The following is a 144,179-nucleotide window of genomic DNA, read 5'->3' on the forward strand; positions in this document are numbered from 1 at the left end:
TTTTATCTTCCCTGTTATCTCTCTCATTCTGTCACCATCTTCCCTGTGTTTTATCTTCCCTGTTATCTCTCTCATTCTGTCACCATCTCCCTGTGTTTGATTTTCCCTGTGTTTGATTTTCCCTGTGTTTGATTTTCCCTGTGTTTGACCTTCCCTGTGTTTGACCTTCCCTGTGTTTGACCTTCCCTGTGTTTGACCTTACCTGTGTTTGACCTTCCCTGTGTTTGACCTTCCCTGTGTTTGACCTTCCCTGTGTTTGACCTTCCCTGTGTTTGACCTTCCCTGTGTTTGACCTTCCCTGTTAGCTCTTTCATCATATCAATCTGTGTGTGTTTGTTTTACTGTCCTTGTTGGTACCAGTAGTCCTCACAAGTATAGTAAAACTATAACATTCGGACATGACTATTTTAGGCTTGGGGGTTAGAGTTAGTTAGGTTTAGGTATAGTTATAGGGTTAGAGTTAGAATTAAGGTTGGGGTTAGGCTTAGGGTTAGATTTAGAATTAAGGTTGGGGTTAGGCTTAGGGTTAGATTTAGAATTAAGGTTGGGGTTAGGCTTAGAGTTAGATTTAGAATTAAGGTTGGGGTTAGGCTTAGGGTTAGATTTAGGGGTTAAGGAAAATAGAGTTTTGGATGGGAATCAATTATTTGGTCCCCACAAGAATAGCAATACAAAACTGTGTGTGTGTGGACCATGTCCTCCCAATATCCACTTCCTGTTTGTCTGTTCTCCAGGAGCATGAGTCTGAGGGGGGGAGGACACCCCTGATGAAGGCAGCCAGAGCAGGACACCTCTGCACCGTGCAGTTCCTCATCAGCAAGGGTGGGTTAGGTTAGACTGCATCTTTTTTTTTAAACCCTCTACAATGCCCTCGTTAAAACGATGTCCTACTATGGCAGCCACTGGAAGGAGTAGGTGATGTCAGAGTGACTGCTTTGCATAGCTGCTTTGGTGGTGTTTTCTGTGGGACTGAAAAAAACCAAGCTTGGGAACGTAAAATGTGTTTTACCAGGCCCCATGCTTTCAAAATAATGGTTTTGTTCCAGAATCTCCTTCGTTCCTCAATGTTGTTTTCTCGTTTTCGGTTCTGTTTCCTGAACTGGTTCCAACCCCTGGTTCTAATAGTCTTTGGCTTAGATTGCATTAAAAAACAAGTACAAGTCCCTCATATAGGATCTACATTCATTTTGAACTATTGTTGTTTTGAAACTATTGATTCGTAGAAGTGAATTTAAAGTGAAAGTTTCTTTCTTGTGTTTTGTGTCCAGGTGCTAATGTGAACAGAGCGACGGCTAACAAGGACCACACGGTGGTGTCTCTAGCCTGCGCTGGAGGACACCTGGCTGTGGTAGAGCTGCTGCTGACGCACGGAGCTGACCCCACACACAGACTGAAGGTAGAACAAACACACACACACACACACACCTGACCCCACACACAGACTGAAGGTAGAAAACACACACACACACCTGACGCCACACACAGACTGAAGGTAGAAAACACACACACACACACACACACACACACCTGACCCCACACACAGACTGAAGGTAGAACACACACACACACACCTGACCCCACACACAGACTGAAGGTAGAAAACACACACACACACCTGACCCCACACACAGACTGAAGATAGAAAACACACACACACACCTGACCCCACACACAGACTGAAGATAGAAAACACACACACACCATCAAACTCATAAGGATGCTGTTCATCTCAGCCATAGTAACAACAGTATCAGAATAGAAAAAGTTAACTTTGAAGTCTCATGTAGACTTACACTCACTTCCTGTTTCTCCTCCAATAGGACGGCTCGACAATGCTGATTGAAGCTGCTAAGGGCGGCCACACCAACGTGGTGTCCTACCTGCTAGACTTCCCTAACAACATCCTGTCTGTCCCCGCGCCCGACCTCTGCCAACTCACACCCCCCTCACAAGACCCCTCTCAGGTTAAATGTTTTTCATGAAATAGTTTTATGCTATTGAAACAGGAAATGGTCAGCATGGAAATTGTGTTTAACTAGTTGTCAAAGTGGTTGATGTTTTACGACCACTCATCTATCCCCAGGTTCCTCGTGTCCCATTCCAGGCCCTGGCCATGGTGGTGCCCCCCCAGGAGCCAGACAGAGCCCCTTCCAACATCACCACACCCCCGCCACCTGTCACCAGCAAAGGTAAAACGGGGAGCCCTGGCCAGTTATGAAAGGGGAGCCCTGGCCAGTTATGAACGGGGAGCCCTGGCCAGTTATGAACGGGGAGCCCTGGCCAGTTATGAACGGGGAGCCCTGGCCAGTTATGAACGGGGAGCCCTGGCCAGTTATGAACGGGGAGCCCTGGCCAGTTATGAACGGGGAGCCCTGGCCAGTTATGAACGGGGAGCCCTGGCCAGTTATGAACGGGGAGCCCTGGCCAGTTATGAACGGGGAGCCCTGGCCAGTTATGAACGGGGAGCCCTGGCCAGTTATGAACGGGGAGCCCTGGCCAGCTATGAACGGGGAGCCCTGGCCAGCTATGAACGGGGAGCCCTGGCCAGCTATGAACGGGGAGCCCTGGCCAGCTATGAACGGGGAGCCCTGGCCAGCTATGAACGGGGAGCCCTGGCCAGCTATGAACGGGGAGCCCTGGCCGGGCCAGCTATGAACGGGGAGCCCTGGCCGGGCCAGTTATGAACGGGGAGCCCTGGCCGGGCCAGTTATGAACGGGGAGCCCTGGCCGGGCCAGTTATGAACGGGGAGCCCTGGCCGGGCCAGTTATGAACGGGGAGCCCTGGCCGGGCCAGTTATGAACGGGGAGCAAACGTATGAGCAAAAATATAAAAGCATGGTCAGAACCAGCGTGGTCAGAACCAGTCAGTATCTGGCGCGACACATTTCCTTCACATAGAGTTGATCAGGCTGTTGATTGTGACCTGTTGAATGTTGTCCCGCTCCTCTTCAATCGTGCAAAGTTGCTGGATATTGGCGGGAACTGGAACATACTGTCGTACACGTCGATCCATAGCATCCCAAACATGCTTAATGGGAGACATGTCTGGTGAATATGCAGGGCATGGAAGAACTGGGACATTTTCAGCTTCCTGGAATTGTGTACATATCCTTGCGACATGGGGCTGTACATTATCATGCTGAAACATTAGGTGATGGAGGCAGATGAATGACACAACAATGGGCCTCCGGATCTCATCACGGTGTCTCTGTGCATTCAAATTGCCATACACGTGGTCTGCGGTTGTGAGGTCGGTTGGACGTAGTTCCAAATTCTCTAAAACGACGCTGGAGGCGGCTTATGGTAGAGAAATGTACATTCAGTTCTCTGGCAACAGCTATGGTGGACATTCCTGCAGTCAGCATGCCAATTGCACGCTCCATCAAAACCTGAGACATCTGTGGCATTGTGTTGTGACAAAACTGCACATTTGTGGCCTTTTATTGTCCCCAGCACAAGGAGCACCTGTGTAATGATCATGCTGTTTCTTGATATGCCACACCTGTCAGGTGGATGGATTATCTTGGCAAAGGAGAAGTGCACATTAACAGGGATGTAAACAAATTTGTGCACAATATTTGAGAGAAATGAGCTTTTTACGCGTATGGAACATTTCTGGGATAATTTATTTCAGCTCATGAAACATGTTGCGTTTATATTTTGCTTCAGTATACATATCGAAAGTGTCTAACGATGACGTGACTTCAACTGATGAGGAATTGACTTTATTGTAGTGTGACCTAATCTTCCTCTCATCCCTTTCTCCCTCAATCCTTCTCATCCCTCTTCCTCCATCCCTCTGCAGGTTCGTCCAAGCAGAGACACGCTGCCACCCCTTCCAGCCCCTCCAGTCCAGGGGGGGTACGTCCCGGCCCGGGTCCCGGGGATGCAGAGGCCTTGCCCCCCTTCCACCTGTGCCAGCCCCTGGAGTGTATTGTGGAGGAGACCGAGGGGAAGCTTAATGAGCTGGGCCAGAGGATCTCAGCCATAGAGAAGGCCCAGCTGCAGTCTCTGGAACTCATCCAAGGAGAGCCGCTCACCAAAGACAAGATCGAAGAGCTGAAGAAAAGCCGGGAGGAGCAGGTGAGAGCAGACGGATGATCATTCGTAGGTATAGGAACACAGAGAGATCCTATTGAATTATTGATGAGGTCATAGACCAGCGTTTCCCAAACTTGGTCCTGGGGACCCCTAGGGGTGCACCTTTTGGTTTTTGCCTGAGCAAAATGATTCAAATAATACATCTTTTTTTGAATCAGCTGTGTGGTGCTCGGGCAAAACCCAAAATGTGGACACTTTGGGGTCCCGAGGACCAAGTTTGGGAAACACTGTCATAGACCCTCAATACAGGTAGGTATGGAAAGTCTTGTCAAAAAAAAATGTACAACCCAAAGCGAAAATTTGCATTTCTTATTCCAAGTAGTTTTGTCTCCGTTTTTTATTGATTTTATTTAGTTTTGTGCCTAATGAACACCACCTAGGTCTGATAGGATCTGATGGGTCGATGAAATCTCTCAACCAATGGATGAGCAAGACCTGAACATAGAACTATGGGTCTGATCCCCCCATGGCTTGTGTCCTCTAGGTCCAGAAGAAGAAGAAGATCCTGAAGGAGCTGCAGAAGGTGGAGCGCCAGCTGCAGTTGAAGACCCAGCAGCAGTTCACCAAAGAGTACATGGAGGCCAAGGGCCTGAAGGAAGAGCAGGAGGCAGGCCAGGGCCCGGGACCAGGGCCGGGGGAAGGGGCCAACACTACCATGCCTGGGGTCCTCACAGCAACACCAGGGATTAACACGCGCACACAGCCCGGGTCGGACACAGGGTCTGACGAGGAGAACAGAGAGGAGGAGGAGGAAGAAGAAGAGGATGATGAGGAGGTTAGGAGTTGTTGGCGGTGGTCTGTTATTTCTGACTAGTTAAGAGTTTCTGCTTTTCCGCCATTTTCCCCCTGGTGTCTAATAATATCACCCCCCGGTGTCTAATAATATCACCCCCCGGTGTCTAATAATATCACCCCCCGGTGTCTAACAGAGACGCGACTGTCGCCCCCCTGATAGTGTCTAACGGAGATGCGACTGTCGTCCCCCTGATAGTGTCTTATAGAGACGCGACTGTCGCCTGATAGTGTCTAACGGCGACGCGACTGTCGTCCCCCTGATAGTGTCTTATAGAGACTTGACTGTCGTCCCCCTGATAGTGTCTTATAGAGACGCGACTGTCGTCCCCCTGATAGTGTCTAACGGAGACGCGACTGTCGTCCCCCTGATAGTGTCTAACGGAGACGCGACTGTCGTCCCCCTGATAGTGTCTAACGGAGACGCGACTGTCGTCCCCCTGATAGTGTCTAACGGAGACGCGACTGTCGTCCCCCTGATAGTGTCTAACGGAGACGCGACTGTCGTCCCCCTGATAGTGTCTTATAGAGACTCGACTGTCGCCCCCCTGATAGTGTCTAACGGAGACGCGACTGTCGTCCCCTGATAGTGTCTAACGGAGACGCGACTGTCGTCCCCCTGATAGTGTCTAATGGAGACGCGACTGTCGTCCCCTGATAGTGTCTAACGGAGACGCGACTGTCGTCCCCCTGATAGTGTCTAATGGAGACGCGACTGTCGTCCCCTGATAGTGTCTTATAGAGACTTGACTGTCGTCCCCCTGATAGTGTCTTATAGAGACTCGACTGTCGTCCCCTGATAGTGTCTTATAGAGACGCGACTGTCGTCTCCCTGATAGTGTCTAACGGAGACGCGACTGTCGTCCCCCTGATAGTGTCTAATTGAGACGCGACTGTCGTCCCCCTGATAGTGTCTTATAGAGACTCGACTGTCGTCCCCCTGATAGTGTCTTATAGAGACTCGACTGTCGTCCCCCTGATAGTGTCTAATGGAGACGCGACTGTCGTCCCCAGGGAGTCTAATCATTATTTATCCTGACTGAAGTTGTCCTGGTCACATTCCTCCTGGGTTTTGAGATCTGTTTCTTTTAGATGCTTAATTTGTAGAAGTTTGCCTCATTCTTATTCCAGGATGACGAAGATGAGGAGGATGATGATGATGATGACGACGACGACGACGAGGTGGAAGATTACGCTAAACTACCCCAGGTGGACACCATCCTCTACAGGGATGGACAGCAGCCCCCCCTGCCCCCCTCGCCCTCACCCCATCCCCTATGCTCCCCCCACTCCCATCTCCACCCCCTTCCTCCCCCCCTCCTGACTGCCTTCGTACCCATCCAGCCCCTACCTGAGTACAGCCCGTGCCCAGCTGACTACCCCTGCCCTGGCAGTACCAGCCCTGAGCTGCAGAGGGTACTGGTGGGCCACCAGATGCTGGGTCAGGGTCAAGGTCAGGGGTTAGGACCAGGGATGGTAGGGCAGCAGGCCCCAGACGGACTCATGGTGGCTTCGCCCGCTCAGACGCTTACAGACACGCTGGATGACATCATGGCAGGTGAGTGGGTGCAGCATAGCGTGGTCGTACAGCTGTTCTACCTGCTGTGGGTGGGTGCAGCGTAGCGTGGTTTTACAGCTGTTCTACCTGCTGTGGGTGGGTGCAGCGTAGCGTGGTTTTACAGCTGTTCTACCTGCTGTGGGTGGGTGCAGCGTAGCGTGGTTTTACAGCTGTTCTAGCTGCTGTGGGTGGGTGCAGCGTAGCGTGGTTTTACAGCTGTTCTAGCTGCTGTGGGTGGGTGCAGCGTAGCGTGGTTTTACAGCTGTTCTAGCTGCTGTGGGTGGGTGCAGCGTAGCATGGTTTTACAGCTGTGGGTGGGTGCAGCGTAGCGTGGTTTTACAGCTGTTCTAGCTGCTGTGGGTGGGTGCAGCGTAGTGTGGTTTTACAGCTGTTCTAGCTGCTGTGGGTGGGTGCAGCGTAGCATGGTTTTACAGCTGTGGGTGGGTGCAGCGTAGCGTGGTTTTACAGCTGTTCTACCTGCTGTGGGTAGGTGCAGCGTAGTGTGGTCGTACAGCTGTTCTACCTGCTGTGGGTGTGTGCAGCGTAGCGTGGTTTTACAGCTGTTCTACCTGCTGTGGGTGGGTGCAGCGTAGCGTGGTCGTACAGCTGTTCTACCTGCTGTGGGTGGGTGCAGCGTAGCGTGGTCGTACAGCTGTTCTAGCTGCTGTGGGTGGGTGCAGCGTAGCGTGGTCGTACAGCTGTTCTAGCTGCTGTGGGTGGGTGCAGCGTAGCGTGGTTTTACAGCTGTTCTACCTGCTGTGGGTGGGTGCAGCGTAGCGTGGTTTTACAGCTGTTCTACCTGCTGTGGGTGGGTGCAGCGTAGCGTGGTTTTACAGCTGTTCTACCTGCTGTGGGTAGGTGCAGCGTAGCGTGGTTTTACAGCTGTTCTACCTGCTGTGGGTGGGTGCAGCGTAGCGTGGTTTTACAGCTGTTCTACCTGCTGTGGGTGGGTGCAGCGTAGCGTGGTTTTACAGCTGTTCTACCTGCTGTGGGTGGGTGCAGCGTAGCGTGGTTTTACAGCTATTCTACCTGCTGTGGGTGGGTGCAGCGTAGCGTGGTTTTACAGCTGTTCTACCTGCTGTGGGTGGGTGCAGCGTAGCGTGGTTTTACAGCTGTTCTACCTGCTGTGGGTGGGTGCAGCGTAGCGTGGTTTTACAGCTGTTCTACCTGCTGTGGGTGGGTGCAGCGTAGCGTGGTTTTACAGCTGTTCTACCTGCTGTGGGTGGGTGCAGCGTAGCGTGGTTTTACAGCTGTTCTACCTGCTGTGGGTGGGTGGGTGCAGCGTAGCGTGGTTTTACAGCTGTTCTACCTGCTGTGGGTGGGTGCAGCGTAGCGTGGTTTTACAGCTGTTCTACCTGCTGTGGGTGGGTGCAGCGTAGCGTGGTTTTACAGCTGTTCTACCTGCTGTGGGTGGGTGCAGCGTAGCGTGGTTTTACAGCTGTTCTACCTGCTGTGGGTGGGTGCAGCGTAGCGGGGTCGTACAGCTGTTCTAGCTGCTGTGGGTGGGTGCAGCGTAGCGTGGTTTTACAGCTGTTCTACCTGCTGTGGGTGGGTGCAGCGTAGCGTGGTCGTACAGCTGTTCTAGCTGCTGTGGGTGGGTGCAGCGTAGCGTGGTTTTACAGCTGTTCTACCTGCTGTGGGTAGGTGCAGCGTAGCGTGGTTTTACAGCTGTGGGTGGTGCATCTCAAGTCTTAACTTATTTCCTCCTTAGAATACTCCTTGTCTCCTTTTCTTCAACTGCACTGATTTGAAAGAACAATACTGATGAACAAATTATACTTTTCCCTTTCTCTCCTTTTGTTTCTCTGTTCCAGCAGCGGTGGGCAGCAGAGTACCCATGTTGAACACTACAACGTCTCCAACCCCCCTGTCTGACCCCCTGTCACAGACCCCCTCCAGTATGGGTTCACCCCCCTCCCCACTGCCCCTCTACCCCTCTGTGGACATCGACGCACACGTAAGCCACTGTTCACACACACACACGCGCTGTGGATATCGATGCTCATGTACTGTAAAGCCAATGGTCACACACACACACACACACACACACACACACACACACACACACACACATTCAAGACTGAGAGACACACCTACACACAGCGTTGTTGTAAATGTGTGTGTGTCCCTCTCCTTTCAGACGGAGAGTAACCATGACACAGCGCTGACGCTGGCATGTGCCGGAGGACACGAGGAGCTGGTGTCTGTTCTCATCGCGCGAGGAGCCAACATCGAGCATCGCGACAAGAAGGGTAACACACACAAAGTTACTGTTCATTCTAAATGTTAGTTGGTCCTGTATATCCGTCAGACATCTTTTATTTTCTGATTAATCAGGAATATTTTTTTCATACATCCAAGACAGGATTTATACAGTGTTCAAAGTGCTTCACATTGTATTGGGTGAATCTGTATATCTGGTTGTGACCCCCCCTCTCCTTGTCCTCTGCCCAGGCTTCACCCCTCTGATCCTGGCTGCGACAGCGGGCCATGTAGGGGTGGTGGAGCTCCTTCTGGATAAAGGGGGTGACATAGAGGCCCAGTCGGAGAGAACCAAAGACACGCCCCTCTCCCTGGCCTGCTCAGGGGGACGACAAGAGGTACAGCAGAGCTCTGATTTAAATGTGTTGATAGTGTGTAATTCTATGGTACTTCCTTTCTATGAATCACCACATTGAATCTAAATCAACTCCCCTTTCACAGAAATAGCATATTGAGAAAACAATAGACTTACATTTCCTTGTCTCCTCTCCTAGGTGGTGGAGTTGTTGCTGTTGCGAGGAGCTAATAAAGAACATCGTAACGTGTCAGACTACACCCCTTTGAGCCTGGCGGCGTCCGGAGGCTACGTCAACATCATCAAGATCCTCCTCAACGCCGGCTCAGAGATCAACTCCAGGTACGGGACGGGGCCATCGTCTTCTCTTTTTACTGATACCACTACTTTCCCAGGTCTTCAACAAATACATGTATTTATGAAATAGCATTTCTTACATCAGAAATGTGCACTGGGTTGTTTAAATGAAGGATGACTGCATGTTTGGTAGTGAAAGTCCCTCACGTCTCTCACTAATTGATAAAATCCTCCCTCTATCTTCCTGTCTCCAGGACGGGCAGTAAGCTGGGTATCTCTCCCCTGATGCTGGCAGCGATGAACGGTCACGTCCCTGCGGTCAAGCTGCTGCTGGACATGGGCTCAGACATCAACGCTCAGATCGAGACTAACAGGAACACGGCTCTGACTCTGGCCTGCTTCCAGGGCCGGGCTGAGGTGGTCAGTCTGCTGCTGGACCGCAAGGCCAACGTAGAGCACAGAGCCAAGGTGAGGAGACAGAACCGGTCGCGGTCCATATTATAGCAGTATATCAAGTCCAGAGCCAAGTTACATATAGGCTCTGGTGAATCTTAACTAGAGAATTGTCACTCCAACTCCCAGTGCCTGACTAAGTGTTTGAGGGATTGACCCCATATTGTAAATGTGATGTTGACCTCCCCCTCCCCTGGTAGACTGGTCTGACCCCTCTAATGGAGGCAGCGTCAGGGGGCTATGCTGAGGTGGGCCGGGTGCTGCTGGATAAAGGGGCTGACGTCAACGCCCCTCCTGTCCCCTCGTCCCGAGACACAGCCCTCACCATCGCTGCAGACAAGGGCCACTACAAGTTCTGTGAGCTGCTCATCAACAGGTGGGCATTAAACCAACTTATCAATCATTCTGAATGAATCAAGGTCATTGTCTGAGTGTTCATTTTGAAGCCAGGAATTTCCCTAAAAGGTAATGTTTTGATTCTCTCGTTCATCTTTTTATCCTGTGTTTATCTCTTGTCCCCGTTTTCCTCCGTTCTCCAGGGGGGCTCACATTGATGTTCGCAACAAGAAAGGGAACACGCCTCTGTGGCTGGCGGCCAACGGCGGCCATTTTGACGTGGTTCAGCTGCTGGTGCAGGCTGGGGCCGACGTAGACGCTGCAGACAACCGCAAGATCACACCGCTCATGGCTGCCTTCCGTAAGGTAGGTCGTGTCGCAGGATGACCCTTCCCCTCTGCAACACCTGGCCCTCTCACAACCTAGTTCCAGTACCAGGTCCTACAGTCTTCCCCATACCTTTACTGCTCCCAGCCTGAAACAATATTGGCCTATTTTACAGGTGTCTTTAATTTTCTCTCTCCCCTTGTCTGTGTTTCTCAGGGTCATGTAAAGGTGGTTCAGTACCTGGTAAAGGAGGTCAACCAGTTCCCCTCAGACATTGAGTGTATGAGATACATCGCCACCATCGCTGACAAGGTAACACCACCACCGGTTTGGAATGGTCTCTCTTTGAGCAAGTATGGCAGTGGGTTAGAAAGAGTTGTCCACTAACTCCATGAACTCTCTCCATCCCTCCCCCTCCATCCCTCCCTCTCTCTCCATCCCTCCCTCTCTCTCCATCCCTCCCCCTCCATCCCTCCCTCTCTCTCCATCCCTCCCTCTCTCTCCATCCCTCCCTCTCTCTCCATCCCTCCCTCTCTCTCATCCCTCCCTCTCTCTCCATCCCTCCCTCCCTCTCTCTCCATCCCTCCCTCTCTCTCCACCCCTCCCTCTCTCTCCATCCCTCCCTCTCTCTCATCCCTCCCTCTCTCTCCATCCCTCCCTCTCTCTCCATCCCTCCCTCTCTCAGGAGTTGTTGAAGAAGTGCCATCAGTGCATGGAGACCATCGTCAAAGCCAAAGACCAGCAGGCTGCTGAAGCCAACAAGAACGCCAGCATTCTCCTCAAGGAGCTCGACCTGGAGAAGTCCAGAGAGGAGAGCAAGAAGCAGGCCCTGGCCGCCAAGAGAGAGAAACGCAAGGAGAAACGCAAGAAGAAGAAGGAGGAGCAGAAGAAAAAGCAGGAGGAGGAGGAGGAGGAGGAGGAGCAGGAGCAGAAGACAAACAAGGAGGAGGGGGAGGAGGACTATGAGATGCAGAAGCAGGATGACTCCGCTGAGGGTAAATTATATCTTGATTTCAATATCTATCCTTTGTTCCCAAAATACTGATTATTAACATTTGTTTGCTGTGGCTAGTTTAACAAAAGCTAAGTGTAGATTGCAGTCAATCCTTTTCCGTAGACTGTTTTCAAAGTAAGGAAACACATGTCTATGTAATATTGTGGAACTGTCTCTTCAACTCTACATTCATCCCTCCTGCTCTTCAGAAGTGGACCCCCCCATCGACCCCCCCAGTGCGACCACTACCACCACAATCGGTATTCCCGCCACCTCGCCCTCCTTCAGCTCTGTGTTCGGCAAGAGGGCCAGTGTTGCCACGACGACCAGCACCAACCGCAAGAGCAAGAAGAACAAGACCAAGGACTGCTCCCCCAGCGAGCCAATCATACGGCAGGACCCACAGGTAACTAACCAATCATACGACAGGACCCACAGGTAACTAACCAATCATATGTCAGGACCCACAGGTAACTAACTAACCAATCATACTGCAGGACCCACAGGCGGTTGGTTGGTGTATTTAAAGTATAGATTCACGTTTAGATTTTACACACACACACACACACACACACACACACACACACACCGTACCAGTCAAAAGTTTGGACACTTGCTCATTCAAGGGTTTTGCTTTATTATTACTATTTTCTACATCAAAACTATGAAATGACACATGGAATCATGTAGTAACCAAGTGTTAACACCTCAAAATATGTTTGAGATTTTTCAAAGTAACCACCCTTTGCCTTGATGACAGCTTTGCACACTCTTGGCATTCTCTCAACCAGCTTCATGAGGTAGTCACCTGGAATGCATTTCAATTAACAGGTGTGCCTTGTTAAAAGTTAATTTGTGGAATTCTTAATGCGTTTGAGCCAATCAGTTGTGTTGTGACAAGGTAGGGGGGTATACAGAAGATAGCCCTATTTGGTAAAAGACCAAGTCCATATTATGGCAAGAACAGCTCAAATAAGCAAAGAGGAACGAAAGTCCATTACTTTAAGACATGAAGGTCAGTCAATCTGGAAAATGTCAAATGTAAAAGTTGCTTCAAGTGCAGTCGCAAAAAACATCAAGCACTATGATGAAACTGGCTCTCATTGGTAACGCCACAGGAAAGGAAGACCCAGAGTTACCTCTGCTGCAGAGGATAAGTTCATTAGAGTTACCAGCCTCAGAAATTGCAGCCCAAATAAATGCTTCACAGAGTTCAAGTAACAGACACATCTCAACATCAACTGTTCAGAGGAGACTGCGTGAATCAGGCCTTCATCATCGAATTGCTGCAAAGAAACCACTACTTAAGGACACCAATAAGAAGAAGAGACTTGTTTGGGCCCAGAAGCACGAGCAATGGACATTAGACCGGTGGAAATCTGTGCTTTGGTCTGATGAGTCCAAATTTGAGATATTTGGTTTAAACCGCCCTGTCTTTGTGAGACTGCGGTGTGAGTGAAAGGATGATATTTGCATGTGTGGTTCCCACCGTGAAGCATGGAGGAGGAGGTGTTATGGTGTGGGAGTGCTTTGCTGGTGACACTGTCTGTGATTTATTTAAAATTCAAGGCACACTTAACCAGCATGGCTACCACAGCATTCTGCAGCGATTCACCATTCCATCTGGTTTTCGCTTAGTGGGACTATCATTTATTTTTCAACAAGACAATGACCCAACACCTCCAGGCTGTGTAAGGGCTATTTGACCAAGAAGGAGAGTGATGGAGTGCTGCATCAGATGACCTGGCCTCCACAATCACCCGACCTCAACCCAATTGAGATGGTTCGGGTTGAGTTGGACCGCAGAATGAAGGAAAAGCAGCCAAGTGCTCAGCATATGTGGAACCTCCTTCAAGACTGTTAGAAAAGCATTCCAGATGAAGCTGGTTGAGAGAATGCCAAGTGTGCAAAGCTGTCATCAAGGCAAAGGGTGGCAACTTTGAAGAATTTCAAATATAAAATATATTTTTGATTCGTTTAACACTTTTTTTGGTTTCATAGTTTTGATGTTGTCACTATTATTCTACAATGTAAAAATTAAGAAAAACCCTTGAATGAGTAGATGTGTCCAAACTTGTGTGTGTGTGTGGACACCCCTTTCAAATTAGTGGATTTGTCTATTTCAGCCACGCACATTGCTGACAGGTGTATAAAATCGAGCACACAGCAATGCAATCTCCATAGACAAACATTGGCAGTAGAAAGTCCTTACTGAAGAGCTCTGACTTTCAACGTGACCCCGTCATAGGATGCCAACTTCCCAGTAGGTCAGTTCAACAAATTTCTGCCCTGCTAGAGTTGCCCTGGTCAACTTGAAGTGCTGTTATTGTGAAGTGGAAACGTCTAGGAGAAACAATGGCTCAGCGGCAAAGTGGTAGGTCACACAAGCTCACAGAACGGAATCGCTGAAGCGCATAGAAAGTTTGTCCTCGGTTTCAACACTCACTACCGAGTTCCAAACTGTCTCTGGAAGCAACTTCAGCACAAGAACTGTTTTGTCTGGGGCTTTATGAAATGGGTTTTCATGGCCGAGCAGCCACACATCAGGCAGTCCGACAGACAAATCTGGGTTTGGCGGATGCCAGGAGAACACTACCTGCCCCAATGCATAGTGCCAACTGTAAAGTTTGGTGGAGGAAGAATAATGGTCTGGGGCTGTTTTTCATGTTTCAGGCTAGGCGACTTGTTCCAGTGAATGGAAATCACTACAGCATACAATGACATTCTAGATAATTTTGTGCTTCCAACTTTGTGGCAACAGTTTGGGGAATGCCCTTTCCTGTTTAAGCATGACAATGCCCCTGTGCATGAAGCGAGGTCCATGCAGAAAGGGTTTGTTGAGATCGATATAGACGAATTTGACTGGCCTGCACAGAGCCCTGACCTCAACACCATCTAACACCCTTGGGATGAATTGGAATGCCGACTGAGCCCGGACTAAAAGCCCAACATCAGTACCCGACTTCACTAATGCTTTTGCGGCTGAATGGAAGCAAGTCCCCTCAGCAATGTTCCAACATCTAGTGGAAAACCAGACGAGTGGAGGTTGTTATAGCAGCAAAGGGGGACCAACTCCATATTAATCCCCGTGATTTTGGAATGAGCTGTTAGACGAGCAGGTGTCCACATACTGCTGGTCATGACTGTAAAATATAATGTAGATAAATTCAAGGATGAGTGAAGCCAGTGTTTTTAAAAAAACAATTCTGGGAGGCTGTAAATACACATTTCCTTTCACAATTCTACTGTCAAACAGTCAAAGCAAGTCAATCAAGGTGTCTAATCAGTGAAAATTCCATCTCTGTCCAGCAGGTGGTGCTGGCACAACACAAGGCAAACAAGATCCATGGTGACCCACGGAGCGGGGGTGCAGGGGGCACCAGCGACTCAGACCCCCTGGACAGCACCGACTGTGCCAGTGAGAGTAGCAGCAGTGGGGGCAAGAGCCAGGAGCTCAACTTCCTCCCTGACCTCTCCTCTTCTTCCTCTTCCTCTTCATCCTCTTCGTCCTCGGGCCCCTCTCACAGCCTGCAGCCAGGCCCAGAGAAGAGACACTGTCATCAGCTACACCCAGTCACCGTCTCCATCTCCAAACCTACACAGAAGTGAGTGACCTGCAGTACCTTTGGTTTGAGTTAGAACTGTAGTTCTCCTAAAGGAGCTGGTCAAGCACCACCAATCACACAGAACTGTAGTTTCCCTAAAGGAGCTGGTCAAGCACCACCAGTCACACAGAACTGTAGTTTTCCTAAAGGAGCTGGTCAAGCACCACCAGTCACACAAAACTGTAGTTTTCCTAAAGGAGCTGGTCAAGCACCACCAATCACACAGAACTGTAGTTTTCCTAAAGGAGCTGGACAAGCACCACCAGTCACACAGAACTGTAGTTTTCCTAAAGGAGCTGGTCAAGCACCACCAGTCACACAGAACTGTAGTTCTCCTAAAGGAGCTGGTCAAGCACCACCAATCACACAGAACTGTAGTTTTCCTAAAGGAGCTGGTCAAGCACCACCAGTCACACAGAACTGTAGTTTTCCTAAAGGAGCTGGTCAAGCACCACCAGTCACACAGAACTGTAGTTTTCCTAAAGGAGCTGGTCAAGCACCACCAGTCACACAGAACTGTAGTTCTCCTAAAGGAGCTGGTCAAGCACCACCAGTCACACAGAACTGTAGTTTTCCTAAAGGAGCTGGTCAAGCACCACCAATCACACAGAACAGTACATTTCTAATACAAGTACGTAGTTAAAAACTGCAACCGTATTAATTGTGAATCTGACCTTTAACCCCTTTCTCTCTCCCTCTGTCCCTCTCAGAGCTCCAGACATGAGTGAGTTGACCCCCAGCAGCTCTGTACCGTCTCAGTTTAAGACCATGTCGCTACCCGTCACATCCTCCAACAGCAAGAGCCTCACCAGCCCCAAGAGGGGACAGAAGAGAGAGGAGGGTTGGAAGGAGGTGGTGAGACGGTGGGTAGACACACATTCCATCCATAAAATCCATCTGGAAATGCTTCAAGTTAATCTATAGGTAATTTTAGGCCAGTGGTTTCCAACCGTCTTCGGTTACTGTAGCACCAGCTGAATTTTGCTCTGCCTGGAGTACCCCTGAAGTACCCCCTTGTGTATTTTATCAGTAGGCCTTTGGTCTCATGAGTCTTCTCTAGTCCCCACTGTGGATAGGCCAAGTACCCCTGGTTGGGAACCACTATTTTAGACAATGAGGAAGTTGTCAGGCCTGTAAGTTGTCAGGCCTGTGGCTCCGCATAGATTTTGTGCTTTGGCCCGGTTCTAAACCCCATATGAATCTCTCTCTCTCTCTCTGGGCTGCAGGTCCAAGAAGCTGTCGGTCCCGGCCTCGGTGGTGTCGAGGATCATGGGTAGAGGAGGCTGCAACATCACAGCTATACAGGACGTGACGGGAGCGCACATCGATGTGGACAAACAGAAAGACAAGAACGGAGAGAGAATGATCACCATCAGGTAGGGACAGGGAGGGGACGGCAGCACACTATTACACCAGTCAGCAGAGTAGAGAACTGAACAGGAGGAAAGCAGAGAAAAGGGTAATAGCTATGTGTTGATTTATCCCAGTCAGGTTTTTCCCAAACTACCAGGGGTATGCGCAAGGCCGCTGGGGGTACCCCGAATAAAAATGGGATTCACAGTATGTTTATATTTTCCAACGGGGTTATACATTTACCATACTATTGTGGGGGACTGGCTAAGACAGGCAAGCCCCATACTATTGTGGGGGACTGGCTAAGACAGGCAAGCCCCATACTATTGTGGGGGACTGGCTAAGACAGGCAAGCCCCATACTATTGTGGAGGACTTCATTCTTCCTGCTGCCGTGGATATGGCTGGGACAATGCTGGGGGAAAAGGACAAAAAAACGATACAGACAATGCCTTCATCAAACAACACTATTTCACAACGTATCAGTGACATGGCAGGAGATGTTTTGAAACAAGTGCTGATTCGCATACAAGCCAGTGAATGATATGCGTTACAGCTGGATGAGTCAACAGAAGTGGCGGGCCTGGCACAGCTCCTGGTATATGTCCATTATGTTTATGAGGGGTCAATTAAGGAAGACATCCTCTTCTGCAAACCACTGGAAACCAGGACAGCATGACAGGATATTTTTAAAGTACTGGACAGCTTTGTGACATCAAATGGACTTTGGTGGTCAAGATGTGTTGGTATCTGTACTGATGGTGCAAAAGTCATGACATGGAGACATAGAGGAGTGGTAACGCGTGTGCAAGCAGTTGCTCCCGACACCACTTGGGTTCACTGCAGCATCCACCGAGAGGCTCTTGCTGCCAAAGGACTGCCTGACAGCTTGGACACTACAGTGAAAATGGTTTACTTTGTTAAATCAAGACCCCTGAACTCTCGTGTATTTTCTGCACTATGCAATGATATGGGCAGCGACCATGTAACGCTTTTACAACATACAGAAGTGCGATGGTTATCAAGGGGCAAAGTATTGACACACTTTTTTTTTAAATTGAGAGACGAGCTTAAAGTTTTCTTTATTGACCATTTTCACTTGTCTGACCACTTGCATGATGACGAGTTTCTCACACGACTGACCTGTCTGGGGGATGTTTTTTCTCACCTGAATGATCTGAATTTAGGATTACAGGGACTCTCAACTATATTCAATGTGCGGGACAAAATTGAGGCTATGATTAAGAAGTTGGAGATCTTCTCTGTCTGTATTAACAAGGACAACACACAGGTCTTTCCATCGTTGTATGATTTGTTTGTGTGCAAATTAACTCAAGCTTACGGACAATGTCAAATGTGATATAGCGAAGCACCTGAGAGAGTTGGGTGCACAATTACACAGGTAGTTTCCCAAAACATGACACAAACAACTGGATTCATTATCCCTTTCATGCCCTGCCTCCAGTCCACTTACCGATATCTGAACAAGAGAGCCTCATCGAAATTGCAACAAGCGGTTCTGTGAAAATTTTATTTAATCAGAAGCCACTGCCAGATTTCTGGATTTGGCTGCACTCAGAGTATCCTGCCTTGGCAAATCACATTAAGACACTGATGGCCTTTGCAACCACGTACCTATGTGAGAATGGATTCTCGGCCCTCACTAGCATGAAAACTAAACACAGGCACAGACGGTATGGAAAATGATTTAAGACTGAGACTCTCTCCAATACAACCCAACAGTGCAGAGTTATGTGCATCCTTTCAAGCACACATCATTAACCTGTGGTGAGTTATTCACACTTTTTAATGAACAAATAAGGTTTTATATGTAAGATGGTTAAATAAAGAGCAAAATGATTGATTATTATTATTTGTGCCCTGGTCCTAAAGAGCTCTTTGTCACTTCCCACGAGCTGGGTTATGATGACAACTTACATTTATTAAACATAACAATGAGTGTATTGTCGTGTGTGTGTGTGACAGGCTTACAATGATGGCACAAAACAACATTTGAGAGTGCTCTGGCCCTGGTGCCAGAGGGGGTACAGCTGACCCTGGTGCCAGAGGGGGTACAGCTGACCCTGGTGCCAGAGGGGGTACAGCTGACCCTGGTGCCAGAGGGGGTACAGCTGACCCTGGTGCCAGAGGGGGTACAGCTGACCCTGGTACAGCTGACCCTGGTGCCAGAGGGGGTACAGCTGACCCTGGTGCCAGAGGGGGTACAGCTGACCCTGGTGCCAGAGGGGGTACTCAGCTGGAGGTTGAATGTTTGAAGGGGTACAGGTCAATAACAAGTTTGGGAACCACTGATCTGAGTGATTCTACATATTTAAAAGGTTAATAGCTGTGTGTTGATTTATGAGTGATTCTACATATTTAAAAGGAATGAAGTGGAGTGTCTAATCCTCCTGCCGTATCTCCAGGAGATCAGTGAAGAGTTGAGATACTGTGATTGGTTGGAACCATGTCCATGGAATGTTTTCATTGTTGTGTGGCCCCTGACCCCTGTGTTGTGATGGTTCATTCCAGAGGTGGCACAGAGTCAACACGCCACGCAGTCCAGCTGATCAACTCTCTGATCCAGGACCCAGCCAAGGAACTAGAGGACCTGATCCCCAGGAACCACATCAGGGCCCCGGGCTCCAAGACCACCTCAGCCCCATTCCCCACCCCCACTGGAGCTAACCTTAACCTCACCATCGGTGCCAAGGCCCTGGGCTCCCTGGTCACGTCCTCTGGGGTCTCTTTCCAGTCTTCATCCTCTCAGACAGGGGGTAAGATGGGTAAGGGTCTGTCTGGGGTGAGGCAGCCCTTCCCTGTGTCTCTCCCCCTGGCCTATGCCCATCCCCAGCTGGCCCTCCTGGCAGCCCAGACCATGCATCAGATCAGGCTCCCCAGGCTGCCCATGGCCCAGTTTGGTGGGACCTTCTCCCCTGCCGCCAGCACCTGGGGCCCGTTCCCGGTGCGGCCGCTGAGTCCCGGTAGCGCCAACAGCTCCCCCAAACACAACGGTGGTAGCAGTGGTAACAACCAGACCAGATCCAACTTGTCTAGTCATAATGATCACAATAACACATCATCCACGGGCTCCTCTGTCTCCAGTCCTAGTGCCTCTAACAGTCAGACAGCTACGACTACAGGGTCACCCCACACCCCTAACCACCCTCATGGGGCCCAGGCCCAACCCAGTGTCCCCACCCCTTCCTCAGTCAGGAAACAGCTGTTCACCTCTGACCCCAAGCACACAGGGATCAACTCTGTCTCCATGGTTACTGCCACCACTGTCAGTAGTAGTCACTCAGTGAGAGGTACAGTGTCTCCCGCCCACCAACACACGGGCTTAATGGCTACGTACGCCCCTAACACTCCTCATCCCCAGGTCGCACCCATCTCTCAGCCCCCCAAGTCACCTCCCAGCGCCCCCACTGCTCCCCCAGGCAAGGAGAAGCTGACCCCCTCCCTCTCTCAGGAGGGCCAGCACGTCTCCGTCAACAATGTGGTTAGTTCAGGTGGTTTCACTGCCCCTGCCATGGCTGCCCCCTCCAAACCTGAGCCCCGCCAGCAGCAGCACCAACCCCCTCCTCCCCTAACCTCCACCAGCTCATCAGACCCCCCTCCACCTCTCCAGTCCAGCTCCCACCTCCCCCCATCCTCCTCCGCCCCCTCACACAAACACCCCAACAGCACCGTACCCCACTTCTCGGCTCCCGCTCCCCGCATCTCACACCGCATGCAGCCCCCGACAGGGCCCTACTACCAACACCCCAACCAGCAGCAGCAACAACAACAACCGTTCCTACCCCACAACACACAGCAACAACATGAGCACCCCAAACAGAAGCTGCCCCAGCCCCCCTCCATGCTCCCTCAGCCCCAGTCCTCCATGGGTCTGATGAACGGCTCTCCGATGCAGCAGCAGCAGGTCCATGGTGGGGCCAAGCCCCAGCAGATGCCCCCTAACTTCGGCCCTGCAGCCCTCTTCAACCATTTCAGCAGCATGTTCGACAACAACAACCAGGTGGGTGCCACTATTTTTATTATCCACAGAAAAACATTTTATTACAATAGAGCAGGACTCTCCCACCCTGTTCCTGGAGAGATACCATCCAGTAGGTTTTAACTCCAACCCCGTTCCTGGAGAGATACCATCCAGTAGGTTTTAACTCCAACCCTGTTCCTGGAGAGATACCATCCAGTAGGTTTTAACTCCAACCCCGTTCCTGGAGAGATACCATCCAGTAGGTTTTAACTCCAACCCCGTTCCTGGAGAGATACCATCCAGTAGGTTTTAACTCCAACCCTGTTCCTGGAGAGATACCATCCAGTAGGTTTTCAGAGTTAGGAGTTGAAACCTACAGAAGGGTATCTCTCCAGGAACAGGGTTGGAGTTGAAACCTACAGAAGGGTATCTCTCCAGGAACAGGGTTGGAGTTGAAACCTACAGAAGGGTATCTCTCCAGGAACAGGGTTGGAGTTGAAACCTACAGAAGGGTATCTCTCCAGGAACAGGGTTGGAGTTGAAACCTACAGAAGGGTATCTCTCCAGGAACAGGGTTGGAGTTGAAACCTACAGAAGGGTATCTCTCCAGGAAAAGGGTTGGAGTTGAAACCTACAGAATGGTATCTCTCCAGGAACAGGGTTGGAGTTGAAACCTACAGAAGGGTATCTCTCCAGGAACAGGGTTGGAGTTGAAACCTACAGAAGGGTATCTCTCCAGGAACAGGGTTGGAGTTGAAACCTACAGAAGGGTATCTCTCCAGGAACAGGGTTGGAGTTGAAACCTACAGAAGGGTATCTCTCCAGGAACAGGGTTGGAGTTGAAACCTACAGAAGGGTATCTCTCCAGGAACAGGGTTGGAGAGCCCTGCCATAGAGTAACAACATGTTTAAAGGTTGTGACCTAAACATCAGTGCCTGTGCCCCAGTTTGCTCATTAACCACTTCTCTCTATTAGGTGGGTAACAACCAGGTGTGGGGTGCGTGCCACCTCCCTGCCCGCTCCCCTCCTGAGCAGCAGTATTCTGCCCCTCCCGCCTACATGGGCCAGATGGATGGCATGATGGCCCCTCCTCCAGACAGCTCCAAGGCCCCTGGGTACCGCTCTGCCTCACAGAGGATGGTCAACAGTCCTATTGGTAAAAGAAAGGGCCATTTTAGATGTATTTATTTTACTGTGTTTGACCTTTTTATTGTTTTATTTAACCAGGTAAAACCCATTGAGGTTAAAAACCTATTTTGCGAGGGCGACCTGGCAAGAAGGCAAAACAGGGAAATAGTAGCGTGTCCATAAAACATTACAAAAAAATACAGAATACACACAGAAGACAGTGTCACAAGTTACAGACACAATTGAATATTAGAAACAACTGCAGTTGTCACAAAGTGTTGTCGATCAGAGTCTTAAAACAGACAAGGACACTAACTCCCCAATCTTCTGAAGCATGTTCCGGGATGGAAGGGCATTATGGGAAAAATATTGTTTCCCCATCTCGGTTCTAGCCTAAGGAACAGACAAGGACAGCAGCGACTGTGAACGAAGACTATATTGAGTGACTGATCTGGTCAGTAAGGAACAGAGATGAAAAGGGAGTTGACCATCAATGCTTTGCACATACAAGTGTATCTGTGCTTTAGCCTCCTGGTGGAGAGAGCGGTCCATTGCACCATAGCATACAGATCACAGTGATGGGTCAGTAATCTAGCATTAGTAATAGATCTTAAAGCACCGTGATACACTGTCCAGAGTTTAAGGTCCTTGCTGAGGCCTGCATATAGACAATATCACCATAATCCAGCACTGATTTAAAATAAATAAAAAATGTTAAGTGCTTTGAACAACATCCTTTCAGACTAACATTGAAAAGCAAGATTTTGTTCCTGAAATAGAAACTCAATTTCAACTTCAGTTTCTTGGTCAACCTTACGCCCCAAACTCTCTCCCTGTCTTACAGCTCTAAGTCTGACCAGCTATGCTACCAGTACAGTTGAAGTCAGAGTTTACATACACTTTAGTCACATACATTTAAACTCTGTTCTTCACAATTCCTGACATTTAATCCCAGTAAAAACTCCATGTCTTAGGTCAGTTAGGATCACCACTTTATTTTAGAATGTGAAATGTCAGAATAATAGTAGAGAGAATGATTTAGTTCAGCTTTAATGTCTTTCATCACATTCCCAGTGGGTCAGAAGTTTACAGACACTCAATTAGTCTTTGGTAGCAATGCCTTTAAATTGTTTAACTTGGGTCAAAAGTTTTGGGTACCCTTCCACAAGCTTCGCACAATAAGTTGGGTGAATGTTGGCCCATTCCTCCTGACAGAGCTGGTGTAACTGAGTCAGGTTTGTAAGGCCTCCTTGCTCGCACATGCTTTTTCAGTTCTGCCCACACATTTTCTATAGTATTGAGGTCAGGGCTTTGTGATGGCCACTCCAATACCTTGACTTTGTTGTCCTTAAGCCATTTTGCCACAACTTTAGAAGTATGCTCGGGGTCATTGTCCATTTGGAAGACCCATTTGCAACCAAGCTTTAACTTCCTGACTGATGTCTTGAGATGTTTCTTCAATATATCCACATAATTTTCCTACCTCATGATGCCATCTATTGTGTGAGGTGCAACAGTCCCTCCTGCAGCAAAGCACCCCCACAACATGATGCTGCCACCCCCTGTGCTTCATGGTTGGGATGGTGTTCTTCAACTTGCAGGACTCCCCATTTTTCCTCCTAACATAATGATGGTCATTATGGTCAAACAGTTCTATTTCTGTTTCATCAGACCAGAGGACATTTCTCCAAATAATGTGATCTTTGTCCCCATGTGCAGTTGCAAACCGTAGTCTGGCTTCTTTATGAATGTTTTGGAGCCGTGGCTTCTTCCTTGCTGAGCGGCCTTTCAGGTTATGTCGATATAGGACTCGTTTTACTTTGGAAAGAGATACTTTTGTACCGGTTTCCTCCAGCATCTTCACAGGGTCCTTTGCTGTTGTTCTGGGATTGATTTGCACTTTTCGCAAAAGTAAATTCATCTCTAGGAGACAGGAACGAGTCTCCTTCCTGAGCGGTATGACGGCTGCGTGGTCCCATGGTGTTTATACTTGCGTACTATTGTTTGTACAGATGAACGTAGTACCTTCAGGCATTTGGAAATTGCTCCCAAGGATGAATCAGACCTGTGGAGGTATACATTTTTTTTCTGAGGTCTTGGCTGATTTCTTTTGATTTTCCCATGATGTCAAGCAAAGAGGCACTGAGTTTGAAGGTAGGCCTTGAAATACATCCACAGGTACAACTCCAATTGACTCAAATTATGTCAATTAGCTTATCAGAAGCTTCTAAAGCCATGACTTCCTATTCTGGAATTTTCCAAAGCTGTTTAAAGGCACATTCAACTTAGTGTATGTAAACTTCTGACCCACTGAATTATAAGTAAAATAATCTGTCTAAACAATTGTTGGAAAAATTACTTGTCATGCACAAAGTAGATGTCTTAACCGACTTGCCAAAACTATAGTTTGTTCACAAGAAATTTGTGGAGTGGTTGAACAACGAGTTTTATTGACTCCAACCTAAGTGTATGTAAACCTCCGATTTCAATTGTATGTCTTATAGTCCAGTCTACCTGCAGTCTATAGGCCTCTAACTCTCTCTCCTTTCTCCGTATGTAGCTTTGACCAGCTATGCTACCAGTATGTCTGGTAGTCCAGTCTACCTGCAGTCTATAGGCCTCTAACTCTCTCTCCTTTCTCCGTATGTAGCTTTGACCAGCTATGCTACCAGTATGTCTGGTAGTCCAGTCTATCTACATGGGCCAGCAGCTGTGGGCACCCCCTCCTTCAGCAGACAGCACTTCTCCCCTCACCCCTGGAGCGCTGCCACATCAGGTACTGACACAGATGTGTGAAAATGAATCTAAAATGGCCATGAAGCTTATTTTCCAGGAATTCAACACACAGAACATAAATTATTTAGCTAACACAATTTAAGAGATTTTTGCTTAACTGTGTTTTAGACTCAAAACCACTAACCTTGAACCTCTCATCTTCCCAGGCGAGTCCCAGGCAGGGCCCCCTCCCTCCACGGTGTCATCATCTGGCCCCGTGGCCCCCCCTCCCCACCAGGCCAAGCAGGGCAGCAGCCAGCAGGACAGGAAGGTGCCTCCTCCCATTGGGACAGAGAGGCTGGCGAGGATCAGACAGACCACCGTCAACCCTCCTCTCCTCCAGACCTCCTACACCGCTCCTGTAGGACAGGGAGGCATATGGTCCTTCGGAGTCGGCAGCGCCTCGGGTGAATAGTCACACACATACCAGACACACACACACAACCTCTAACCCACGCTGGTCTCTCCATCCCCAATGTCTTACTGCCCTGATATACAGCTGATGGCTATACACACCCCTTCGAGCACACCCCCCATTTCTGTCTCTTACCTCCCGTCTCCCTCACCTCTAGAAGCCATGTCAGGTTGGTCTCAGCCCCTGATGGGCAGTCACGTGATTCACCCTGGGCTGCAGGCGGACCACACCTTCTCCCAGTACCAGCCCATGGAGCAGGACGACTCCGGCATCTCTAACCCCGCTAACTACCACCAGCAACACATCAACCACCCTAACAACTACATGGACTTCCCCAAGGTAACACACACATGAAAGTATCATATCATCACAAATGGCCATTCCTCTTTTTGTCTGTGTCTCCAGGGTAGGACCATGTTAATATACTGTAGTTAGTGGACCATGTTAATATACTGTAGTTAGTGGACCTGGTTGTCTCCAGGGTAGGACCATGTTAATATACTGTAGTTAGTGGACTGGTTGTCTCCAGGGTAGGACCATGTTAATATACTGTAGTTAGTGGACCATGTTAATATACTGTAGTTAGTGGACCGTGTTAATATACTGTAGTTAGTGGACCTGGTTGTCTCCAGGGTAGGACCATGTTAATATACTGTAGTTAGTGGACCATGTTAATATACTGTAGTTAGTGGACCATGTTAATATACTGTAGTTAGTGGACCGTGTTAATATACTGTAGTTAGTGGACCTGGTTGTCTCCAGGGTAGGACCATGTTAATATACTGTAGTTAGTGGACCATGTTAATATACTGTAGTTAGTGGACCTGGTTGTCTCCAGGGTAGGACCATGTTAAAATACTGTAGTTAGTGGACCTGGTTGTCTCCAGGATAGGGCAATGTTAATATACTGTAGTTAGTGGACTGGTTGTCACCAGGGTAGGACCATGTTAATATACTGTAGTTAGTGGACCTGGTTGTCTCCAGGGTAGGACCATGTTAATATACTGTAGTTAGTGGACCTGGTTGTCTCCAGGGTAGGACCATGTTAATATACTGTAGTTAGTGGACCATGTTAATATACTATAGTTAGTGGACCATGTTAATATACTGTAGTTAGTGGACCATGTTAATATACTGTAGTTAGTGGACTGGTTGTCTCCAGGGTAGGACCATGTTAATATACTGTAGTTAGTGGACCTGGTTGTCTCCAGGGTAGGACCATGTTAATATACTGTAGTTAGTGGACCTGGTTGTCTCCAGGGTAGGACCATGTTAATATACTGTAGTTAGTGGACCTGGTTGTCTCCAGGGTAGGACCATGTTAATATACTGTAGTTAGTGGACCATGTTAATATACTGTAGTTAGTGGACCATGTTAATATACTGTAGTTAGTGGACCATGTTAATATACTGTAGTTAGTGGACTGGTTGTCTCCAGTGTAGGACCATGTTAATATACTGTAGTTGGTGGACCGTGTTAATATACTGTAGTTAGTGGACTGGTTGTCTCCAGGGTAGGACCATGTTAATATACTGTAGTTAGTGGACTGGTTGTCACCAGGGTAGGACCATGTTAATATACTGTAGTTAGTGGACCATGTTAATATACTGTAGTTAGTGGACCATGTTAATATACTGTAGTTAGTGGACCATGTTAATATACTGTAGTTAGTGGACTGGTTGTCTCCAGTGTAGGACCATGTTAATATACTGTAGTTGGTGGACCGTGTTAATATACTGTAGTTAGTGGACTGGTTGTCTCCAGGGTAGGACCATGTTAATATACTGTAGTTAGTGGACTGGTTGTCTCCAGGGTAGGACCATGTTAATATACTGTAGTTAGTGGACCTGGTTGTCTCCAGGGTAGGACCATGTTAATATACTGTAGTTAGTGGACTGGTTGTCTCCAGTGTAGGACCATGTTAATATACTGTAGTTAGTTGACCGTGTTAATATACTGTAGTTAGTGGACTGGTTGTCTCCAGGGTAGGACTGTGTTAATATACTGTAGTTAGTGGACTGGTTGTCTCCAGTGTAGGACCATGTTAATATACTGTAGTTAGTGGACTGGTTGTCTCCAGGGTAGGACCATGTTAATATACTGTAGTTAGTGGACCATGTTAAAATACTGTAGTTAGTGGACCATGTTAAAATACTGTAGTTAGTGGACCATGTTAATATACTGTAGTTAGTGGACTGGTTGTCTCCAGTGTAGGACCATGTTAAAATACTGTAGTTAGTGGACCGTGTTAATATACTGTAGTTAGTGGACTGGTTGTCTCCAGGGTAGGACTGTGTTAATATACTGTAGTTAGTGGACCTGGTTGTCTCCAGTGTAGGACCATGTTAATATACTGTAGTTAGTGGACCGTGTTAAAATACTGTAGTTAGTGGACCGTGTTAAAATACTGTAGTTAGTGGACCATGTTAATATACTGTAGTTAGTGGACCGTGTTAAAATACTGTAGTTAGTGGACCATGTTAATATACTGTAGTTAGTGGACTGGTTGTCTCCAGGGTAGGACCATGTTAATATACTGTAGTTAGTGGACTGGTTGTCTCCATGTTAATATACTGTAGTAGGACCATGTTAATATACTGTAGTTAGTGGACCATGTTAATATACTGTAGTTAGTGGACCATGTGTAGGACCATGTTAATATACTGTAGTTAGTGGACCATGTTAAATACTGTAGTTAGTGTTAAAATACTGTAGTTATTGGACCGTGTTAAAATACTGTAGTTAGTGGACCATGTTAATATACTGTAGTTAGTGGACCGTGTTAAAATACTGTAGTTAGTGGACCATGTTAATATACTGTAGTTAGTGGACTGGTTGTCTCCAGGGTAGGACCATGTTAATATACTGTAGTTAGTGGACTGGTTGTCTCCAGTGTAGGACCATGTTAATATACTGTAGTTAGTGGACCATGTTAAATACTGTAGTTAGTGGACCATGTTAAAATACTGTAGTTAGTGGACCATGTTAATATACTGTAGTTAGTGGACTGGTTGTCTCCAGGGTAGGACCATGTTAATATACTGTAGTTAGTGGACTGGTTGTCTCCAGTGTAGGACCATGTTAATATACTGTAGTTAGTGGACCATGTTAAAATACTGTAGTTAGTGGACCATGTTAATATACTGTAGTTAGTGGACTGGTTGTCTCCTGTAGTTGGTGGAGTTAATATACTGGTAGGACTGTGTTAATATACTGTAGTTAGTGGACTGGTTGTCTCCAGGGTAGGACTGTGTTAATATACTGTAGTTAGTGGACCTGGTTGTTTCCAGGGTAGGACCGACCATGTTAATATACTGTAGTTAGTGGACTGGTTGTCTCCATGTTAATATACTGTGTAGGACCATGTTAAAATACTGTAGTTAGTGGACCATGTTGATATACTGTAGTTAGTGGACTGGTTGTCTCCAGGGTAGGACCATGTTAATATACTGTAGTTAGTGGACCGTGTTAATATACTGTAGTTAGTGGACCTGGTTGTCTCCAGGGTAGGACAATGTTAAAATACTGTAGTTAGTGGACCATGTTAATATACTGTAGTTAGTGGACTGGTTGTCTCCAGGGTAGGACCATGTTAATATACTGTAGTTAGTCCTACCCTGGAGACAACCAGGTCCACTAACTACAGTATTTTAACATAGTCCTACCCTGGAGACAACCAGTCCACTAACTACAGTATATTAACATGGTCCACTAACTACAGTATTTTAACATAGTCCTACCCTGGAGACAACAAGGTCCACTATGTTAAAATACTGTAGTTAGTGGACCATGTTAATATACTGTAGTTAGTTGACTGGTTGTCTCCAGGGTAGGACCATGTTAAAATACTGTAGTTAGTGGACAATGTTAATATACTGTAGTTAGTGGACTGGTTGTCTCCAGTGTAGGACCATGTTAAAATACTGTAGTTAGTGGACCATGTTAATATACTGTAGTTAGTGGACCATGTTAATATACTGTAGTTAGTGGACCTGGTTGTCTCCAGGGTAGGACAATGTTAATATACTGTAGTTAGTGGACCTGGTTGTCTCCAGGGTAGGACTGTGTTAATATACTGTAGTTAGTGGACCATGTTAATATACTGTAGTTAGTGGACCTGGTTGTCTCCAGGGTAGGACTGTGTTAATATACTGTAGTTAGTGGACCTGGTTGTCTCCAGGGTAGGACTGTGTTAATATACTGTAGTTAGTGGACCTGGTTGTCTCCAGGGTAGGACTGTGTTAATATACTGTAGTTAGTGGACTGGTTGTCTCCAGGGTAGGACCATGTTAATATACTGTAGTTAGTGGACCTGGTTGTCTCCAGGGTAGGACTGTGTTAATATACTGTAGTTAGTGGACTGGTTGTCCCCAGGGTAGGACTGTGTTAATATACTGTAGTTAGTGGACTGGTTGTCTCCAGGGTAGGACCGTGTTAATATACTGTAGTTAGTGGACCATGTTAATATACTGTAGTTAGTGGACCTGGTTGTCTCCAGGGTAGGACTGTGTTAATATACTGTAGTTAGTGGACCTGGTTGTCTCCAGGGTAGGACTGTGTTAATATACTGTAGTTAGTGGACCTGGTTGTCTCCAGGGTAGGACTGTGTTAATATACTGTAGTTAGTGGACTGGTTTGTCTCCAGGGTAGGACTGTGTTAATATACTGTAGTTAGTGGACTGGTTGTCTCCAGGGTAGGACTGTGTTAATATACTGTGTTAATATACTGTAGTTAGTGGACCTGGTTGTCTCCAGGGTAGGACTGTGTTAATATACTGTAGTTAGTGGACCTGGTTGTCTCCAGGGTAGGACTGTGTTAATATACTGTAGTTAGTGGACTGGTTGTCTCCAGGGTAGGACTGTGTTAATATACTGTAGTTAGTGGACCTGGTTGTCTCCAGGGTAGGACTGTGTTAATATACTGTAGTTAGTGGACTGGTTGTCTCCCAGGTAGGACTGTGTTAATATACTGTAGTTAGTGGACTGGTTGTCTCCAGTGTAGGACCATGTTAATATACTGTAGTTAGTGGACCGTGTTAATATACTGTAGTTAGTGGATTGATTGTCTCCAGGGTAGGACTGTGTTAATATACTGTAGTTAGTGGACTGGTTGTCTCCAGTGTAGGACCATGTTAATATACTGTAGTTAGTGGACTGGTTGTCTCCAGGGTAGGACCATGTTAATATACTGTAGTTAGTGGACCATGTTAAAATACTGTAGTTAGTGGACCATGTTAATATACTGTAGTTAGTGGACTGGTTGTCTCCAGTGTAGGACCATGTTAATATACTGTAGTTAGTGGACCGTGTTAAAATACTGTAGTTAGTGGACCGTGTTAAAATACTGTAGTTAGTGGACCGTGTTAAAATACTGTAGTTAGTGGACCATGTTAATATACTGTAGTTAGTGGACCGTGTTAAAATACTGTAGTTAGTGGACCATGTTAATATACTGTAGTTAGTGGACTGGTTGTCTCCAGGGTAGGACCATGTTAATATACTGTAGTTAGTGGACTGGTTGTCTCCAGTGTAGGACCATGTTAATATACTGTAGTTAGTGGACCATGTTAAATACTGTAGTTAGTGGACCATGTTAAAATACTGTAGTTAGTGGACCATGTTAATATACTGTAGTTAGTGGACTGGTTGTCTCCAGGGTAGGACCATGTTAATATACTGTAGTTAGTGGACTGGTTGTCGCCAGTGTAGGACCATGTTAATATACTGTAGTTAGTGGACCATGTTAAAATACTGTAGTTAGTGGACCATGTTAATATACTGTAGTTAGTGGACTGGTTGTCTCCAGGGTAGGACCATGTTAATATACTGTAGTTAGTGGACTGGTTGTCTCCAGTGTAGGACCATGTTAAAATACTGTAGTTAGTGGACCATGTTAATATACTGTAGTTAGTGGACTGGTTGTCTCCAGGGTAGGACTGTGTTAATATACTGTAGTTAGTGGACTGGTTGTCTCCAGGGTAGGACTGTGTTAATATACTGTAGTTAGTGGACCTGGTTGTCTCCAGGGTAGGACCGTGTTAATATACTGTAGTTAGTGGACTGGTTGTCTCCAGTGTAGGACCATGTTAAAATACTGTAGTTAGTGGACCATGTTGATATACTGTAGTTAGTGGACTGGTTGTCTCCAGGGTAGGACAATGTTAAAATACTGTAGTTAGTGGACCATGTTAATATACTGTAGTTAGTGGACTGGTTGTCTCCAGGGTAGGACCATGTTAATATACTGTAGTTAGTCCTACCCTGGAGACAACCAGGTCCACTAACTACAGTATATTAACATGGTCCAACCCTGGAGACAACCAGTCCACTATCTACAGTATATTAACATGGTCCTACCCTGGAGACAACCAGTCCACTAACTACAGTATATTAACATGGTCCACTAACTACAGTATTTTAACATAGTCCTACCCTGGAGACAACAAGGTCCACTATGTTAAAATACTGTAGTTAGTGGACCATGTTAATATACTGTAGTTAGTGGACTGGTTGTCTCCAGGGTAGGACCATGTTAAAATACTGTAGTTAGTGGACAATGTTAATATACTGTAGTTAGTGGACTGGTTGTCTCCAGTGTAGGACCATGTTAAAATACTGTAGTTAGTGGAACATGTTAATATACTGTAGTTAGTGGACCATGTTAATATACTGTAGTTAGTGGACCTGGTTGTCTCCAGGGTAGGACAATGTTAATATACTGTAGTTAGTGGACCTGGTTGTCTCCAGGGTAGGACTGTGTTAATATACTGTAGTTAGTGGACCATGTTAATATACTGTAGTTAGTGGACCTGGTTGTCTCCAGGGTAGGACTGTGTTAATATACTGTAGTTAGTGGACCTGGTTGTCTCCAGGGTAGGACTGTGTTAATATACTGTAGTTATTGGACTGGTTGTCTCCAGGGTAGGACCATGTTAATATACTGTAGTTAGTGGACCTGGTTGTCTCCAGGGTAGGACTGTGTTAATATACTGTAGTTAGTGGACTGGTTGTCTCCAGGGTAGGACTGTGTTAATATACTGTAGTTAGTGGACTGGTTGTCTCCAGGGTAGGACCATGTTAATATACTGTAGTTAGTGGACCGTGTTAATATACTGTAGTTAGTGGACTGGTTGTCTCCAGGGTAGGACTGTGTTAATATACTGTAGTTAGTGGACCATGTTAATATACTGTAGTTAGTGGACCTGGTTGTCTCCAGGGTGGGACTGTGTTAATATACTGTAGTTAGTGGACCTGGTTGTCTCCAGGGTAGGACTGTGTTAATATACTGTAGTTAGTGGACCTGGTTGTCTCCAGGGTAGGACTGTGTTAATATACTGTAGTTAGTGGACTGGTTGTCTCCAGGGTAGGACCATGTTAATATACTGTAGTTAGTGGACCTGGTTGTCTCCAGGGTAGGACTGTGTTAATATACTGTAGTTAGTGGACTGGTTGTCTCCAGGGTAGGACTGTGTTAATATACTGTAGTTAGTGGACCGTGTTAATATACTGTAGTTAGTGGACTGGTTGTCTCCAGGGTAGGGCTGTGTTAATATACTGTAGTTAGTGGACTGGTTGTCTCCAGGGTAGGACCATGTTAATATACTGTAGTTATTGGACCGTGTTAATATACTGTAGTTAGTGGACTGGTTGTCTCCAGGGTAGGACTGTGTTAATATACTGTAGTTAGTGGACCTGGTTGTCTCCAGGGTAGGACTGTGTTAATATACTGTAGTTAGTGGACTGGTTGTCTCCAGGGTAGGACTGTGTTAATATACTGTAGTTAGTGGACTGGTTGTCTCCAGGGTAGGACCATGTTAATATACTGTAGTTCGTAAACCTGGTTGTGATGTGTATTAATAACCTTGTTGTCATCAAACACCAGGGTATGGCCATGTCGATTTATGGAGGGACCATGTTGCCCCCCAACCCCCCTATGGGAGAGGGTCCGGGGGGGGCCATGTTCAACGGGCTGCACGCTGCCGACCCTGCATGGAGCCCCATCATCAAGGTGGTCCCCAACAACGCAGACAACACCGACCCACAGCAGGTGAGACTTTATCCACACACACACACACACACACACACACACACACACACAGTTCTTTGCTAATGAAATGTCCTCTTCCTCTTCTCGTTCAGGTGTGGCCTGGGACCTGGCCTCCTCATGTGCACCTGAACCACGTCAACTAGCCGGCCGGCATTGACAGCAATCAAACACACATCCACATCACACACCACAAACATGAATTTAATTTCCAACTGACAACAAAACCCTGATGAGACAACAAAAACGAACAGACTTGTATAACATGTTAACTTTAGTAGAGAACGGAGAGAAAGCAGAGTTTGAAGAATTGGAGAGAAATTATCTTGACACCGTTCTTTAATGTGCCTAACTCAAAATAAGAAATATACTACAATTTGAGCGAGGGCTGTTATGGTAGTGGGGTCGGGAGGGAAAATTCTGGGCCCTAATTCAAGTACTGTTGATGTCTGATGAACAACCAAATTGATGGTGACAGCCTGTCCAACAGGCTCCATGCTCTGTGTAGCATAGATGTAGGACTTTGACCCACGTGCAGAGTTGTCGCTCTCCTCAGGGGGAGACCTGATGAAGGTGATGACGACGGAGCTAATGATACTCAACCAACAACTAGAGGATGATGATTACCTAAAGAGAGGCAGAGAGAGGGAAAGAAATCAGAATACCTTTTAGTGGTAAATACATGTATAATTGTTTACATACTAAAAAGGGTTAAATTGAGAGTACATTTCACGTCGTATAGTGGCTCTACTTTACGTAGCCTGTATTAATGTGAAATATTTACCTTAATATTCAATAAACATATTGATATGTACTTGTGGCGGTGTACCTTTTTGTTTGTGTAGGTAGGGCTTTGTTTTCATTTCACCAAAATTAATAGCATGTTTGACAAGTGACAACAATGTATTTATATATTGTCATCTTAGAGAATAACATCTGCACACAACTCATGGCTCCGATGCGATACATTTAATAAATATTAACATTGACAGCTAATCAAGTTCGTAATCAAGTGGGAAGGTGGTATTTACCACATACAGTGGGTCAAAAAAGTATTTAGTCAGCCACCAATTGTGCAAGTTCTCCCACTTAAAAATATGAGAGAGGCCTGTAATTTTCATCATAGGTACACTTCAACTATGAGAAAAAAACAATCCAGAAAATCACATTGTAGGATTTTTAATTTATTTGCAAATTATGGTGGAAAATAAGTATTTGGTCACCTACAAACAAGCAAGATTTCTGGCTCTCACAGACCTGTAACTTCTTCTTTAAGAGGCTCCTCTGTCCTCCACTCGTTACCTGTATTAATGGTACCTGTTTGAACTTGTTATCAGTATAAAAGACATCTGTCCACAACCTCAAACAGTCACACTCCAAACTACACTATGGCCAAGACCAAAGAGCTGTCAAAGGACACCAGAAACAAAATTGTAGACCTGCACCAAGCTGGGAAGACTGAATCTGCAATAGGTAAGCAGCTTGGTTTGAAGAAATCAACTGTGGGAGCAATTATTAGGAAATGGAAGACATACAAGACCACTGATAATCTCCCTCGATCTGGGGCTCCACGCAAGATCTCACCCCTTGGGGTCAAAATGATCACAAGAACGGTGAGCAAAAATCCCAGAACCACACGGGGGGACCTAGTGAATGACCTACAGAGAGCTGGGACCAAAGTAACAAAGCCTACCATCAGTAGCACACTATGCCGCCAGGGACTCAAATCCTGCAGTGCCAGACGTGTCCCCCTGCTTAAGCCAGTACATGTCCAGGCCCGTCTGAAGTTTGCTAGAGAGCATTTGGATGATCCAGAAGAAGATTGGGAGAATGTCATATGGTCAGATGAAACCAAAATATAACTTTTTGGTAAAAACTCAACTCGTCGTGTTTGGAGGACAAAGAATGCTGAGTTGCATCCAAAGAACACCATACCTACTGTGAAGCATGGGGGTGGAAACATCATGCTTTGGGGCTGTTTTTCTGCAAAGGGACCAGGACGACTGATCCGTGTAAAGGAAAGAATGAATGGGGCCATGTATCGTGAGATTGAGTGAAAACCTCCTTCCATCAGCAAGGGCATTGAAGATGAAACGTGGTTGGGTCTTTCAGCATGACTGATCCCAAACACACCGCCCGGGCAACAAAGGAGTGGCTTCGTAAGAAGCATTTCAAGGTCCTGGAGTGGCCTAGCCAGTCTCCAGATCTCAACCCCATAGAAAATCTTTGGAGGGAGTTGAAAGTCCGTGTTGCCCAGCAACACCCCCAAAACATCACTGCTCTAGAGGAGATCTGCATGGAGGAATGGGCCAAAATACCAGCAACAGTGTGTGTGTGAACCTTGTGTAGACTTACAGAAAACGTTTGATCTCTGTTATATAACCTTTTTTTGGCAATGACAAAGTATTGAAATAGACTTTTGTTATTGACCAAATACTTATTTTCCACCATAATTCGAAAATAAAATCATTAAAAATCCTACAATGTGATTTTCTGGATTTTTTTTCTAATTTTGTCTGTCATAGTTGAAGTGTACCTATGATAAGTTACAGGCCTCATCTTTTTAAGTGGGAGAACTTGCACGCACTACTGGATGATTTAATGTACATATGATGTGTGTGTGTGCAAGGTATGGAGGTTTATTTCCACAAAAAGACTTCCAAGTTGTCACATGCACAAGTACAGGGACATTCCTTTCCCAACAATGCAGTAGTCAATATCAGTAGTACTATAAATATAAATATATATAAAGTTGAACAAAAACACCTAAGAACACGAGAAAGTAATTAAGCTATATACAGGTCATTGGTCAGTGCCAATACCATATTTACAATGTGCAGGGATACTGGAGTGGTATGGGTAGACATGTAAAGTGACTAGGCATCAGGATAACTGATAAAGAGCATAGTAGCAGTGTGTGAAGTGCAAAATCGAAGGGTCAATGCAGGTTTTAATAAACAATGGCAACACTGCCATGTTGATCTGAGCCACATGCTGGCCACTCTTGTGTTAAAAAATATTTGCACGTTATTCAATAATTTTATACAAACTGCTCGCCCACGTCAAGGAGCTTCTGCGTAGCCTGGCGCTAAAATAGAACTTGGTTAAATTTTTATTTTACACATGATGCGCTGCAAGTCCCGCCTCCCATCTCCTCATTGGTTTTTAGGAGCATATACCCAGGTGGGTGATTGAAAGATGAACTGAGGTCCACACTCCAGTCAAGTTAGTGGTGGTAATGCACCTTAAAGTTGGTTGCAAACTGCAATATAGTCCGAAGAAGACCGAATGGGAGAGATGACTAGAAACTGACTCGGTTTACCCTTTTGTGGATTAATTGTCAAATTAGAGGATTTTGCATTTCGGGTCAAATAACAAACCAATGTTTATATCATTGGGCAAATTAGCTAGCAACAGCAAGCAAGCTAGCTAAATAGACATGAATGTGTCATGGTTTTCGACCTGTCCCAAATTAATATAGGCGGTTCCTTGTTTTGATATTTCAACCTCCGCATCTGGTGTGGATGAACGAAATCAACAGGCATAATGGCGTGCCCGGTCTAGGCAGCATGTTAGTGTCCGATTTTAGGCTGTCGCAGATGCACCTCCCCCGAATTCACTCCTCGACTTTCGTCTACAGTCGGTTGCTTCCGCCGTACAGTATGTATCAATTGAAGACCATGTCTGCATTTCAAACACCTAAAATACACACACTATCCCCTCAGTCCTCAAATTAAGTGGACCCTTCTGATGACGTTTCATGACGTGTCATGAGTTTACACTTGCAGGGTGAGGGAGGAAGGAATGATTTTTAAATGGCCACCCTTGCCTGGAAATGTGTCACTCGTTCAATCCGCGATGATTTGTGTTTTCGGCCACCGGTAGCTTGTGGGTGCTTTATGCGCTACAGTCAACTATGATTGCATGTCTACTTTTATTAACTATATCATTAATATACGCCTACTGTATGATAGCTAGCAAATTAATTATCTAACTAACGTTAGCCTGCCTAGCGGGAACTTCTGGGGAAGGAAAAATATATATATTTTTACAATTTCCTAAATCTAACCAAACAAAAACATGACTTTTTTTAAGTGTTTGGAATGCAGCCATTGACTCGTTATAGCTTCCAACCCTTACTGGATTGGCTGTTGATGCCTTGCATGCTTGCGAAGCGGAATACAAGTGCTAGTTAATGTCGCGTTCTCGTACTGGTCGGAAGAAGGAAACTGACATTTTCCCGACTTGCTTAATGGTAAGACGTGTATTATACGTTTTTAAAACTAAGATAGACCACAGCCTGTGGCAAAACAGACAAGAGCTAGCGAGATCCTATTGGCGCGTTCTCGCTACATTTGCATATTTCCGTTACAGAAGTCCTTCTAAACAACTGAAATTAAAACTTTGGCGAAGGGTAAAATCTACAAAACGTTGTCCACTCTGTTTAGCACAGATTGTAATGTTTCATTGATGAGAAAATGTGCAGAATGCCAACATCCATCTCGTTTCATCTTCTCCCCCTGCCGGACAATGGGCTTCCTCTCACCAGTGAGTGGAAACCGCAGGCAGATGCTTCACATTTATACAGCCAGTGAAATATGTCATTACAACCAGTTAGCAAGTCAAACATTTTCGAGTTTCCTAGTTGCGACTAGCATGTGAACGCGGCATTGGACACGGCGGGTTCCACAGCTACGTTATCGACTGACAAATTGCTGTAACATATATGGCTAGCTGATACTTAAAATACCTATTCGGGCAATGTAAACTGTCAGTAAGATCAGAGCATAGGAACGCTTCCAATCTGTCACCAACAGTTTTTTTTTTTTTTAAACCTTTATTTAACAAGGCAAGTCAGTTAAGAACAAATTCTTATTATCTATGACGGCCTAGGAACAGTGCCATATGCGTCCACATATCAATACATTTGTAATAACCTAAACATTACGAAACATCAGCAAATTAGCATCTAATTAAAAAAATTGTTGACCAAATCCGATACGCATTGACCGCCATACAAAAAGTCAGTTTTTATCGCTGTAATCTCGCGTGGACATATTGACGAATGGAGCCTCACGTTTTACTATTATTATTTTTTAATTATTATTCATAATACAAAAATCAGTTTACAGCTACATCAAACATGTCTAACAAAACACAGGTATTAACAAGAAAATACTCAAACATACAAAAAAATCAATAAAATAATACAAAAAATAAACAATTTTAGTGCAATTGTATTCACCCTGAAAAAAATCTTATTATAATGATTCAGGAACCACACGCGTTGCCTCTTCCTCTCTGGCATCCAGTGATGCCAATTTAGCTGCTAAATTTAGCAACCTTTCAGACTACTCTGGCAACTTTTTTTTTCAAACAAATGTAGCTACTTTTAAAATTGTATTTGGAACTTTTGGCAACTTTTGAAAAGTGACTCAAATGCTAAAATGCACGCATTTCCCACACTCAGTCCCAACACACGTGCCTGGCTGCAAAAGTGCATTGTGAGTGACGCCAGCAGCAAATTTCAGCAAATTGCAAATCATTGTTGGCTGACTGCTGCAGCAGAGGTACGGGTTCAACGAGCCAAACCCAATGAATATAGTTGGTCACGAATGTTTGATATTGAACAGAACTTACAACATCAATCAACATGTCTCAATCAAAATTGTACAGTCAGAAGTACAGAAAGGAGTGGGAGTCTGTACCTGAACAAATGTCAAATCATATTTTTTGTCGAGATGGCCAGTCGATATGAGTAACGTTATTGTGTATTCTACATAATGACGCAGTTTTACGTTATCACGCAATGACATCACAACGTAATTTAGCAACTTTTAGCAACAAATCAACCTGCCTCTGGCTATTTACCCTGAAAATTAGACGTTGATCACGTCCCACTAGATAAACTAGCTACTCACGTCTGGAGAAACGAACTACCTGGGATTTCCTTCTCCGTGATAAACAGATGATCTAATGCTGTGGGAGCCTGACAGCTGGGGGCTTGGAGACAGATTGATGTATGCCTGAGGCAACAAGGAAGATGTGAGGCATGCGAGGTCGTGTGTGTTAGTTCACCGTTTCGGGAACCGTGTGCACATTAGTTAACAGTTTGGGGTGAAACTGAGTTATGATGACCCAATGAACAGAACGTTCAATGGGTCAGAAGACCTCTGTCAAACAGTAGCACATTTCCTGTTCCCATGACATGTATTGTAAAACAATCATTACTGTATACCAATTAAATATATTTTATCTCACTGGGGTGAGAAGTTTATTGTGCAGGCATGAATGTACAATATACCCAGCCTGTGTACATATTGTTAATCAGATCACATGTACACATGGGAATGTTGTTCAGAGTGGAATCAATGCACAGACGGATCCATTTAGTGATGTCATAACTTCAATGGCTGGGCTCAGTCATATTCTGGTAGGTACATTATCAGAATGTGGTGAGTTGATGTGGATCAGTTCATTCTTGGTGTTGTTTCTGCTGAATCATGTATTTGCTTTTGCCATTGTTGTCAAGTAAAACAAGTTGGGACTTGTTTACACCATCGCTTCAGATTAGATCCACTGGATTATTTATGCATCAAAAGGATCACATCACTCCGGTTTGACAGCCATACACTATGATCCACCCTTCACAGGCGGAACTAGTATATGATTGAGGAGCCAGACGCCCTTCGTCGTGGAGATCATGTTCTTGCAATCACAACACGTCACATGACCAGAGTCACCCTGGTAGTTATTAAATGCAGGCGAACACGTTCAACATCCCCCAGTTCGTCTCTCTAGCTGGATGACCTGACAGCGATACTTATCTGGCAACAAAACTGTTCGGCCTGAACTGCAGTCGATTCCGTCTGTTTTATTTTGTTAGCACATTTTAGCTAAGTTTGAATTGTTGTGGATCTTGTTAGCAAATTACTTGGGAAATTTTCTTTTTTGGTAAACAATTGAATTTGTAAGATCAGCCGATCTTCACACGAAGCATCTTTCTGCGGTTGATCAGAAGAACGCAAACAAACTCAGGATGACAACCAACTCTCAGCAGGCGAAGAGTTGCCCAATCCCTACCCGGGTTCTCACCCTGAAAGACTGGTCTCAGCTCCCAGACTGCTACAGTCAGACTCCCGGGGGTACTCTCTTCTCCACAACGCCCGGGGGTAAGAGCACGGAGCCGGATGTTTTGCTTGTTTATGATCAACCACGTACAACACGTTTTGTACCAGAGATAATTTAGCTAACTTTAGCCAGCAAAAACAAATTACAGCTAGAAAACCAACGTTATGTTGTGGGAAAAGGGGAACTAAACTAGCTAACTTGTCTAAGGTTATGCAAGGAAATAACATGTTCACGTTATGTATAGCTGTTTTGAAAAGTACATTTACTTACCCAAATCTTGTAACCACTCATCAACGTTACTCAACCCTTAGTCTCGCGACTTTATTTTGGTCGTGCATAATACATGCGCACCACGCGCTTAGCTGGCTAAAACTAGTCTAGCTATCTGTCTGTTTGACTTGTAGCGTACTGTACTCCGTCTGTCTGTTTGACTTGTAGCGTACTGTGCTCCGTCTCTGTTTGACTTGTAGCGTACTGTAGCTGTTTACTGTGTACTGTGCTCCGTCTGTCTGTTTGACTTGTAGCGTACTGTGCTCTGTCTGTCTGTTTGACTTGTAGCGTACTGTGCTCCGTCTGTCTGTTTGACTTGTAGCGTACTGTGCTCCGTCTGTCTGTTTGACTTGTAGCGTACTGTGCTCCGTCTGTCTGTTTGACTTGTAGCGTACTGTGCTCCGTCTGTCTGTTTGACTTGTAGCGTACTGTGCTCCGTCTCTGTTTGACTTGTAGCGTACTGTGCTCCGTCTGTCTGTTTGACTTGCAGCGTACTGTATGTACTGTGTTTGTTGGAAATTGTGTATGCTTGCTATGTGATGTTTTAAATGCAACTTCATTCATATTATTGCCTCCAGTCTTTTTAATACAGCGGTCACTCTTCCTTTACTGGAAAAGCTTTTCTTATTGACAGATGAAAATAAAAGATGCATTTTTCAGTGATGTGTGGAAAAAACTAGGTTTACTTGTTCACGCTCATTGGTTCAACCTCATGGCTACTTACATGCAGTCTGGTGGTCGGATTCGGTACTGTCTGTTTACTACACACAGCTCAGACCTGCGCAAACTCGCTTACCAGAGAGCTGGCTGCTGCAATTCCCATTCACAACAACACTCATGTAAGGTGCTATGTTGGGAACTAATTCCTAATTAAGTTTGACTGGGCCAAATGTAGTTTTAGCTTAGAGACAGATGTTTTGTTCTTTGGGATCTGCAACATATCAGAAAACCATGGCACATTATGTAAGCGAAGTAGCCATAGTGATGGGAGTTATGGTTGTCAAATTTGGCCTGTGCAACGTTCTGAAGCGGAAAAATACTGGAGCACAACAAGCTCCTCTTAAACTATGACCTACGGGGGGGCGGGGCCAGATTCATGGGTGGGCAGGGCCAGATTCAGGGCTGATTGGGAAGGAGAGGAGACATCCCCTCTGTGTGACCCGCAGCTGCCCTGGTGCATTTCAGGAATACTGTAGGGAACATTGTGTTCCAGCCAAGTAGAGAGAGAGAGTGAGAGAGGTAGACTTGGAGCAAGGGAGAAAAAGGGGGAGGGATTGGGAAGCATAAATGGTGTGCAAATAGGCCTTTCTAAGAATGGTTGAAGTTAGGACATGTGGGAGGAAACCTGGAGGGAGTGGTGCAATGTGTGATTTAGCTGAGGAGAGCAGAAAGCAGTGTAGTTTCAGGCCCTCTATGGATCCTTCACGACTCTTATGTGTTGTGGAAGGCATGGCCAGACCAGAACAACTTAGTTATGCACTTTAAGGAGTAGTTATAACATGGCTATAACAGCTGTTACTGTCATTACACTGCTTATTGGGGATTCTTCATTGATGCCTTACAACAGATGGTCTAGAACAGTTTGACATTCTGTCTCTAAAACCAGAAGTACATTTTATGCGACTAACTGCTGATGTGAGCACAACAAGAATGCACATGATATGGAGAGACTCTTCCGGTCCCTCGGGCCAATCATGTACCAACTCCACTCCCTGTTGTAATGTAATGAGGGATGGTGTTGTCCCATTGCCACAAAACAGAATGAGGCGCATTACATGGGATATGGTACGTTTCCTGTGGACAAAGAGATTGGCCACAGAGCTGGGCCTCTTCTGCATAACTCATGGCCAGGGCACTATAGTTTAGTTGCTGGCTGGCCTGCTCTCTCTGTATAATTCTCCCTGATTTCCTGCCCCAATGTACCCTCGCACACACATACACACACACACACACACTCCTTCCCCTCCCCTTTTGTTCAGGATAGGGTGCTCAACTGGCAGAGGTTTCTATAGTGTGTGTGGAAATAGAACTGCTAAAGTGCAAAACAGTTTTAACTCCAGCATGCTGTACTAATTCTAAATACTGCACTGCACCTCTGTTTTAACCCTGTCCAGGGCAGACTTCACTAGTAGACACCAAAACATTGGATGATTCTCATCGAACGGTTGTTTTTCAAATGCTCTGTCAGTCTGCTAACGAGTTAATCTAGAACACAGTGGTTCAGGTCACACTTCAGTTCATCAGCATGATATTCAGTATGATATATCTAGCAGCTGTTTATCAATATTCCATTGCAGTTAAAGGATGACATCAGTCTGTCAGCAACCTGTCAGATCCCAGTTGTTTACCAACCAGTCTCTACTGTAGACATCCCAACACATTATGGAGTAGCAAGTAAAATGTTCCTTTACGTATGCCTAATAGTCTAGGGGAGGAGAAGATGATATTTGGTTCCAGAACAACCAAGGTGTTTGCCTCAACACCTCAGGAATGGGGTATCACCACAAGATGCCTCGTCAGCCCCCCTAAGCAAACAGAATGTAGAGGAAACTCTGCTGGTGACCACAGCACACATCTGAATTGTACTACACGGTGCAGGCTACAGAGTTATGTGTGTTTGGTTCTAGTCTGCCTTCTGTCACCACTTTCTGGTTCTAGGATAACATGTTGCTGTGTTACACTACTGCCAACCCACCGACCACCCCTCCGTATCCTCCCTCTTGTTGGGCTGAGAACAGGGTGTGTGTGTTTTGGAATGCATCCAACAGCCTTGACCCTGAGGCCAGGGAGGGGTGGACTCTCAGTTCCTTCCAGATACATCTCTCCCTCTGCCCTGTCAGGGACTTATTACTCTCTTGTATTTGTTGTTTTGACATCAGACATTTCATGGCCAGTTTTCAAGGACCAGATTAGATAAATCAGGAACTAAAGCCTCCATTTTGTAGACCACTAGTCTCTAACAGATTTATGGTACATGAGTCCATTTACACGTGTTTTACCGCAATGCTTTGGTCAACATGATGCAGCTCCCTTCACTGGCAAGTCAACTGACCCCCCCCCCCCCTACCTCTGACAGGAACACGCATAATCTATGACAGGAAGTTCCTCCTGGACTGTCGGAACTCTCCCATCGCCCGTACCCCCCCCTGCTGCCTGCCGCAGATCCCTGGGGTGACGGTGCCCGCTCTGCACCCTCTGGGCAAACTACAGGAACTAAAAGAGGAGCTGGAGGAGGAGAAGGACCTGGCAGGTAGGAGTATGCACACACTAGACATGCATACCTTTTAATTTAACTAGGCAAGTCAGTTAAGAACAAATTCTTATTTTCAATGAAGGCCTAGGAACAGTGGGTTAACTGCCTTGTCCAGGGGCTGAACGACATATTTGTACCTTGTCACCTCAGGGATTCGATCTTGCAACCTTTCAGTTACTAGTCCAACACTCTAACCACTAGGCTACCTGCCGCCACCACTTGACATGCATATGGTATGTAAACGCGCGAGACGATGCGTACGGTATGTAAACACGCGAGACGATGCGTACGGTATGTAAACACGCGAGACGATGCGTACGGTATGTAAACACGCGAGACGATGTGTACGGTATGTAAACACGCGAGACGATGCGTACGGTATGTAAACACGCGAGACGATGCGTACGGTATGTAAACACGCGAGACGATGCGTACGGTATGTAAACACGCGAGACGATGCGAACGGTATGTAAACACGCGAGACGATGCGAACGGTATGTAAACACGCGAGACGATGCGAACGGTATGTAAACACGCGAGACGATGCGAACGGTATGTAAACACGCGAGACGATGCGAACGGTATGTAAACACGCGAGACGATGCGAACGGTATGTAAACACGCGAGACGATGCGAACGGTATGTAAACACGCGAGACGATGCGTACGGTATGTAAGCACGCGAGACGATGCGTACGGTATGTAAGCACGCGAGACGATGCGTACGGTATGTAAACACGCGAGACGATGCGTACGGTATGTAAACACGCGAGACGATGCGTACGGTATGTAAACACGCGAGACGATGCGTACGGTATGTAAACACGCGAGACGATGCGTACGGTATGTAAACACGCGAGACGATGCGTACGGTATGTAAACACGCGAGACGATGCGAACGGTATGTAAACACGCGAGACGATGCGAACGGTATGTAAACACGCGAGACGATGCGAACGGTATGTAAACACGCGAGACGATGCGAACGGTATGTAAACACGCGAGACGATGCGAACGGTATGTAAACACGCGAGACGATGCGAACGGTATGTAAACACGCGAGACGATGCGAACGGTATGTAAACACGCGAGACGATGCGAACGGTATGTAAACACGCGAGACGATGCGAACGGTATGTAAACACGCGAGACGATGCGTACGGTATGTAAGCACGCGAGACGATGCGTACGGTATGTAAACACGCGAGACGATGCGTACGGTATGTAAACACGCGAGACGATGCGAACGGTATGTAAACACGCGAGACGATGCGTACGGTATGTAAACACGCGAGACGATGAGTACGGTATGTAAACACACACACATTCTGTACAGACGTGCACACTGACAAACGTGCATATGAACACGCGTACACACACACGGAGCTCAAAGAGGACGTGGTACGTAAAAACTGGTGTAACCTGCTGCTAGCTCTACCCTACTTTTTATTTCCATTAAACCACCTACATGATAATGTTGACATGTACGTGGCTTTGTTCTTTGTCGTTATGGAACCTAGTGTTGTCTGCTATCCATGCACATTGTTGCCAATTTATTCCCATCTTTCTGAATCGTAGGCTAACTTTTTGAGTGTACAGTGTAACCTTGTTAAATATTCTTAACAGACGCGTGTGTGTGTGTGTACGCAGTATCAACATCTGTGTTATTGTGCAAAACCCTTGATACCATGTCAGGCATTGTCGCCTGCTGCTGTTCCTGTCAGGCATTGTCGCCTGCTGCTGTTCCTGTCAGGCATTGTCGCCTGCTGCTGTTCCTGTCAGGCATTGTCACCTGCTGCTGTTCCTGTCAGGCTTTTGTCACCTGCTGCTGTTCCTGTCAGGCATTGTCGCCTGCTGCTGTTCCTGTCAGACATTGTCGCCTGCTGCTGTTCCTGTCAGGCATTGTCGCCTGCTGCTGTTCTTGTCAGACATTGTCGCCTGCTGCTGTTCCTGTCAGACATTGTCGCCTGCTGCTGTTCCTGTCAGGCATTGTCGCCTGCTGCTGTTCCTGTCAGACATTGTCGCCTGCTGCTGTTCCTGTCAGACATTGTCGCCTGCTGCTGTTCCTGTCAGGCATTGTCGCCTGCTGCTGTTCCTGTCAGACATTGTCGCCTGCTGCTGTTCCTGTCAGACATTGTCGCCTGCTGCTGTTCCTGTCAGGCATTGTCGCCTGCTGCTGTTCCTGTCAGGCATTGTCACCTGCTGCTGTTCCTGCCAGACATTGTCACCTGCTGCTGTTCCTGTCTGTGTTGTGTTTGTGGAGCGTTACTAGGCCTATGACAGTACTGTGAAACTTGGCCACTGCAGCCTTGGACCTAAAGTTATGTAAAAGGCCTACCTAATACAAGTCAGTCACCTAGCTTTCCAAGTCCTGGGCCCTGTTCATTTACTATAGAACAATGGTTTCTTCCTAGATGTAGCCTAAAGGGACCAATGAGCACCAACATGAAGTTTATAGGAGCATGTCAAATGATAGTGGAGGCAAATATATGCTTTTCAAAAAAATGTCCATCTTTAAAATTAGGAATAAGACAAGGCTTTGATTTGAGATGGAAAAGGCATTTAGACAATATCTACCATTTTTAAGTCTTAAGGTATTACAAATGCCTCAGAACACAATACTGTTGAAGTAAATACCCCTGCCAACGAAAATCAACACTTTTATTTACTTTTGGATATTTTTTAATGCCTGCAGTAAGTTTGAGACATTGCCTTGTGCCTTGATATCCTGTTATCAAAAATCCAGATCGTCAAGATATTTTATAATTTCCCTCATGAGGGAGGATAATGAAAATAAAGGTAGACCTATCAATTAATTGTTTTAATTGTTTTTACTAATATCAAGTTTGTTTATGAATTATTAAGTGATTAAAACTTAATTCTGTTACCAATTTCTCAAATTCTGTTACCGATTTGGTAACTGAATTTCTGCAACAGATTTGGTTATAATGGATAATATAGTAGTCACAAAGAACTGTTGGGTTCACAAATTTGGACTGTACAGCAGTGTGGTGGAATGATTGTAATCAAAAGGAGAGACTTTTAGATTTCTTCAAATCAATCAAACTGTATTATTTAATTAGTGCAGTAATGGAGCTGGTCGGTAATCACCCCTGGAGGTGGTCACTGAGAACTCAATGAGCTGGTTTGAGACACAGCATTTTATATCACCCCTGGAGGGGATCGCTGAGAACTCAACCAGCTGGTTTACTTCAGATAATGGAGCTGGTCGGTAATCACCCCTGGAGGTGATCACTGAGAACTCAATGAGCTGGTTTGAGACTCAGCATTTTATAGCCAAGTCCATCCTCCTTCAGTCTACAAGACCGAACAACAGATGTATGGAATGGGTCACAAGGTTAACATTTGTATGAAAGATACTTATAATTCACAGCAGACAATATCTGCTGTAAGAACTGTCGTCATTGTGTAGAGACCAGGGTCTGGCCCCCCAACTCCATACTGGCGCCATCTTCCCCTGGCACCCCAGTACAGAAACATTAACTCATGCTCTGGAATGCGGTATCACACAAAGACATCATACATCAATTCAAATGTATTTATATATCCTTTACATCAGCTGATATCTCAAAGTGATGTACAGAAACCCAGCCTAAAACCCCAAACAGCAAGCAATGCAGGTGTAGAAGCACGGTGGCTAGGAAAAACTCCCTAGAAAGGCCAGGACCTAGGAAGAAACCTAGAGAGAAACCAGGCTCTGAGGGATGGCCAGTCCTCTTCTGGCTGTGCCAGGTGGAGATTATAACAGAACATGGCCAAGATGTTCAAATGTTCATAAATGTCCAGCATGGTCAAATAATAATAATCACAGTAGTTGTCGAGGGTGCAGCAAGTCAGCACCTCAGGAGTAAATGTCAGTTGGCTTTTCATAGACAATTATTGAGAGTATCTCTACCGCTCCTGCTGTCTCTAGAGACTTTAAAACAGCAGGTCTGGGACAGGTACCACGTCCGGTGAACAGGTCAGCGTTCCATAGGCAGAACAGTTGAAACTGGAGCAGCTGCACGGCCAGGTGGACTGGGGACAGCAAGTAGTCATCATGCCATGTAGTCCCGAGGCATGGTCCTATGGCTCAGGTCCTCAAAGAGAGAGAATACTTAAATGCAGCATAAATACTGGAGGCTGAGACAGGAGGGGTCAGGAGACACTGTGGCCCCATCCGATGATACCCCCGGACAGGGCCAAACAGGCAGGATATAACCCCACCCACTTTGCCAAAGCACAGCCCCACACCACTAGAGGGATATCTTCAACCACCAACTTACCATCCTGAGACAAGGCCGAGTATAGTCCACAAAGATCTCCGCCACGGCACAACCCAAGGGGGGGTGCCAACCCAGACAGGAAGACCACGCCAGCGACTCAACCCACTCAAGTGACGCACCCCTCCTAGGGACGGCATGGAAGAGCACCAGTAAGCCAGTGACTCAGCCCCTGTAATAGGGTTAGAGGCAGAGAATCCCAGTGGAAAGAGGGGAACCGGCCAGGCAGAGACAGCAAGGGCGGTTCGTTGCTCCATAGCCTTTCCTTTCACCTTCACACTCCTAGTCCAGACTACACTCAATCATATGACCCACTGAAGAGATGAGTCTTCAGTAAAGACTTAAAGGTTGAGACCGAGTCTGCGTCTCTCACATGGGTAGGCAGACCATTCCATAAAAATGGAGCTCAATAGGAGGAAGCCCTGCCTCCAGCTGTTTGAATAGAAATTCTTGGGAAAATTAGGAGGCCTGCGTCTTGTGACCGTAGCGTACGTGTAGGTATGTACGGCAGGATGGGTAGGAGCAAGCCTTTGTAGGTTAGCAGTAAAACCTTAATCAGCCCTTGCCTTAACAGGAAGCCAGTGTAGAGAGGCTAGCACTGGAGTAATATGATCAAATTTCTTGGTTCTAGTCAGGATTCTAGCAGCCGTATTTAGCACTAACTGAAGTTTATTTAGTACTTTATCCAGGTAGCCGGAGAGTAGAGCATTGCAGTAGTCTAACCTAGAAGTGACAAAAGCATGGATACATTTTTCTGCATCATTTTTGGACACAAAGTTTCTGATTTTTGCAATGTTACGTAGATGGAAAAAAGCTCTCCTTGAAACAGTCTTGATATGTTCGTCAAAAGAGAGATCAGGGTCCAGAGTAACGCCGAGGTCCTTCACAGTTATATTTGAGATGACTGTACAACCATTAGGATTAATTGTCAGATTCAACAGAAGATCTCTTTGTTTCTTGGGACCTAGAACAAGCATCTCTGTTTTGTCCGAGTTTAAAATGAGAAAGTTTGCAGCCATCCACTTCCTTATGTCTGAAACAGACTTCTAGCGAGGGCAATTTTGGGGCTTCACCATGTACATCTCCTGTCAGTGTTAAACCCCCCTGAGGCCCACTTTCAGTTCACACAGACACAATGGAGTTATAAGAACCCTCTATTCTGTTGCATAAAACAACCATTTGATGCAATTACAGCATTATAACATAATTCTGCTCTCACAGCAGAGTACAGTAAAGCAGTGCATAGTTCTGTAGAGTACAGTAAAGCAGTGCATAGTTCTGTAGAGTTCAGTAAAGCAGTGCATAGTTCTGTAGAGTTCAGTAAAGCAGTGCATAGTTCTGTAGAGTTCAGTAAAGCAGTGCATAGTTCTGTAGAGTTCAGTAAAGCAGTGCATATAGTTAAAGCAGTGCATAGAGTTCAGTAAAGCAGTGCATAGTTCTGTCGAGTTCAGTAAAGCAGTGCATAGTTCTGTCGAGTTCAGTAAAGCAGTGCATAGTTCTGTAGAGTTCAGTAAAGCAGTGCATAGTTCTGTAGAGTTCAGTAAAGCAGTGCATAGTTCTGTCGAGTTCAGTAAAGCAGTGTAGTTCAGTACAGATTTGGTCTTGTTAAGGGGCAGAGCTCATGTAAAATAATAGTTAGTGTGTAGAGTAATACCCAAATATGCAAAAGAGGATATTGCATATTCCTACCTTTTTTGTGTACCAATTTAGGATGCATCACCATGAAGAAAATGACCTTCATTTACATAATTAGGCATTTCTGTGTAGTACAGAGATGTGTAGTACAGGGACCCATGATGTGATTTTGGCACCGCAATTACGTTACCGGGTGTAAATCCACTTCACTTACCCAAATATATATATATATATATATATATATATATATATGTGTCATAGCTGACACCCCATTCTTTCTGCAGACTTCGTTGAATCGTTGAGTTTTTGGAAAATGTGGACACAAACTGAGGGAGATTTTACTGTAATTCTGTTACCAAACTTTGCATCTGCACAGTTCTTCCAGTAAATGTGTTTTTGGAAAATGTTCTGTTTAAATTGTTAAAAGTATCATAAAGTCGTATGGTTTGTTAAACTTGAAATCAATGGATTTTGGTTGGCATACATTTTAAGTCTTGGTGCAATTCCGTTATCGTGGAATTTCCCATAGAACATTGTATAATGTTCTCCTATCCAAAACTGCAACTATCTCTGTGTATCTTATGTTACTTGGCTGAAGATGTCTCTACTATCAGCTGGCTATCGTTGTCATAGGGTACGGTTTTGTTTTGGGGGTTGAAAACACACACTGTACTATGATGGTGACCTGTAGGCTAGTTAAGTAGAGAGAGAGAGGGACAGAGAGAAGGGAGAAGGAGAAAGCAGAGAGGGGAGAGCGCTAGAGATGGGCAGAAAGAGGAGGGTCAGAGAGAAAGCAAGCAATTGAGGATGGTGTGCCTTCTCCACCAGTCATCTCGTAACCAATAGCAGATGCAGTCAAACCTCTGACCACACCAGGCCACACCCTCTCTGCTGTTGAAACAACAAGCTCTATTTAACTGGTTATCTAGTGTCCTTGTGCTGGCCTGACCTCAACTAACTCAGCACAGATAACCAACCTGATACTTAGTGACACTGTCTGCAACTAGTGCCTCCCAGACAGACAGAGGGGTTAAGAGGAGGGGAGGGGGAGGTGGGTGGATTGGGTTAGGGGATTGTGTCTGCTCTGGGAGATTTGTCTCTCCTGTCTGGAGTTGACAAAAACACGAAGTTGATAAGAAACATGAACACAACACTGCCCCCCCCCCCCCCCCCAGTCAATCCGTTATTATGGGTGTGGTTAGGACTTAGTGTACAGATGCAAGTAACGACAGTTTTGTTAATGTCTCTCTTTTCTCCTCTCTCTCCCTCTAGATGACAGCCAGTTTGAGATGGACATCTGAGCAGTAGCTCGTGGCCTCCTGTGGAGAGAGCTGTTGTATCTTCTGTTCAGTTCTGACGTCTGATTGGTCCTTTACGACCAGCATGCGTCACATTCACCTTCTTCAACATCCTTTTTTTTAAACTTTTTTTTTTTAGGAAACTCCCCAAAAGAGAAAGGAGACGTGTTGATCCCTGAGTTAGAAAGACATGAAGCCGTGTATTACACATAATACTTCAATGGCTTGGAAGAAGCAATAAGTTTGTAACTTTGTTGGACAGTTTTTGATTTGTACATAAGTCAACGGTACTTGTAATTTTTTTTAAAGGAGGGAAATGTTCAAGATTTTACATGAAACATACAGGGACGGCGGGATTGGTTGTGACAGCAGAGTTGCTGCGTTGTTTTTTTAAAACAATAACTCTATTTTGGAGGGGCTGCTAGGCCTATGAGGGGTCCCCCCTGTCTGAGCCTGGTCAAAGGTTCGGGGTGACTGTTGGACAGGCTCCTACATGCGTCTGTCTGTGGAGGAGGAACTGACATTTGATCAAAGTTCAAAATAAATAAACAAAAAGGACAAAACCTCAACTTGAGTTCTGTCATGTTATTGTTGTTGCCTCGTGGTTCCTATTTTCAAACTATGCCAGAAAGCCGTGCGCACACACATAGGATTTATTGCTACTGCTGATTGGCTTTCATTTTCAGATGTAAATAGACGCCCACGACTGTGCTTCTAGTATGTAACGAATGCATGTTCTAATTACTAGTCTGTTGCCCCAGCATATTCTGACCCAGTTAATGTATGTAGCCTACAGACATGTTTGTCTCTCCCCTATAGCGCCATCCCTCCAACATTAGCCTAATCTAATCAGAAACTGCATAACCAACTATAACTATGTTTCCATCCAAAGTTTTTATGCGAGTAACGTCGGATAAAAAATGGCGTGATGGAACCAGCAAATTTGTCAGTACAATTTCCAATTGCAGACAAAATACGCTAGACAATGCAGAATCTTTTTGTGTCGATAAAATTAATTATGCAAGAATCTTATGCGCAAATATTGATTATAATAACATATTGGAGTCACGTGATTATATTGTGTGGTCCTCCCACTATGACTCGGAGAAGCATGCAGTTTACAGGCTACAGATGAAATAAGTAATGAACTTCACAGGGTGGTGAAAGAGCACAGTGGTGATCTTGATTTTTTAAAAACATTTTTGTATTTATTTCACCTTTATTTAACCAGGTAGGCTAGTTGAGAACATAACCAGGTAGGCTAGTTGAGAACACCTTTATTTAACCAGGTAGGCTTTGAGAACACCACCTTTGAGAACACCTTTAACCAGGTAGGCTAGTTGAGAACACCTTTATTTAACCAGGTAGGCTAGTTGAGAACACCTTTATTTAACCAGGTAGGCTAGTTGAGAACACCTTTATTTAACCAGGTAGGCTAGTTGAGAACACCTTTATTTAACCAGGTAGGCTAGTTGAGAACACCTTTATTTAACCAGGTAGGCTAGTTGAGAACACCTTTATTTAACCAGGTAGGCTAGTTGAGAACACCTTTATTTAACCAGGTAGGTAGGCTAGTTGAACACCTTTATTTAACCAGGTAGGCTAGTTGAGAACACCTTTATTTAACCAGGTAGGCTAGTTGAGAACACTGAGAACACCTTTATTTTATTTAACCAGGTAGCTAGTTGAGTAACCAGTAGGCTAGTTGAGAACACCTTTATTTAACCAGGTAGGCTGAGAACACCTTTATTTAACCAGGTAGGCTAGTTGAGAACACCTTTATTTAACCAGGTAGGCTAGTTGAGAACACCTTTATTTAACCAGGTAGGCTAGTTGAACACCTTTATTTAACCAGGTAGGCTAGTTGAGAACACCTTTATTTAACCAGGTACTCTAGTTGAGAACACCTTTATTTAACCAGGTAGGCTAGTTGAGAACACCTTTATTTAACCAGGTAGGCTAGTTGAGAACACCTTTATTTAACCAGGTAGGCTAGTTGAGAACACCTTTATTTAACCAGGTAGGCTAGTTGAGAACACCTTTATTTAACCAGGTAGGCTAGTTGAGAACACCTTTATTTAACCAGGTAGGCTAGTTGAGAACACCTTTATTTAACCAGGTAGGCTAGTTGAGAACACCTTTATTTAACCAGGTAGGCTAGTTGAGAACACCTTTATTTAACCAGGTAGGCTAGTTGAGAACACCTTTATTTAACCAGGTAGGCTAGTTGAGAACACCTTTATTTAACCAGGTAGGCTAGTTGAGAACACCTTTATTTAACCAGGTAGGCTAGTTAAGAACACCTTTATTTAACCAGGTAGGCTAGTTGAGAACACCTTTATTTAACCAGGTAGGCTAGTTGAGAACACCTTTATTTAACCAGGTAGGCTAGTTGAGAACACCTTTATTTAACCAGGTAGGCTAGTTGAGAACACCTTTATTTAACCAGGTAGGCTAGTTGAGAACACCTTTATTTAACCAGGTAGGCTAGTAACCAGGTGAGAACACCTTTATTTAACCAGGTAGGTAGAGAACACCTAGTTAGAACACCTTTATTTAACCAGGTAGGCTAGTTGAGAACACCTTTATTTAACCAGGTAGGCTAGTTGAGAACACCTTTATTTAACCAGGTAGGCTAGTTGAGAACACCTTTATTTAACCAGGTAGGCTAGTTGAGAACACCTTTATTTAACCAGGTAGGCTAGTTAGTTAAGAACACCTTTATTTAACCAGGTAGGCTAGTTGGAACACCTTTATTTAACCAGGTACTCTAGTTGAGAACACCTTTATTTAACCAGGTAGGCTAGTTGAGAACACCTTTATTTAACCAGGTAGGCTAGTTGAGAACACCTTTATTTAACCAGGTAGGCTAGTTGAGAACACCTTTATTTAACCAGGTAGGCTAGTTGAGAACACCTTTATTTAACCAGGTAGGCTAGTTGAGAACACCTTTATTTAACCAGGTAGGCTAGTTGAGAACACCTTTATTTAACCAGGTAGGCTAGTTGAGAACACCTTTATTTAACCAGGTAGGCTAGTTGAGAACACCTTTATTTAACCAGGTAGGCTAGTTGAGAACACCTTTATTTAACCAGGTAGGCTAGTTGAGAACACCTTTATTTAACCAGGTAGGCTAGTTGAGAACACCTTTATTTAACCAGGTAGGCTAGTTGAGAACACCTTTATTTAACCAGGTAGGCTAGTTGAGAACACCTTTATTTAACCAGGTAGGCTAGTTGAGAACACCTTTATTTAACCAGGTAGGCTAGTTGAGAACACCTTTATTTAACCAGGTAGGCTAGTTGAGAACACCTTTATTTAACCAGGTAGGCTAGTTGAGAACACCTTTATTTAACCAGGTAGGCTAGTTGAGAACACCTTTATTTAACCAGGTAGGCTAGTTGAGAACAAGTTCTCATTTGCAACTGCGACCTGGCCAAGATAAAGCATAGCAGTGTGAACAGACAACACAGAGTTACACATGGAGTAAACAATTAACAAGTCAATAATACAGTAGAAAAAAGGAGAGTCTATATACATTGTGTGCAAAAGACATAAGGAGGTAGGTGAATAATTAAAATTTTGCAGATTAACACTGGAGTGATAAATGATCAGATGGTCATGTACAGATATATTGGTGTGCAAAAGAGCAGAAAAGAAAATAAATAAAAACAGTATGGGGATGAGGTAGGTAAAAATGGGTGGGCTATTTACTGATAGACTATGTACAGCTGCAGCGATCGGTTAGCTTCTCAGATAGCAGATGTTTGAAGTTGGTGAGGGAGATAAGTCTCCAACTTCAGCGATTTCTGCAATTCGTTCCAGTCACAGGCAGCAGAGAACTGGAACGAAAGGCGGCCAAATGAGGTGTTGGCTTTAGGGATGATCAGTGAGATACACCTGCTGGAGCGCGTGTTACCGGTGGGTGTTGCCATCGTGACCAGTGAACTGAGATAAGGCGGAGCTTTACCTAGCATGGACTTGTAGATGACCTGGAGCCAGTGGGTCTGGCGACGAATATGTAGCGAGGGCCAGCCGACTAGAGCATACAGGTCGCAGTGGTGGGTGGTATAAGGTGCTTTAGTGACAAAACGGATGGCACTGTGATAAACTGCATCCAGTTTGCTGAGTAGAGTGTTGGAAGCAATTTTGTAGATGACATCGCCGAAGTCGAGGATCGGTAGGATAGTCAGTTTTACTAGGGTAAGTTTGGCGGCGTGAGTGAAGGAGGCTTTGTTGCGGAATAGAAAGCCGACTCTAGATTTGATTTTCGATTGGAGATGTTTGATATGAGTCTGGAAGGAGAGTTTACAGTCTAGCCAGACACCTAGGTACTTATAGATGTCCACATATTCAAGGTCGGAACCATCCAGGGTGGTGATGCTAGTCAGGCGTGCGGGTGCAGGCAGCGAACGGTTGAAAAGCATGCATTTGGTTTTACTAGCACCCCCATAGAGACTGCCAGAGGACCGGACAGCATGCCCTCCGATTTGACACACTGAAGTCTGTCGGCAAAGTAGTTGGTGAACCAGGCAAGGCAGTCATCAGAAAAATTGAGGCTACTGAGTCTGCCGATAAGAATATGGTGATTGACAGAGTCGAAAGCCTTGGCAAGGTCGAGGAAGACGGCTGCACAGTACTGTCTTTTATCGATGGCGGTTATGATATCGTTTAGCTCCTCTCCAATAAATATCATGGGTCTTATTCTGATGACATGATAATCGATGCTTGGCAGCCATTTGACAAATAAAAATAATATTGCGCTGTATCTGCGAGTGCACGCTTTAGGCTAGATCGCCTGTGCCACGACCAGGGTGGACAAATTCCATACTCTCTGACGCAACATTTTGTTGTGACAAAATCATCAGTAGAGTTAAAAAACTTTGTATTTGTTTTATTCGGTACAAGGGAATTTAACAGCAAAGGTATTTTTATGTGCAGTATGTCACCAGGCACAGCTTTTTACCGGCAACAATTAGTTTTGATAGAAACACATCTCTGATTTTAGAATATTCACATGAAAATATGTCGCCAATTGGATGTAAACCTAGCTATTGAGAAAAGTCAAACCTAGTTTGAATGGAAACCTAGCTATTGAGAAAAATCAAACCTAGTTTGGATGGAAACCTAGCTATTGAGAAAAATCAAACCTAGTTTGGATGGAAACCTAGCTATTGAGAAAAGTCAAACCTAGTTTGGATGGAAACCTAGCTATTGAGAAAAGTCAAACCTAGTTTGGATGGAAACCTAGCTATTGAGAAAAGTCAAACCTAGTTTGGATGGAAACCTAGCCAATACACCCTAAACAAGTCCCAGCAGTAAAGCGCGTGTTGACGCGTGTGCAGCTGTGGGGCAAAGCAGATGAGGTTGGCTTTTAGATTGATGTAAGCTATATTTCATCTCCGGTGTTTATTTAAAACATAAATCAGCTAAACTGTCTGAACTAGGGTATAACATAATTCTATTAAGTTGTTTTTATTTGAAGTCCTGGCTGTAGGAAATGAAAGCAGGAAACGACATGGATTTCATACATGCTGTCTGGGTCTTTCTGTTGGTTCAATTTGTTGCCACCCCTCTCTCACACACACCGGTCCACGCCTCCCCTCTATTGTAGCTTCCTCAGAACAGAAGTTAACACGTGAGCATGGTGTCCTCTAGCTGCAGCTTACTGTAGAGTTATGGACTAACATTTAGGATGCATTGCCCGACATATGGCTCCCATTAGTAGGTGAACAATGCTTTTTTTTTTTTTCCTAAAAAGGAAATTGCTCTCATTCTTTCCAAATGAAATTAAGTCAACACTGATGATAGATCAGTTTTGGGTCTTAGTTAAATAGATGTATGATAAGGATATTTGGTAGCTAATGCTTTGTTTGAGCTGTATGTTATAACAGCATCATATTTTCATATACAGTTAAGTCAGCATTCATTCAGTACCATCAGTATTCATGTGCCCCATGCAGAATGTGATCCCACCTTGCAGCATCATGCTTCAATCTATACTGAACAAAAAAAATATAAACGCAACATGTAAAGTGTTGGTCCCATTGTTTCATGAGCTGAAATAAAAGATCCCAGAAATGTTCCATATGCACAGAAAGCTTATTTCTCTCAAATGTTGTGCACAAATTGGTTTACAATTTGTTAGTGAGCATTTCTCCTTTGCCAAGATAATCCATCCACCTGGCAGGTGTAACATATCAAGAAGCTGATTAAACAGCATGATCATTACACAGGTGCAGCTTGTACTGGGGCTAATAAAATGACACTCTAAAGTCTGCAGTTTTGTCACACAACACAATGCTACAGGTGTGTCAAGTTTTGAAGGAGTGTGCATTTGGCATGCTGAGTGCAGGAATGTCCACCAGAGCTCTTTCCAGAGAATTGAACATTCATTTCTCTACTATAAACTGCTTCCAACGTCGTTTTAGAGAATTTATCAGTACGTCCAACCGGCCTCACAACCGCAGACCACGTGTAACCAGCCCAGCCCATGACCTCCACATCCGGCTTCACTACCACAGACCACGTGTAACCACGCCAGCCCAGGACCTCCACATCCGGCTTCACTACCACAGACCACGTGTAACCACGCCAGCCCAGGACCTCCACATCCGGCTTCACTACCACAGACCTCGTGTAACCAGCCCAGCCCAGGACCTCCACATCCGGCTTCACTACCACAGACCACGTGTAACCACGCCAGCCATGACCTCCGAATCCGGCTCCTGCGGAATCGTCTGAGACCAGCCACCCGGACAGCTGATGAAATGGAGAAGTATTTCTGTCTCTAATAAATCGCTTTCGTGGGGAAAAACTCAGATTGGCCCACCCATGGCTGAGCCACAGCCGGCCATGTGAAATCCTTAGATTAGGGCCTAATTGACTGATTTCCTTATATGAAGTGTAACTAAATGGAATTGTTGGATGTTGAGTTTATTTTGTTGTTCAGTATAGAATAGCTCTAAAGAGGTCCAGGTGGACTGGAAGCCCAGTAGAACGTGTCCTGTACTGGAAGCACAGCCCAGTAGAACGTGTCCAGTACTGGAAGCACAGCCCAGTAGAACGTGTCCTGTACTGGAAGCACAGCCCAGTAGAACGTGTCCTGTACTGGAAGCACAGCCCAGTAGAACGTGTCCTGTACTGGAAGCACAGCCCAGTAGAACGTGTCCTGTACTGGAAGCACAGCCCAGTAGAACGTGTCCTGTACTGGAAGCACAGCCCAGTAGAACGTGTCCTGTACTGGAAGCACAGCCCAGTAGAACATGTCCTGTACTGGAAGCACAGCCCAGTAGAACGTGTCCTGTACTGGAAGCACAGCCCAGTAGAACGTGTCGAGTACTGGAAACACAGCCCAGTAGAACGTGTCCTGGGTCTGGATCAAGGTTACAGGGGAAACAGATTATCTGGAGGTGATAGACATGAGAACAGCCAGACTCAACTAGCCTCCAGACTGATAAAAATAAAATATACATAATAACACAAAAACAGAAATATACAGACAAAAGTACACAAACTTAACGATCTTAAACAAATTAAAGAGCCCTTTGTTCTGAACCAACTTCATTTTATGAATAAAGAATCTTCCAAGAAAAATAAGCAAATTAAAAATGAAAATTAAATCAAGGGCATATGAGTTGGGTCAAAATAAAACATCATTTCAGTCTTCCAAATTAACATTAAAAGTGGTTTCCCATAAAGTATTCTAAATCAATCTAAAATCTTCTGACATGAGAAGCTAAGAGTTTCTGGGTCACAACCAAAACCCACATTTGTCATCAATATCAATTTTAAATGTGTACCGTAAAGGTCTCTTTACTGGGTACACTCTGTGAATGACTTCATATGATACTTCTTTCACCTTATTAGATGTATAATATTTGCTAGAAAGCAACAAAACTTTGTTCCAGTTCACTTGTCCTAGGGCTGCATTCCAGTATATTCTAGCAGAAGGAATAGTAACATGTCAGAGTTTTCTTAGATAATTGTTATTACATTTAGATTTTAAAACATTTAAATTCCTTCAAGCAGAATTGAGGCTAGAAATGACTCAACGGTTGCACTTGGAGAACCACTATACTGCATTCTCCTAGAAGAGCACAGTACCAACCATTATTTGAAACTCCTCAGGACTGATTGGAATGTTGTGTGTTCTCATAAAGTCTGGATAATGATATAGTCACTCAATAATTGTTGATAATGCTGTTGTCAAACCAGTTCTGGAAAATGAATTGTTTGTTATTCAGAAAGTATTCAGAAAGTATTCAGAAAGTATTCAGAAAGTATTCAGAAAGTATTCACACCCCTTGAATTTAAGAATAGAATTTGGAATATTATTCAAAAGGTTGGTGGAATTGAATTTCTCATAAAATGTAACTTTGAACTAAATAAAATGTATCTTAAATTAGCCAATATCCATAAGCAAGCGTTACTATCCTGGTAAATTGTATACTGTATAAACATACTTTCTCCCCTCATAGGTGTTTGATTTGGAATGACAAAGACATAAAATATAAGAATACATCTTTATTTTTCCAAAGATGGTTTTTAGAACGTTATTTGTTAATGACACAATTATTTCATGAAAATGGACAACTGTATAATTATGTTTTTGAATAAATATGGAATTTCAGTTACAGTGAACACCTACAGGTCTTATCAAGTCCTGCAAAAGTATACTGGAATTCTACATTTAATAACATTCATTGGAGAGCGGTATGGTTTTTAAATAGAAAGTGGTGTCTTTTAAAATGATTAACTTAATTTATCCAGGTAATCAGGTACTGTCAAGATTTAAAACGTACATTGATGAAAGTGTGTTTTTTTGAATGATTTGTACTAAGATTTTTGGGACAGATCTTGCACATTTATTTTTTGTTGATGAACTAGGTCTAGGGTACAGCTTGACGATATGGATGTTTTACTTGTATCTAATCATCAGGATCAGAACAGTCTACACTATCTATTGTTTATGATTGATAAATGTTTTGTACATAAATGCAAGTAGGCTAAAGAAAAGCCAAGAGTATTACTTTTTAAAAATGTAACTGTGCTCCATACAAAAAGGAAACCAAAGCAAAACCTAAATGCCTGTATTCCCTTGTGTATTTTTGTATAAATGTGTATACCCTTGTGTGTTTTTGTTTAAATGTGTATTCCCTTGTGTATTTTTGTATAAATGTGTATACCCTTGTGTGTTTTTGTTTAAATGTGTATACCCTTGTGTGTTTTTGTTTAAATGTGTATACCCTTGTGTGTTTTTGTATAAATGTGTATACCCTTGTGTATAAAGTATTTTTTTTGTACACTGTATATTTTGTTATTTGTTGTTAATAAAAACAATAAAATAAATGATAGTGGAATCGGCAGCATGTGGAGGCTGGTCTAGACCAGGCTAGCCTCCACATACAGCATGATACAGGTCTAGACCAGGCTAGCCTCCACATACAGCATGATACAGGTCTAGACCAGGCTAGCCTCCACATACAGCATGATACAGGTCTAGACCAGGCTAGCCTCCACATACAGCATGATACAGGTCTAGACCAGGCTAGCCTCCACATACAGCATGATACAGGTCTAGACCAGGCTAGCCTCCACATACAGCATGATACAGGTCTAGACCAGGCTAGCCTCCACATACAGCATGATACAGGTCTAGACCAGGCTAGCCTCCACATACAGCATGATACAGGTCTAGACCAGGCTAGCCTCCACATACAGCATGATACAGGTCTAGACCAGGCTAGCCTCCACATACAGCATGATACAGGTCTAGACCAGGCTAGACTCCATACACAGTTTGATTTTTTTTATTTTTTTTATTTTTACCTTTATTTAACCAGGCAAGTCAGTTAAGAACAAATTCTTATTTTCAATGACGGCCTGGGAACAGTGGGTTAACTGCCTGTTCAGGGGCAGAACGACAGATTTTGTACCTTGTCAGCTCGGGGGTTTGAACTCGCAACCTTCCGGTTACTAGTCCAACGCTCTAACCACTAGGCTACCCTGCCGCCCCAGCTACCCTGCCGATACCATGGCAGTAGACACAGATCCCTGCAAGACTGTGGAGTGATTTTGGTTGGAATATGTGTGTGTGTGTGTGTGTGTGTGTGTGTGTGCGCCAGAGTGTGTCAGTGTCAGTCAGGTCCTCATGGGTCAGGTTGTAGTGTACAGCTGTTTCTTTCCCATGGACCCACTGACCCGTCCTGAGACAACACACACACACACACACACACTAACTAACCAACCAAGCTAAATAATGAACTGTGTAGTACGTGATCAATCACTAAAATGTTGCAGTGTTTTGATGTTGATGAGAATGATCCATCTTGACAGCAGTGCAGACTAAATGAGGTATGGTAGTAAGATTATGTGTGTAACTCTGTGTCTCATTGGTTGAGACAGGGATTCAATGCATGTCGTGCTGTAGAGAAGCACATTACACTGTTGACAATGCTCCTATTAAAGGCAATGTTCCTAACGTTCACAGAGATCGTATTCACGGTTCAAGCTGCGGATGTATGCTGAATTTTAATATACAGTGCATTCGGAAAGTATTCAGACCCCTTGACTTTTTCCACATTTTGTTCATTACAGCCTTATTCTAAAATGTATTAAATTGTTTTTTTCCCCCTCATCAATCTACACACAATACCCCATAATGACAAAGCAAAAACACATTTTTATAATTTTTTGCTAATTTATAAAAAAATTAAAATAAAATATCATATTTACAAAAGTAAACAGACCCTTTACTCAGTACTTTGTTGAAGCACTGTTGGCAGCAATTACATCATCACGTCTTCTTGGGTATGACACTACAAGCTTGGCACACCTGTATTTGGGGAGTTTCCCCCATTATTCTCTGCAGATCCTCTCAAGATCTGTCAGGTTGGATGGGGAGCGTCGCTGCACAGCTATTTTCAGGTCTCTCCAGAGATGTCCGATCGGGTTCAAATCCGGGCTCTGGCTGGGCCACTCAAGGACATTGTCTTGGCAGTGTGCTTAGGGTCGGTAAACATCTCACACACTCACATGCACTCTCTCTCTCGCACGCACACACACACACCCACATACTCTCAAACAGGATATCTGAACCTTCACGGTGACTGCATGCATGACTCAGTCAAGGTAACTCTGACATTCACTCTATATCTATTTATGTAGCTAGCTCACGACACGCACGTACTCTAAACTAAAAATGTAACCCTACAGCTCACACCCACAAGGTACAGGAGGACACACACGACACACACACACGACATACACACACCCACACGACGCCGCGTAGGCTTAGAAAACAGCTCATGTGAAAAGGTACAGTTACAGTATGATACACTCATATCAGTTGTCTTCAAAGGTTATGTAGTGTCTACTTACATGGGATGACAAGATGAGACCTATGGGACAGAGCTGAACTAGTACAATGGTCATCTTGTTTTGTCAACACTATGAGGGCATGCAGACAGAGATAAACAAACAGGGTGTCTCTAACCAACTGCCAACATGATCCTGTTTTTATTTTGACAGAATGGGTGGTCTACTGTACAACCGTTAATAGTGAAATAGTTGTTGTGGACAATACCAAAAATAGATACATATTTACACACACAGACACACACACACACACACACACACACACACACACACACACACACACACACACACACACACACACACACACACACACACACACACACACACACACACACACACACACACACACAGCAAATATGTTCTAAGTGAAAGTAAATATCTGTCCCATTGACCTTTTCTATAGCGACTTCACCTCTCTGACCCCCCTCACACCCCTACCCTGCTCCGGTTGCCTGTAGGGTCAGATGGGGTGAGGTGCTATTTTCGTACATCTTCCCGGTACACACAGACATGCACACACTCAATGTTGATGCCACTGAGTCGCCATGGCGAAAGGAGAAACAGCTGCTCAAGTATCACACACACACACACACACACACATCAGCATGTTCCCCTGTAAGAGTATCTAATAGTTTACTTCTATGACTCTGCTGTCCCACGTTCTCTTTCGGACCAATTGATCACTAGGGTTTGTTCCAAAGAGCACCCTATTCTCTACATAGGGCACTACCTTTGACCAGAGCCCCATGGGCCTTCAGAAGTAGTACACTGCAGGGTGCCATTTGGGATACAAGCTGGGTCTGCCTGGGTAGAAATAGATAGGCTTGGGTGTTATTAGTGCTGCTTGCCCAGTCTCATACAGTGGCTTTGGGAAGAAACTAGGTTTTAACAGACAGTATTGAGACAGACACCAAGCTAACTAAATATGGATATTTCACATCAAATGGATCCTATCTCTAGACAAAGCAATAACTTAGGTATGTTGCGATTGCATTGCATCGCATCATGTAATAAACCAGAGGAACACAAATATTCATAGCAAAATGGGTCAAAAACCTTGAGACTAATTACGAAAACAGATTATTTTGTAAACTATGTAGACCATTGAGAAATAATGTAGGCCGATGTTGTTTGACTCTCACGAAAGAACAGATGGCCCTCGCAGAAGAGCTTCCTAACCTTCTGTAAAAAAGGCATTTCCTGGTTAAATAAGTTAAATAAGAACAAAGTAAATAGAAAGACGAAGGGTGGATTGCTACAGTAATGTTGTAATGTTCTATAATGCTCTCATACACTATGTCATGTGGGTTGATCTGGTGAGGGTCATGGTGTTTCATGTAATACAATGTCACTTCTGTCATGAAGTATTATAGTACGTGTTCACCTCCAGTGCAGATGAATCCGCCTGTTATCTAGTGAATGTGCTGCATAAGGGTTTGGATTAGAACACTAGTGTATCTATGGACCACTGACAACAGTGCTGCTGAGTAGAGTTGGTGCTAGGACCTAGATTAGAGATAGGAATAGGGGCTAGAGTAGGGATAGGAGCTAGAGTAGAGATAGGAATAGGAGCTAGAGTAGAGATAGGAATAGGAGCTAGAGTAGAGATAGTGCTGGGGGTTAGGAGCTAGTGTAGAGATAGTGCTGGGGGTTAGGAGCTAGTGTAGAGATAGTGCTTGGGGTTAGGGGCTAGAGTAGAGGTAGTGCTAGTAGCTAGAGTAGATGGTGCTAGGGGTTAGGAGATAGAGTAGAGATAGTGCTAGGGGTTAGGAGATAGAGTAGAGATAGTGCTAGGGGCTAGAATAGAGATAGTGCTAGGAGCTAGAGTAGAGATAGTGCTAGGGGCTAGAGTAGAGATAATGCTAGAGGCCAGGAATGAGAATAGAGATAGTGCTAGGGGCTAGAGTAGAGATAATGCTAGGCATTAGAGTAGAGATAGTGCTAGGAGCTAGAGAAGAGATAGTGCTAGGGGTTGGCACTAGAGTAGAGATATTCCTTGGGGTTAGGAGCTAGTGTAGAGATAGTGCTGGGGGTTAGGAGCTAGTGTAGAGATAGTGCTTGGGGTTAGGGGCTAGAGTAGAGGTAGTGCTCGGGGTTAATGGCTAAAGTTGATATAGTGCTAGTGGCTAGGAGCTAGAGTAGAGAGTGAGCTAGGGCCTAGGAGTTAGAGTAGAGATAGTGCTAGGAGCTAGAGTAGAGACAGTGCTAGAGTAGAGATAGTGCTAGGGACTAGGAGCTAGAGTAGAGATACAGTACTGCTAGGAGCTAGAGTAATTATAGTGCTAGGGGTTAGGAGCCTAGGGGTTAGTAGCTAGAGTAGAGATAGTGCTAGGGACTAGGAGCTACAGTAGAGATAGTGTGAGGGGTTAGGAACTAGAGTAGAGATAGTGCGAGGGGTTAGGAGCTAGAGTAGACAGTGCTAGGGGCTAGAGTAGAGATAGTGCTAGGAGCTAGAGTAGACAGTGCTAGGGGCTAGAGTAGAGATAGTGCAAATGGTTAGGGGCTAGAGTAGAGATAATGCTAGGGGCTAGAGTAGAGATAATGCTAGAGACCAGGAATGAGAATAGAGATAGTGCTAGGGGCTAGAGTAGAGATAATGCTAGGCATTAGAGTAGAGATAGTGCTCGGAGCTAGAGTAGAGATAGTGTTAGGGGTTGGCACTAGAGTAGAGATAGTGCTAGGGGTTAGGAGCTAGAGTATAGATAGTGCTAGGGGCTAGGAGCTAGAGTAGAGATAGTGCTAGGGGCTAGAGTAGAGATAGTGCTAGGAGCTAGAGTAGAGATAGTGCTAGGGGCTAGAGTAGAGATAGTGCTAGGGGCTAGAGTAGAGATAGTGCTCGGGGCTATGAGCTAGAGTAGAGATAGTGTTAGGGGTTGGCACTAGAGTAGAGATAGTGCTAGGGGTTAGGAGCTAGAGTAGAGATAGTGCTAGGCTAGGAGCTAGAGTAGAGATAGTGCTAGGAGCTAGAGTAGAGATAGTGCTAGGAGCTAGAGTAGAGATAGTGCTAGGGGCTAGAGTAGAGATAGTGCTAGGGGCTAGAGTAGAGATAGTGCTCGGGGCTATGAGCTAGAGTAGAGATAGTGTTAGGGGTTGGCACTAGAGTAGAGATAGTGCTAGTGGTTAGGAGCTAGAGTAGAGATAGTGCTAGGCTATGAGCTAGAGTAGAGATAGTGCTAGGAGCTAGAGTAGAGATAGTGCTAGGGGCTAGAGTAGAGATAGTGCTAGGGGCTAGAGTAGAGATAGGGCTAGGAGCTAGAGTAGAGATAGTGCGAGGGGTTAGGAGCAAGAGTAGAGATAGTGCTGGGGGTTAGGAGCTAGAGTAGAGATAGTGCTTGGGGCTAGGAGCTAGAGTAGAGATAGTGGTAGGGGATAGGAACTAGAGTAAATATAATGCTAGGGGTTATGGAGCTAGAGTAGAGATTGTGCTAGGGGCTAGGCACTAGAGAAAATACTGGTACAGGAGCTGAGGAGAGTAAGTGAGTGAAGACTGACCCCTGCTGGTGGAAAGAATGAGTTGCATCTGTCATGGAAATGTTCTGTGTCCCACACCAGGGAATAAGGCCACTCTGTTGTTCATTATATCAAACCCATTCACAAAATCATGAAATCATGTGATTAATGGATACAGAAAAAGCACTAGTTTTATCTTCAGTCTATTTATGCTGTATAAACACAATTTCACGTCTGTTTTTTTTGTAGAGTTTTATAAGTTTTGTTGACTCTGTATTAGTTAAATTGACATTTTTATACAGTTACAAATATATAAATATGAATCAATCAAAGAAGCTAGATAAGGATAAGTATGACTTGCTCAATTTATAAGACACATTCACTGTCCTATTTCTGTGTATTTCGTCACATCTTTCTGTGATGTATAATGCATGACCAAGCAAGTCAGATGATCAGTGGTCACCACTTTCCATGAGTCCCATTCACTAGACTTTCACCGCTCTTCGCCCTGATTGGTCCGTGAAACAACGACAATTCACCACAGTCAACCAGTGAAATGTGCTTTCCCTATGCAAACCCCTCGCACCACCATAGGGATGACGTCACGGTTCCCACACAACCGAGAGATACGCACTAAGTTTTAAGACGAGGTGGTCGTTCAGTGCGGTAAAAAAAAGGACAAGAAATTAGCAATATAAATCACGCCGAAGAGTTTTTTTTTGAAGAGGAGCTTGACTGTCTGTTGATAAGGGATATCATTTCTCTTAAGGTAGGTGATATTATTTTATTGAGCACCATATGTCTGTGAACATTGCCTAACTCGAAGTTGCGGACTGTTGGACAATTGCAACCCGACATCGTTGTTCTTGGGCTGTGGCCCTGTGCAGGTGTTGTATCATTCCATCATTGTCTTGTTGTAGCGAGCACGCAGTGGTCTGTTTCTCCGGAAGCATTGTATCCAACAATACTTTTTGATATAAATTGCCACTATTGAATGTGAAAGGGAGAAAGTCGTGTCGGACATATCATTAGCTATGATAGAATTTGTGATACAATGACTTCTTTTTATTTAGGCCACTTTAAAAATGTTAAGCTATCATAGCAAATCAACTATAGGTCTATCAAAATACGACGCTGTAGAAAAAAATGGTATAAAGCAGTTAGTTGTTGATAAAGCCGAAGATGCGAGTAAAGTGTTTTGTTCCATTAATATGTCATCAATGCAACGACACTGTAGGCTAACATGAGACCCTCCAACAACGCTGTAGAGACGCCTGATAATAGACTATTACACAGCAAAGCCTTATACATTTAGCCTATAAAGGACGTGGCAGGAAAAATAAACCTAATTGAGAGCGTATTTTAGACTATCAATCGCACAATGTTGAAATATCATCCCAGTTCTTTCCATTTCAACAGTCATCTCTTGATGAGTGTGATCTATGCCCCAGCCGGCTGTGGTTCTACTAGACCTAGTTCACTATTATAACCCTGGACATTTACTCATTTAGGAATGGGATCTTATTGTGTTAGAGAAGTATGTTCCATTCTCTCACCATATACTGGAACCAAACACTCACAGTGTAATCCTGGAACCATACATTAGGGTTGGGCTGTATCCAGAATGTCGTCATACTGTCCTTCTGTCATACCAAGATAAATGCTATTACCGGTTTAGTACACAAGGGGGTGCTAAAAGAGGAAAGAAATCGCATTGGGCGTCTACCAGAATGCTAATAAAATAAGCACAAGTAATAGCGCATTTCAATGGAGGCTGCTAACTACATATGCTAATGAGCACAAACAAAAATAAACAAATTGCAAAGACAGGCAATCCAGCTCATAAAGTTATAAACTCAGCAAAAAAAGAAACGTCCCTTTTTCAGGACCCTGTCTTTCAAAGATAATTCGAAAAAATCCAAATAACTTCACAGATCTTCATTGTAAAGGGTTTAAACACTGTTTCTCATGCTTGTTCAATGAACCATACACAGTTAATGAACATGCACCAGTGGAACGGTTTTTAAGACACTAACAGCTTGCAGACGGTAGGCAATTAAGGTCAAAGTTATGAAAACTTAGGACACTAAAGAGGCCTTTCTACTGACTCTGAAAAACACCAAAAGAAAGATGCCCGGGGTCCCTGCTCATCTGCTTGAACGTGCCTTAGGCATGCTGCAAGGATACATGAGGACTGCAGATGTGGCCAGAGCAATAAATTGCAATGTTTGTACTTTGAGATGCCTAAGACAGTGCTACAGGGAGACAGGACGGACAACTGATCATCCTCACAGTGGCAGACCACGTGTAACAACACCTGCGGGACAGGTACAGGATGGCAACAACAACTGCCCGAGTTATAACAGAAACACACAATCCCTCCATCAGTGCTCAGACTGTCCACAATAGGCTGAGAGAGGCTGGACTGAGGTCCTGTAGGCCTACTGTAAGGCAGGTCCTCACCAGAAATAACCGGTAACAATGTTGCCTATGAGCACAAACCCACCGTTGCTGGACCATACAGGACTGGCAAAAAGTGATCTTCACTCACGAGTTGCGGTTTTGTCTCACCAGGGGTGATGGTTGGATTTGCGTTTATCGTCGAAGGAATGAGCGTTACACCGAGGCCTGTACTCTGGAGCGGGATCGATTTGGAGGTGTAAGGTCCGTCATGGTCTGTTGTCATTGCAGGCAATCTCAACGCTGTGCGTTACAGGGAAGATATTCTCCCTCATGTAGTACCTTTCCTGCAGGCTCATCCCGACAGGACCCTCCAGCATGATAATGCCACCAGCCATACTGCTCGTTCTGTGCGTGATTTCCCGCAAGACAGGAATGTCAGTGTTCTGCCGTGGCTAGTGAAGAGCCCGGATCTCAATCCCATTGAGCACGTCTGAGACCTGTTGAATCGGAGGGTGAGGGCTAGGGCCATTCCCCCCAGAAATGTCTGGGAACTTGCATGTGCCTTAGTGGAAGAGTGGGGTAACATCTCACAGCAAGAACTGGCAAATCTGGTGTAGTCCACGAGGAGGAGATGCACTGCAGTACTTAATGCAGCTGGTGGCCACACCAGATACTGATTGTTACTTTTGATTTTGACCCCCCTTTGTTCAGGGACACGTTATTCAATTTCTGTTAATCACATGTCTGTGGAACTTGTTCAGTTTATGTCTGTTGTTGAATCTTGTTATGTTCATACAAATATTTCCACATTTTAAATTTGCTGAAACTAAACGCAGTTGACAGTGAGATGACGTTTCTTTTTTTGCTGAGTTTACATGTATAGGTAGGAGCTACTGAATGTCATTTTTGGTGAGTTTGGACATTTACAAGCGAATGTGAACGAGAGACATTGTGCTAATGAACAAAGTTTTGATGCATGCTTGTCTGAAGGAAGAACAGCATGAGGACAGGAGCAGCATGTGTAGGCTACACACTGTCTGTGTGTAGTCGCTAGGGCAGAGCTCTGCTCGGAGATGAGGGGAGGGGAGAAAAAAATGCAAGGAAATCAAGACGGTGGCAGCTGTACAAATAACTAATCTAAAGAGCTTTGACTTTGCCAACACGGCAGAAAGCTAACACAATATGAAGTCACCATATTAATTCAGCCACTTACTTAGATTAACTAGCAAGTTAAACTTAGGGGTCTCATTAATGCAGGAAAAAAAGATTAAACACATAAGAAATATGTTGCTGTGTTTTGTAAACACAAAATGCTTCTTATTGTAATTTTAGCTTGGCATCAGACTAATTGTCACGTTCTGACCTTAGTTCCTTTGTTTTGTCTTTTGTTTTAGTATGGTCAGGGCGTGAGTTGGGTGGGTTGTCTATGTTAGTTTTTCTATGATTTTCTATTTCTGTGTTTGGCCTGGTATGGTTCTCAATCAGAGGCAGCTGTCAATCGTTTTCCCTGATTGAGAACCATATTTAGGTAGCCTGTTTTCGGTTGTGTTTTGTGGGTGGTTGTTTTCAGTCTTTGTGTGTCTACACCAGACAGAACTGTTCCTGTTGTTGTTTTGTTATTCAGTGTTCAGTTTACTTTATTAAAAAGATGAACACGTACAACGCTGCGCATTGGTCCTCACCTTCTTCCACCGACAGCCGTTACAGAACCACCCACCAACCAAGGACCAAGCAGCGTGGTATCAGGCAGCAGCGAGATCTGGACAATGTCACAACTTGGGACGAGATAGACAGGTGGTCGGTCGACCCAGGGAGAGTGCCGGAGCCCGTCTGGGATTCTCTGGAACAGTGTGAGGAGGGATACCGGCGAATGGAGTTGGCACGGCGATCAAGGAATTCCGAGAGGCAGTCCCAAAAATGTCTTGGGGGGTGGCACACGGGGAGTGTGGCGAAGTCAGGTAGGAGACCTGCGCAAACTCCTCGTGCTTACCGTGGAGAAAGATGGACCGGGCAGGCACCGTGTTATGCCGTGAGGCGCACGGTGTCCCCGGTGCGTGTGCATATCCCGGTGTGGTACATTGCAGCGCCTCATATTGGCCGGGCTAGAGTGGGCATCGAGCCAGGTGCCATGAAGCCGGCTCAGCGCATCTGGTCTCCAGTGCATCTCCTCGGGCCGGTGTACATGGCACCAGCCCTACGCATGGTGTCCCCGGTTCGCCAGCACAGCCCAGTGCGGGCTATTCCACCTCGCCGCACTGGCCTGGCTACGGGGAGCATTCAGCCAGGTAGGGTTGGGCAGGCTCGGTTCTCGAGACCTCCAGTGCGCCTCCACGGTCCGGTCTATGTCACAACTTGGGACGAGATAGACAGGTGGTCGGTCGACCCAGGGAGAGTGCCGGAGCCCGTCTGGGATTCTCTGGAACAGTGTGAGGAGGGATACCGGCGAATGGAGTTGGCACGGCGATCAAGGAATTCCGAGAGGCAGTCCCAAAAATGTCTTGGGGGGTGGCACACGCCTCCACGGTCCGGTCTATCCGGTGCCACCTCCACGCACCTGCCCTCTGGTGGCAGCCCCCCGCACCAGGCTGTCTCTCCGTCTCCTTCCTACAGGTGCTCCCGCCTGTCCAGCGCTGTCAGAGTCTTCCTGCTACCCAGCGCTGTCAGCCCCCCGCACCAGGCTGTCTCTCCGTCTCCTTCCTACAGGTGCTCCCGCCTGTCCAGCGCTGTCAGAGTCTTCCTGCTACCCAGCGCTGTCAGAGTCTCCCGTCTGTCCTGATCTGCCAGAGTCTCCCGTCTGTCCTGATCTGCCAGAGTCTCCCGTCTGTCCTGATCTGCCAGAGTCTCCCGTCTGTCCTGATCTGCCAGAGTCTCCCGTCTGTCCTGATCTGCCAGAGTCTCCCGTCTGTCCTGATCTGCCAGAGTCTCCCGTCTGTCCTGATCTGCCAGAGTCGCCCGTCTGTCCTGATCTGCCAGAACCGCCCGTCTGTCCTGATCTGCCAGAGCCGCCCGTCTGTCCTGATCTGCCAGAGCCGCCCGTGTGTCCTGATCTGCCAGAGCCGCCCGTGTGTCCTGATCTGCCAGAGCCGCCCGTGTGTCCTGATCTGCCAGAGCCGCCCGTGTGTCCTGATCTGCCAGAGCCGCCCGTGTGTCCTGATCTGCCAGAGCCGCCCGTCTGTCCTGATCTGCCAGAGCCGCCCGTCTGTCCTGAGCTGCCAGAGCCGCCCGTCTGTCCTGAGCTGCCAGAGCCGCCCGTCTGTCCTGAGCTGCCAGAGCCGCCCGTCTGTCCTGAGCTGCCAGAGCCGCCCGTCTGTCCTGAGCTGCCAGAGCCGTCAGTCAGCCAGGAGCTGCCAGAGCCGCCACCGCGGACAGACACCCACCCAGACCCTCCCCTATAGGTTTAGGTTTTGCGGCTGGAGTCCGCACCTTTGGGGGGGTACTGTCACGTTCTGACCTTAGTTCCTTTGTTTTGTCTTTTGTTTTAGTATGGTCAGGGCGTGAGTTGGGTGGGTTGTCTGTTAGTTTTTCTATGATTTTCTATTTCTGTGTTTGGCCTGGTATGGTTCTCAATCAGAGGCAGCTGTTAATCGTTTTCCCTGATTGAGAACCATATTTAGGTAGCCTGTTTTCGATTGTGTTTTGTGGGTGGTTGTTTTCAGTCTTTGTGTGTCTACACCAGACATAACTGTTCCTGTTGTTGTTTTGTTATTCAGTGTTCAGTTTACTTTATTAAAAAGATGAACACGTACCACGCTGTGCATTGGTCCTCACCTTCTTCCACCGACAGCCGTTACACTAATGTTGTGCTTCAGTTACACTTCTCCACTCGGATTCAGGAACTGGCATTCTGTCAGCTGACAGACTGATGTGTAGATTATTTTCTCCGGTACTTTTCTCTGCTTAACCAGCCTCTTTTTCTCTGCGTAACCAGCCTCCTTTTCTCTAGTATAATGTAAGATTAACTTTAAACAAAACATAGCTAGCTACATTCTTTCTGTGATAAACATAAATATGATGGCCATGCATCGTTTTTGCAGAAAAGACATGGCTTTTTTCATTGTAAGCTCATTTACTTGTGTGTCTGCCAGCCAAATAGAGTTGCACTTCTGTTGTCATCTGATGAAAACAAAGCTATTTTCTGCTGAATGTGTTGCATTATTTCCTGTGAAGGAAAACTAGATGTTCCTACAGAAGAGTATTATTACTGAGAGCTCAAGAGGTATGTTTAGATATTCAGAAAAATAAACATATATATTTTTTTATTTTTACATAGAACTAAGTATAATGACTATGGCTCTAGATTACAGGATAAGGCTGTTTCAAGTGTGTGAAAAATTCTAAATTCTCCAATTTACAGACTGGGCATAACCCCCTCTGGACCACCTACCAGCCATCCTCATGTACTTTGTGCCCCCTCAGATTTTTGGAGTGCATGACGCCCCTGTGTGTCGGCCTAATTTATTGAATAGAAACAAAGAACAGCACTGCATATATAATGTAATTGTGTTTTGGTTCTTAACCACACATTTTGAACAAAAATCATTCTTCTGTAGGAAAAATTTGTAGAATAAAGTCAACATTTTAAAATGAAGTCACAGGTATATTTGAAGATTAAAGTATGGGATAACTGCATGTCTCCATGTCCCTTTCTGTGTGCTCGCCACCATTGAAATGCCTCAGTTAGAAGACTGGTGAAACTATACTTTAGAATTGGCTTCAGTAAGAAGGAACTCCTTGCTGTTTTAGCACATAATAACCATATTATTATAATCATTAGGAGGACCTGGAAGAGGTTGTGCCACAGATCGGGTCTTTTCAGGAGGAATCACACAGACTGGATGAGGTATTTCATCCAAGTAAGTGTGGCTACATACATAGGTAGAGAGGTGTGTGTGTGTGTGTGTGTGTGTGTGTGTGTGGTAGAGGGGGGGTGTCTCTATCGCACTCGTTCACACATGGGTCACTGCACTGCGCGCACACACACGGTATCCCCAAAGCAATACCGTTTTATTGGCCATGGTGCATTGTCAGAATGTGAAGAGAGTCCCTGTCATCAGTCCCTGTCATCAGTCCCTGTCATCACGCTAAAATGTTGTCCTCAATCCCCTGCGTATGCCAACACCTTGTATAGTATTTTAGAGAGAACAGCGAGGCCAGCAGCCTACATGTCCTCAATCCCCTGCGTATGCCAACACCTTGTATAGTATTTTAGAGAGAACAGCGAGGCCAGCAGCCTACATGTCAGAATGATAGGTTAACCCTGTGTGTGATGGTATGGTGTTTTATGTACCATTCCAGTGCAGTAACCTCATAGGCCTGTGTGTATTATCTTGTGAATGTAAGCTATGGATTGCGTGGAGAAGAATATCGCTTCCCTGTCAGGTTCATGGGCTGCTTCCAAACCCCTGTCATGTACTTTGCATAGCCATGGGGCAGGGGGACAGGGGTTTGGCTAAAGCCCCGTCTGAAACCGCAATAATACGGTCCATTATTCTAACCTAACAGGTCTAGCCACTAGCCTCTATAAGGTCAACCAGCGGCTGCCTAAATTAGCACCATAACTGAGATGATGCCCTGTTGTGGGATAACCTATGTATTCTTCATTCCTCCCATCCTTGAACACATAGGCGATAGAAAGGAGATATTATGCTAGGCTACCAACCAAGTCATGTCAGATCAGTGATTATTTATGTATAGCCTATGTAATAGAGGTCTTCATGGGTCCAAAAAGTTGGACACGATCTGAAATGGACCTGGGGCTTTCCCACCTGGACTCGATATGCATAAAACATGTTTTATAGAGACCCGTTCCGAACGGACACGAGGACCACCAGACACGTTGTGAATAAACCTGGTCGGATCCAGAACCCATCCCATCCCAGTGAGGGAAGCAGCAGAAAATTATTTTTTTGAAACTACTTTATTAACCGGAGCTGATAAAGCGTGAGAGGAGGGAGAGAGGTGCCACTCTAGCAGGTGGGGGAGGGGGAGCAGGGAGGTGGCAGGTGGGGGAGGGATCGAGAGGTGCCACTCTAGCAGGTGGGGGAGGGGGAGCCGGGAGGAGGGAGGGAGAGAGGTGCCACTCTAGCAGGTGGGGGAGGGGGAGCAGGGAGGAGGGAGGGAGAGAGGTGCCACTCTAGCAGGTGGGGGAGGGATCAGGGAGGAGGGAGGGAGAGAGGTGCCACTCTACTCTGACCGAGTGACATGGGGAGGAGGGAGAGAGGTGCCACTCTAGCAGGTGGGGGAGGGATCGTACTCTGACCGAGTGACATGGGGAGGAGGGAGAGAGGTGCCACTCTAGCAGGTGGGGGAGGGATCGTACTCTGACCGAGTGACATGGGGAGGAGGGAGAGAGGTGCCACTCTAGCAGGTGGGGGAGGGATCGTACTCTGACCGAGTGACATGGGGAGGAGGGAGAGAGGTGTCACTCTAGCAGGTGGGGGAGGGGGAGCAGGGAGGAGGGAGGGAGAGAGGTGCCACTCTAGCAGGTGGGGGAGGGGGAGCAGGGAGGGGGGAGGGATCCTACTCTGACCGAGTGACATGGGGAGGAGGGAGAGAGGTGCCACTCTAGCAGGTGGGGGAGGGATCGTACTCTGACCGAGTGACATGGGGAGGAGGGAGAGAGGTGTCACTCTAGCAGGTGGGGGAGGGATCGTACTCTGACCGAGTGACATGGGGAGGAGGGAGGAGGGAAGGAGAGAGGTGCCACTCTAGCAGGTGGGGGAGGGGGAGCAGGGAGGAGGGAGGGAGAGAGGTGCCACTCTAGCAGGTGGGGGAGGGATCGTACTCTGACCGAGTGACATGGGGAGGAGGGAGAGAGGTGTCACTCTAGCAGGTGGGGGAGGGATCGTACTCTGACCGAGTGACATGGGGAGGAGGGAGAGAGGTGCCACTCTAGCAGGTGGGGGAGGGATCCTACTCTGACCGAGTGACATGGGGAGGAGGGAGAGAGGTGCCACTCTAGCAGGTGGGGGAGGGAACGTACTCTGACCGAGTGACATGGGGAGGAGGGAGAGAGGTGCCACTCTAGCAGGTGGGGGAGGGAACGTACTCTGAGCGAGTGACATGGGGAGCAGGGAGGAGGGAGGGAGAGAGGTGCCACTCTAGCAGGTGGGGGAGGGGGAGCAGGGAGGAGGGAGGGAGAGAGGTGCCACTAGCAGGTGGGGGAGGGGGAGCAGGGAGGAGGGAGGGAGAGAGGTGCCACTCTAGCATGTGGGGGAGGGGGAGCAGGGAGGAGGGAGGGAGAGAGGTGCCACTCTAGCAGGTGGGGGAGGGGGAGCAGGGAGGAGGGAGGGAGAGAGGTGCCACTCTAGCAGGTGGGGGAGGGGGAGCAGGGAGGAGGGAGGGAGAGAGGTGCCACTCTAGCAGGTGGGGGAGGGGGAGCAGGGAGGAGGGAGGGAGAGAGGTGCCACTAGCAGGTGGGGGAAAGGGAGCAGGGAGGAGGGAGGGAGAGAGGTGCCACTCTAGCAGGTGGGGGAGGGGGAGCAGGGAGGAGGGAGGGAGAGAGGTGCCACTCTAGCAGGTGGGGGAAAGGGAGCAGGGAGGAGGGAGGGAGAGAGGTGCCACTCTAGCAGGTGGGGGAAAGGGAGCAGGGAGTAGGGAGGGAGAGAGGTGCCACTCTAGCAGGTGGGGGAGGGGGAGCAGGGAGGAGGGAGGGAGAGAGGTGCCACTCTAGCAGGTGGGGGAAAGGGAGCAGGGAGGAGGGAGGGAGAGAGGTGCCACTCTAGCAGGTGGGGGAAAGGGAGCAGGGAGGAGGGAGGGAGAGAGGTGCCACTCTAGCAGGTGGGGGAAAGGGAGCAGGGAGGAGGGAGGGAGAGAGGTGCCACTCTAGCAGGTGGGGGAAAGGGAGCAGGGAGGAGGGAGGGAGAGAGGTGCCACTCTAGCAGGTGGGGGAAAGGGAGCAGGGAGGAGGGAGGGAGAGAGGTGCCACTCTAGCAGGTGGGGGAAATAGAGCAGGGAGGAGGGAGGGAGAGAGGTGCCACTCTAGCAGGTGGGGGAAAGGGAGCAGGGAGGAGGGAGGGAGAGAGGTGCCACTCTAGCAGGTGGGGGAGGGATCGTACTCTGAGCGAGTGACATGGGGAGGAGGGAGAGAGGTGCCACTCTAGCAGGTGGGGGAGGGATCGTACTCTGAGCGAGTGACATGGGGAGGAGGGAGGAGGAGGGAGAGAGGTGCCACTCTAGCAGGCGGGGGAGGGATCGTACTCTGAGCGAGTGACATGGGGAGGAGGGAGGAGGGAGAGAGAGGCACCAAGCCGACTCACGCTATAGTAGACTAATAACTTCCATAGCTAAGTTATTTATCATCAAATATGATTATGTAGTACCTGTCTTGACTGCATGAAACTGGAACGAGAAGCTAGTTAAGCCAGCTAACGTTAGCTAGCTAGGCTAATTGAGGCTGAAATGCATGTGCTTTCGCATCCTACAGTTACAAATAACAACAACTCCATTCAGAATATTAAGTAGCAGCCTCCCTGTTGGCTCCTGTGCATTGTAGACTATCCTTCTCCTTTAACTTTTAATTCCATCATTTTAAACCCTTCTTCCATTGATTAGATATCTCCTAACTCTTGCCACACAAGGAGCAAGGCTCTATGTCTGTAGCCTATTGCCGCCTTGATGACTTGTGATTGGCCAGCAGCAAGCTACACGTCCTACGCTCCTCTCCAAAGCAAGAGCAGCAGCAGCACTATAAATGATCTCTCTCTCTCTCTCTACTGCAGCAGTGACGTTCGGAAATGCACGGGCCATTCCGGACAAGTCAGTTAAAATTACACATACCTGAGACCCGTGACAACCAGATTCAACCCAGATCAGTGACATGGGACATCAGCTTGACATAGGACATACACACACAGCCCCCGGTCCCCAGGATCCCACATTGATTTGTTTTATTTAGTGTGCTCACATAGCCTGTAGTCGTTAGGAGGCCATGAGGGGGAAATCCTACCCCTAGTAAAGCACCATGGGTAAAGTCATTAATAGTTGCCATTATGCACCGATTTCGCCTAGGCTACTCAGCAGAATGTTGTAGCAAATTCACAGGGCAGACTGACAGAGACTCAACCCCAGGTCTCTTCTCATTCAGTGACAGACTCAACCCCAGGTCTCTTCTCATTCAGTGACAGACTCAACCCCAGGTCTCTTCTCATTCAGTGACAGACTCAACCCCAGGTCTCTTCTCATTCAGTGACAGACTCAACCCCAGGTCTCTTCTCATTCAGTGACTGACAGGGACTCAACCCCAGGTCTCTTCTCATTCAGTGACTGACAGGGACTCAACCCCAGGTCTCTTCTCATTCAGTGACAGACTCAACCCCAGGTCTCTTCTCATTCAGTGACTGACAGAGACTCAACCCCAGGTCTCTTCTCATTCAGTGACTGACAGAGACTCAACCCCAGGTCTCTTCTCATTCAGTGACAGACTCAACCCCAGGTCTCTTCTCATTCAGTGACTGACAGAGTCTCAACCCCAGGTCTCTTCTCATTCAGTGACTGACTCAACCCCAGGTCTCTTCTCATTCAGTGACTGACAGGGACTCAACCCCAGGTCTCTTCTCATTCAGTGACTGACAGACTCAACCCCAGGTCTCTTCTCATTCAGTGACTGACAGAGACTCAACCCCAGGTCTCTTCTCATTCAGTGACTGACAGGGACTCAACCCCAGGTCTCTTCTCATTCAGTGACTGACAGGGACTCAACCTCAGGTCTCTTCTCATTCAGTGACTGACAGGGACTCAACCCCAGGTCTTTTCTCATTCAGTGACTGACAGAGACTCAACCCCAGGTCTTTTCTCATTCAGTGGCTGACACAATCCCAGGTCTCTTCTCATTCAGTGACTGACTCAACCCCAGGTCTCTTCTCATTCAGTGGCTGACAGGGACTCAACCCCAGGTCTTTTCTCATTCAGTGACAGACAGGGACTCAACCCCAGGTCTTTTCTCATTCAGTGACTGACAGGTACTCAACCCCAGGTCTTTTCTCATTCAGTGACAGACTCAACCCCAGGTATTTTCTCATTCAGTGACAGACTCAACCCCAGGTCTCATCTCATTCTTTCAGTCAATCAATCAAATGTATTTCTTACATCAGCTGATGTCACAGAAACCCAGCCTAAAACCCCAAACAATGCAGGCGTAGAAGCACGGTGGCTAGGAAAAACTCCCTAGAAAGGCCAGAACCTAGGAAGAAACCTTTTTATTACCTTTATTTAACTAGGCAAGTCAGTTAAGAACAAATTCTTATTTTCAATGACGGCCTAGGAACAGTGGGTTAACTGCCTTGTTCAGGGACAGAATGACAGAATGTCAGCTCGGGGATTTGAACTTGCAACCTTTCGGTTACTAGCTAAACGCTCTAACCACTAGGCTACCCTGCCGCCCCAACCTAGAGAGGAGCCAGGCTATGAGGGGTGGCCAGTCCTCTTCTGGCTGTGCCGGGTGGAGATTATAACAGAACATGGCCAAGATGTTCAAATGTTCATAGATGACCAGCAGTCAAATAATAATAATCACAGTGGTTGTCGAGGGTGCAACAGGTCAGCACCTCAGGAGTAAATGTCAGTTGACTTTTCATAGACAATCATTGAGAGTATCTCTACCGCTCCTGCTGTCTCTAGAGTGTTAAAAACAGCAGGTCTGGGACAGGTAGCACGTCCGGTGAACAGGTCAGGGTTCCATAGGCGCAAGCAGAACAGTTGAAACTGGAGCAGCAGCACGACCAGGTGGACTGGGGACAACAAGGAGTCATCGAGGGAGAGGGGGAGTGAGCGAGAGAGTGTACATACTTAAATTCACACAGGACACCGGATAAGACAGGAGAAATACTCCAGATATAACAGACTGACCCTAGCCCCCCAACACATAAACTATTGCAGCATAAATACTGGAGGCTGAGACAGGAGGGGTCAAGAGACACTGTGGCCCCGTCCGATGATACCCCCGGACAGGGCCAAACAGGCAGGATATAACCCCACCCACTTTGCCAAAGCACAGCCCCCACACCACTAGAGGGATATCTTCAATCACCAACTTACTATCCTGAGACCGAGTATAGCCCACAAAGATCTCTCCCACGGCACAACCCAAGGGGGGGCGCCAACCCGGACAGGAAGATCAGGTCAGTGACTCAACCCACTCAAGTGGCGCACCCCTCCTAGGGACGGCATGGAAGAGCACCAGTAAGCCAGTGCCCCTGTAATAGGGTTTGGGCCAGACTACACTCAATCATAGGACCTACTGAAGAGATGAAAGGTTGAGACCGAGTCTGCGTCTCTCACATGAATAGGCAGACCACTCCATAAAAATGGAGCTCTATAGGAGAAAGCCCTGCCTCCAGCTGTTTGCTTAGAAATTCTACGAACAATATCGGAAACATAGCCCATGTAATGCTTTGTTGGTTAGCAGTAAAACCTTGAAATCAGCCCTAGTCTTAACAGGAAGCCAGTGTAGAGAGGCTAGCACTGGATTAATATGATTAAATTGTTTGGTTCTAGTCAGGATTCTATCAGCCATGTTTAGCACTAACTGAAGTTTATTTAGTACTTTATCCAGGTAGCCGGAGAGTAGAGCATTGCAGTAGTCTAACCTAGAAGTGACAAAAGCATGGATACATTTTTCTGCATCATTTTTGGACACAAAGTTTCTGATTTTTGCAATGTTATGTAGATGGAAAAAAGCTATCCTTGAAACAGTCTTGATATGTTCGTCAAAAGAGAGATCAGGGTCCAGAGTAACGCCGAGGTCCTTCACAGTTAAATTTGAGACGACTGTACAACCATTAGGATTAATTGTCAGATTCAACAGAAGATCTCTTTGTTTCTTGGGACCTAGAACAAGCATCTCTGTTTTGTCCGAGTTTAAAAGTAGAACATTTACCGCCATCCACTTCCTTATGTCTGAAACACAGGTTTTTCAGTGACAAGAACATTGTTTGTTTGTGCTCATAAAACACACTCTTTAGAGTGTTTGCCTATAGTCTGAAATTGACAGGGGGAAACTTGTGTGTGCGAGTTAGTAGATTATTAGATTGATAAACGTGAGTGAGCAGTGACGCCTGTTGGAATGAGTTAGTAGATTATTAGATTGATAAGCGTGAGTGAGCAGTGACGCCTGTTGGAATGAGTTAGTAGATTATTAGATTGATAAGCGTGAGTGAGCAGTGACGCCTGTTGGAATGAGTTAGTAGATTATTAGATTGATAAGCGTGAGTGAGCAGTGACGCCTGTTGGAATGAGTTATTAGATTGATAAGCGTGAGTGAGCAGTGACGCCTGTTGGAATGAGTTAGTAGATTATTAGATTGATAAGCGTGAGTGAGCAGTGACGCCTGTTGGAATGAGTTAGTAGATTATTAGATTGATAAGCGTGAGTGAGCAGTGACGCCTGTTGGAATGAGTTAGTAGATTATTAGATTGATAAGCGTGAGTGAGCAGTGACGCCTGTTGGAATGAGTTATTAGATTATTAGATTGATAAGCGTGAGTGAGCAGTGACGCCTGTTGGAATGAGTTAGTAGATTATTAGATTGATAAGCGTGAGTGAGCAGTGACGCCTGTTGGAATGAGTTAGTAGATTATTAGATTGATAAGCGTGAGTGAGCAGTGACGCCTGTTGGAATGAGTTAGTAGATTATTAGATTGATAAGCGTGAGTGAGCAGTGACGCCTGTTGGAATGAGTTATTAGATTATTAGATTGATAAGCGTGAGTGAGCAGTGACGCCTGTTGGAATGAGTTAGTAGATTATTAGATTGATAAACGTGAGTGAGCAGTGACGCCTGTTGGAATGAGTTAGTAGATTATTAGATTGATAAACGTGAGTGAGCAGTGACGCCTGTTGGAATGAGTTAGTAGATTATTAGATTGATAAGCATTAGTGCACAGTGACGCCTGTTTGAACAAGTGTATTAGATTAATGGCCATTTGCTGGTTTTGCCCCTACTTTTAACCACCCACACACACAACCTGAATACACACACACACACCTGCATACGCACAACCTGAATACATACACACACCTGCATACGCAGACCTACATATGTAACCATGGTTTCTCCTTCTGAAAATAATCTGTGGCACAACCTCTTCCAGGTCCTAATGATTATAATAATATGGTTGTTATGTGCTAAAACAGCAAGGAGTTCCTTCTTACTGAAGCCAATTCTAAAGTATAGTTTCACCAGTCTTCTAACTGAGGCATTTCATCGGTGGCGAGCACACAGAAAGGGACATGGAGACATGCAGTTATCGCATACTTTAATCTGCAAATATACCTGTGACTTCATTTAAAAATGTTGACTTTATTCTACAAATTTTTACTTTATTTTCGAAATGACATTTTAAGTTTATTCTCGAAATATTGAAGCAAAAAAACCCTGCTGACTTCTGTCAACACACAAACGTGACTTCTGTCAACACACAGCTGGACACACCTGCTCCCACTTAATCCTGTTGGGCTATTTACAAACAAACACATGACTGGCTCAACTGTTCTGGGTAATCTTCATAATGTCATCGGCCTAACGTATTGTACAAGTTGACTGCAGGTATTTACTTAAGTAGCTACGAATATTCAAATGTGTTGAAAAACTTCCAAGAAATAGATTCAACGAAAAAGGGTCTTCAGTTGTACAGTCAGGAGTCTCTCTCCCACAGTTGGGTCTTTGTTTTTCAGATTTCAGTTTTATACTGAGATCACTCGTTATAAAACTGTATGGTATTCTGTATTTGGGATATTTGGAAATGCTTTCAATACCGTTGAAACTATTTTTTGATCTGTTCAGCTGTTCGATCCTTTGGGTGAATAAACTTGGTTTGAGTTTTACTAATCGTCCGTGACTTTCACTTGGTTCAACCTAAAACTGTGCAACTGAAGACCTAGCTGTTTGTACCACTACCAAGTCATTCAATTATATTTATGTAAAGGGTGGGTTAAATGGAGAGATAAGAGAGGCAAACTCTAGCTTTTCACTGGGGAAAATGAGTCAATGTGGTGCAGGGTTTGGCAGGTGACCGGTGAGCCAGGAACAGGTGAGGTCCGTTTTGCCTGATGACTATAATATGGATCAGGGAGAAGGAGGTTAGAGGGGTCATGTGGTGTTGTTTTAGATGTGAGTTTCTGTGAGTATACACTACCGTTCAAAAGTTTGGGGTCACTTAGAAATGTCCTTGTCCATTAAAATGACATCAAATTGATCAGAAATACAGTGTAGACATTGTTAATGTTGTAAATGACTATTGTAGCTGGAAACGGCTGATTTTTATTGGAATATTTACATAGGCGTACAGAGGTACGTTGTGTTAGCTAATCCAAGTTTATCATTTTAAAAGGCTAATTGATCATTAGAGAACCATTTTGCAATTATGTTAGCACAGCTGAAAACTGTTGTCCTGATTAAAGAAGCAATAAAACTGGCCTTCTTTAGACTAGTTGAGTATCTGGAGCATCAGCATCTGTGGGTTCGATTACAGGCTCAAAATGGCCAAAGACCTTTCTTCTGAAACCCGTCAGTCTATTTTTGTTTTGAGAAATGAAGGTTATTCCATGCGAGAAATTGCCAAGAAACTGAAGATCTCGTACACCGGTGTACAACTGAGCAAGAGGACAAGTACATTAGTGTGTCTAGTTTGAGAAACAGACGCCTCACAAGTCCTCAACTGGCAGCTTCATTAAATAGTACCCGCAAAACACCAGTCTCTGCCTTCTAGGCAGAGTTGCAAAGAAAAAGCCATATCTCAGACTGGCCAATGAAAAGAACAGATTGGCTTAAGAACACACACTGGATAGAGGGATTTTGCCTAGAAGGCCAGCATCCCGGAGTTGCCTCTTCACTGTTGACATTTCTAAGTGACCCCAAACTTTTGAACGGTAATGTATATGTGAGTGTGTTGTGTTAGCTAATGAGCTCACATGGGGAATAGTCAGGTAGATAATACAATACATCTACCTACAGTTCAGCTGTATTTTTAGTGATGTTACCTGTCTCCTGAGTTAGCTAGGCTTCCAGTTCAGCTGTATTTTTAGTGATGTTACCTGTCTCCTGAGTTAGCTAGGCTCCCAGATCAGCTGTAGTTTTAGTGATGTTACCTGTCTCCTAAGTTAGCTAGGCTTCCAGTTCAGCTGTAGTTTTAGTGATGTTGCCTGTCTCCTGAGTTAGCTAGGCTTCCAGTTCAGCTGTAGTTTTAGTGATGCTGCCTGTCTCCTGAGTTAGCTAGGCTTCCAGTTCAGCTGTAGTTTTAGTGATGTTACCTGTCTCCTGAGTTAGCTAGGCTTCCAGTTCAGCTGTAGTTTTAGTGATGTTACCTGTCTCCTGAGTTAGCTAGGCTTCCAGTTCAGCTGTAGTTTTAGTGATGTTACCTGTCTCCTGAGTTAGCTAGGCTTCCAGTTCAGCTGTAGTTTTAGTGATGTTACCTGTCTCCTGAGTTAGCTAGGCTTCCAGTTCAGCTGTAGTTTTAGTGATGTTACCTGTCTCCTGAGTTAGCTAGGCTTCCAGTTCAGCTGTAGTTTTAGTGATGTTACCTGTCTCCTGAGTTAGCTAGGCTTCCAGTTCAGCTGTAGTTTTAGTGATGTTACCTGTCTCCTGAGTTAGCTAGGCTTCCAGTTCAGCTGTAGTTTTAGTGATGTTGCCTGTCTCCTGAGTTAGCTAGGCTTCCAGTTCAGCTGTAGTTTTAGTGATGTTACCTGTCTCCTGAGTTAGCTAGGCTTCCAGTTCAGCTGTAGTTTTAGTGATGTTACCTGTCTCCTGAGTTAGCTAGGCTTCCAGTTCAGCTGTAGTTTTAGTGATGTTACCTGTCTCCTGAGTTAGCTAGGCTTCCAGTTCAGCTGTAGTTTTAGTGATGTTACCTGTCTCCTGAGTTAGCTAGGCTTCCAGTTCAGCTGTAGTTTTAGTGATGTTACCTGTCTCCTGAGTTAGCTAGGCTTCCAGTTCAGCTGTAGTTTTAGTGATGTTACCTGTCTCCTGAGTTAGCTAGTCTTCCAGTTCAGCTGTAGTTTAGTGATGTTACCTGTCTCCTGAGTTAGCTAGGCTTCCAGTTCAGCTGTAGTTTTAGTGATGTTACCTGTCTCCTGAGTTAGCTAGGCTTCCAGTTCAGCTGTAGTTTTAGTGATGTTACCTGTCTCCTGAGTTAGCTAGGCTTCCAGTTCAGCTGTAGTTTTAGTGATGTTACCTGTCTCCTGAGTTAGCTAGGCTTCCAGTTCAGCTGTAGTTTTAATGATGTTACCTGTCTCCTGAGTTAGCTAGGCTTCCAGTTCAGCTGTAGTTTTAGTGATGTTACCTGTCTCCTGAGTTAGCTAGGCTTCCAGTTCAGCTGTAGTTTTAATGATGTTACCTGTCTCCTGAGTTAGCTAGGCTTCCTGTTCAGCTGTAGTTTTAGTGATGTTACCTGTCTCCTGAGTTAGCTAAGCTTCCAGTTCAGCTGTAGTTTAGTGATGTTACCTGTCTCCTGAGTTAGCTAGGCTTCCAGTTCAGCTGTAGTTTTAGTGATGTTACCTGTCTCCTGAGTTAGCTAGGCTTCAAGTTCAGCTGTAGTTTTAGTGATGTTACCTGTCTCCTGAGTTAGCTAGGCTTCCAGTTCAGCTGTAGTTTTAGTGATGTTACCTGTCTCCTGAGTTAGCTAGGCTTCAAGTTCAGCTGTAGTTTTAGTGATTTTTGAATTCAGTAGAATACCTTTGTCTGACAATCCTACTGTGTGTGTGTGTGTGTGTGTGTGTGTGTGTGTGTGTGTGTGTGTGTGTGTGTGTGTGTGTGTGTGTGTGTGTGTGTGTGTGTGTGTGTGTGTGTGTGTGTGTGTGTGTGTGTGTGTGTGTGTGTGTGTGTGTGTGTGTGTGTGTGGTCAACCTCTATTACACACACAACTCGACTACCTACCATCTGTTAACAGTGTGTACAGGTGATGTTTTTATTTAACTTTATTTAAGTCAGTTAATGACAGCCTAGCAACAGTGGGTTAACTGCCTTGTTCAGGGGCAGAATGACAGATTTAGATCTAGCAACCTTTCGGTTACTGGCCCAACGCTCTAACCACTAGGCTACCCTGCCACCTCTACACTCTAACCACTAGGCTACCCTGCCACCTCTACGCTCTAACCACTAGGCTACCTGCCGGGTTTAATAACCCTTCAGGTCACATCAAGGCACACACACAGAAGGTGTGGTGATTATTCATATTTTCAACAGGCGAAGATTAGGACTACTCACAACACACAGATTACAGGAAGATTAGGACTACTCACAATACACAGATTACAGGAAGATTAGGACTACTCACAACACACAGATTACAGGAAGATTAGGACTACTCACAACACACAGATTACAGGAAGATTAGGACTACTCACAACACACAGATTAGAGGAATAGTAGGACTACTCACAACATACAGATTACAGGAATAGTAGGACCACTCACAACATACAGATTAGAGGAATAGTAGGACTACTCACAACATACAGATTAGAGGAATAGTAGGACTACTCACAACATACAGATTAGAGGAATAGTAGGACTACTCACAACATACAGATTAGAGGAATAGTAGGACTACTCACAACATACAGATTACAGGAATAGTAGGACTACTCACAACATACAGATTAGAGGAATAGTAGGACTACTCACAACATACAGATTAGAGGAATAGTAGGACTACTCACAACATACAGATTACAGGAATAGTAGGACCACTCACAACACACAGATTACAGGAATAGTAGGACTACTCACAACATACAGATTAGAGGAATAGTAGGACTACTCACAACATACAGATTAGAGGAATAGTAGGACTACTCACAACACACAGATTAGAGGAATAGTAGGACTACTCACAACATACAGATTAGAGGAATAGTAGGACTACTCACAACATACAGATAAGAGGAATAGTAGGACTACTCACAACACACAGATTACAGGAATAGTAGGACTACTCACAACACACAGATTAGAGGAATAGTAGGACTACTCACAACATACAGATTAGAGGAATAGTAGGACTACTCACAACATACAGATAAGAGGAATAGTAGGACTACTCACAACATACAGATTAGAGGAATAGTAGGACTACTCACAACATACAGATACGAGGAATAGTAGGACTACTCACAACATACAGATTACAGGAATAGTAGGACTACTCACAACATACAGATTACAGGAATAGTAGGACTACTCACAACATACAGATAAGAGGAATAGTAGGACTACTCACAACATACAGATAAGAGGAATAGTAGGACTACTCACAACACACAGATTAGAGGAATAGTAGGACTACTCACAACATACAGATTAGAGGAATAGTAGGACTACTCACAACATACAGATTAGAGGAATAGTAGGACTACTCACAACATACAGATTAGAGGAATAGTAGGACTACTCACAACATACAGATTAGAGGAATAGTAGGACTACTCACAACATACAGATTAGAGGAATAGTAGGACTACTCACAACATACAGATTAGAGGAATAGTAGGACTACTCACAACATACAGATTAGAGGAATAGTAGGACTACTCACAACATACAGATAAGAGGAATAGTAGGACTACTTACAACACACAGATTACAGGAATAGTAGGACTACTCACAACACACAGATTACAGGAATAGTAGGACTACTCACAACACACAGATTAGAGGAATAGTAGGACTACTCACAACATACAGATTAGAGGAATAGTAGGACCACTCACAACACACAGATTACAGGAATAGTAGGACTACTCACAACATACAGATTAGAGGAATAGTAGGACTACTCACAACATACAGATAAGAGGAATAGTAGGACTACTCACAACATACAGATTACAGGAATAGTAGGACTACTCACAACACACAGATTACAGGAATAGTAGGACTACTCACAACATACAGATAAGAGGAATAGTAGGACTACTCACAACACACAGATTAGAGGAATAGTAGGACAACTCACAACACACAGATTACAGGAATAGTAGGACTACTCACAACATACAGATTAGAGGAATAGTAGGACTACTCACAACACACAGATTAGAGGAATAGTAGGACTACTCACAACATACAGATTGGAGGAATAGTAGGACTACTCACAACATACAGATAAGAGGAATAGTAGGACTACTCACAACACACAGATTACAGGAATAGTAGGACTACTCACAACACACAGATTAGAGGAATAGTAGGACTACTCACAACATACAGATAAGAGGAATAGTAGGACTACTCACAACATACAGATAAAAGGAATAGTAGGACTACTCACAACATACAGATTATAGGAATAGTAGGACTACTCACAACATACAGATAAGAGGAATAGTAGGACTACTCACAACATACAGATTAGAGGAATAGTAGGACCACTCACAACACACAGATTACAGGAATAGTAGGACTACTCACAACATACAGATTACAGGAATAGTAGGACTACTCACAACATACAGATTAGAGGAATAGTAGGACTACTCACAACATACAGATTAGAGGAATAGTAGGACTACTCACAACATACAGATAAGAGGAATAGTAGGACTACTCACAACACACAGATTAGAGGAATAGTAGGACTACTCACAACACACAGATTACAGGAATAGTAGGACTACTCATAACATACAGATTAGAGGAATAGTAGGACTACTCACAACATACAGATTAGAGGAAGTCAAGTTATGCCAGGTTAAAAATGTAAAGAAAATATTCCTCTTGATCTGACCGGTCTCAATTTGGAACTTGTGGTTTTCTATCATGTTCTAATTAGACCGCTAGGGCCCTGTGTTTTGGATAATCATCTGACATGCCTGGATGTTAACCTCTATTTAAAGACCCACTCCAGCCTCCCTAGAACCTCATTTATCACCTTTACTTAACAAAAGGCCTGTCTCTAATAGGAGGTCTATGCGTCCTCTGGCACTAGCTAGTTAGGTAGTAACTACACACAATAATACCGAAGACTGTCAGCATGTAAAGAAGCTAGTCAGCTGTAAAACATTTGAGTCTACAATCTCACCATGTTCAACCTGCAGATTGATGTGCCTCACAGAGTGGAGTTTGACCTTGGCAACTGCACCATGCAATGCACCCTGGACTGAAGAGGCAGACGGACAGGAGAAATGTTAGACCCTCTGTTAAATGAAAACTTTCTTGAGATAGGAATATCGTTAAAAAAAATATGATCAATGGCTCATTCTCGAGAAGACAACCAGCCAGTATTGAAATCTGACATGTATGATAGACTTTTTACATCTGAAAGTCATATTCCTATTGACTTCCAGTGTAGTGAGAGAGACTGTATCACGGTGCTACGTCATACCGGACGGATTTCTACCTGCTTGAATGCCAATAACTCAGATAAACAGGAAAACCTGGAAATGACCCAGAGATGATCTGGTCAGGTGATGTTCTCCAGGTTGTGAGTGGGAGGGAGGAAGGGAGGGACTGACTGACGCTCGGCTTTAGGTATTTACAGCAAACACTGTGTGTGTGAAAATAGCCCAGCGAGGGATGGAGGGACAGCACTGGCCCACTTCCTTTCTGTCCTGCAGTTTGTTGTGCTGTGGCATTCCCAGCTGATGGGGGAGAGGCAGTGTTTCACTACTAAACAGACCCAGCGTAGGGCTTTATGGTCTTCTAGGCCAACAATCTAAACCAGCAGAATGTTTTACATGTACGTCTACCTTGTTACATAGACTTTTTATTTCTTGAGTCCGCTCGCTCACACACAGCTAGTAGTCACAGCCAGTAGCTACTTCATTGTTTTACAGTGTGTATTATTTACTCTGTTTACTGTATTTTAGTGTCTCCTTACTCTCGTGTGTGTGCGTGTGTGTGTGTGTGTGTGTGTGTGTTGTTAGCTGGGTAGAGAGCAGAGAGGCTAGGCCACTCCATTTCAGGGTCAGGGGTGTGAGTCACGATGCACTCAGGCTTTGTATGTTCCTAAAGCCCACCGTTGCCTTGTCACATTCCAATAATACAACATGGAGGGACAATGGCCCCTGGCCATGCGGATGACTTACACAGGGAAACCGGTGATACACCAGTGATACTAAGGTTATTAACCTGGACATGGACTAAACCTCTACTACTGGAGAGCTTTGCTCCAGACCTTCTGGCACAAAAGCCTGCACTGCCTGTAGCTGTTCAGGAGTAGGGTTGACCACCCCTGACCTAGTTCATAGCTCTCTGTGGGGGGAACCTTTTATGTTCTAGAAACGTGTGTTGTCGTGGCAACAGTTAAATCACCAAGGGCCTCTTTTCAGAATGTCTTTAACTATGGACTCCTGGCCAACCGCTGGCTAATGGGACTCCTAAGGCCTCCGTGCCATGACAACCACTGGCTAATGGGACTTCTAGGGACTCCTGGCCATGACAACCACTGACTACTGGGACTCTTATCTCCGTCCTGTGTTGACTTTGCAGGGCTGTGAAACTGCAACAATACTTTTGTTTGTCCCTCTCCTCCTCCAATCTCTCTTTTTTTTTCCATTTACTTTCATAAATGGTCCTTCCTCATTCTCTCTCAGTTCAGTTACATTCAAATTAGCTCTCCCTCTCCTCCTTTCCCCTCTCTTTCTCCAGGTGTCTCTGTTGTCTAGCAGATGAATTTTGAGCAGCCTCCTCCGTACCAGGGCCCAGGCCCCACGGCCCCCAGTTACCCTGCGCAGGGCTATCCTCAGCAGGGATACCCTCCCCAGGGCTACCCCGTCAACATGGAGCAGCCTGGTGGATTCCCTCCTCAAAACCCGGCCTACCCCAACTACCCTGGTGGCCCTGGGGGCCCTCCTGGACCCTACCCTGGCCAGGGACAAGCAGGCCCCTACCAGGGGGCGTACCCAGGACAGCCTCAGTTTGGATGGCAGGGAGGACCACCCCCAGGACCCATGTATGGAGAGGCACCCAAAAACACAGGTGAGAAAGAGGGGGAAGGAGGGGAGGAAGTGAAGAGAGGGGAGGAGTGAGGAAGGGAGGGGAGGAAGATAAGCACGAGAAGGTGATGGGAGGAAGATGAAAGGGAGGGGTGGAGAGGGTAGGATAGGATATTGTTTGCCTTGACTACTTGGTATGCAAAGAGACTGGATGTGCTTTGGGAACAATGTTGTTTATACCAGTGGTTCTCAAACCTCTCCTTGGGGACCCCAAGGCGTTCCAGGTATTTGATATTTTCTATAGCTAGCACACCTGATTCAACTAATCATCAAGCCATTGACTAGGTGAATCAGATGAGCTACTTCAGGCCCTTGACTTGGTGAATCAGATGACATACTTCAGGCCCTTGACTAGGTGAATCAGTTGAGATTACTTCAGGCCCTTGATTTTGTGAATCAGATGAGGTACTTCAGGCCCTTGACTTGGTGAATCAGATGAGCTACTTCAGGCCCTTGTCAGGCCCTTGACTTGGTGAATCCAGTACATTCACTGGGAACCAGTGGTTCAGACAGTTCTGACTAGGGCTGCAAAGCTACCAGTAATTTACCAGAATCTTCAGTAATTTAGGTAATTAACAGAACATCTATGGAAATCTATCATCGATTTGGTAATTTATACTTGAATACGTTTTAAAAAATGTATTCATATAGTGCCTTCGGAAAGTATTCAGACCCCTTGACTTGTTCCACATTTTGTTACTTTACAGCCTTATTCTAAAAATGATTTACATTTTTTCCCCCTCAATCTACACACAATACCACATAATGAATAAGCAAAAACAGGTTTTTATACATTTTTATACACCAGTTTGACGCCAAAGCATTGATGACAAGGACATACTGACTTAGTCAAATCAATAGGTGTGTAAAAAGAGCAAGGATATTTCATGCTGAAACCCTCATACTCAACACATATGGTATTCACTAAGTTGATAGTTAATATTTGCGACTCATTTCAGGAAACCAGGCGTTTAAATATAAACTCTTTTTTAAAATCTAAATTTTTATTTTGGGCAGAAATGACTTCTGGAACATGTGAACTTTCATGTGCCTTAATAACAAACTTGTTATGTCATCTGTATATACGAATACAATTGTTAAATTACAAGCCTAGTTGGTTTAGCCACTGCAAAAGACCTTCCAGCTAGCCATGATTGGCTGAGATAATGGTTGGGCTGGACATTCCAAGATATGAGTTTGGATTGGTCTGCCATGTAGCACGCTTCTGTCTATAACATGAGTTGGTCAATATGTGTAGGTAATCCTTTCTAACGCATATTTTTTTAAAGATATCATGTAGTAGAACTGCAAACATGTTGGTCTCCACTTTCTGGAGGACTGGGTTTTGAAATCAGTTGAATGCCCGGGTGGAATTAGATAATGATAGCTAAGGAGAAAATTCAGGCTTTTGATTGCAAATATGCAGACGGAGTCGAAAAGAGAACGCACAGAAGTCTGTTGTGTAAACCACCTGTCTCCTGATTACATCTTCAAACTAAGGCAACCGTGACAGAGAGGGAGAAGCGTCCAACCATGTATACGGGTAAGATAGTCTAGCTAGCTACATTTTCAGATATTACATGTTTCTAATTTTGTCAAAGTCGTTTTCATTTCAGTTAAAGCGTACTGCTAGATATTTAGCTAAAGTTACCTGGCTGGCTCGCTAGCTAGTAATATTATTTGTGTCTCAGAGCCATTTGCATTGCTAGTTATAGCTAGCTGGCTAACATTGAACCTGGTTAGTTAGCTACCTGCAGATTCATGCAGGGTAGTAATGTTATGAGATGGGATTATGGTTCATAGCTAGCTACATGTATAAACAAGACTCCACTATGCAAGTACCAATTTCAATAGAATGTTAACGATGTCGTTGCGACAACTGTCGATAGACGTAGCTGGTAAATTCGCTCTGGCTATGTACTCCGATTCCAGAGCGCAGAATAACTGACGAATTTACAAACGCTTAACACCCGCTGAATATGGCTGGTGTCAGTAAAAAAGTATGATTAAATTGTTGCCAGCAGCACAGTTGCAGTCACCAATGCTCTGGATAACATAAAAACAGCCTAATCAGCTCTGCTAAGGCGAGTAAAATGGGCAGAGTGAGCTGTTCTTTCATTTGTGTCTGGAAGTAGCTAGCCAACGTTAGCGTGGGTGCTTGACTGTTGTTGTTAGGTTAGAACGCTCGGATCAACCCTACTCCTTGGCCAGCGCGTCCAGTGTGCATTCTGAATGCTCCGAGAGCAAAACGCTCTGAGTTACGAACGCCTGGAGCGCACTCTGAGCAAACGTTGGCGCTCCAGATTGAATTTACGAACACACCCCTAGTATAAACCAGCCTTTAGTCTTGAAATCTTTGGTTGTTTAGTACATGGCCTCACATGTGAATCCTTAATGAGCTGGGTGGGGATAAAGCTTAAGAGGGTGTGAACGATGCTGAATGGGGTGTAGACAAAGAGCTCTCCAGTAGTAGTACCAAAACATTCAAGGTCCATTTTCTCAAAAGTGAGGCTACAAGTTTATCAACTTTCAAAGCACTTTCCAAATGTTCCTCAACTGTAGTGTATGATATACAATTTTCTAGCTATTTATTTGATGTGGAAAAACACAATTTCAAATGTTGCTAAATAAGCCCGAATTGAACCACGTTGGTTAAATGTAGGGTAACGTTTTACAGCTTTTGTCATTCAATTTATTTTAAAATCCTCGTATTTAATGATTTCATATATTTTACAGAGGGCCAGAGATAATTACAAATAAGTACCCAAAAGGGTCACTAGATAGATGTCTTGTGATTACATAACATCTTTGAAAGATACCAAAATTCTGGTAGTTTGCTGGTAAAATCTGAATGTTTCCAGTAATACACCCTCCCTTTGCAACCCTAATTCTAACACAATCGTATTTCATTCAGTAAGTTTCCATTACCTCTGCTATTAGGATTGGCAAGTATTAGGATTGGCAAGTATTAGGATTGGCAAGTATTAGGCTATTCAAAGGTCAATTTCCCTACATCAAAGTAATTTCTTTTGATAGAACACTATCAGCGGCCAAAGTAAAAGATTAACGAGGCTGTTTTATATTGTCCTTTTTATATCAGTATCCTGGTGTGTGTTCTTAAAGTGGAAGGTTTTTATGTTGAAGCTAATCACATGATAGCCAGATCAGTTTCTGCTTGAATCAACTATTTTGTCCTGGTCATACCATGATTAAAGGGGCATTGTTTTAAAGGAGTTAAAGCAGGAAGTGAACTTTCCAGACTGCCCTTTGTTTGTTTATCTGTATAAGACCCTCTCAGCGGTGAATAGTGGACTGCCCCTTTAAGAAACCAGGCAATGGGAGGTTAATGCTGCATTCATAACCAAGTGGGAGGTGGAAATTTACTAGTTGTGAAGTCGTAAATATTAGTTGGATGCATTTATGTGCTTTGAACTTGAGAAACACTGATTGGCTAATGGCCAACAATTTGCCTAAGCCATAAGCTAAAGTACAGCTATCACGCTTGTAAACAAATTATAGTGTTAAAAAAACATTAATAGATTGCTTTTTATAAATACATTTTTGTTGCACTAAACTACCGAGAAATGCTGTTTATCAAGGTAATTTCCTTAATAGATGACGTCAGAGGTCAGCATGTTGGAGAAGTGGGAGCTCAGGATGATAGATGAGTTTCACACTAGTAATTACCAGTTGGAGGGCCATTCAAATAGACTTTTTTCTAGTTGTAGTTGGTAAATACTACCTTCCCACTTGGTTATGAATGCAGCATAACTTACTGCCTGGCAACTGTTGCTAGAGAGCAGTCCCTTTCTACTGCGGCAGTACCTTGTCACTCAGGTAACACATAGCTTACCTCACTCATTCAAGATGGCAGCCTTCAGAAGTTTTGTGTGTGTGCACATTAATGACTAACAGCAAATGTACCAAAGATAACAAGAAGAGTAGGTTGTTAGGCCGACGTGTCTGTCACGTGTGTATTCCAAGGGTGGCAGGTAGTCTAGCGGTTAGAGTTGGGCCAGTAACTTAAAGGTCGTTGGTCTGAATTCCCAAGCCAACAAGGTGAAAAATCTGTCTGTACCCTTGAGCAGGTCTATTAATCATACTATATGGCTGACCCTGTAAAATAACACATTTTACTGCACTTTTCCGGTGTTTGTGACAATAAAACATGTTTTACTGGCAGTTGTAAAGGTTTAACTTTAAGTGAATGTCTACCTCTCTTTCTCCTCTCTCTAGTGTACGTGGTGGAGGAGAGGAGAAGAGATGATTCAGGCGACACGTGTCTGACTGCCTGTTGGACGGCTCTCTGCTGCTGCTGCTTGTGGGACATGCTCACATAACGTCTGACCCCTGACATTTACCTTTGACCCTTACCTGCTCTGACCCTTACCCTTGGCCTCCTAACCCTTAACGCAAAGTCCCTTTCATCTTAACCTAACCTTTGACCCCTGAGTCTAAACCACTGACCCAGTCTCACCTAACACACTATCTCTCCATCTGCCCTTACCACCTTAATCCTTCTCTCTCTCCTTAACCTTTGCACTCCTGCTGTCCAGCCCCAAACCCCGTACCTCCTGACCCATGGTAGCATTATATGATAACCTATATATTTTTGTGCTCCCACACCTGGCCTAGCCCCTCCCAGGGCTGTGCTCTGCCCTGTAGCCGGTGTATGTTCTCTAAATCTCAGGCACTGTACTGTAGATAATGCTTCTTGTGGAACACAAACTCCTGCTCAAAGATGACACACAGAATATGCACTCAGATCTCAGGCGTTCTGCTGTAGATGACACACATGCATACACGCTCTTTCTCCTGGGCACTTTAACCTCTTACCTCTGCAAGGTACTTCTCTTGCCTCCCTCCATCCCTCCTCCCGAACAAACCTCTAGTCAAACCACCCCTTATTCCCTACACCATAAATCCTAAAACACCATATCAAATTACTTTCTATCTACGCCATGGCTACCTAGACCAATGGAAGCCAGGAAGCTACAGTGTCCCCCACCCCCCTGTCAACCCCCCACTGTACGATGCTGAAGTTTGAACCGTCCTCTCTGTTATGTTTGCACAACAGCTACTGTTGTGCAAACAGCTACTGCCTGTTTTTCCTATGAATCCTATGACAACAAATTGAATGCATTTTGAAAGACCATGACAATGAAAATGTCATGTTTGGTTTCATGTAATATTGTTCCTATGCTTGCAACATTTTTTCCTGTTTGAATTGTTTAATCCTGAATGAATAAGATTTGATTGCTATTTTCTTTTTAATACCCTCATTCCTTGAAGGAGAGAACATGAAACATTTTTTAAATGGTGAATGTTTATGTAGATGACTTTGCCTTACATGAGAATCTTGCGTTAAGAATAAATTATTCCCAAAACAGTCAACATTGTCTGGTGTCTTTCATTGTCTGGTGGTCTTAGTCAGTAGAGGTAGTATCTGGTGTGTGTTTTACAGTAGAGGTAGTATCTGGTGTGTGTTTTACAGTAGAGGTAGTATCTGGTGTGTGTTTTACAGTAGAGGTAGTATCTGGTGTGTGTTTTACAGTAGAGGTAGTATCTGGTGTGTGTTTTACAGTAGAGGTAGTATCTGGTGTGTGTTTTACAGTAGAGGTTGTATCTGGTGTGTGTGTGTTACTGTATGTGTAGTATCTGGTGTGTGTTTTACAGTAGAGGTAGTATCTGGTGTGTGTTTTACAGTAGAGGTAGTATCTGGAACATGTTTTACTGTAGTTGAGGTTGTGAGTGTGTTCATAGATTTCGATGGTTAGTAATTGGCTCCAGGATAGATCCGAGTCTTTTTATACTGCTGAACTGCCATGAGCTTGGCTGGAGAGTCAAGTTGGACTGCCGTGACCTTGGCTGGCGAGTCACGTTGAACTGCCGTGACCTTGGCTGGGGAGTGGGGTGGTAGACACAGGGATTGATCTCCAGTGGGGAGGCAGACAGGTGATAGCAGGGATTGAACTCCAGTGGGGAGGAAGACAGGTGATAGAAGGGATTGAACTCCAGTGGGGAGGAAGACAGGTGATAGAAGGGATTGAACTCCAGTGGGGAGGAAGACAGGTGATAGAAGGGATTGAACTCCAGTGGGGAGGCAGACAGGTGATAGAAGGGATTGAACTCCAGTGGGGAGGAAGACAGGTGATAGAAGGGATTGAACTCCAGTGGGGAGGCAGACAGGTGATAGCAGGGATTGAACTCCAGTGGGGAGGCAGACAGGAGCTGGATTTGACAGGTGATAGCAGGGATTGAACTCCAGTGGGGAGGAAGACAGGTGATAGCAGGGATTGAACTCCAGTGGGGAGGCAGATAGGTGATAGCAGGGATTGAACTCCGGTGGTGAGGAAGACAGGTGATAGCAGGGATTGAACTCGTGGGGAGGAAGACAGGTGATAGAAGGGATTGAACTCCAGTGGGGAGGCAGACAGGTGATAGCAGGGATTGAACTCCAGTGGGGAGGAAGACAGGTGATAGAAGGGATTGAACCAGTGGGGAGGCAGACAGGTGATAGCAGGGATTGAACTCGTGGGGAGGAAGACAGGTGATAGAAGGGATTGAACTCCAGTGGGGAGGCAGACAGGTGATAGCAGGGATTGAACTCCAGTGGGGAGGCAGACAGGTGATAGCAGGGATTGAACTCCGGTGGGGAGGAAGACAGGTGATAGCAGGGATTGAACTCCGGTGGGGAGGAAGACAGGTGATAGCAGGGAGGTGATAGAAGAGATTGAACTCCAGTGGGGAGGCAGACAGGTGATAGCAGGGCTTGAACTCCAGTGGGGAGGAAGACAGGTGATAGAAGGGATTGAACCAGTGGGGAGGCAGACAGGTGATAGCAGGGATTGAACCCCAGTGGGGAGGCAGACAGGTGATAGCAGGGATTTGAACCCCAGTGGGGAGGCAGACAGGTGATAGCAGGGATTTGAACCCCAGTGGGGAGCCAGACAGGTGATAGCAGGGATTGAACCCCAGTGGGGAGGCAGACAGGTATAGCAGGGATTGAACCCCAGTGGGGAGGCAGACAGGTGATAGCAGGGATTTGAACCCCAGTGGGGAGGCAGACAGGTGATAGCAGGGATTGAACTCCAGTGGGGAGGCAGACAGGTGATAGCAGGGATTGAACCCCAGTGGGGAGGCAGACAGGTGATAGCAGGGATTTGAACCCCAGTGGGGAGGCAGACAGGTGATAGCAGGGATTTGAACCCCAGTGGGGAGGCAGACAGGTGATAGCAGGGATTTGAACCCCAGTGGGGAGGCAGACAGGTGATAGCAGGGATTTGAACCCCAGTGGGGAGGCAGACAGGTGATAGCAGGGATTTGAACCCCAGTGGGGAGGCAGACAGGTGATAGCAGGGATTTGAACCCCAGTGGGGAGTGGGATAGAGCCAGACAGGTGATAGCAGGGATTTGCACCCCAGTGGGGAGGCAGACAGGTGATAGCAGGGATTTGAACCCCAGTGGGGAGGCAGACAGGTGATAGCAGGGATTTGAACCCCAGTGGGGAGGCAGACAGGTGATAGCAGGGATTTGAACCCCAGTGGGGAGCCAGACAGGTGATAGCAGGGATTTGAACTCGTGGGGAGGAAGACAGGTGATAGAAGAGATTGAACTCCAGTGGGGAGGCAGACAGGTGATAGCAGGGATTGAACCCCAGTGGGGAGGCAGACAGGTGATAGCAGGGATTTGAACCCCCAGTGGGGAGGCAGACAGGTGATAGCAGGGATTTGAACCCCAGTGGGGAGGCAGACAGGTGATAGCAGGGATTTGAACCCCAGTGGGGAGGCAGACAGGTGAACCCCATAGCAGGATAGCAGGGATTTGAACCCCAGTGGGGAGGCAGACAGGATAGCAGGGATTGAACCCCAGTGGGGAGGCAGACAGGTGATAGCAGGGATTTGAACCCCAGTGGGGAGGCAGACAGGTGATAGCAGGGATTGAACTCGTGGGGAGGAAGACAGGTGATAGAAGAGATTGAACTCCAGTGGGGAGGCAGACAGGTGATAGCAGGGATTTGAACCCCAGTGGGGAGGCAGACAGGTGATAGCAGGGATTTGAACCCCAGTGGGGAGGCAGACAGGTGATAGCAGGGATTTGAACCCCAGTGGGGAGCCAGACAGGTGATAGCAGGGATTTGAACCCCAGTGGGGAGGCAGACAGGTGATAGCAGGGATTTGAACCCCAGTGGGGAGGCAGACAGGTGATAGCAGGGATTTGAACCCCAGTGGGGAGCCAGACAGGTGATAGCAGGGATTTGAACCCCAGTGGGGAGGCAGACAGGTGATAGCAGGGATTTGAACCCCAGTGGGGAGGCAGACAGGTGATAGCAGGGATTTGAACCCCAGTGGGGAGCCAGACAGGTGATAGCAGGGATTTGAACCCCAGTGGGGAGCCAGACAGGTGATAGCAGGGATTTGAACCCCAGTGGGGAGGCAGACAGGTGATAGCAGGGATTTGAACCCCAGTGGGGAGGCAGACAGGTGATAGCAGGGATTTGAACCCCAGTGGGGAGGCAGACAGGTGATAGCAGGGATTTGAACCCCAGTGGGGAGCCAGACAGGTGATAGCAGGGATTTGAACCCCAGTGGGGAGGCAGACAGGTGATAGCAGGGGGATTTGAACCCCAGTGGGGAGCCAGACAGGGTGATAGCAGGGATTTGAACCCCAGTGGGGAGGCAGACAGGTGATAGCAGGGATTTGAACCCCAGTGGGGAGGCAGACAGGTGATAGCAGGGATTTGAACCCCAGTGGGGAGGCAGACAGGTGATAGCAGGGATTTGAACCCCAGTGGGGAGGCAGACAGGTGATAGCAGGGATTTGAACAGGTGATAGCAGGGATTTGAACCCCAGTGGGGAGGCAGACAGGTGATAGCAGGGATTTGAACCCCAGTGGGGAGGCAGACAGGTGATAGCAGGGATTTGAACCCCAGTGGGGAGCCAGACAGGTGATAGCAGGGATTTGAACCCCAGTGGGGAGCCAGACAGGTGATAGCAGGGATTTGAACCCCAGTGGGGAGGCAGACAGGTGATAGCAGGGATTTGAACCCCAGTGGGGAGGCAGACAGGTGATAGCAGGGATTTGAACCCCAGTGGGGAGGCAGACAGGTGATAGCAGGGATTTGAACCCCAGTGGGGAGCCAGACAGGTGATAGCAGGGATTTGAACCCCAGACAGTGGGGATTTGAACCCCAGTGGGGAGCAGACAGGTGATAGCAGGGATTTGAACCCCAGTGGGGAGGCAGACAGGTGATAGCAGGGATTTGAACCCCAGTGGGGAGCCAGACAGGTGACAGGGATTTGAACCCCAGTGGGGAGCCAGACAGGTGATTTGAACCCCAGTGGGGAGGCAGACAGGTGATAGCAGGGATTTGAACCCCAGTGGGGAGGCAGACAGGTGATAGCAGGGATTTGAACCCCAGTGGGGAGGCAGACAGGTGATAGCAGGGATTTGAACCCCAGTGGGGAGCCAGACAGGTGTGATAGCAGGGATTTGAACCCCAGTGGGGAGCCAGACAGGTGATAGCAGGGATTTGAACCCCAGTGGGGAGCCAGACAGACAGGTGATAGAACCCCAGTGGGGAGGCAGACAGGGATAGCAGGGATTTGAACCCCAGTGGGGAGCCAGACAGGTGATAGCAGGGATTTGAACCCCAGTGGGGAGCCAGACAGGGATTTGAACCCCCCCAGGTGTGGGGAACCCCAGTGGGGAGCCAGACAGACAGGTGATAGCAGGGATTTGAACCCCAGTGGGGAGGCAGACAGGTGATAGCAGGGATTTGAACCCCAGTGGGGAGGCAGACAGGTGATAGCAGGGATTTGAACCCCAGTGGGGAGGCAGACAGGTGATAGCAGGGATTTGAACCCCAGTGGGGAGCCAGACAGGTGATAGCAGGGATTTGAACCCCAGTGGGGAGCCAGACAGGTGATAGCAGGGATTTGAACCCCAGTGGGGAGGCAGACAGGTGATAGCAGGGATTTGAACCCCAGTGGGGAGGCAGACAGGTGATAGCAGGGATTTGAACCCCAGTGGGGAGCCAGACAGGTGATAGCAGGGATTTGAACCCCAGTGGGGAGCCAGACAGGTGATAGCAGGGATTTGAACCCCAGTGGGGAGGCAGACAGGTGATAGCAGGGATTTGAACCCCAGTGGGGAGGCAGACAGGTGATAGCAGGGATTTGAACCCCAGTGGGGAGGCAGACAGGTGATAGCAGGGATTTGAACCCCAGTGGGGAGGCAGACAGGTGATAGCAGGGATTTGAACCCCAGTGGGGAGCCAGACAGGTGATAGCAGGGATTTGAACCCCAGTGGGGAGCCAGACAGGTGATAGCAGGGATTTGAACCCCAGTGGGGAGGCAGACAGGTGATAGCAGGGATTTGAACCCCAGTGGGGAGGCAGACAGGTGATAGCAGGGATTTGAACCCCAGTGGGGAGCCAGACAGGTGATAGCAGGGATTTGAACCCCAGTGGGGAGCCAGACAGGTGATAGCAGGGATTTGAACCCCAGTGGGGAGGCAGACAGGTGATAGCAGGGATTTGAACCCCAGTGGGGAGGCAGACAGGTGATAGCAGGGATTTGAACCCCAGTGGGGAGGCAGACAGGTGATAGCAGGGATTTGAACCCCAGTGGGGAGCCAGACAGGTGATAGCAGGGATTTGAACCCCAGTGGGGAGGCAGACAGGTGATAGCAGGGATTTGAACCCCAGTGGGGAGCCAGACAGGTGATAGCAGGGATTTGAACCCCAGTGGGGAGCCAGACAGGTGATAGCAGGGATTTGAACCCCAGTGGGGAGGCAGACAGGTGATAGCAGGGATTTGAACCCCAGTGGGGAGGCCAGACAGGTGATAGCAGGGATTTGAACCCCAGTGGGGAGGCAGACAGGTGATAGCAGGGATTTGAACCCCAGTGGGGAGAACCCCAGTGGGGAGGCAGACAGGTGATAGCAGGGATTTGAACCCCAGTGGGGAGGCAGACAGGTGATAGCAGGGATTTGAACCCCAGTGGGGAGGCAGACAGGTGATAGCAGGGATTTGAACCCCAGTGGGGAGGCAGACAGGTGATAGCAGGGATTTGAACCCCAGTGGGGAGGCAGACAGGTGATAGCAGGGATTTGAACCCCAGTGGGGAGCCAGACAGGTGATAGCAGGGATTTGAACCCCAGTGGGGAGCCAGACAGGTGATAGCAGGGATTTGAACCCCAGTGGGGAGGCAGACAGGTGATAGCAGGGATTTGAACCCCAGTGGGGAGCCAGACAGGTGATAGCAGGGATTTGAACCCCAGTGGGGAGAGACAGGTGATAGCAGGGATTTGAACCCCAGTAGACAGGTGATAGCAGGGATTTGAACCCCAGTGGGGAGGCAGACAGGTGATAGCAGGGATTTGAACCCCAGTGGGGAGGCAGACAGGTGATAGCAGGGATTTGAACCCCAGTGGGGAGCCAGACAGGTGATAGCAGGGATTTGAACCCCAGTGGGGAGCCAGACAGGTGATAGCAGGGATTTGAACCCCAGTGGGGAGGCAGACAGGTGATAGCAGGGATTTGAACCCCAGTGGGGAGGCAGACAGGTGATAGCAGGGATTTGAACCCCAGTGGGGAGGCAGACAGGTGATAGCAGGGATTTGAACCCCAGTGGGGAGGCAGACAGGTGATAGCAGGGATTTGAACCCCAGTGGGGAGCCAGACAGGTGATAGCAGGGATTTGAACCCCAGTGGGGAGCCAGACAGGTGATAGCAGGGATTTGAACCCCAGTGGGGAGGCAGACAGGTGATAGCAGGGATTTGAACCCCAGTGGGGAGGCAGACAGGTGATTAGCAGGGATTTGAACCCCAGTGGGGAGGCAGACAGGTGATAGCAGGGATTTGAACCCCAGTGGGGAGGCAGACAGGTGATAGCAGGGATTTGAACCCCAGTGGGGAGGCAGACAGGTGATAGCAGGGATTTGAACCCCAGTGGGGAGGCAGACAGGTATAGCAGGGATTTGAACCCCAGTGGGGAGGCAGACAGGTGATAGCAGGGATTTGAACCCCAGTGGGGAGGCAGACAGGTGATAGCAGGGATTTGAACCCCAGTGGGGAGGCAGACAGGTGATAGCAGGGATTGAACCCCAGTGGGGAGGCAGACAGGTGATAGCAGGGATTTGAACCCCAGTGGGGAGGCAGACAGGTGATAGCAGGGATTTGAACCCCAGTGGGGAGGCAGACAGGTGATAGCAGGGATTTGAACCCCAGTGGGGAGCCAGACAGGTGATAGCAGGGATTTGAACCCCAGTGGGGAGGCAGACAGGTGATAGCAGGGATTTGAACCCCAGTGGGGAGGCAGACAGGTGATAGCAGGGATTTGAACCCCAGTGGGGAGGCAGACAGGTGATAGCAGGGATTTGAACCCCAGTGGGGAGGCAGACAGGTGATAGCAGGGATTTGAACCCCAGTGGGGAGCCAGACAGGTGATAGCAGGGATTTGAACCCCAGTGGGGAGGCAGACAGGTGATAGCAGGGATTTGAACCCCAGTGGGGAGGCAGACAGGTGATAGCAGGGATTTGAACCCCAGTGGGGAGCCAGACAGGTGATAGCAGGGATTTGAACCCCAGTGGGGAGGCAGACAGGTGATAGCAGGGATTTGAACCCCAGTGGGGAGGCAGACAGGTGATAGCAGGGATTTGAACCCCAGTGGGGAGGCAGACAGGTGATAGCAGGGATTTGAACCCCAGTGGGGAGGCAGACAGGTGATAGCAGGGATTTGAACCCCAGTGGGGAGGCAGACAGGTGATAGCAGGGATTTGAACCCCAGTGGGGAGGCAGACAGGTGATAGCAGGGATTTGAACCCCAGTGGGGAGGCAGACAGGTGATAGCAGGGATTTGAACCCCAGTGGGGAGGCAGACAGGTGATAGCAGGGATTTGAACCCCAGTGGGGAGCCAGACAGGTGATAGCAGGGATTTGAACCCCAGTGGGGAGGCAGACAGGTGATAGCAGGGATTTGAACCCCAGTGGGGAGCCAGACAGGTGATAGCAGGGATTTGAACCCCAGTGGGGAGGCAGACAGGTGATAGCAGGGATTTGAACCCCAGTGGGGAGGCAGACAGGTGATAGCAGGGATTTGAACCCCAGTGGGGAGCCAGACAGGTGATAGCAGGGATTTGAACCCCAGTGGGGAGCCAGACAGGTGATAGCAGGGATTTGAACCCCAGTGGGGAGGCAGACAGGTGATAGCAGGGATTTGAACCCCAGTGGGGAGGCAGACAGGTGATAGCAGGGATTTGAACCCCAGTGGGGAGGCAGACAGGTGATAGCAGGGATTTGAACCCCAGTGGGGAGGCAGACAGGTGATAGCAGGGATTTGAACCCCAGTGGGGAGGCAGACAGGTGATAGCAGGGATTTGAACCCCAGTGGGGAGCCAGACAGGTGATAGCAGGGATTTGAACCCCAGTGGGGAGGCAGACAGGTGATAGCAGGGATTTGAACCCCAGTGGGGAGGCAGACAGGTGATAGCAGGGATTTGAACCCCAGTGGGGAGGCAGACAGGTGATAGCAGGGATTTGAACCCCAGTGGGGAGGCAGACAGGTGATAGCAGGGATTTGAACCCCAGTGGGGAGCCAGACAGGTGATAGCAGGGATTTGAACCCCAGTGGGGAGGCAGACAGGTGATAGCAGGGATTTGAACCCCAGTGGGGAGGCAGACAGGTGATAGCAGGGATTTGAACCCCAGTGGGGAGGCAGACAGGTGATAGCAGGGATTTGAACCCCAGTGGGGAGGCAGACAGGTGATAGCAGGGATTTGAACCCCAGTGGGGAGGCAGACAGGTGATAGCAGGGATTTGAACCCCAGTGGGGAGCCAGACAGGTGATAGCAGGGATTTGAACCCCAGTGGGGAGGCAGACAGGTGATAGCAGGGATTTGAACCCCAGTGGGGAGGCAGACAGGTGATAGCAGGGATTTGAACCCCAGTGGGGAGGCAGACAGGTGATAGCAGGGATTTGAACCCCAGTGGGGAGGCAGACAGGTGATAGCAGGGATTTGAACCCCAGTGGGGAGGCAGACAGGTGATAGCAGGGATTTGAACCCCAGTGGGGAGGCAGACAGGTGATAGCAGGGATTTGAACCCCAGTGGGGAGGCAGACAGGTGATAGCAGGGATTTGAACCCCAGTGGGGAGGCAGACAGGTGATAGCAGGGATTTGAACCCCAGTGGGGAGGCAGACAGGTGATAGCAGGGATTTGAACCCCAGTGGGGAGGCAGACAGGTGATAGCAGGGATTTGAACCCCAGTGGGGAGGCAGACAGGTGATAGCAGGGATTTGAACCCCAGTGGGGAGGCAGACAGGTGATAGCAGGGATTTGAACCCCAGTGGGGAGGCAGACAGGTGATAGCAGGGATTTGAACCCCAGTGGGGAGGCAGACAGGTGATAGCAGGGATTTGAACCCCAGTGGGGAGGCAGACAGGTGATAGCAGGGATTTGAACCCCAGTGGGGAGGCAGACAGGTGATAGCAGGGATTTGAACCCCAGTGGGGAGGCAGACAGGTGATAGCAGGGATTTGAACCCCAGTGGGGAGGCAGACAGGTGATAGCAGGGATTTGAACCCCAGTGGGGAGGCAGACAGGTGATAGCAGGGATTTGAACCCCAGTGGGGAGGCAGACAGGTGATAGCAGGGATTTGAACCCCAGTGGGGAGGCAGACAGGTGATAGCAGGGATTTGAACCCCAGTGGGGAGGCAGACAGGTGATAGCAGGGATTTGAACCCCAGTGGGGAGCAGTGGGGAGGCAGACAGACAGGTGATAGCAGGGATTTGAACCCCAGTGGGGAGCAGACAGACAGGGTGATAGCAGGGATTTGAACCCCAGTGGGGAGGCAGGGATTTGAACCCCAGGTGATAGCAGGGATTTGAACCCCAGTGGGGAGGCAGACCAGGGATTTGAACCCCAGTGGGGAGGCAGACAGGTGATAGCAGGGATTTGAACCCCAGTGGGGAGGTGATAGCAGGGGAACCCCAGACAGGTGATAGCAGGGATTTGAACCCCAGTGGGGAGGCAGACAGGTGATAGCAGGGATTTGAACCCCAGTGGGGAGGCAGACAGGTGATAGCAGGGATTTGAACCCCAGTGGGGAGGCAGACAGGTGATAGCAGGGATTTGAACCCCAGTGGGGAGAACCCCAGTGGGGAGGCAGACAGGTGATAGCAGGGATTTGAACCCCAGTGGGGAGGCAGACAGGTGATAGCAGGGATTTGAACCCCAGTGGGGAGGCAGACAGGTGATAGCAGGGATTTGAACCCCAGTGGGGAGGCAGACAGGTGATAGCAGGGATTTGAACCCCAGTGGGGAGGCAGACAGGTGATAGCAGGGATTTGAACCCCAGTGGGGAGGCAGACAGGTGATAGCAGGGATTTGAACCCCAGTGGGGAGGCAGACAGGTGATAGCAGGGATTTGAACCCCAGTGGGGAGGCAGACAGGTGATAGCAGGGATTTGAACCCCAGTGGGGAGGCAGACAGGTGATAGCAGGGATTTGAACCCCAGTGGGGAGGCAGACAGGTGATAGCAGGGATTTGAACCCCAGTGGGGAGGCAGACAGGTGATAGCAGGGATTTGAACCCCAGTGGGGAGGCAGACAGGTGATAGCAGGGATTTGAACCCCAGTGGGGAGGCCAGACAGGTGATAGCAGGGATTTGAACCCCAGTGGGGAGGCAGACAGGTGATAGCAGGGATTTGAACCCCAGTGGGGAGGCAGACAGGTGATGGGGAGGCAGACAGGTGATAGCAGGGATTTGAACCCCAGTGGGGAGAACCCCAGTGGGGAGGCAGACAGGTGATAGCAGGGATTTGAACCCCAGTGGGGAGGCAGACAGGTGATAGCAGGGATTTGAACCCCAGTGGGGAGGCAGACAGGTGATAGCAGGGATTTGAACCCCAGTGGGGAGGCAGACAGGTGATAGCAGGGATTTGAACCCCAGTGGGGAGGCAGACAGGTGATAGCAGGGATTTGAACCCCAGTGGGGAGGCAGACAGGTGATAGCAGGGATTTGAACCCCAGTGGGGAGGCAGACAGGTGATAGCAGGGATTTGAACCCCAGTGGGGAGGCAGACAGGTGATAGCAGGGATTTGAACCCCAGTGGGGAGGCAGACAGGTGATAGCAGGGATTTGAACCCCAGTGGGGAGGCAGACAGGTGATAGCAGGGATTTGAACCCCAGTGGGGAGGCAGACAGGTGATAGCAGGGATTTGAACCCCAGTGGGGAGGCAGACAGGTGATAGCAGGGATTTGAACCCCAGTGGGGAGGCAGACAGGTGATAGCAGGGATTTGAACCCCAGTGGGGAGGCAGACAGGTGATAGCAGGGATTTGAACCCCAGTGGGGAGGCAGACAGGTGATAGCAGGGATTTGAACTATTTTTCTTGGTCTCGAAATATGTGTCAGCCAAATAACATTGTCGTAAATGCACATGATCAAACGCTGTATAGCGTTCAGATTTAGGAATGTTAAGCCTTTCATACTCACTTCTCAGCTGAAAACCCTCCCACTTGCTGGCAACATTTTTTCGTGGAGTTTTCATTCAATAGTGTTTTCACTACATTTATCTAAAGCCATCCCTTTAAATGTGGTGTACCTTTTCATTCAAATTTTTTCGACAGAGAGAACGGTTCAGAATATTAGGGATCAATGTATGAAAGCCATGTAAATATACACAAAGGCCAATTCGTCAGCTTTTCAGCACCAATTGGTCGATTTTAAAATACTCTGATCTTGTATATTATTTAAGGTTAGCAAAATATTTTATAATAATTAAAGTTTGGAGAGCCTTTATGCACAAAATATATAGGTGAATCAAAAATACAGTGGTTCGATTCATCCTGAAAGTTTCCATATTCAATTGTTCAATCCATGAAATATTGGAAGGTGAGAAAAGAGTACAGTAAGGGTTGGACAGTAGGGGTTGGACAGTAGGGGTTGGACAGTAGTCTATATACAGTGGGGGTTGGACAGTAGGGGTTGGACAGTAGGGGTTGGACAGTAGTCTATATACAGTAGGGGTTGGACAATAGGGGTTGGACAGTAGTCTATATACAGTGGGGGTTGGACAGTAGGGGTTGGACAGTAGTCTATATACAGTGGGGGTTGGACAGTAGTCTATATACAGTAGGGGTTGGACAATAGTCTATATACAGTAGGGGTTGGACAGTAGTCTATATACAGTAGGGGTTGGACAGTAGTCTATATACAGTAGGGGTTGGACAGTAGTCTATATACAATAGGGGTTGGACAGTAGTCTATATACAGTGGGGGTTGGACAGTAGGGGTTGGACAGTAGGGGTTGGACAGTAGTCTATATACAGTGGGGGTTGGACAGTAGGGGTTGGACAGTAGGGGTTGGACAGTAGTCTATATACAGTGGGGGTTGGACAGTAGGGGTTGGACAGTAGGGGTTGGACAGTAGTCTATATACAGTAGGGGTTGGACAGTAGGGGTTGGACAGTAGTCTATATACAGTGGGGGTTGGACAGTAGGGGTTGGACAGTAGGGGTTGGACAGTAGTCTATATACAGTGGGGGTTGGACAGTAGTCTATATACAGTGGGGGTTGGACAGTAGGGGTTGGACAGTAGTCTATATACAGTGGGGGTTGGACAGAATGGGTTGGACAGTAGTCTGTATACAGTAGGGGTTGGACAGTAGGGGTTGGACAGTAGGGGTTGGACAGTAGTCTATATACAGTGGGGGTTGGACAGTTGGGGTTGGACAGTAGGGGTTGGACAGTAGTCTATATACAGTGGGGGTTGGACAGTAGTCTATATACAGTGGGGGTTGGACAGTAGGGGTTGGACAGTAAGGGTTGGACAGTAGTCTATATATAGTGGGGGTTGGACAGTAGGGGTTGGACAGTAGTCTATATACAGTGGGGGTTGGACAGTAGGGGTTGGACAGTAGTCTATATACAGTAGGGGTTGGACAGTAAGGGTTGGACAGTAGTCTATATACAGTAGGGGTTGGACAGTAGTCTATATACAGTAGGGGTTGGACAGTAGGGGTTGGACAGTAGGGGTTGGACAGTAGTCTATATACAGTGGGGGTTGGACAGTAGGGGTTGGACAGTAGTCTGTATACAGTAGGGGTTGGACAGTAGGGGTTGGACAGTAGGGGTTGGACAGTAGTCTATATACAGTGGGGGTTGGACAGTAGGGGTTGGACAGTAGGGGTTGGACAGTAGTCTATATACAGTGGGGGTTGGACAGTAGGGGTTGGACAGTAAGGGTTGGACAGTAGTCTATATACAGTGGGGGTTGGACAGTAGGGGTTGGACAGTAGTCTATATACAGTGGGGGTTGGACAGTAGGGGTTGGACAGTAGTCTATATACAGTGGGGGTTGGACAGTAGGGGTTGGACAGTAGTCTATATACAGTAGGGGTTGGACAGTAAGGGTTGGACAGTAGTCTATATACAGTAGGGGTTGGACAGTAGTCTATATACAGTAGGGGTTGGACAGTAGGGGTTGGACAGTAGTCTATATACAGTAGGGGTTGGACAGTAAGGGTTGGACAGTAGTCTATATACAGTAGGGGTTGGACAGTAGTCAATATACAGTAGGGGTTGGACAGTAAGGGTTGGACAGTAGTCTATATACAGTAGGGGTTGGACAGTAGGGGTTGGACAGTAGTCTATTTACAGTAGGGGTTGGACAGTAGTCTATAAAGTAGTCTAAATCTACCCTAATAATCCTAACTGGTTATACAATTAAAACATTCTAGAAATCTTCAATTTACTCGGTAGGTTTGGCTCCATAATGTCATGTGCACATGTCTATAGAAGCATTTCATAAACTTCACTGTGGAAAAGGTCATATTTTTAATGTGCTTCAGTTTTATGCCATGTGACTGGCTTCACATTTGTCTCCAGCGATCGGAAGGTAAAATAGATCTAAAGCAATTGTGTAAGGTTTCTCGTCCTCCTCTTCTGAGGAGGAGTAGCGTGAAGGATCGGAGGACCAATACGCAGCGTGGTAAGTGTCCATAATGTATTTTTAATAAAGACAATAGAACACTCAAACAAAACAACAAACGATGACGTGAATATACAAAACCGAAAACAGTACCATGTGGACCAAACACTCACACGGAAAACAAACACCCACAACCCAAAAGTGAAACCCAGGCTACCTAAGTATGATTCTCAATCAGAAACAACTAACGACACCTGCCTCTGATTGAGAACCATACTAGACTGAACTCAAAAACCAACATAGAAAAACAAACATAGACTGCCCACCCAACTCACGCCCCGACCATACTAAAACAAAGATATAATAACAGAACTAAGGTCAGAACGTGACAAATTGTCAGTTATATTTACAATCCCCTTATCCAAACGGCTTAATCATTTACCCGGCTCTTATCAATAGCTCTTATCATTTTGTAAATGACAGTGTATGGAGAAGGGTGTTATTTCTATTAGAAATGTTTTTCCACTTGGAACCAACAGGTTGCTCGACCTTATTCATTGTTGTATTGCGTGTAAAAGTGTTGGAATTATGAGTGAATTAAGTCAAGGTCGGAATACAGCGTATCTGTAGACAGAGAAACCTCCCTTCATTTGATCGCCACACCCAAAGTATAGCGGGTGAATATCATGCTTTAATTAATTGAAGGTCAGAATACGCATAGAGAGAAAGGTGCATAAAAAAGAGAATTCCGTTCTATTTACAGGCTGTTAACTGGTATCGGAATTCTCCCTTATGTTAGCTGTTCCCATCAGATGATCTGGCAGACCTAGCCCTATGCTAACCTGTACAACTGGCTGTGATTATATTCGGCTCAAGTTCCGTATTAGACAATTGAAATCGTAGACGTAGTTCGACGCGATCCAACACTTGTTCATGAAAGGGTCCTTGTCAAATCAGATTTTATTGGTCACATACACATATTTCACAGATGGTATTGAAGGTGTAGTGAAATGCTTGTGTTCCTATCTCCAACAGTGCAGTAGTATCTAACAATTCACAACAATACACAAACGGAATTTAAAAATATATAAATATTGGGATGAGCAATATTGGTGTGGTATTGACTAAAATACAGTAGAATAGAACACAGTATATACATATGAGATGGGTAAAGAATTATGTAAACATTATTAAAGTGATTGGTGTTCCATTATTAAAGTGGCCAGTGATTCCATGTCTATGTATATAGGGCAGCAGCCTCTAAGATGCAGGGTTGAGTAACCGGGTGGTAGCCGGCTAGTGATGGCTGTTTAACAGTCTGATGGCCTTGAGATAGAAGCTGTTTTTCAGTCTCTCGGTCCCAGCTTTGATGCACCTGTACTGACCTCACCTTCTGGATGATAGCGGGGTGAACAGGCAGTGGCTTGGGTGGTTGATGTCCTTGATGATCTTTTTGGCCTTCCTGTGACATCGGGTGCTGTAGGTGTCCTGGAGGGCAGGTGGTTTGCCCCCGGTGATGCATTGGGCAGACCGCACCACCCTCTGGAGAGCCCTGCAGTTGTGGGTGGTGCAGTTGCAGTACCAGGCGGTGATACAGCCTGATAGGATGCTCTCAATTGTGCATCTGTAAAAGTATGTGAGGGTCTTAGGGGCCAAGATGAATTTCTTCAGTCTCCTGAGGTTGAAGAGGCACTAATGCGCCTTCTTCATCACATTGTCTGTGTGGGCGGAACATTTCAGTTTGTCAGTGATGTGTACACCAAAGAACTTGAAGCTTTTCACCTTCCCCACTGTGGTCACGTCAATGTGGATAGGGGCGTTCTCCCTCTGCTGTTTCCTGAAGTCCACGATCAGCTCCTTTGTTTTGTTGACATTGAGGGAGAGGTTATTTTCCTGGCACCACTCTGCCAGGGCCCTCACCTCCTCCCTGTAGGCTGTCTCGTGATTGTTGGTAATCAGGCCTACTACTGTTATGTTATCTGCAAACTTGATGATTGAGTTGGAGGCGTGCGGGGCCACATAGTCATGGGTGAACAGGGAGTACAGGGAGGGCTGAGTACGCACTCTTGTGGGGCCCCTGTGTTGAGGATCAGCAAAGTGGAGGTGTTGTTTCCTACCTTCACCACCTGGGGGCGGCCCGTCAGGAAGTCCAGGGCCCAGTTGCACTGGGCTGGAATTAGACCCAGGGCCCCGAGCTTAATGATGAGCTTGGAGGGTACTATGGTGTTGAAGGCTGAGCTATATTTAATAAACAATATTCTGACGTAGGTATCCCTCTTGTCCAGATGGGTTATGGCAGTGTACAGTGTTATGGCGATTGCATCGTCTGTGGACCTATTGGGGCAGTAAGCAAAGTGGGTCTAAGGTGTCAGGTAAGGTGGAGGTGACATGATTTTTAAGTTGCCTCAAAGTACTTAATGATGACAGAAGTGAGTGCTACGTGGCGATAGTAATTTAGTTCAGTTACCTTTGCTTTCCTGGGTAACAGGAACAATGGTGGACATCTTGAAGCAAGCGGGGAGAGATTGAATATGTCCATAAACACTCCAGCCAGCTGGTCTGCACATGCTCTGAGGACACGGCTAAGGATGCCATCTGGGCCGGCAGCCTTGTGATGGTTAACACGCTTAAATGTCTTACTTACATTGGCCAAGGAGAACGAGAACCCACACTCCTTGGGAGTGAACAGCGTTGGTGGCACTATGTTATCCTCAAAGCGGGTGAAGGAGTTTAGCTTGTCTGGAAGCAGGACGTCAGTGTCTGCGACATGGCTGGTTTTCCCTTTGTAATCTAAACCCTGCCACGTACGTCTCGTGTCTGAGCTGTTAATTTGCCACCCCACTTTGTCTCTGTACTGAAGTTTTGCCTGTTTGATTGCCTAACAGAGGGAATAACTACACTGTTTGTATTCAACCATATTACCAGTCACCTTGCCATGATTAAATGTGGTGGTTCGCACTTTTAGTTTTGTGTGAATTCTGCCATCTATCCACGGTTTCTGGTTTGATTAGGTTTTATTAGTCACCGTGGGAACAACATCCCCTATACACTTCCTTGATGAACTCAGTCACCGTGTCCATGTATACGTCAATGTTATTCTCAGAGGCTACCTGGAACATATCCCAGTCTGCATGATCATTTGTCAGACCAGCGTTGAATAGACCTTAGCACGGGTACTTCCTGTTTGAATTTCTGCCTATAGGAAGGGAGGAGCAAAATGGAGTCGTGATCTGATTTGCTAAAGGGAGGACGGGGGAGGGCCTTGTAGGTATCTTGAAAGGGCGAGTAGCAGTGGTCTTGTGTTTTTTCCAGAGCGAGTACTACAATCAATGTGTTGATACAACTTTGGTAGTTTTCCTCAAATTTGCTTTGTTAAAATCCTCAGCTACAATAAATGCGGCCTCAGGATTTGTTGTTTACAGTGTAGTTCCTTGAGGGCTGTCGTGGTATCGGCTTGGGGGAATATACGTGGCTGTGACTATAACCCGAAGAGAATTTTCTTGGGAGATAATATGGTTAAGGTTTGATTGTGAGGTAGTCTAGGTTGGGTGATCAAAAGGACTTGAGTTTCTGTATGTTATCACAATCACACCATGAGTAGTTAATCATGAAACAAACACCCCCACCTTTCTTCTTCCCGGAGACTTCTTTATTCCTGTCTGCGTGATGAACTGAGAACCCAGCTGGCTGTATGGATGGGGACACTATATACTGAGAGAACCATGATTCTGTGAAATAGAGTATGTTACAGTCCCTGATGTCTCTCTAGAAGGAGATCCTCGCCCTGAGCTTGTCTACTTTATTGTCCAGAGACTGAACATTACGTAAGTAAGATAACGCAGACAAACATGGCAGCTCTGCCTCCAGCTCCTAAGCAACTTTGCAGTATTTTTCTTATTTTGGTGGATATTTCTTACATTATTAGCCCAGAACGTGTTATGTGTTATTACATACAGCTGGAAATAACTTTTGGATATAAGAGCATCATTATTGCGACCAGGAATACAGCTTTCCCGAATTGGATACTTTGTTCGTACCCTCCAGGGCAATTGAACTCATCCCAGAGGTTTCTCCAAGACGCCGCCGTCAGAGAAGAGATATTTGGAGTGGACTTCTATTCCGACTCAAGAGGCGTGCACACCATCCACCGCTTCCGAGTATATTACTCGATAATCTCCAACCCCACATTCTGATAATCTAAGCAACTGTTTGACCGTCTAGTCAAATAGTTTTTTGTGTAGTGTGTCGAACTCCACGTAATTGCTGCAGATTGTGACAACGGTTCAAATCTCACAAGTTTTAACCCCCCTGTGAAATGAAGAATTACGTTTGTTGTGTTAGTGTTTTGAGAAGAGAAGTGCAGGCAAAACCTTGTAAATCAAGATTACGAATACATAATGAGGAGCTTCTTGTTGAGAGTCCCTCTTGCAGACAACACATAGGGTCCTGGCACTGTTACATAAATAATTGCCGTTATTATAGGTTATATTATACTGAACAAAAATATAAACACAACATGTAAAGTGTTGGTTCCATGTTTCTAAAGTGTTGGTTCCATGTTTTTAGCTGAAATAAAAGATCACAGAAAATGTTCCAAAAGCACAAAAAGCTTATTTCTCTCAAATGTTGTGCACAAATTTGTCTACATCCCTGTTAGTGAGCATTTCTCCTTTGCCAAGATAATCCACCCACCTGACAGGTGATGCATACCAAGAAGCTGATTAAACAGCAGGATCATTACACAGGTGCACCTTGTGCTGGGGACAATAAAATGCCAATCTAAAATGTGCAGTTTTGTCCCACTACATAATGCCACAGATGTCTCAAGTTTTGAGGGAGCGTGCAATTGGCATTCTGACTGCAGGAATGTCCACCAGAGCTGTTGCCAGATAATGTAATGTTAATTTCTATACCATAAGCCACTTCCAATGTTGTTTTAGAGAATTTGAAATTACAGCCTCATAACCGCAGACCACGTGTAACCAGGACCTCCATATCTGGCTTCTTCACCTGCGGAATCATCTGAGACCAGCCACTCGGACAGCTGATGAAACTGTGGGTTTGCACAACCAAAGAACTTCTGCACAAACTCTCAGAAACCATCTCAGAGAAGCTCATCTGCATGCTCATTTTCCTCACCAGAGTCTTGACCTGACTGCAGTTCAGCATCGTAACCGTCTTCAGTAGGCAAACGCTCAGCTTCGATGGCCACTGGCATGCTGGAGAAGTGTGCTCTTCACAGATGAATCCTAGTTTGAACTGTACAGGGAAGATGGCATTGTGTGGATGAGTGATTTGCTGATGTCAACGTTGTGAACAGAGTGCCCCATGGTGGTGGTGGGGTTATGGTATCGGCAGGCATAAGCTACAGACAACAAACACAATTTCATTTTATCGATGGCAATTTGAATGCAGAGAGAAAACGTGATGATACCGCACTCTACCCTTGAGACCGACCAAGAGGAACGAAAGGAAACCTTGAATTTGGAGGTTTAAAATATCCCTCTGCTTGGTGGATATAAAGTTTAAGATATTTGATAGGCTGATGCGGAATTTGTTACAGGAAATAATCACTGCCAGTTTAAAATAGCATGTGGCAGGTTATTTGATGAGAAAAGCTAATATGCAGCGTTTGATCACGTGCAACTACGTCAACGATTTTAATTGGCTGAGAGACTGAGAAAAATGCTAATTTATTCTAATGTTCGGAAGTGTGAGCCCCCAGTAAAGACGAAAATAAAACTTGACGCCAATGAATGAAGTAAACAATTACTTTTTATTGATAAGGTTCTCAGAAGAGTCTCTTTTCAGTGTATAAGAATCATTGTCATTCCTTCCTTACTATTATTATTATTAATCAATAATACTGATTTGGTACATTATGACATCCAGTACTGAACGAGCCTCTTCACAGTGACATGAATCAATCCGCTTCTACGCTTTTTGGGATCTAGAACTGGGGATTGATATTGTAGATATTGGGATAATAGATATGATTAGAGTCACACAACTCTAGAGTAGGTAATACCAGCTAAAGGTTAGCACGTTACAAGCCACTTCCTCAATAGAAATATAAAACTGGATATTCTGAACAATATTCTACTGTGCTGCTGCATAAAGGTAATTCTATACACTGTACATCCAGATATATAAAAAAAAAAACAAGTTTCACAGTTGAATGACTTTATTTAAAGAATAAACCATTTTTTAAACCATTTTATTACATAAACTATTATTTTGGAGTGAGACTATTATTTGCTCTGGGAGCAAATGTTTGAATTAATATAACAAAAAAAACATATTGAGCAAATAAAATAAACGTAATGTCCTCTTCAATAAAACTAGTGACTCCCTTCATGATTGTCATTTAGTACTACAAATAATAAATACATGTAAAAATAATAAAATAAAATAGGTTTTGATAATACTAGTTCCGTATGTAATCTGGATTTAGTGTACGGTAGGTGGTGAAAGTTTCACGATTCTACTGCAACTGAAACATACACAACTACTGCTTCTACCGCTACTATACGTAACACCCTGAACTGTAGTATAGTAGTCTGAACTGTAGTGTAGTAGTCTGAACTGTAGTGTAGTAGTCTGAACTGTAGTGTAGTAGTCTGAACTGTAGTGTAGTAGACTGAACTGTAGTGTAGTAGTCTGAACTGTAGTGTAGTACAGTCTGAACTGTAGTGTAGTAGTCTGAACTGTAGTGTAGTAGTCTGAACTGTAGTGTAGTAGTCTGAACTGTAGTGTAGTAGACTGAACTGTAGTGTAGTAGTCTGAACTGTAGTGTAGTAGTCTGAACTGTAGTGTAGTAGTCTGAACTGTAGTGTAGTAGTCTGAACTGTAGTGTAGTAGACTGAACTGTAGTGTAGTAGTCTGAACTGTAGTGTAGTAGTCTGAACTGTAGTGTAGTAGTCTGAACTGTAGTGTAGTAGTCTGAACTGTAGTGTAGTAGTCTGAACTGTAGTGTAGTAGTCTGAACTGTAGTGTAGTAGTCTGAACTGTAGTGTAGGAGTCTGAGCTGTACTGTAGTAGTCTGAGCTGTGGAATAGTAATCTGAACTGTAGTATAGTAGTCATCTGAACTGTAGTGTAGTCATCTGAACTGTAGTGTAGTCATCTGAACTGTAGTAAAGTAGTCTGAACTGTAATGTAGTAGTCTGAACTGTAGTATAGTAATCTGAATTGTAGTATAGTAGTCTGAACATTAGTGTAGTAGTCTGAACTCTAATATAGTAGTCTGATATGTAGTAAAGTAGTCTGATATGTAGGAAAGTAGTCTGAACTGTACTGTAGTAGTCTGAGTGGAAGTGTAGTATTCTGAACTGTAGTAAAGTAGACTGAACTGTAGTGTAGTAGTCTAAACTGTGGTATATTCTGAACTGTAGTATAGTAGTCTCAACTGTAGTAAAGTAGTCTCAGCTGTAGTATAGACTGAACTGTAGTATAGTAGTCTGAACTGTAGTGTAGTAGTCTGAACTGTAGTGTAGTAGTCTGAACTGTAGTTTAGTAGTCTGAACTGTAGTGTAGTAGTCTGAAATGTAGTATAGTAGTCTGAACTGTAGTGTAGTAGTCTGAACTGTAGTGTAGTAGACTGAACTGTAATGTAGTGGTCTGAACTGTAGTGTAGTAGTCTGAACTGTAGTGTAGGAGTCTGAACTGTAGTGTAGTAGTCTGAACTGTAGTATAGTAGTCTGAACATTAGTGTAGTAGTCTGAACTCTAATATAGTAGTCTGATATGTAGTAAAGTAGTCTGATATGTAGGAAAGTAGTCTGAACTGTAGTCTAGTAGTCTAAACTGTAGTATAGACTAAACTGTAGTATAGTAGTCTGAACTGTAGTATAGACTAAACTGTAGTATAGTAGTCTGAACTGTAGTGTAGTAGTCTGAACTGTAGTATAGTAGTCTGACCTGTAGTGTAGTAGTCTGAACTGTAGTGTAGTAGTCTGAACTGTAGTATAGTAGTCTGAACTGTAGTATAGTAGTTTGAGCTGTAGTGTAGTATTCTGAACTGTAGTGTAGTAGTCTGAAATGTAGTATAGTAGTCTGAACTGTAGTGTAGTAGTCTGAACTGTAGTGTTATAGACTGAACTGTAATGTACTAGTCTGAACTGTAGTGTAGTAGTCTGAACTGTAGTGTAGGAGTCTGAACTGTAGTGTAGTAGTCTGAACTGTAGTATAGTAGTCTGAACTGTAGTATAGTAGTCTGACCTGTAGTGTAGTAGTCTGCACTGTAGTGTAGTAGTCTGAACTGTAGTATAGTAGTCTGAACTGTAGTATAGTAGTCTGAGCTGTACTGTAGTATAGTAGTCTGAGCTGTACTGTAGTATAGTAGTCTGAGCTGTACTGTAGTATAGTAGTCTGAGCTGTACTGTAGTAGTCTGAACTGTGGAATAGTAATCTGAACTGTAGTATAGTAGTCATCTGAACTGTAGTGTAGTCATCTGAACTGTAGTGTAGTCATCTGAACTGTAGTAAAGTAGTCTGAGCTGTAATGTAATAGCCTGAACTGTAGTAAAGTAGTGTGCATTGTAATGTAGTAGTCTGAACTGTAGTAAAGTAGTGTGCACTGTAATGTTGTAATCTGAACTGTAGTGTAGTAGTCTGAGCTGTAGTATAGTAGTCTGAATTGTAGTATAGTAGTCTGAACTCTAGTGTAGTAGTTTGAACTGTAGTGTAGGTGTCTGAAATGTAGTTAAGTAGTCTGAATTGTACTGTAGACTGAACTGTAGTGTAGTAGTCTGAACTGCAGTATAGTAGTCTGAACTGTAGTATAGTAGTCTGAACTGTAGTATAGTAGTCTGAACTGCATTACAGTAGTCTGAGCTGTAATGTTGTAATCTGAACTGTAATATAGTATTCTGAACTGTAGTATAGTAGTCTGAACTCTAGTGTAGTAGTTTAAACTGTAGTGTAGGTGTCTGACCTGTAGTAAAGTAGTCTGAACTGTAGTTTATTCTGAACTGTAGTGTAGTATTCTGAACTGTAGTATAGTAGTCTGAACTGTAGTGTAGTAGTCTGAACTTTAGTGTAGTAGTCTGAACAGTAAAATAGTTGTCTGAACTGTAGAATAGTAGCCTGAACTGTAGTTTATTCTGAACTGTAGTGTAGTATTCTGAACTGTAGTATAGTAGTCTGAACTGTAGTGTAGTAGTCTGAACTTTAGTGTAGTAGTCTGAACAGTAAAATAGTTGTCTGAACTGTAGAATAGTAGCCTGAACTGTAGTGTAGTACAGTCTGAACTGTAGTATAGTAGCCTGAACTGTAGTGTAGTACAGTCTGAACTGTAGTATAGTAGTCTAAACTGTAATGTAGTAGTCTGAACTGTAGTATAGTAGTCTGAACTCAAGTATAGTAGTCTGAACTGTAGTGTAGTAGTCTGAACTGTAGAATATTCTGATCTGTAGTGTAGTAGTCTGAACTGTAGTATAGTAGTCTGAACTCAAGTATAATAGTCTGAACTGTAGTGTAGTACAGTCTGAACTGTAGTATATTCTGAACTGTAGTGAAGGAGTCTGAACTGTGGTATAGTAGTCTGAACTGTAATGTAGTAGTCTAAACTGTAGTGTAGTAGTCTAAACTGTAGTGTTGTAGTCTGAACTTTAGAATAGTAGTCTGAGCTGTAGTATAGTAGTCTGAGCTGTAGTATAGTAGTCTGATCTGTAGTGTTGTAGTCTGAACTGTAGTATAGTAGTCTGAACTGTAGTGTAGTATTCTGAACTGTAGTTTAGTAGTCTGAACTGTAGTGGTTGTCTGATCTGTAGTTTTGTAGTCTGAGCTGTAGTATAGTAGTCTGAATTGTAGTGTATGAGTCTGAACTGCAGTATAGTAGTCTGATCTGTACTGTAGTAGTCTGAACTGCAGTATAGTAGTCTGATCTGTAGTGTATTAGTCTGAACTGCAGTATAGTAGTCTGAACTGTAGTGTAGTAGTCTGAGCTGAGGTAGTCTGAACTTTAGTGTAGTAGTCTGAACTGTAGTAAAGTATTCTGAACTGTAGTGTAGTAGTCTGAACTGTAGTGTAGTAGTCTGAACTGTAGTGTAGTTGTCTGATCTGTAGTTTTGTAGTCTGAGCTGTAGTATAGTAGTCTGAATTGTAGTTTATTAGTCTGAACTGTAGTGTAGTAGTCTGAACTGCAGTATGGTAGTCTGAACTGTAGTATAGTAGTCTGAACTGTAGTATAGTTGTCTGAACTGCAGTATAGTAGTCTGAACTGTAATGTAGTAATCTGAACTGTAGTATAGTAGTCTGAATTGTAGTTTATTAGTCTGAACTGTAGTGTAGTAGTCTGAACTGCAGTATAGTAGTCTGAAATGTAGTATAGTAGTCTGAACTGTAGTATAGTAGTCTGAACTGCAGTATAGTAGTCTGAACTGTAGTGTAGTTGTCTGATCTGTAGGATAGTAGTCTGAACTGCAGTATAGTAGTCTGAACTGTAATGTAGTAATCTGAACTGTAGTATAGTAGTCTAAACTGTAATGTTGTAGTCTGAACTGTATTATAGTATTCTGAACTGTAGTATAGTAGTCTGAACTCTAATGTAGTAGTCTGAACTGTAGTGTAGCTGTCTGAAATGTAGTTAAGTAGTCTGAATTGTACTGTAGACTGAACTGTAGTATAGTAGTCTGAAATGTAGTAAAGTAGTCTGAGCTGTTGTATATTAGTCTGAACTGTACTGTAGTAGTCTGAACTGTAGTATAGTAGTCTGAACTGTAGTATATTAGTCTGAACAGTAAAATAGTTGTCTGAACTGTAGAATAGTAGCCTGAACTGTAGTTTAGTCTGAACTGTAGTGTAGTAGTCTGAACTGTAGTATAGTAGTCTAAACTGTAGTGAAGTAGTCTGAACTGTAGTATAGTAGTCTGAACAGTAAAATAGTTGTCTGAACTGTAGAATAGTAGCCTGAACTGTAGTGTAGTACAGTCTGAACTGTAGTATAGTAGTCTGAACTGTAGTGTTGTAGTCTGAGCTGTAGTAAAGTAGTCTGAACTGTAGTTTATTCTAAACTGTAGTGTTGTAGTCTGAATTGTAGTATAGTAGTCTGATCTGTAGTGTTGTAGTCTGAACTGTAGTTTAGTAGTCTGAACTGTAGTATAGTAGTCTGATCTGTAGTGTTGTAGTCTGAACTGTAGTATAGTAGTCTGATCTGTAGTGTAGTATTCTGAACTGTAGTTTAGTAGTCTGAACTGTAGTACATTAGTCTGAACTGTAGTGTAGTAGTCTGAACTGTAGTGTAGTTGTCTGAACTGTAGTGTAGTTGTCTGATCTGTAGTATAGTAGTCTGATCTGTAGTTTTGTAGTCTGATCTGTTGTTTTGTAGTCTGAGCTGTATTATTGTAGTCTGAATTGTAGTTCATTAGTCTGAACTGTAGTGTAGTAGTCTGAACTGAGGTAGTCTGAACTTTAGTGTAGTAGTCTGACCTGTAGTGTAGTAGTCTGAACTGTAGTAAAGTATTCTGAACTGTGGTGTAGTAGTCTGAACTCTAGTGTAGTAGTCTGAACTGTAGTGTAGTTGTCTGATCTGTAGTTTTGTAGTCTGAGCTGTAGTATAGTAGTCTGAATTGTAGTATATTAGTCTGAACTGTAGTATATTAGTCTGAACTGCAGTATAGTAGTCTTAACTGTAGTGTAGTAGTCTTAACTGTAGTGTAGTAGTCTGAACTGGGGTAGGCTGAAATTTATTGTAGTAGTCTGAACTGTAGTGTAGTAGTCTTAACTGTAGTGTAGTAGTCTGAACTGGGGTAGGCTGAAATTTATTGTAGTAGTCTGAACTGTAGTGTAGTAGTCTCAACTGTAGTATAGACTGAACTGTAGTATAGTAGTCTTAACTGTAGTATAGCAGTCTGAACTGTAGTACATTAGTCTGAACTGCAGTATAGTAGTATGCAGTTTAGTGTAGTAGTCTGAACTGTAGTGTAGTAGTCTGAACTGAGGTATTCTGAACTTTAGTGTAGTGGTCTGAACTGTAGTGTAGTAGTCTGAACTGAGGTAGTCTGGACTTTAGTGTAGTAGTCTGAACTGTAGTATAATAGACTTTTATGTAGTGTAGTAGTCTGAACTGTAGTGTAGTAGTCAACTGTAGTGTAGCAGTCTGAACTGTACTGTAGTAGTCTGAACTGTTGTGTAGTAGTCTGAACTATTATGTAGTAGTCTGAACATTAGTAGTCTGAACTGTAGTGTAGTACTCTGAACTGTAGTGTAGTAGTCTGACCTGTAGTGTAGTAGTCTGAACTTTAGTGTAGTAGTCTGAACTGTAGTGTAGTAGTCTGAACTGTAGTACATTAGTCTGAACTGTAGTGTTGTAATCTGAACTGTAGTATAGTAGTCTGAACTGTAGTGTAGTAGTCTGAACTGTAGTGTTGTAATCTGAACTGTAGTATAGTAGTCTGAACTGTAGTGTAGCTGTCTGACCTGTAGTTTTGTAGTCTGAGCTGTAGTATAGTAGTCTGAACTGTAGTGTAGTAGTCTGAACTGTAGTACATTAGTCTGAACTGTAGTGTTGTAATCTGAACTGTAGTATAGTAGTCTGAACTGTAGTGTAGCTGTCTGACCTGTAGTTTTGTAGTCTGAGCTGTAGTATAGTAGTCTGAACTGTAGTGTAGTAGTCTGAACTGTAGTACATTAGTCTGAACTGTAGTTTTGTAGTCTGAGCTGTAGTGTAGTAGTCTGAACTGGGGTAGGCTGAACTTTAGTGTAGTAGTCTGAACTGTAGTGTAGTAGTTTGAACTGTAGTATAGTAGTCTGAACTGTAGTATTGGAGTATGCAATTTAGTGTAGAAGTCTGAACTGTAGTGTAGTAGTCTGAACTGAGGTAGTCTGAACTTTAGTGTAGTAGTCTGACCTTTAGTGTAGTAGTCTGAACTGTAGTATAATAGTATTTTATGTAGTGTAGTAGTCTGAACTGTAGTATAGTAGTCTGATCTGTAGTGTAGTATTCTGAACTGTAGTTTAGTAGTCTGAACTGTAGTACATTAGTCTGAACTGTAGTGTAGTAGTCTGAACTGTAGTGTAGTTGTCTGAACTGTAGTGTAGTTGTCTGATCTGTAGTATAGTAGTCTGATCTGTAGTTTTGTAGTCTGAACTGCAGTATAGTAGTCTGAACTGCAGTATAGTAGTCTGAACTGCAGTATTATAGTCTGAACTGTAGTGTAGTAGTCTGAACTGAGGTAGTCTGATCTTTAGTGTAGTAGTCTGTGTAGTAGTTTAGTAGTCTGATATGTAGTGTAGTAGTCTGATATGTAGTGTAGTAGTCTGATCTGTACTGTAGTGTCTGATCTGTAGTAAACTGTAGTATAGATTGAACTGTAGTATAGTTGTCTTAACTGTAGTATAGTAGTCTGAACTGTAGTTTAGTACTCTGAACTGTAGTATAGTAGTCTGAACTGTAGCATAGTAGTCTGAACTGTAGTATAGTAGCATGTAGTGTAGTAGTTTGAACTGTAGTACATTAGTCTGAACTGCAGTATAGTAGTATGCAATTTAGTGTAGTAGTCTGAACTGTAGTGTAGTAGTCTCAACTGTAGTATAGACTGAACTGTAGTATAGTAGTCTTAACTGTAGTATAGTAGTCTGAACTGTAGTTTAGTACTCTGAACTGTAGTATAGTAGTCTGAACTGTAGTGTAGTAGGCTGAACTGTAGTATAGACTGAACTGTAGTATAGTAGTCTGAACTCAAGTATAATAGTCTGAACTGTAGTGTAGTACAGTCTGAACTGTAGTATAGTAGTCTAAACTGTAATGTAGTAGTCTGAACTGTAGTATAGTAGTCTGAACTCAAGTATAGTAGTCTGAACTGTAGTGTAGTAGTCTGAACTGTAGAATATTCTGATCTGTAGTGTAGTAGTCTGAACTGTAGTATAGTAGTCTGAACTCAAGTATAATAGTCTGAACTGTAGTGTAGTACAGTCTGAACTGTAGTATATTCTGAACTGTAGTGAAGGAGTCTGAACTGTGGTATAGTAGTCTGAACTGTAATGTAGTAGTCTAAACTGTAGTGTAGTAGTCTAAACTGTAGTGTTGTAGTCTGAACTTTAGAATAGTAGTCTGAGCTGTAGTATAGTAGTCTGAGCTGTAGTATAGTAGTCTGATCTGTAGTGTTGTAGTCTGAACTGTAGTATAGTAGTCTGAACTGTAGTGTAGTATTCTGAACTGTAGTTTAGTAGTCTGAACTGTAGTGGTTGTCTGATCTGTAGTATAGTAGTCTGATCTGTAGTTTTGTAGTCTGAGCTGTAGTATAGTAGTCTGAATTGTAGTGTATGAGTCTGAACTGCAGTATAGTAGTCTGATCTGTACTGTAGTAGTCTGAACTGCAGTATAGTAGTCTGATCTGTAGTGTATTAGTCTGAACTGCAGTATAGTAGTCTGAACTGTAGTGTAGTAGTCTGAGCTGAGGTAGTCTGAACTTTAGTGTAGTAGTCTGAACTGTAGTAAAGTATTCTGAACTGTAGTGTAGTAGTCTGAACTGTAGTGTAATAGTCTGAACTGTAGTGTAGTTGTCTGATCTGTAGTTTTGTAGTCTGAGCTGTAGTATAGTAGTCTGAATTGTAGTTTATTAGTCTGAACTGTAGTGTAGTAGTCTGAACTGCAGTATGGTAGTCTGAACTGTAGTATAGTAGTCTGAACTGTAGTATAGTTGTCTGAACTGCAGTATAGTAGTCTGAAATGTAGTATAGTAGTCTGAACTGTAGTATAGTAGTCTGAACTGCAGTATAGTAGTCTGAACTGTAGTGTAGTTGTCTGATCTGTAGGATAGTAGTCTGAACTGCAGTATACTGTAATGTTGTAGTCTGAACTGTATTATAGTATTCTGAACTGTAGTATAGTAGTCTGAACTCTAATGTAGTAGTCTGAACTGTAGTGTAGCTGTCTGAAATGTAGTTAAGTAGTCTGAATTGTACTGTAGACTGAACTGTAGTATAGTAGTCTGAAATGTAGTAAAGTAGTCTGAGCTGTTGTATATTAGTCTGAACTGTACTGTAGTAGTCTGAACTGTAGTATAGTAGTCTGAACTGTAGTATATTAGTCTGAACAGTAAAATAGTTGTCTGAACTGTAGAATAGTAGCCTGAACTGTAGTTTAGTCTGAACTGTAGTGTAGTAGTCTGAACTGTAGTAAAGTAGTCTGAACTGTAGTGTAGTATTCTGAACTGTAGTATATTAGTCTGAACAGTAAAATAGTTGTCTAAACTGTAAAATAGTAGCCTGAACTGTAGTGTAGTACAGTCTGAACTGTAGTATAGTAGTCTAAACTGAAATGTAGTAGTCTGAACTGTAGTTTATTCTAAACTGTCTGTAGTATAGTAGTCTGATCTGTAGTGTTGTAGTCTGAACTGTAGTATAGTAGTCTGATCTGTAGTGTAGTATTCTGAACTGTAGTTTAGTAGTCTGAACTGTAGTACATTACCTGTAGTAAAGTACTGTAGTATAGCAGTCTGAACTGTAGTACATTAGTCTGAACTGCAGTATAGTAGTATGCAGTTTAGTGTAGTAGTCTGAACTGTAGTGTAGTAGTCTGAACTGAGGTATTCTGAACTTTAGTGTAGTGGTCTGAACTGTAGTGTAGTAGTCTGAACTGAGGTAGTCTGGACTTTAGTGTAGTAGTCTGAACTGTAGTATAATAGACTTTTATGTAGTGTAGTAGTCTGAACTGTAGTGTAGTAGTCAACTGTAGTGTAGCAGTCTGAACTGTACTGTAGTAGTCTGAACTGTTGTGTAGTAGTCTGAACTATTATGTAGTAGTCTGAACATTAGTAGTCTGAACTGTAGTGTAGTACTCTGAACTGTAGTGTAGTAGTCTGACCTGTAGTGTAGTAGTCTGAACTTTAGTGTAGTAGTCTGAACTGTAGTGTAGTAGTCTGAACTGTAGTACATTAGTCTGAACTGTAGTGTTGTAATCTGAACTGTAGTATAGTAGTCTGAACTGTAGTGTAGTAGTCTGAACTGTAGTGTTGTAATCTGAACTGTAGTATAGTAGTCTGAACTGTAGTGTAGCTGTCTGACCTGTAGTTTTGTAGTCTGAGCTGTAGTATAGTAGTCTGAACTGTAGTGTAGTAGTCTGAACTGTAGTACATCAGTCTGAACTGTAGTGTTGTAATCTGAACTGTAGTATAGTAGTCTGAACTGTAGTGTAGCTGTCTGACCTGTAGTTTTGTAGTCTGAGCTGTAGTATAGTAGTCTGAACTGTAGTGTAGTAGTCTGAACTGTAGTACATTAGTCTGAACTGTAGTTTTGTAGTCTGAGCTGTAGTGTAGTAGTCTGAACTGGGGTAGGCTGAACTTTAGTGTAGTAGTCTGAACTGTAGTGTAGTAGTTTGAACTGTAGTATAGTAGTCTGAACTGTAGTATTGGAGTATGCAATTTAGTGTAGAAGTCTGAACTGTAGTGTAGTAGTCTGAACTGAGGTAGTCTGAACTTTAGTGTAGTAGTCTGACCTTTAGTGTAGTAGTCTGAACTGTAGTATAATAGTATTTTATGTAGTGTAGTAGTCTGAACTGTAGTATAGTAGTCTGATCTGTAGTGTAGTATTCTGAACTGTAGTTTAGTAGTCTGAACTGTAGTACATTAGTCTGAACTGTAGTGTAGTAGTCTGAACTGTAGTGTAGTTGTCTGAACTGTAGTGTAGTTGTCTGATCTGTAGTATAGTAGTCTGATCTGTAGTTTTGTAGTCTGAACTGCAGTATAGTAGTCTGAACTGCAGTATAGTAGTCTGAACTGCAGTATTATAGTCTGAACTGTAGTGTAGTAGTCTGAACTGAGGTAGTCTGATCTTTAGTGTAGTAGTCTGACCTGTAGTAAAGTAGTCTGAACTGTAGTTTAGTAGTCTGATATGTAGTGTAGTAGTCTGATATGTAGTGTAGTAGTCTGATCTGTACTGTAGTAGTCTGATCTGTAGTAAAGTATTCTGAACTGTAGTGTAGTAGTATGAACTATAGTGTAGTAGTCTGAACTGTAGTATAGATTGAACTGTAGTATAGTTGTCTTAACTGTAGTATAGTAGTCTGAACTGTAGTTTAGTACTCTGAACTGTAGTATAGTAGTCTGAACTGTAGCATAGTAGTCTGAACTGTAGTATAGTAGCATGTAGTGTAGTAGTTTGAACTGTAGTACATTAGTCTGAACTGCAGTATAGTAGTATGCAATTTAGTGTAGTAGTCTGAACTGTAGTGTAGTAGTCTCAACTGTAGTATAGACTGAACTGTAGTATAGTAGTCTTAACTGTAGTATAGTAGTCTGAACTGTAGTTTAGTACTCTGAACTGTAGTATAGTAGTCTGAACTGTAGTGTAGTAGGCTGAACTGTAGTATAGACTGAACTGTAGTATAGTAGTCTTAACTGTAGTATAGTAGTCTGAACTGTAGTTTAGTAGTCTGAACTGTAGTATAGTAGTATGTAGTGTATTAGTTTGAACTGTAGTACATTAGTCTGAACTGCAGTATAGGAGTATGCAATTTAGTGTAGTAGTCTGAACTGTAGTGTAGTAGTCTGAACTGAGGTAGTCTGAACTTTAGTGTAGTAGTCTGAACTGTAGTATAATAGTATTTTATGTAGTGTAGTAGTCTGAACTGTAGTGTAGTAGTCAACTGTAGTGTAGTAGTCTGAACTGTAGTGTAGTAGTCAACTGTAGTGTAGCAGTCTGAACTGTACTGTAGTAGTCTGAACTGTTGTGTAGTAGTCTGAACTATTGTGTAGTAGTCTGAACATTAGTAGTCTGAACTGTAGTGTAGTACTCTGAACTGTAGTATAGTAGTCTGAACTGTCGTGTAGTAGTCTGACCTGTAGTGTAGTAGTCTGAACTGTAGTGTAGTAGTCTGAACTGTAGTATAGTAGTCTGAACTGTAGTACAGTAGTCTGAACTGTAGTATAGTAGTCTGAACTGTAGTACAGTAGTCTGAACTGTAGTGTAGTTGTCTGATCTGTAGTACAGTAGTCTGAACTGTAGTACATTCGTCTGAACTGTAGTACAGTAGTCTGAACTGTAGTGTAGTAGTCTTAACTGTTGTGTAGTTGTCTGATCTGTAGGATAGTAGTCTGATCTGTAGTTTTGTAGTCTGAGCTGTAGTATAGTAGTCTGAATTGTAGTTTATTAGTCTGAACTGTAGTATAGTAGCCTGAACTGCAGTATAGTAGTCTGAACTGTAGTATAATCTGAACTGCAGTATAGTAGTCTGAACTGTAGTGTAGTATTCTGAGCAGTATTGTAGTAGTCTGATCTGTAGTATAATACTCTGAACTGTTGTGTAATAGTCTTACACATGTGGAGCTATTACAGTAGTATGATAATCTCACCAATTTCAAAATAAAACTTTGTGATACTATTTATGATATCCGCAAATATACAACATAAAAATCCTCCAATTTATGTGTGTCTAAAACGTTTTTGTTTTCTTTAGTTTGAAGTCTTTTAAAGGATCTCAGTGGTGTGAGTGTTGGTAGCTAGGATATGTTGCTGCAGTAGCTAAGAACAGTTCTGTGGTGGAGAATGGGAGGCCTGAGACAGTGAGATGACTCATCATTTTACTCCGTTTTACGTCCCTATGCTGCGGTGCTTGTTGCCGTTGGTGATTTTCTCTTCCGATCAGTGTTGTGATTGGCTGGGCCCTGTGGTGGCTCTGTATCCCTATTGGTCCCTTTACTCTACAAGTTCATTTCAGAGGCAGGCCCTTATCAGAGCACCCAGCACAACACAGTGCCACCATCAGTTCAGAGTCTGTCATTACGCCCTCATAGTGACCCTAAAAATATGGGTGAAAATATTGATTTATTTTTTAAAAAGGGGAATCTTAGTTATTAAGCAACAGTTTGTTTTTCAAGGTTCATGAGTGCCTTTCTCCACAGTCTGTTTTCAACATCAACAAAAAATATAAATAAAATAAACTTCTGTCTAAATGTTAGATTTTTTTGCCCTTGGCAGAAAAAGTAAAAAAAAAAAAACTTTTCTAGTATATTATTCTGTTCAAAAGTCCCTGCAGCGTTCAGTGAGAAACCCCATTTGTTTTTTTTATTTTCTGCGGGGTTGGAGGGGAAAGAAGGAGAAGGCAGGGAGGGGTGGGAGCGAAGAGAGGAAGGAACTAGTAACTAGGACGAGGGAATGAAAGGGAGGAGGAGGAGAAGGGGAGGAGAGTCAGTGAGAGAGAGAGAGAGAAAGAGTCAGCCAGTCCTCCATCCCAGTCCAGGAGGGCTGTTACCTCTTGCCCATCTCGTTCTGTCTCAGGAACTGGATGTTGGTGCTGCTGTCAGCCAGTTCTGGGTACTGTTCCACAGGTAGAACATAATACCCATCGTACCCCTGTACCCTCCCCACGGTCAGCAGCTGTTGCTTCTCTCCCTCCGTCCACAGCCGGCTCCCCTCCTTCCCATCCTTGGCCCTCTGCTGCTCCCTCAGCCAGGCCCCAGCCAGGGCCCTCTGCCTGGCTAGTTCCAGCAGCCTCACCCTCTCCTCGTCCACCATGTCGAGCGCTAGCCCATACCGCACGCTGAGGGCTAACGACGGCACCGCAAACTCCACTGTGGCGCCGCGCCGCGACCTCCCACTCACAGTCACGTTGATCCCGCTCTCCAGCGCCATGCGTCCGCTGGTCAGCCCCAGCAGCAGTAGATCACTATCGGCCGAACCGACTTTAACAAAGTAGTGACAGTCACATCCATCCTGCGTGTAGTGCATTCCGTCCAGGTAGATGGCGCCGTTGAGGACCAGGGACACCTTTCGGCTGTCGTCGGTTGCCATGGAGCTAACTGCCGCCACCACACGTCCTTCCTTCAATGCTAGCATCACTCCCCGGCCGATGATGGGCGTTGATGTGCCGAACCAGTGTCCGGGCTTGTCGCGGCGGTCGCGGGGGTCCTTGTTAAGGAGCCGTCCCTCCAGGGCCATGAAGGCCATGTTGTGGCGCTCCGCTGCCTGCTGCACCCCCGTTATCAGCTACAGGAGAGACAGGGGTAGGAGAGAGGTTAAAGGTCACTGGTCAACCAGAAGAATGCAGACGAGGAAACACTTATACTGTCTGGTTTACAGCTACTCTCATCTATTCATGTCCAGATTTCACTGTAATCATTGAAGGTTCATATTACTGATTCTGCATTCAATGTCGCATCTAATTGGCATCCGACTCTGAGAGAAAGAGAGAGGACTGTTTATCTATAATAGCAGGCCGCATTATAATCAATATAGAGCTGTAGGCTGTCCCAGGCCTTCTCACCTGTCCATTTTCACAGTCCTGGCTGGCCTGCAGCTCGTAGGGAGGCTCTACAAAGTAGAGGGTGTGTCGGGGGAACCCTGGAATGATGTTACTGAGCTGGAAACCAAACATCACCAACCAACTCTTCACGTCTGGGGAGCAAAGACAACAGAATGAATGAAAATGAAAAATAAAGAAAGAGAACTACACATTGACAATGATAACACAACGCCCCCCACTCAGCTCTCTCTCCTTTACCTTCAGTAACAATAATGCATGGGCTTTATAAACCGCTTTTCAAGGATCCAAAGACGCTCTACCTGTGACGTAGTTCTTGATGTCCAACAAATCACTGAGAGGGTTGTTGTTCTTGAACATATACAGGTTGAAGGGTGCAGGGTCCTTGCCGATCTTGGGCCAGCTAGCATAGTCTGGCGAGGTCCAGCGGCCTGCCAGGACGTCATAGTCCCTCTGGGTGAAGTGGACCAGCTTGGTCAGGGTGTCATAGAGACCACCATGGAACCCGACCACCAGCTGGAACTCTGGGTTAGAGTCCAGGTACACCTCCCCGTACGCTGTGTACTGTACCTGGAGGTCACAACAAACACAGACGCATGTTTCACTGCAAATCACTACAACTTTATCCCCTCTGGGGAAATTAGGAAAGACAAAGTTGGTTTATTTGTCCATTTTTGTATTTTTTATTTGAATAATCAAATTGACCTCTCTCGCTTATCTTAACATGCGGATGATGGGCCTTGAGATATTTAACAATCATTAATAGTATTATTATTACTGTCATCATGATTACCTGTTTGATCATCTGTCCGTTGCTGCTGAAGACAGCCAGTGGTGTTCCGGTGTTGTCTGAGGCGATGTAATACTCCTCTCCACTACTCACCTCCATAGCAAACAGATGACCCTGAGGGGAAGCAGAATAGGCTTTACACCATAACTCACATCACCATAACTCCCATCACCATAACTCCCATCACCATAATCCCATCACCATAACTCACAGTCACTTCACCATAACTCCCATCACCATAACTCCCATCACCATAACTCACAGTCACTTCACCATAACTCCCATCACCATAACTCCCATCACCATAACTCCCATCACCATAACTCAGTCACTTCACCATAACTCCCATCACCATAACTCCCATCACCATAACTCCCATCACCATAACTCCCATAACCATAACTCACAGTCACTTCACCATAACTCCCATCACCATAACTCACAGTCACTTCACCATAACTCCCATCACCATAACTCCCATCACCATAACTCACAGTCACTTCACCATAACTCCCATCACCATAACTCCCATCACCATAACTCACAGTCACTTCACCATAACTCCCATCACCATAACTCACAGTCACTTCACCATAACTCCCATCACCATAACTCCCATCACCATAACTCACAGTCACTTCACCATAACTCCCATCACCATAACTCCCATCACCATAACTCACAGTCACTTCACCATAACTCCCATCACCATAACTCCCATCACCATAACTCCCATCACCATAACTCACAGTCACTTCACCATAATTTACAGTCACTTCACAATAACTCCCATCACCATAACTCCCATCACCATAACTCACAGTCACTTCACCATAACTCACAGACACTTCACCATAACTCACAGACATTTCACCATAACTCCCATCACCATAACTCACAGTCACTTCACCATAACTCACAGACAGTCACATCACCATAACTCACAGCCAGTCACATCACCATAACTCACAGACAGTCACATCACCATAACTCAGACAGTCACTTCACAGACAGTCACATCACCATAACTCACAGTCACTTCACCATAACTCACAGACAGTCAATTCACCATAACTCACAGACAGTCACTTCACCATAACTCAGACAGTCACGTCAACATAACTCACAGACAGTCACTTCACCATAACTCACAGACAGTCACGTCACCATAAATCACAGACAGTCACATCACCATAACTCAGACAGTCACTTCACAGACAGTCACATCACCATAACTCACAGTCACATCACCATAACTCACAGTCACATCACCATAACTCACAGACAGTCACTTCACCATAACTCACAGGCAGTCACTTCACCATAACTCACAGACAGTCACTTCACCATAACTCACAGTCACTTCACCATAACTCACAGACAGTCACATCACCATAACTCAGACAGTCACTTCACAGACAGTCACATCGCCATAACTCACAGTCACATCACCATAACTCACAGACAGTCACTTCACCATAACTCACAGACAGTCACGTCACCATAACTCACAGACAGTCACTTCACCATAACTCACAGACAGTTACGTCACCATAAATCACAGACAGTCACATCACCATAACTCAGACAGTCACTTCACAGACAGTCACATCACCATAACTCACAGTCACATCACCATAACTCACAGTCACATCACCATAACTCACAGACAGTCACTTCACCATAACTCACAGACAGTCACTTCACCATAACTCACAGACAGTCACTTCACCATAACTCACAGTCACTTCACCATAACTCACAGACAGTCACATCACCATAACTCAGACAGTCACTTCACAGACAGTCACATCGCCATAACTCACAGTCACATCACCATAACTCACAGACAGTCACTTCACCATAACTCACAGACAGTCACTTCAGCATAACTTACAGACAGTCACTTCACCATAACTAACAGACAGTCACTTCACCATAACTCACAGACAGTCACATCACCATAACTCACAGACAGTCACATCACCATAACTCACAGTCACTTCACCATAACTTACAGACAGTCACTTCCGCATAACTCAGACAGTCACTTCACCATAACTCACAGACAGACACATCACTATAACTTACAGACAGTCACTTCACCATAACTCAGACAGTCACTTCACCATAACTCACAGTCACTTCACCATAACTCACAGTCACTTCACCATAACTTACAGACAGTCACTTCACCATAACTCAGACAGTCACTTCACCATAACTCACAGACAGTCACTTCACCATAACTTACAGACAGTCACATCACCATAACTCAGACAGTCACTTCACCATAACGCACAGACAGACACATCACCATAACTGGGTGATAATAGTTAGGCTATATCACAATAAGTTAAATAATGATAGTGTCCCTGACTCAGTTAGGCTATATCACACAATAAGTTAAATAATGATAGTGTCCCTGACTCAGTTAGGCTATATCACAATAAGTTAAATAATGATAGTGTCCCTGACTCAGTTAGGCTATATCACAATAAGTTAAATAATGATAGTGTCCCTGACTCAGTTAGGCTATATCACAATAAGTTAAATAATGATAGTGTCCCTGACTCAGTTAGGCTATATCACAATAAGTCACAGATGGTGACATCACCATTAATGTGTGATAATGGTTATGCGATATACTCTGTAATGATAGCATCACAACAACTTGGTTATATGACAACGATAACAAGGTCATAAGACAATCACAATGAACAGTAGTTAGCACATGTAGCCCGTTGATGAACACACATTTCTCTAATAATCTGGTAGCCTACCTGCAAGTCATAGTACAGTGAAGCGATATCTGAGCTGGAGTGGTTGAATATATGTGTGACTCTTGCCGGGTGGTTCAGATCAGCGTAGAAGAACTGGAGGTGTTGTCCCAGACTGGTCCGAGTGGACACTCTCCTGCCCAGTCCGTCATAGCGGTACTGGACGCTCCAGCCTCCCGGTAGCTTGTTATATGCTCTAAGGAGCTGGCCCTTGGAGTTGTAGTCAAAGACATCCGAGCCTCGCTGGCTCAGGAAGCCGTCCTCATCCAGACGGTACTGAACATCACCCAGGCGTGTGATGCGGTCTCGGAGGTCGTAGCGGAGCGGCGTGAGGCGGGCGCTGTTCCCGGGGTTGAGGAGGTGCAGGTTACCGTTCAGGTCGTAGCTGTAGCGCCACGTGGACCAGTCGTTCACCTGGAGGCATAGAGAATGAAAAGAACTTTGACACACCTGAAGTCATCTCTTTAATACCAAAGGTGAGTAGACAAATCAACCGCCTATGCTCCTGATTGGAACCAAGGGCTTTGTCATGACTCTCCTGTGACAATCTGAAGAATCAGGTTACAGTGGGTCCTCTCACTGTACGGTTACCGTACTGCTTTCTCTCGTAGAGGGGGAGAGCAGGAAGTCGGCTGTGACGTTGTAAATACAGAAACTCCTTTCCCCACTCTGCCAAGATGAAAGTTGAGAATCACTTTGTTACTACAGAGAAAGCAGTACAGTAACCTCAAAAGATTTTCTAATGTAACAATATTTCTGTATTCCAACCATTTGGAATGGTTTGTGGGTATTTAAACGATAATCATGTCCAAACTTTACTGTGTGGTAATATCATTAAAGATGTTATAATGGAAACATTGTAACTTTAAGAGCTTTCACAATGTATATATCAGATGTACATCTACATGTTGTGGAACGTATATGATTAAATATGAAACTATTTGTGAGAAGATGTAATGTGATGGCCTTCTAAATGAGATACTTGTTTAGATATGAAGTTTTAACTAGTCAGTGGCCACACCCCGTGAGTACAGACATTTACATCTGCGTCATGGAAATGCCCCCTTTTCTACTCTAGTATAAAATCCACTTCCAACAAAATGTACATTAGACCAGAAAATACGGAGCTGTCGCTAGATGTTGAAATGGTTGGCAATTTAAACTAGGGTCAAGATAATGCCGGGATGAGGTCCCCACGTTGGAAGGGCTATCACTCTAGAGACCAAAACACGCCAGGTGAAGCTGGTGTGTGAAGTGGTTTAAACTACAACTTTACCAAAGGACAAGTTCAGAAAACACGAAGCAGTAGCTACATGTTGAAATGGTTGGCAACTCGACAAGAGTAAAAACCCAGGGACGAGGTCCCCACGTTGAAATGGCTAATAAATCTACAAACTAAAGAACAATTATTCAGGCTGCAGCTGTTTAAATACTTCAGTCTGGTAACCAGACCCATTCTAAGAACATTTCCGAATGGTACTCAGAAGTATCCATTATAACAACTACAACCACGAAAAAGACCTTGGGACTCCTGGGGAACGCACCCCTTTCCTTTGTCTACCAAGCCATCATATCGGCTTAGCCCACTAGGAACTTTTCTATCATGTCAGTAACCAATGTGTGTGTGTTTATGTAATTCTGTGATTGATTAAGATTAAGTAAATAAATATTTAAGCCAATTTGTATGTCGCTGATTCATGATCTAGGCTAGGGTTTGCGATATTCAGAATATGACTGATGAGGTAATAATACATTAATAAGTGTCTGTAATTGATAATATGTGAAAATATCTGAAGAGTTATATTCTGGAAATTCACACTCTAAACAATTTTTTTCCGTGGTGTCCAGACTTCCTAGTTAATTAAAGTTACATGATTAGTTTAATCGCGTAATTAAATTACACACAGAGAATTGATTTGATAATATACAGTCTTCACATTTAATGACAGTCAAAGCTACGACAGCTTAAATCAGGTAATTGAACGTAGGAGAATCAAAAACTGAAGTGTAAAGTGAAAAGGAAAAACATTCTCTGTATTTGCAAAGAAAACCAACATTTAATGAAGACCAATGTTTCAGGAAGGGGTCTGTAGTAATCTTCTAGGATTGTGATTTGGTGCTCAACTACTGCAGGACTAGTATCACACTGGACAAGTCAGATCTCCTACCTTCACCCCGCTGAGCTGTCCGTCCCCGTCATACTCATATCGATACTGTGTTGTGTTGGCGTAGGGTCCTATCTTCAGCTCTCGCTTCACCACCCGTCCCATACTGTCGTACTGCACCGTCATCCAGTACATCAGGGACCTGAAGATCTCGTACTGCACCTCCTTGATGCGCCCGTGGGTGTCAAAGTGCTTGCTGAGGGTCATCACAGCCGTGGTGATGATCTGGTTGATGTCATAGTAGATCACACCAAACTTCCCAAAGTGTTCCACCTGTAGCCAAGACAACAGTCAAGAGTTAAGACAAATATTGTACAGAGGGTCTAGGTCCCACTTTAACTGGATAGTCCAGTATAGATGATTTATGCTTAGTCTATCAACTGTAACTGACATCCTGCAATGGGTTGGATTGGGTTGTGGCTGGAGTTAGGTTTGGGTTTGAGTTGTTGCTGGAGCTAGGGTTTAGGGTTTGGGTTGTGGCTGGAGTTAGGTTCGGGTTTGAGTTGTTGCTGAAGCTAGGGTTTAGGGTTTGGGTTGTGGCTGGAGATAGGGTTAGGGTTAGGGTTGTGGCTGGAGCTAGGTTTACAGTGCGTGGAGCTATGGTTAGTTTGGATTGTGACTGGAGTTGAGGGCTAGGGTTAAGGGTTAGGGTTGAACCAGGATGTGGACATGAAGCTAGGTTTAGGGTTAGGGGTTGAGGTTAGGTTTGAGGCTAGGGTTAGGGTTGAACCAGGATGTGGACATGAAGCTAGGTTTAGGGTTAGTGTTGAGGGTTGGGGTTGAAGCTAGGGTTAGGGTTGTGGTTGAAACTAGGATTAGGGTTAGTAGTATAGTTTTCTACCCACCTTTCCAGAGATCTCGTCATAGCGGTAGAGGTCCACAGGCAGAGGAGTCTCACTGATGACTGGCTTCATACTAGCGATACGGAAGCTGTTGTCATGGTAAGTGTAGTCAAACCTAGCATTCACCATCCCCTCCTCACTGAACCGGTAGATCTGCTTGTCAATCAACGGACCCATCTTACGGTAACGTATCGTACAGGAGAACCCACCGCTCTGTAAGTTCACCATCTTCAGCACCCCAGCTGTCTCGTCGTAACCGAACGTCACCACGGTGCTGTCGTAGAGGATCTCAGCTAGCTTGACCAGCTTGCCGTACTTGTAGAGGACACGTCGACCGGTGCCGAGGTAGTGGGTGGCCTGGGGGCGGCCGTCTTCGCTGAAGTCATGGATGATGGAGGCGTTGCTCTCCGGAGGGTTGTAGGTGTTGCGGATGTAACCGATAGAGACGTGGGTGGACATGGTGTGGCGAGCTACACTAGGCATGGTGACGGCCGTGACTCGCCCCGAGGCGTCAAACTCAAATATGTACTGTCTCTGGCTCTGCAAGAGAAGGACCATAGACTGGAGAGAGCAAAGGAGGGAGAGAAGGAGGGAGAGGGAACATAAGTTATCATCATCACCAATAACATCATTTTATGAACTTTTCACTTCTCTCAACCAGCCTGTTTTTACTATCCCTGCTACAGGTGCTATGATGCACTCACCCTATCCAGGTGGCTGTAGCTCCACACAGATGATAACAATAGTACCAGTAACAGTACCAGTACCAGTAACAGTATCAGTAAAAGTACCAATAACAGTACCAGTACCAGTAACAGTAACAGTAACAGTAACAGTAAAAGTACCAATAACAGTACCAGTAAAATTCCCAAAACAGTACCAGTAACAGTACCAGTACCAGTAACAGTACCAGTACCAGTAAAAGTACCAGTAACAGTATCAATAACAGTATCAGTAAAAGTACCAGTAAAAGTACCAATACCAGTAACAGTACCAGTAACAGTACCAGTACCAGTAACAGTATCTGTAAAAGTACCAATAACAGTACCAGTAAGAGTAACAGTATCAGTAAAAGTACCAATAACAGTATCAGTAACAGTAACAGTACCAGTACCAGTAACAGTATCAGTAAAAGTACCAATAACAGTACCAGTAACAGTAACAGTACCAGTACCGGTAACAATATCAGTAAAAGTACCAATAACAGTACCAGTACCAGTACCAGTAACAGTAACAGTATCAGTAAAAGTACCAGTAACAGTATAAGTAAAAGTACCAGCAACAAAACCAGTAACAGTAACAGTAAAAGTACCAGTAAAAGTACCAGCAACAGTACCAGTAAAAGTACCAGCAACAGTACCAGTAACAGTAACAGTATCTGTAAAAGTACCAATAACAGTATCAGTAACAGTAACAGTACCAGTACCAGTAACAGTAAAAGTACCAGTAACAGTATCAGTAACAGTACCAGTAACAGTATCAGTAAAAGTACCAATAACAGTACCAGTAACAGTATCAGTAACAGTACCAGTAACAGTATCAGTAAAAGTACCAGTAAAAGTACCAGTAACAGTACCAGTACCAGTAACAGTATCAGTAAAAGTACCAATAACAGTACCAGTACCAGTAACAGTAACAGTAACAGTAACAGTAAAAGTACCAATAACAGTACCAGTAAAATTCCCAAAACAGTACCAGTAACAGTACCAGTACCAGTAACAGTACCAGTACCAGTAAAAGTACCAGTAACAGTATCAATAACAGTATCAGTAAAAGTACCAGTAAAAGTACCAATACCAGTAACAGTACCAGTAACAGTACCAGTACCAGTAACAGTATCTGTAAAAGTACCAATAACAGTACCAGTAAGAGTAACAGTATCAGTAAAAGTACCAATAACAGTATCAGTAACAGTAACAGTACCAGTACCAGTAACAGTATCAGTAAAAGTACCAATAACAGTACCAGTAACAGTAACAGTACCAGTACCGGTAACAATATCAGTAAAAGTACCAATAACAGTACCAGTACCAGTACCAGTAACAGTAACAGTATCAGTAAAAGTACCAGTAACAGTATAAGTAAAAGTACCAGCAACAAAACCAGTAACAGTAACAGTAAAAGTACCAGTAAAAGTACCAGCAACAGTACCAGTAAAAGTACCAGCAACAGTACCAGTAACAGTAACAGTATCTGTAAAAGTACCAATAACAGTATCAGTAACAGTAACAGTACCAGTACCAGTAACAGTAAAAGTACCAGTAACAGTATCAGTAACAGTACCAGTAACAGTATCAGTAAAAGTACCAATAACAGTACCAGTAACAGTATCAGTAACAGTACCAGTAACAGTATCAGTAAAAGTACCAGTAAAAGTACCAGTAACAGTACCAGTAACAGTACCAGTAACAGTATCAGTAAAAGTACCAATAACAGTACCAGTAACAGTACCAATAACAGTATCAGTAAAAGTACCAATAACAGTACCAGTAACAGTACCAGTAACAGTACAAGTAACAGTATCAGTAAAAGTACCAGTAACAGTATCAGTAAAAGTACCAATACCAGTACCAGTAACAGTACCTGTACCAGTAACAGTATCCATAAAAGTACCAATACCAGTACCAGTAACAGTACCAGTAACAGTTTCAGTTAACGTAACAGTACCTGTAACAGTTACAGTACCAGTATCAATTAAAGTAACAGTACCTGTAACAGTAACAGTACCAGTATCAGTATCAGTAAAAGTACCAATAACAGTACCAGTAACAGTATGAATACCAGTACCAGTACCAGTAACAGTACCAGTACCAGTAACAGTACCAGTAAAAGTACCAGACAGTGCTATGTCCTCACCTTATCCAGATAACTATAGCTCCACACCTTGCCATCTATGAATGACCGTGACAGAATACGTCCCTGAGGGTCAAACTCTGTCCTCTCGCTCATACTTCCCCTCTGCAACCCCACCAGCTGACCCGTGGTTGAGTATGACACATTCACCACCGCCAGGCTGCTGCTAGGCAACCACATGGCGGGCCGGCCCTGCGTGTCGTACATGATGCGGAGCGTGAACTTGCGGTGGTCATCGTAGATCTTCTCTGTCCGAGTGTTGCGGTCGAAGTCGATGGAGAGGAGGTTACGACCATGTGCCTGGAGGAAGATAGATAGTGATGTAAGGGAAAGCCCCCATGAAAAAATATGAATGGCAACATATTGCCATTGGACGAAACATATACATGATTGCAAATACCACTCAAATGGACCGCAGTTCATTCAAAGCTTATGGCAAACCAAGTGTCATACAGCAAAAATCCCAAAGAGGGAGAGCGTGCTCCACTGTAAATTTTCATATTGCAAATGAACATAAAGTCAAGACCCAAGGGTCAATTATTACTATTATTTTTTTCAAAAAGTACAACTTCTTCTAAAAAAGTGCTTTCTGGACCGTTTTTCGAAATCTTTTTGTCAATAATACATATATAACAACCATATGAACATACCTTTGACTTATTTTATTGAGTTGTCCATAAGACATGTTTTGTCCATTTGTAATATACTATCATAAGAAGTCAAATGTCAGTGAACCATGGCCAAATGGCATAAGGAATGTCCAAATATATAAGTATTGAAAGTGCCAAATCAGGATGTTATGTCCATTTGCCATATATTATCATAGTCATAAGTCGGTTTCCAAACCCAAAAGTCAGTGAACCATGTCCAAATGGCATAAGAAATATCCAAATGCCATATATAAGCATTGAAAGTGCCAAATCACGATGTTATGTCCATTTGCCATATATGATCATAGGAAGTCGGTTTCCGAACCCAAAAGTCAGTGAACCATGTCCAAATGGCATTTATACTGACCAAATGATATATATCACTATGTTAAGCCCTGAATCAACCTAGAAGGTATTTTTGTCATGTTTTATGAGAGAAAAGTGGGTTTCTGTCGTTTTTTAAAATACTTTTTGAAAAACGTCCAAAATGACCAGGGGTGCCCTCTATTGGTTGGGCACGGGTGGGGGGTGCTCCCTTCTTGGCCATGGACCCATTGCACCCCCCTCATTTAAACATTTGCTCCTGGTAACCCGTTCCAATCACCAGGTGCACGGCTGCCCATTTACAATGTCTTACAATGGGCATTTACCATCATGAATTTGACATGCTCTAATATACTGCAAAAATACCCAATTGATTGGCCTGTTGAACTCAGGATGGCCGGGCAGTGATAGTGGTTCCTCTCCATCGCTCGTTGGTGTTGATTTCAGCATGTCAATTTGGTGATGGTTTATCACTGTTTTAAACTTATTGCAAATGTACTGTCCATTTGCAATGTGTTTCAATGGGCATTTACCATCACGAATTTGGCATGCTCTAGTATACTGCAGAAATGCCCAATTGACTGTCCCATTGAACTTGGGATGGCTGGGCAGTGATAGTGGTTCCTCTCCATCGTTTGTTGTGTTACTCCATCCTTGCTGTGTGTGTGTGTGTGTGTGTGTGTGTGTGTGTGTGTGTGTGTGTGTGTGTGTGTGAGAGAGTTTTTCTTGGACATCTGATGGGAGAAATTACTGATTTACAGTTCATGAGGGTTGCCTAATCACACATATGCTGTTTTGGAAAGATAATACCTTTTTAACCCTTTAAAACAGCCCCTATGACCCCAATTTAAGGCACTTCCGGTTGGCACAGGAAGCTGAATTGACATTGTATGATTTCTCGTAAATTACGATAGATAAATGGATGTTTTTTCCCATGACACTGTAGGTTCACGTACTTTGACGTGAAGCGGTCAAATTAGCACTCTATGACCGTTTTTGACCTTTAATCCCAGAAAATGGGCCTTAACTCAAAAAGCGTTGAGGCCTCGACGCCATCTTGTTTCTGGGCTAACAGCCCATTTGGACAAACCTGTGCTCACAGAGTTTCGTCTTCAAAGTCTTTTCTGTTTAGGAGAAATGGCCATGTCACTGGTGATGTTTTGTCCATTTGCGATAAGCAGCCACTCACCATCTGGTGGAATATTCCCGAACAGCGGAAATATGACCAAAATGAAAAAATAAATAAAACGGAAACCAAATGTCTGAGAGACTTCATTCGAAAGACTTCCCGGAAGATCTGGCCATGGGGCACGGACCGAGGCCGTCGGCCTATTTTAAAAGCATTTGCGGACGTCTAGTAAGGGACCGTACATTTGCAATATGGAGATCCTCATCAATCATACTGCAAATGTCGAAGAGTGCCCTTATGTATGTAATCTCTGTAGCCAGTCAGTGATGTCATCTCTGTAGGCAGGTTCAGTGATGTCATCTCTGTAGGCAGGTTCAGTGATATCATCTCTGTAGGCAGGTTCAGTGATGTCATCTCTGTAACCAGAGTAGTGATGTCATCTCTGTAGCCAGAGTCAGAGATGTAATCTCTGTAGCCAGAGTCAGTGATGTCATCTCTGTAGCCAGAGTCAGTGATGTCATCTCTACACACAGAGTAAGGGATGTCATTTTTACACAAAGTAACTGATGTCATCGCTACACACAGAGAAAGTGATGTCATCTCTACACATACTGTAGAGTATGTGATGTCATCGCTAATGATTAAATGACACACAGAAAGGAAGCGAGGTCAGCTCACCCTCAGCTTCCTGCCAAACACAGTGACCTTCCCTTTGGTCTGTTCCTTGCGGAGCCGCCACTCAATGGAGTTGAGTCCCTTGTCTGTGGGTAGTGTGATGTTCCTACGGCCAATAGTAGGACTGACCGATCCGGCCAGGATGTGGGGCTCAGTGTGGAAGCTGATGCCCATCCCATTGGCATACATCACCCGCAGGGTGCCGTTGTTACACAGCTGGTAGCTGTTCCTCACCTGGTCTGTAGGTTGCGATGGGGACAAGGAGAGAGAAGGGAGTTGTCATATGAGTTGGCTCTTTTACTGGCGTCTTCCTCTGTTATGTATACATACTGAAAAAAGAGAAAGTTGCAGATTACATTGAAATGGATTTTCGCTGCCCTTCACAAGCAGAACTCTTTCCTTGAACAAAAACCTAACAACTTGTCAGTATCATTTCTGATCAGGCAACTTGTCAGTGTCATTTCTGATCAGGCAACTTGTCAGCATCATTTCTGATCAGGCAACTTGTCAGCATCATTTCAGATCAGGCAACTTGTCAGCATCATTTCTGATCAGGCAACTCCACACTCAGAGTGACTCATAATGAAAGTACATGTGCATCTGGTTTATTGAAGAGTTTGCAAGCTTGGTAAATGAATAATCTGGCACTCTGTCATTTCAGTTTTTTCTATCCCCCACTCAAACACTCAAAAACCATGTTCCCCTTTAACTGTGCGTGTGCATGAGCGCAATAGCCCCTAGACTGCCGTACAGAATAAATACTGTATCAGCCCACGGAGAGAAGAACGAGATTGAACATCACTCAACTTTCTAGAGTTTTCCCTGTTAGTTAACTCTATCAAGTCTCTTGTAATATAGGCCTACATTGAACACCACACATTGGCAGCTATTGTAGGCTGAATGATAGAACAGCTATTTCTCTGGTAAAACCTCTTTGGGCTAGGGGGCAGTATTTTGACGTCTGGATGAAAAGCATGCCCAAAGTAGGATATGCATATAATTGGTAGATTTGGATAGAAAACACTGATATGAACTGATATGGCAGGCAAAAACCCGAGGACAAACCATCCCCCCACCAAAGAAATTTATAGCCTACCACTGTTTCCAATGTCTGTCATGTTTATTATGAGATTAAAACCACCCAGATTGCAGTTCCTAGGGATTCCAATATATGTCAACAGTCTTTAAAAATAGTTTCAGGCTCGGTTTTGGAAAAATGAACTAGAATTTGTAGTTTTTCTAAGTGGCTCCCATTTTGGCTGTAGTGTTTTCATGCGCATGGATGAGAGCGCTTTCTTTGTTGTTTATCTCCGGTAAAAACAATAACAATTCTCTGTCTTAAATTTGATAGTTTATTTATGTATTAGGGTACCTGAGGTTTGATTATAAACGTTGTTTGACTTGTTTGGAGACGTTTATTGGTAATGTTTGGGATTCATTTTGTATGGAAGGAGGGAAACCGGTGGATTATACAATGAAGCACGCCAGTTAAACTGAGTTTTTGGGGATATAAAGAAGGACATTATCGAACAAAAGGACCATTTGTGATGTAGCTGGGACCTTTTGGATTGCCAACAGAAGAAGATCTTCAAAGGTAAGGCATTTATTATATCGCTATTTCAGACTTTTGTGGCACACCTGCCTGGTTTAATTGTTTTTTTCATGCTTTTGTATGCGGTGCGCTGTCCTCAGATAATCGCATGGTGTGCTTTCGCAATAAAGCCTTTTTGAAATCTGACAGTGGCTGGATTAACAAAAATGTTGATGTATGACACTTGTATTTTCATGAATGTTAAATATTTATATTTCTGTAAATTGAATTTCGCGCTCTGCAATTTCACCGGATGTTGTCGAGGTGGGTCGCTAGAGGAATGCCTGCGCAAGAAAGGTTAAAATGTTATGGGATGCATTTGATGGTAGGCCACTCTGGTAGGTCTACATTATGATCAAATAGCCACAATAGCCGACTTGACCACTGTTAAGCAGGTACAGCCTCCGTGTTCATAGTAAACGCACTCTGGAAATTGCACAGAATCTTCACAAAATTCCTGAAATTTGGTCAGTGCTGAGAAAAATTTGAGGGAACATTGCTCTTAAACATAGAGTCGGAAGTTTACAAACACCTTAGCCAAATACATTTCAACTCAGTTTTCACAATTCCTGACATTTATCCCAGTAAGAATTCACTGTTTTAAGTCAGTTAGGATCACCACTTTAATTTAAATTTTGAAATGTGTGTAGAGAGAATTATTTATTTCAGCTTTTATTTCTTTCATCACATTCCCAGTGGGTCAGAAGTTGACATACACTCAATTAGTATTTGGTAGCATTGCCTTTAAATTGTTTAACTTGGGTCAAACGTTTCGGGTATCCTCCACAAGCTTTCCACAATAAATTGGGTGAATTTTGGCCCATTTCTCCTGACAGAGCTGGTGTAACTGAGTCAGGTTTGTAGGTCTCCTTGCTCGTACAAACTTCTTCAGTTCTGCCCACACATTTTCTATAGGATTGAGGTCAGGGCTTTGTGATGGCCATTTTGCCACAACTTTGGAAGTATGCTCGGGGTCATTGTCAATCTGGAAGACCCATTTGCGACCAAGCTTTAACTTCCTGTCTGATGTCTTGAGATGTTGTTCAATATATCCACATAATTTTCCTACCTCATGATGCCATCTATTGTGTGACGTGCACCAGTCCCTCCCACAGCAAAGCACCCCCACAACATGATGCTGTGCTTCACGGTTGGGATGGTGTTCTTTGGCTTGCAAGCCCCTCCCTTTTTCCTTCAAACATAACGATGGTCATTATGGCCAAACGGTTCTATTTTTGTTTCATCAGACCAGAGGACATTTCTCCAAAAAGTACGATCTTTGTCCCCATGTGCAGTTGCAACCTGTAGTCTGGTGTTTTAATGGCTGTTTGGAGAAGTGGCTTCTTCCTTCCTGAGTGGCCTTTCAGGTTCTGTCAATATAGGACTAGTTTTACTGTGGATATAGATACTTTTGTACCTGTTTCCTCCAGCATCTTCACAAGGTCTTTTGCTGTTGTTCTGGGATTGATTTGCACTTCATCTCTAGGAGACAGAAC

General features: G+C 45.0%; 4 protein-coding genes across 27 annotated transcripts in view; 3 read left to right on the plus strand and 1 right to left on the minus strand.

The window, feature by feature from the left end:
• Positions 1-33,532, plus strand: part of LOC139390939 (ankyrin repeat and KH domain-containing protein 1-like) — a 65,447-nt gene extending 31,915 nt beyond the window's left edge. For 7 of the 24 annotated variants that reach the window (XM_071138349.1, XM_071138344.1, XM_071138355.1 and 4 more), the window contains exons 12-38: positions 735-831; positions 1,269-1,396; positions 1,821-1,964; positions 2,084-2,189; positions 3,806-4,083; positions 4,586-4,876; positions 6,004-6,451; positions 8,266-8,408; positions 8,592-8,703; positions 8,906-9,051; positions 9,208-9,350; positions 9,560-9,773; positions 9,959-10,134; positions 10,298-10,460; positions 10,638-10,733; positions 11,107-11,416; positions 11,625-11,821; positions 14,725-15,020; positions 15,731-15,883; positions 16,247-16,396; positions 18,905-20,393; positions 21,331-21,511; positions 24,134-24,259; positions 24,426-24,665; positions 24,831-25,012; positions 32,557-32,721; positions 32,814-33,532. In XM_071138349.1, coding sequence (XP_070994450.1) covers positions 735-831; positions 1,269-1,396; positions 1,821-1,964; positions 2,084-2,189; positions 3,806-4,083; positions 4,586-4,876; positions 6,004-6,451; positions 8,266-8,408; positions 8,592-8,703; positions 8,906-9,051; positions 9,208-9,350; positions 9,560-9,773; positions 9,959-10,134; positions 10,298-10,460; positions 10,638-10,733; positions 11,107-11,416; positions 11,625-11,821; positions 14,725-15,020; positions 15,731-15,883; positions 16,247-16,396; positions 18,905-20,393; positions 21,331-21,511; positions 24,134-24,259; positions 24,426-24,665; positions 24,831-25,012; positions 32,557-32,721; positions 32,814-32,864 — 6,225 coding nt within the window. In that variant the 3' untranslated portion in view covers positions 32,865-33,532. The remainder of the gene's footprint in view (positions 1-734; positions 832-1,268; positions 1,397-1,820; positions 1,965-2,083; positions 2,190-3,805; positions 4,084-4,585; positions 4,877-6,003; positions 6,452-8,265; positions 8,409-8,591; positions 8,704-8,905; positions 9,052-9,207; positions 9,351-9,559; positions 9,774-9,958; positions 10,135-10,297; positions 10,461-10,637; positions 10,734-11,106; positions 11,417-11,624; positions 11,822-14,724; positions 15,021-15,730; positions 15,884-16,246; positions 16,397-18,904; positions 20,394-21,330; positions 21,512-24,133; positions 24,260-24,425; positions 24,666-24,830; positions 25,013-32,556; positions 32,722-32,813) is intronic. The other 17 variants (XM_071138352.1, XM_071138351.1, XM_071138358.1 and 14 more) reach the window with 12 other exon arrangements.
• Positions 33,533-39,324: 5,792 nt separating this feature from the next.
• Positions 39,325-50,693, plus strand: LOC139390941 (eukaryotic translation initiation factor 4E-binding protein 3-like). Its single transcript, XM_071138370.1, has 3 exons — positions 39,325-39,890; positions 43,196-43,369; positions 50,562-50,693. The coding sequence occupies exons 1-3, from the start codon at positions 39,758-39,760 to the stop codon at positions 50,588-50,590; spliced, it is 336 nt and encodes a 111-aa protein (XP_070994471.1). The 5' UTR covers positions 39,325-39,757; the 3' UTR covers positions 50,591-50,693.
• A 15,177-nt stretch (positions 50,694-65,870) lies between these two features.
• On the plus strand, positions 65,871-95,135 carry LOC139390942 (cysteine-rich and transmembrane domain-containing protein 1-like). The gene is made up of 3 exons (XM_071138371.1): positions 65,871-66,185; positions 89,395-89,724; positions 93,978-95,135. The coding sequence occupies exons 2-3, from the start codon at positions 89,415-89,417 to the stop codon at positions 94,079-94,081; spliced, it is 414 nt and encodes a 137-aa protein (XP_070994472.1). The 5' UTR covers positions 65,871-66,185; positions 89,395-89,414; the 3' UTR covers positions 94,082-95,135.
• A 32,737-nt stretch (positions 95,136-127,872) lies between these two features.
• The window catches only part of LOC139390815 (teneurin-2-like), a 171,669-nt gene continuing 155,362 nt past the window's right edge, over positions 127,873-144,179 (minus strand). The window contains exons 19-27 of the mRNA XM_071138217.1: positions 141,096-141,331; positions 138,318-138,614; positions 135,465-136,022; positions 134,623-134,892; positions 132,458-132,868; positions 129,678-129,788; positions 129,187-129,454; positions 128,888-129,018; positions 127,873-128,610 (exon numbers count right to left, since the gene is read on the minus strand). Of these exons, the coding sequence (XP_070994318.1) occupies positions 127,873-128,610; positions 128,888-129,018; positions 129,187-129,454; positions 129,678-129,788; positions 132,458-132,868; positions 134,623-134,892; positions 135,465-136,022; positions 138,318-138,614; positions 141,096-141,331 (3,020 nt within the window). The remainder of the gene's footprint in view (positions 128,611-128,887; positions 129,019-129,186; positions 129,455-129,677; positions 129,789-132,457; positions 132,869-134,622; positions 134,893-135,464; positions 136,023-138,317; positions 138,615-141,095; positions 141,332-144,179) is intronic.

Source organism: Oncorhynchus clarkii, chromosome 31, assembly GCF_045791955.1.
Source record: "Oncorhynchus clarkii lewisi isolate Uvic-CL-2024 chromosome 31, UVic_Ocla_1.0, whole genome shotgun sequence".
Classification (NCBI taxonomy): Eukaryota; Metazoa; Chordata; class Actinopteri; order Salmoniformes; family Salmonidae; genus Oncorhynchus; species Oncorhynchus clarkii.

Bases quoted from the DNA above. Each gene is read 5' to 3' on its own strand.
- LOC139390942 (XM_071138371.1), top strand. From the start codon at position 89,415: ATGAATTTTGAGCAGCCTCCTCCGTACCAGGGCCCAGGCCCCACGGCC. The intron at 89,725-93,977 runs GTGAGAAAGAGG...TCCTCTCTCTAG, and splicing joins AGAGGCACCCAAAAACACAG to TGTACGTGGTGGAGGAGAGG.
- LOC139390941 (XM_071138370.1), top strand. From the start codon at position 39,758: ATGACAACCAACTCTCAGCAGGCGAAGAGTTGCCCAATCCCTACCCGG. The intron at 39,891-43,195 runs GTAAGAGCACGG...TACCTCTGACAG, and splicing joins CTTCTCCACAACGCCCGGGG to GAACACGCATAATCTATGAC. The intron at 43,370-50,561 runs GTAGGAGTATGC...CTCTCCCTCTAG, and splicing joins GGAGGAGAAGGACCTGGCAG to ATGACAGCCAGTTTGAGATG.